Source organism: Miniopterus schreibersii (genome assembly GCF_964146895.1).
Source record: "Miniopterus schreibersii genome assembly, chromosome: 10".
Lineage (NCBI taxonomy): Eukaryota > Metazoa > Chordata > Mammalia > Chiroptera > Miniopteridae > Miniopterus > Miniopterus schreibersii.
The window spans coordinates 15,201,210-15,345,388 of NC_138110.1; the positions used below are offsets into that span (position 1 = coordinate 15,201,210).

A 144,179-nucleotide genomic window follows, 5' to 3' on the forward strand; every position below is an offset into this window, starting at 1 on the left:
TGAAGCTACTTCAGTTGTCTGGAAAACTCAGCTTACACTTGATTCAACATATCACTTTCCACAAAGTTTAAGAAAAGAAGGACATAAGATGGCATAACAAAATATACCTCGAGTTTCATAAGACAACACTTCTTGGCAAATCCTAGCAGATCAGACCCGTGCGTTGCTTGTAATAAAAAGGGCTGGGCTCCTTCATGTCTCAGGCATTCATCTGTTTATTTTGGATGGAAAATGCATTTGAACCTTGTAGATACTACAATACCTGCATCAAGAGGAATCATTTGTGGGTTTGTGAGTGTGAGGAGAACTTCACTGAAACAAATAATCGATTCGGTTTATTGCGGAAGGACACATAAAGCTTTCTGGAAGATTAAACACTATTACAATCATTAACTGTCTTACAAAAGCCAACTTTAAATTCTTGTATCCATTCCCATCTTTGGCAGCTTAATAAGGGGAAAAGCAAAACAGACTATTACAAAGATTTCATTATCACAATCTATAAGGTTAAAAAAAAGTTTCTTTGTGTTATTAATGAAAGTGAACTCCCAGTGTTGTCTCATTGACAGGAAACATGAGTGCTCTACTGTTGGTGGTTTTCAGTGTTTTGCATAGCAGACTGCTGCTTTCCTACCACTGGGCTGCATGCTCCTATGCAAAGTGTGCTTGGCAGTTGGTTTGGCTTTATGTCAAGTATTTTGGTTTGGGAAATGGGTATGAAACTTGTGGGTCTCAGAACCAAAATATAAGAAAGGATAAGTTTGCCCAATCCAATGCAACTGAAAAATACTTTTTTAAGTTCTAGAGGCCTCAGATAACTGGGGAATTTAAACCGAGATGGTTTTCCAAAACTGGGGTTCAAAACTTCTTCCACCTCCCCTTTAGAGTAGATGTCACACTGTCGGGCAGGAAAGAGTGAGAGTCATCTCTGACTCTAGGGAAGAAAATCACAATATGGCCACACACAGGTGATGTAGGGCATGGCCATCTATTTTTGCCCGAATCACTGGAATCGTTGGTGGAGTTGCCCAGGAGAATGGACAAAAAAAAAGTCTTAGAACAATTATTGAGATTGATGCCATTTGAGTTTCTACTGGAAACTGACCTGACAACAAAATACTAGAAGAAACCGAGCACAAAGTGGCCACTCCCAAGCAGAGGTCCAGGAGAGGTGCGAGCTGGATGGGTTCACATCTCCACGCACGTGGCCCGTTAGGTCTGAGGTCATGAACATAAAGCCAAAGCGATGCCTTTTTGTGGAGAGTGAAAACGCAGGGATGAGTTGTTTTCCAATGCTTGTTTCCATACCCCTCGCACACAGGGCGAGACAGCGGGACTACAAGGATCCCAGCTGTGGACGGCAGGCTGGCCAACTCAAACTGGGAATGACGGTTCTCATAACATGTGAAACCAGTTCAATCAGACTCATTTTGACACCCCAACAGATGTAAAGGTATTTCCGAGGTGAGACATTTCCCATTAAAACCAATATTACCACCGCCTGAGGCTGAACTGTGTACATTTTCACAGTTTAATGTATACACAACTGTTCCACAACTGCTAACAAACGATTGGCGCCCATGCATAAATAAAGTCCATTGAACCAAAGGGGAAGATCTAGTTCAAAATGAAATGTTGCTATTAAGACCACAATGCATCACACTGCTAATTTTTTAGCTTCATGCATAAAATTATAGCACTGATTGGCAGTTGCTAATTATAATACTACACTGTTAACACAGAACAATTAATTGTTCAGACCAAGTAGCACAAATGTAGAAAATAATAACTTTTTTTCCCAACAGAGCAAATGAACACAGATTGTTTCTTCAGCAAAATATGAAACTGTAAACTTTGGGCTCATTCTGCAACTTTCCCCAAACCAGAATAAATAAAATCCAAAGGGGAAAAAGAAAAGAACATACATTTTTTTTTTTTTTTTAAGCGCACCTTTCCATCTATTACAAAAGCACAACCTAAAACATAGAAAGCTTTTTTTTCTTTTTTCTTTTTTTAAATCACAGTTACCAAAAGAAACAGTGAATAATTTATTACATACGCTATAATAACATTACTCTAAACACTATCATCTATGAGGTATATCTGAGAAAATTCGGTAAGGAACCGCGCGGTCTGCATTGCCAACATGCCCAGGTTCATATTAAAGCTTTGGAACCGTGAAGAGCTAGAAAAGGGGGGACAGGGAGCGGAAGGAAGGACAGAGAGGACCTTTGGTATTAGTACAAATCTTGTTCTTTGCAGGGTTGCGTCGCAAAGCACCACAGTACAATAAGCCCACCAATTTACTGTATGGAGGCCCAGTTGAAGCTGAGGTATTCACAGGAAGGATTTAAAAAAGCACAGAGAGGTCCAGACTGGCTAGATCGTTGCTTTGGTTCAAGCAAGGCACTCGTCCCGTGGTTATGTCACACTTTGCAAGTGAAGCATGAGGCTGAGGGGAGGTTGCCGAGGAGGCGTCTGCCAGGTGGGGATGTTTTCTGCGTTCAGGCTGCCATTGCTCTCTCTAGGGTCCCTCTTGCAGGGGCCTGGTGGTAGGAAGGCGGGGGAGGTGGTGTTTGCTTATTGGGGAGCACTGTGCTGCTCAGTGCTCACATCTTCGCTGTGCCTCCCCGGTGTCCTGAGACTTCTATTGCCAGTCGGCACTGGGGAGGCAAATGAATGCAATGCGCTGTTTGGAAGGAAGGCCTCACAGGTCTGCCGTGGACGGGGGAAGGTGGAGCTTTCAGCCTGTCCGGATAGGAGGGAACTTTCACATGTCAGTATGTGCTTGGAAACTACAGAAAGGGGGTAAGGGGGTCTCCTAAAGGTGGCCATCTGTCTTCGAAATTCCTCCCCTAGCTCTACCTTGTTGAGCCATGTACTAATTGGTCTTTTTCCTTCTTGGCTTTTGTCTAAATGGTCCCTTTAAAGCTCAAAGATAACCACATCATGTGAAATGCAAAATACTAGTGCTCACTGCAGAGCTATACAGATGAAAGGTGGATCTTTGCACATGTCTAAAACCCATTTTGTCAGAAGCTGAGAACGATTCGTTGGCCAACATGTAAGTCACTCTAATGAATGGATCTTAATAGTGACTGAATCATGTAATGCAATCCAAAGGAGAGTAATTAATTCCATCAGTAGGAAGAGAAGAGAGAAGCAACTTTAAGTAATCATTTCTTAAACTGGCTTATCTATTCCTCTGAAATTTTGGGGTCATCTTTCATTTACAATAAATAATCCTTGATGTCTTAATGTTCTCTCACAAACAAAGTGTTGGCCTAGAAATGAAATATAAACACACACCTACAATTCATAAGAAAAAGGGAAAAGCTTTAAATGTTACGTGTGCAAACGGTGACCAAATTCCCTTTCTCTGATACTGACCTAAAATATCCATAATAATTAAACTCAATAGACCACAAACAGCCTTTCTCCTCTCACTGAATGAAAGTGTATAGCACGCTTGGTAATGGGAGCCTCAACAGTGATCACACTGGATCAATGTACGTCAAGGCAAAAACCTCTCTGCGGGCCCTGATATTTCAAGGCTGGCCACTTTTACAGCACCTGACCACATGTGAGTTACTTCCTGCTGGGGTTCTTACTAGACAAACACTGAAATGCCTGGGACTATTTTTTACCCACTGAAAATGCTAAGTGATAAGCCCAGGCCCTAGTCACTGCTGAAGGATTGCCACCTTGCTCTTTGCCAAAGTGTTGCCTGTCTCCTGCAGAGGGAGCACTACGCTCGGGGCAGGAGGCCTTTGCCTCTACATAGCAGTTCAACTAGGATAACTATTTCATTCCTCCAGGCCTGGGGGGGGGGTGTTGTGACTACATAATTTCTAAGGGCCCTTCTAGCTCTACTGTTGAGAGGTTAGAGTTTCTATGGTCCAGTAATTGGAAATCTTTACTGTGATAGCTCCACAGCAGGGACAAGGTCATGGCTAGGACTGAAGGCTACTTCCAACCAGACTTCTTCACCCATTTGGAATTGGAATGGAAGGAATCCAATTACAGCAGCATCTGAACGCCCGTCCTGAACATGTGGCAGACACAGTGAAGGAACGAGAGAAACACAGAAAACATCCCTTTCCAGATTAGCAGCCGCCGCCGCACAGATAATTCTTTCTTTGGGGTATCTGAGCTGTGGCTGTACATACCATATGTCAGAGAGAGTAGTTAAAATTATAAAAGAGCACAAGCAAAATGCAGACCGCACAGAGAAAGAAATCTTTGGTATCTTTGGTGTCTCAACACGATTAAAATTACAAATGGAAAAAGTCAGTGAGGTAGCCTTCTTTGGTTCTCACTAGAAATAGAAAGTTTTTCCTTTTTTTTTTTTCTTTTTTCTGCTTTTTTTTCCCTTTTTTGTTTTGTTGTTTTACACACACAGAGTTCATTCTTGGAAGCAGCTAGTGTAAGGGTTTCTCTCTTTTTGCTGTTATGATTTTTTTTTTTTTTAAATGTGTTTTTCCAGTTTCTGTATAGAAGCCCCGAAATCCAGGCTGGTGAAACGGGGTCTCGGCTTAGGTTTTCTGAACACATAGGTTCAAGTTGAATAGTCATTGCTTGTCCACAAACTTTGCTCTGTTGTTCTGACCGCAAACAAACTATAGTGCTCTCTGTTGTTTTAAATAAAAAATATAAACTATACAGTGCACCTGTCACAGATGCTGAATAAGTTAAATAAATAAGTTACGCTATGAAGGCTCTGCGGGCCCCAATAATCCAAAAGTGAAGTTCGCCTGGTACCAGGTGGGGCTGTGAACTTAAATTAAATAATTTAATAACTGCTATTTAAACTATTTTCAAAGTTAATTCAAGAAGGAAACATACCACAATTTCTCTCTCTCTCTCTCTTTTTGTAACCTGTATTTTCTCCCTGCCTGTAACAGAATTTCACTGCTTTATAAAGCAAACAAACCTTCAAGAGAATTAATTCCAAACGTGATTTTTGCATCACCGACGCACCATTGGTCTAGATTTTGATAAATAAGCAGGAGGAGTAAAATCAAACTAAGGAAGGATGATTAAATAATTACCAAAATCCTATACAGTTCTGTGCTAGAAACTAATTTAAATAAATTAATTCCATTAACGCTACTCTGCTTGTTGGGTTATAACTCAAAAAAACAAGGAAAAAAATGTTTCTTTCGACTGTCTTCGTTTTGGGGGGCACAAAATTTATTAACCTCTCTCAATAGTCTGAAGGAAAGGAGGAAATTATAACCTCTAAAACTCAAGTTCATAAAGACCATTTAGATGTGACAAGCATGAAAAAAAATCACCACTTCACTTCCCCCTCGAGCCGGCGCTGCCCCATGACACCACGTCACCTCGTCTCAACCCTGGAAAGCAGGGCCCGCCTCTCCCCTGTCGGTTTGCGCTTGCTTTTGCTATTTTTCCCTTTTTTTCTTTGTTTTTTTTCTTTCTTTCTTTTTTCTTTTTGTCCCTTTTCAGGTCTTTGGATTTAGCTTTAGTTATGAGAGATCCAGAATAAAGCTATTCAACCGAAGTAATCAAGCATATGAATCATTTTTACACAGATGATTAAATAATAGCCAAGGTTTCTTGAAAGTTGAGTTGGTCTTGGATGTGCCCAAATGAAAGTAATTCCAAGTGTACGCCAGGAAGATGTCGGGATAACTTTTCTTCCTGCATTTTAGTTTTCCATGTTACAATAAATAACGAAAACAGTGTTCATTGTAGAAGTACCACATACATGTTAAAGGATCATTTAAAGTTTATTTATTGTAACAGATAACAGTAGACGTGTATGGAGATGAGATGTCTGTGTGCACGTGTCTGCACAGCCTAGACACGCAGAGCAATATGTGCTGCTGGAAGGACATCGTGAGAACACGTGTCGGGGGATGGACCTAATTGGGCACACATCCGAGCTGACAGACCGGTGAGCTAGAGGCAGACTTACCTACCAAGGCTTATGCGATCTGACACGCCTGCTGCTAAGGTGGAGCAGAGTGGGAGGCTGCCATGAGATGACCGAACTTGTGGCCATGTGTTTTTTTCCTATACACATAACCTCTATTAAAAAGGTATTAGCTGGCTAATTCCAGTCAACCAAACCGAAGAACCTGTCGGGAACGCTTGGGCTCTAAGTGTTAACTTGCCTCAGACCGTCAGGTCATTTTTGTATCTGCGAACCGTGAGCACTTCCAGTCCCCGTGGGATTGACACAATCGCCCATCAGCCTCCATTAGAAGCTTTGTGTTTACCCATGTGAAGCTTTGCATGACTTTAATAATTATTTTTGTATTTTAGAACGCATTCTGAGACTTCCTAAAAAAACAGAAACAAACCCTCCCTTTCTCATGCCCTTGGAAAAAGTCATGGGTAGAAAACAGGCATTGGGACATCCATACTTAAAGCCAATGTCATTAACTTGTAAGATTTTTACAAATTCAAGTGCCCCTTCTTCCTTGAGTTAGGATTTTGTAGACCTTTTGATAACTAGAATCTCCTGCTGTTTTAGAGGTGACTTGGGTACAAAATTATTAAGCTATCCAGTCTTGCAGGTAAATATCAGAAAGTTACAGGCACCAGCTCTCTCCCTTCTCCATCTGCCATTTCCTATTCACTCCTCCTGGTTAGGCTGACAAGCCTGAATCACACAACATCAGCAGCAACAACAACAAAAAATCAGCTCTGATTTGTTAGGAATCATGACAATTTTCTTCCCAGTGCTTGTGTCTGGGTCTTGGGGTCAACCTGGATCACACGTATCATCTCTTTCTCTCTACTTTTTAACAGAGTCCATTATTCAACAACACTGGAACCCAGCTTATTCTTTTTCTATTTAAAAAAACTCCTGCCATACAACTCCCTGGAAATCAAAGCCCACTGTGAGGGTGTATTGTCATGACACAAGGGTAATGATAATCACACAGACACTTGTGTAATTCTACCAACACTTTCAAAAGGGGGGAAGTGCCCCCCCATCCAGGTGGCAGTGATTTTAAAAAATCTGTTCAACTTTAATTTATTGGCATTAATAGGTGGGTGCCCAGCATAGATAAGGTAAAATGGTTGGTCATATAAAAGGTATTTATATTTGGCTGTGAAATACATTGTTTGACTTACAAACATGCACATATATACACACGTGTTTGTATCAGGTTTTGCCATCCTAATTTTTATTTTACTTTAGCTATAAGTGAAAATTAGTTTGAATTTCCTAAACCCATAATTGCTGAGAACCTACAGGAATAGAGGTGCTATGGAGCCAATGCTCTAATCTCTTCAGAGAAAGAGTCAGGTTGAGTCCTTCCTTACTCATTTTTGCCTGTGCCATTAAGTGGTACAACCTACATGCTATTTTACATTTTGGAAAAGCTTTTAATATTGGCGTCGAGTTTTTATTATTGTTGCTGTTTTCCTTTAAAGAAAATATTGGCTCTTAATAAAAATTTCCTGGAATGAAATAATTCTATCCCCAGTACCAAAATCACATTGAAAACAAAAGTAAAGAAAGCCTATTTACCTAAAGGAATAAAGAAAAGTATTTTTCCACTCAATAGCCTTTGGACTTCTGGTGCCTGGAGACTGTCAATTTTGGTTCAGGACTGTCCCTTCACACTGTCCCCCTTTCATTGCTGATGGCTGAGGCATGCCTGGAATTTTTTCGGATTGAGGAAATGGATCCTAAACTATAACAAGACCAACTTATTATTTTTTTCTGAAATTATTAATTTAAAATTAAGATTTAAAAATGCTTGAGGAAATTCAGGGGTTAAATTCTATTACCTTTCAATTTGTAGGGATTTTTTGCCTTTCAGATTTTTAACAAATTGAAATTCTGTAGGGTTTAAAATTTTGATGCATAAATATATAGACATACACATGTATTTATGTATGTATGTAAATACTTTTTTTTTTTTAAAGCAAGCATTTCTCTCTGGTATGACATTATCTGGTGAGACATTTACCAAAAGTCTTTGGAGGGAGTCCTTGCTTTTTTACATTATGACACCTTCCTTAGGTCACCAGGAACACAGGGTGTATGTGACTACACCTTGTTTGGTCAGTATCAAAATCTCGGGGCACAAAGGCAGCCTCTTTTGGTTTAACATCTTCAAAGGATGCTAGCAGCTGAAATGCTGAGATTAGAGTACCAAAGAACCACTAGTCAAACCAAGCAGGCTTGGTTCCTCAATCTACTCTTGATAAGAGCCACCATTTCCATTGGTCACAAGTCACAAGGATTCATTTGGAAATATGCAAGTTGAAATTCATTTTTATCAACCAACATGAAGCGTTCCCCTGCTGAAATATGCTTTTTTTTTTGGTCATTTGACAAAGGAGACGTGGAGTATGAGCAAGAGACAAAGAGACACAGGGAAAAGGCAAGGAACAGCCCCAGGTACGATGAATGCCGGAAATCCTGGCGAGTCACAGCCCCACGGCTGCTGCCATTGCGAAGGGAGACCCACATGGTGGGAGTGAGACGTGGCACAAGGGGCAGTGGGGCTCCCAGGGGCAGGAGTCTGCGATCCTCCCCAAGCCCTGCTTTGTACTTTCTCTCCAGGACTGAGGCCCCCCTCCCCCAACTCTGCACCACACTCTGCCTTACCCCAGTGCCAGCTGTGGTTGCACACAGCTTGTCCATGCAATTTGGTAATTACCACCCTGAGGAAACCTGATTAACCCATTGCAACAGGAGTTGCTTCCCCTACGAGAAGTCCCTTTGGTGGACCTGCTCACTGAGGAGGATCTGGAACACCTGGGACAGGGAAGCTCCTGTAGAACAGATTTCTGGACTGGCTTCATCTCCATAACTGATGGGAATGGACCACTGAGCCTTCCCAGTAGCTATAGAAGATGAGCACCCCACTGGCCCTGGCCCAGTTCTGGGGCGGGTCCGGTAGATGGACCTCATCACCTTGATCATGGTTGAGGCATAGATTAGAGATGACTCCAAATACAAACAAAACTCATTTTCACCATGAATCCATTTATCAACAGCTTAAATGCTGAAATGCTTGAAATAGACTTTCAACCTTTCCCAGGAATTTTCACAGAAATCTTAATACTCCAAGTCATCCACAGTGGCAAATGAACTCTGGGATGGCATGAGAAATGAGCAAAGTTCTGAACTGAATACTTAATCAATGAAGCACTTGACAAAAACAAGACATGAATTTGGACAGCAATAATTTTGGGGTTATCACCAATGTCAAGTTGAATCTATATATGTGTTCATATATTATATATATATCTTTCTTTAGAAATGCAACTCTACAGCTGATTTTAAAAAGCTAATAGAAAAGTAGAAACTGGCAATTATTTTTACATGTTTCCCCCCACCCCCAAATGAAGCCCTGTTAGGATGTAGCAATCATATGAAGACGAGGCTGTCAATTCCTCTATAAACTCTTTGGTTCTGTGGCTCGGGCGAGGATGTGTCCCCAAGACCCCTAATCCTGACCCTCACTCCCCTTCCCTCCCCTGATGAAGAGACTGAACATAGAAGGAAGCTTAAGTCTAAGAGATAAGCAAAGAACATTCAAGTGACAATAGTATTCCCCATGCTCTGTGGAGAAGAGAGGAGAGAATCGTTCACTATCCCAACATCTTAAACTTAAGAGTCCATGGAACCTTTAGAGAGATTCCATGTTGGGGCAGGAAGCTATAAAACAAAATTAAAGGGAAACAATAAAATCAAATAAATGACCCTCTCCTTTCATTGCTCAGAAACAAAATTGATTACCTTTACACAGATCAATGGCGCTATTAGTATGTTAGCCAGGCAAGAGGAGCTAATGAACTGAAACAAAAGGTGTGAGAAATCCTCATCTTTGGTATTGTAGCTGTTGAGGTTTCTGTTGCTCTGTTCCGTGTTCTTTTGAAAAACTGCATAGGCACAAATTAAAGACAATCTTCAACTTTAAGATTACCGCGTGAGTTGTCAAATGAAGCAGCAGCCACGGAGGCTTTTTTCTTATTTCCGTTCTTGTCTCAACCCTTTCTTTAAAATCTGCTTCCAAAAAATGTCCCAAGAGGTCTGTTTGAACACAGTGTGTCTCGCTGTATTTTGTGTTGTGTTTTTTTGGTGTGTTTTTTTTTTGGCGTGCTTCCTTCTTGTTGGTGGTGATTTTCATTCATTTACGTATTTATTCATCTTAATGGGACAGTTTTGTTTGTTGCAGAAGTAGGTGCAGAAAAAGTTTCTTTGGTTTCGATTAAGTAATTCATAAAAAAGTCAGTCTCAAGTGTCTGTAAAGAATCATTGCAGCGTTTGGCTTGCTTTGAACACCCCCACGGTGCCCACCTGGGGCCATTCACTGGTAAATATGCACATCGTGACCTTCGCAATCTCCCAGAGTTCTGTGGGCGCTCTCCTGCTTGCTGTTGGAAGGTGACGGCCACTCCCTGGGTGGCTTGGCTAATGTCCTTGGCGTAGCCTGTCCGCTCAGCCTGACAGTGAGCCAAATGCAAGAGCTGAATGCCACTCGGAGTTGCAGAGGTTTTCTGATTTCTAAAAGTAATCACAGTATTTTTAGGCTAGAAAATGGCAAGTAATAAATGTCTTTGGTTTGCAGAATTCTGCTTCTTTGGTGTGCTGTGTTTTCTCCAGTTTTATTCAGCTGTTTTGCTAGGATGACTCAACAATGGAAGAGGTTTAGGACTAGATGAGTAACATGTATGGTGACTTGAATTATTAATTTCCTTGCTAGAAAACACTGAAAATGTCCCTACCAATGGGATGGACGAGAGAACAACCCAAATCTGAAAGAGTGACAATGAGTTATGTGGTGGTCAGAATGCACAATAGGAGTGACCAGGTGACTAATAACCAAGGAGGATATATTAATGATCTAATAAAAATCTAGATCTTTTAAAATGCTGCGTTTGCTCCATGTACAGTAAAGGTTAAACTGGCCTCCTGAGTGTGCGTCTGCATTATGTACAAAAAGAATTTGTAGCAAACTGCAAAATGTGCTTGAAGCCGTGTTCCCAATGATTCCCTAATGATTTCACAACCGGCGTCTTGAAAGTCCAGATGTGGCGAGTCCAAAACCTTCTTTACTTCTCTGTTTGTCTTCGTTGTGCTTGATACTTGGAGCTCAAGTGAACTGATTTGTTGTTTTGATGGATCCAAGACCGTGTGAAATTTCCAGGAGGTAAAGGAAAGAAAATTGTAAACTGGACCAACTTAAAGCTTTCAAAACCATTCAATGAAAAGATGCCTGAGTTGGAAAAACAGGTCCTTGGGTTTTTTTAAACTTCCATATTTAAAACTTGTGCTCAGTAATTATTCTGACGTTTTCTATGTTATGGCTATGAACTTTGGTGTACTGTAATGTGATGAAGCTAAGCACTTGGAAAGCAAATGAGGTCATTCTGGTTGCTAGAATCTTCTCTTAAAATAGCATCTTGGGAGCCCAAACTCAGGCCGAATTCCCACTGTTACTCGTGGGAACTCTGACTGCAGGAGGTTGATAGAACCCGAAGTGGGACTGTTGATGTTTAAGCAGTCCTGAGCTTGATTGACACCACACTGAATGAACTTGCTCCAGGAGGGCCCCATTTGGGTTTCTGAGATGCTCAGAGGACAATGTCCGGTTCAAAGAGATTCATTTTCAGCTTGCACTTGGACTCAGCCATTAAAAACAAAACAAAAAAACAACACCTGGCCTATGATTACAGCTAGAAGTTTCTTTTCAAGAGAATTGTGCTTTCAAATCACCAGTGAAGGGCCCCAGCTAAGAATCCGGTGTCTTTTTCCCTTTGTGTTTTCTTTTGGTATCTGCTGTCCTCATTTGGAGGTGACTTGTGCCCAACTGAGAGTCCTTCCATCATGCTTTGGTACAGGTGCTGGAGGTGGACGAGGAGCCCCCTGTGCTCAGGTCGTCCTGCCACTTCTCCAGGCTGCGGCGCCGGGCGTTCATGAAGAAGTTGCTGACGGTCGTGAGCTCCAGGCCCAGCTGCTGAGAAATGGTGATCTGCATCTCTTTCGATGGGCGCTTGTTCTCCTTGAAGATGGCAAAGAGCGTTCGGCGTTGCAGGTCAGTGAACACCAGGCGCGATTTCTTCTGGGAATTATTCCTGTCTTTGTTTGGTTCTTGCTCTTTGCGTTTGCACGCTGGAAGGGAGAGAGAGGAAGGAGAGAGTCAGTATGGGCACCAGAGGTGATCCATTGAAAACATCGACAAAGTCGTACAAGGGGATGTAAACTGTTAAACTTTATTGTGCAAATTGCCCAGCTGTCAATAACCAGCCTTCCCAGCTCATCTCCAGGTGACAGAAGGCATCAGTCAGTGCGGGGAGGGAGGAAGGAGAAAAACACAGGGATGTTTTCCAGTCTGGTTTGGAACCGATTGCTTTCTCTTTCACCCCACTACCAACCCCCAGCACACCCTTCAAATTGTCTCTCTGTGAGATCAGGGGCTGTGAAGGGAGTCAGGATTCCAGGCCCTCAGGGAAGGCTGGTTAGGCGGTTTCTCTTTCATATTCACTCTCAAGAACTGTTTACAGCTGATCTGAAATTACTGTTGGGAGTCAAAACTTTAAAGCGCATGATTTTTCAAAATCAAAGCTTCTACCTACGTGACTCAAAAAATTGTTAATAGAATGAAGTTAGAGTTGATAGAATGATGGTATCATCCTGACCCAAATCCCCTTCTTCCAGACTTTCAAAAAATTAAGAAAAAAGAAAATGGGGAGGGAAAGACTATGAAAGAATTGGTTTAACCAATTCTAATTTGGCTAAGTCTGAAGTGAAGCTAGTACAAGAAGACCAAGGCGGAGGGTGGCAGAAGAACCCCAAGTGACAATGACAAGAACTTAGGGTCCTAGGTACGTCAATTAGTATGTGCAGTCTGATTTAGCAGATGTGTATCCACATCTGGATGGACATCTGCAGCCAGTACATTAATTTATGTGTCACTAACTCTGCCTTACCGTACGAGTCCTCAAAGGCTGGGATCAGGTCTGTGTGATATTCCTGATTGGCTCTTTCTGGGGCCATGAACACAAATGAAGGCTTGGGATGCTGTGGTGTATTGATTCATTCAAGAATGTATACTTCACAGACAGATTTGGTCTCAGAAAAGTGACTTGTGAGGGTTAAATAACACAGCGCACGCAAATCACGAATTTCAACATGAGAACACGTGTTAAAAATTACTGGTACGAAATCCCAGCTCACTCAGGGATGTCGTGTAGCCTCAGCAGAGTTAGTCTGAGAAAGGCAAGGAGAGAGAAGCATGGCATCAAGCACTCTTCCTCGAAGCAGATCCTACTGGACATTCTGGCCCCGGATTGAGAATCTCTTTATAATATCAGACAGATGCTCCCCAGGACTAGCAGTTTGGGGTGCTGCCAAGATGATTTTCCATACTCCTCAAAACCCTGGTTTGCAAAAGTCACTTCGGAGCCCTGGGTCAGGGTATTTCCTGCTGATTGCATTCCTAGGGAGCATGGTGTAGCAGCCCCGCTCTCCGATACATACAGCTTGAGGATCAGGGGAACAGCCATCACTCTGATGGGTCTTAGGATTTTAACCAGACGACCAACTCTCATAGAAAAGATATTCTGGAAGCTGAACTTCCCCCTTGTTACCTGGCCATCCTCCCTGGTGAAGGCCACCTGCCTTGAAGGAATCACTCCTGACATAAATGAAGTGATGACACTTTTCTTGGTTAAAACTTTCTTTCTGACTTTTCCTTCTTTCATTTTATTTATTTATTTAATCCTCAACAGAGAATATTTTTTCCATTGCTTTTCAGAGAGAGTGGAAGGGGAGGGAAGAGAGAGAGAAACAGTGATGTGAGAGAGACACATCGATTGGTTGCCTGCTGCACGGGCCCCGAGTGGGGCCGGGGATCGAGCCTGCAACTGAGGTACGTACCCATGGCCAGAATCGAACCTAGGACCCTTCAGCCTGCAGTCCAATGCTGTAACCACTGAGCCAAACCAGCTAGGGCTCATTCTTTCATCTTGAAAAATAAAAGTAATCCTGTTATCTTAGAATTTTAAAAACACACACACTTGTTTATATCTTAAAGCCCATTCCTAGAGGGTTGGGACTTCTCAGATAGGGTTGGAATGGGCACTCAGAAAGGGCTGAAACAGCAGACAGGTTTCCCAGGAAAGATTTCTTCTTTGCTCATCCCTGCGAGGACCTTACATTTCTGTTGAACGATGCATGTTTACCCTAACTTCATTCTCAGATGTATTCTCTCTCGTCCAATCTCAAATCTCTTTGACAACAGCGCTTCCAAACATTAAGGTGCACAGGAATCACCTGGAGAACTCTTTCAAATGCAGATTCTGATGCAGGCAGCCTGGGCCAGGGCCTGAGAATCTGCACTTCTAATGAGCTCCCAGGTGATGCTTCTGGTCCACATGCCTCAGTTTCACGACTAAGCCTCTGCCTGATTTCTAAAATCTCTGAGGAGCACCTTGAAGGAATGGAAAGCTCTGGAGCCAGCCTTGCCTGGATTCAAATCTGGGCTCCTTCACCTATAAGATCTGGGACCTCAGCAAATTTCTTACCTCTCAGTGCCTGATTCCTGACCTGAATAATGGGATTAATGATGCTCACCTCTGTAGAGGCCCAAGTGAGGTACCATTATATGAATGCTCCCTTCCCACCCTCCTCTCACTGGAGTACCCCAGCAACCCCGAGGCAGATAAGTAGCAAAATTATTTTCTTTCTTTTTGTTGTTGTTAATCTTCACTTGTGAATATTTTTTTCATTGCTTTTTAGAGAGAGTAGAAGGGAAGGATGGAGGGGGAGAGAGAGAGAGAGAGAAAAATATTGATGTGAGAAAGAGACATAGATTAGTTGCCTCTGGCACATGCCCCAACTAGGGCCAGGGATTGAAACTGCAACCAAGGTGCGCGCCTTTGACTGGGAATCAAACCTGCGACCCTTTGGGGCGTGGGCCAATGCTCTAACCACTAATCCACAGTGGCCAGGGTTATTTTCATTTTTAACTGAATTATTTTTAATTTATCTTTATTGTTGAAAGTATCAGACGTCCCCTTTTTTCCTCTATTGATCCCCTCCACCCTGCTCCCACTCCACCCCCCAGGCCTTCCCCATACCAATGTCTCTGTCCATAGGATAGGCATATAAACATATGAGTTCTTTGATTAATCTCTTCCTACCCACTCCCCCACCCCCATCTTCCCTCTGAGATCCCTCAGTCTGTTCCATGATTCTATGTCTCTGGATCTATGTTGTTCATCAGTTTATTTTGTTCATTATATTCCACATATGAGTGAGATCATGTGGTACTTGTCTTTCTCTGACTGGCTTATTTCGCTTAGCATAATACTCTCCAGTTCCATCCATGTTGTCCCAAAGGTAAGAGATCTTTCTTTTTTACAGCTGCATAGTATTCCATGGTGTAAATGTCCCACAGCTTGTTTATCCACTCATCTACTGATGGGCACTTGGGCTGTTTCCAGATCTTAGCTATTGTAAATTGCGCTATGAACATAGGGGTGCTTAAGTTCTTTCTGATTGGTGTTTTGGGATTCTTAGGATATATTCCTAGAAGTGGGATCAGTGGGTCAAATGGTAGTTCCATATTTAATTTTTTGAGGAAACTCCATACTCTCTTCCATAGTGGCTGTACCAGTCTGCATTCCCACCAGCAGTGAACTAGGGTTCCCTTTTCTCCACACCCTCGCCAGCACTGTCCTTTGTTGATTTGATGGTAGCCATTCTGACAGGTGTGAGGTGACATCTCATTGTGGTTTTAATTTGCATCTCTCTGATGATTAGTGATGTTGAGCATTTTCTCATATGTCTCTTGGCCATCTGTACGTTCTCTTTGGAGAAGTGTCTATTTAGGTCCTTTGCCCATTTTTTAATCGGATTGTTAGTCTTCCTTTTGTTAAGTTGTATGAGTTCCTCATATATTTTGGATATTAACCCTTTATCAGATGTGTCATTGGCAAATATGTTCTCCCATACAGCGGGCTCCCTTTTTGTTTTGTTGATGGTTTCTTTTGCTGTGCAGAAGCTTTTTATTTTGATGTAGTCCCATTTGTTTATTTTCTCCTTTCTTTCTCTTGCCCTAGGAGATGTGTCGGCTAACATATTGCTAAGAGAGATGTCTGAGATTTTGCTGCCTATGTTTTCCTCTAGGATTTTTATGGTTTCATGTCTAACACTTAAGTCTTTTATCCATTTTGAGTTTACTTTTGTGTATGGTGTAAGTTGGTGATCTAGTTTCTTTTTTTGCATGTACACCTGTCCAATTTTCCCAACATTCATCGAAGAGACTGTCTTTACTCCATTGTATATTCTTGCCTCCTTCGTCAAATATTGAGCGTAATAGCTTGGGTCCATTTCTGGGTTCTCTGTTCTGGTCCACTGATCTATATGCCTGTTCTTATGCCAGTACCAGGCTGTTTTGATTATAGCAGCTTTGTAGTATAACTTGGTGGCTGGTATTGTGATCCCTCCAACTTTGTTCTTCCTTCTCAAGACTGCGGTGGCTATTTGGGGTCTTTTTTGGTTCCATATAAATTTTAGAAGTGTTTGTTCTAGGTCTATGAAATATGCCATTGGTATTTTAATAGGGATTGCACTGAATTTATAGATTGCTTTGGGTAGCATGGGCATTTTAATGATGTTGATTCTTCCGATCCATGAATACAGTATATTCTTCCACCTGTTTATATCTCCCTCTCTCTCTTTTTGCAACGTCCTGTAGTTTTCCTAGTACAGGTCTTTTACCTCCTTGGTTAAGTTTATTCCTAAGTATCTTAATTTTTTTTGTTGCAATGGTAAATGGGATTATTTTTTTAGTTTCTTTTTCTGAGGGTACATTATTGGTGTACAAAAATGCCACTGATTTCTGCGTACTAATTTTGTATCCTGCTACCTTGCTGAATTCATTTATTAAATCTAGTAGTTTTCTGGTGGAGTATTTAGGATTTTCTATGTACAATATCATGTCATCTGCAAATGATGACAGTTTTACTTCCTTATTTCCAATTTGGATGCCTTTTATATTTTCTTCCGGTCTGATGGCTGTAGCAAGGACTTCCATTACTATGTTGAATAAGAGTGGTGAAAGCAGACATCCTTGTCTTGTTCCTGTTTTTAAGGGAAATGGTTTTAGTTTCTGACCATTGAGTATGATGTTGGCTGTAGGTTTGTCATATATGGCCTTTATTATGTTGAGGTTTGTTCCCTCTATTCCCACTTTTCTGAGAGTTTTTTATAAAAAATGGGTGCTGGAATTTTCAAATGCTTTTTCTGCATCTACTGATATGATCATATGATTTTTGTTCTTCATTTTGTTTATGTGATGTATCACGTTTATTGATTTGCGAATATTATACCAGCCTTGCATCCCTGGAATAAATCCCACTTGGTCATAGTGTATGATCTTTGTAATGCATTGCTGGATCTGGTTTTTTAGTATTTTGTTGAGGATTTTAGCATCTATGTTCCTCAGGGATACTGGCCTGTAATCCTCTTTCTTTGTAGTGTCTTTATCTGGTTTTGGAATTAGGCTAATGCTGGCCTCGTAAAAAGGGCTTGGAAGTTTTCCTTCCCCTTGGACTTTCTGGAACAGTTTGAGGAGGATAAGTATTAGATCTTCTTTGAATGTTTGGTAAAACTCCCCTGTAAAGCTGTCCGGCCCAGGGCTTTTGTGTGCTGGGAGTTTTTTTATTTTATTACTGCTTTAACTTCATCAGCAGTTATTGGCCTATTCAGGTTTTCTGACGCTTCCTGATTGAGTTTTGGCAGGTTGTATTTTTCTAGGAATTTGTCCATTTCATCCAGGTTGTTCAGCTTGGTAGCATGTAGTTGTTCATAGTATTTTCTTACAATCCTTTGTATTTCTGTTGGGTCAGTTGTTACTTCACCTCTTTCGTTTCTGATTTTATTTTTTTTGGGTCCTCTCTCTTTGTTTCTTAATGAGTCTGGCTAAAGGTTCATCAATCTTGTTTATCTTTTCAAAGAACCAGCTCTTGGTTTCACTGATCTTTTGTTTTTGTTTTTAGTCTATGTCATTTATTTCTGCTCTGATCTTTATTATTTCCTTCCTTCTACTTACTCTGGGCTTTTCTTGTTGTTCTCTTCCTAAGTCTTTAAGTTGTAGGGTTAGAGAGTCTATTAGAAGTTTTTCTTGTTTTTTGAGGTAGGCCTGTAGTGCTATGAACTTCCCTCTCAGGACAGCTTTCATTGTGTCCCACAGATTTGGGGTTGCTGTGAGTTCATTTTCATTTGTTTCCAGGAAGTTTTTTATTTCTTTCTTGATCTCTTTGGGAACCCATTCATTGTTTAAAAACATGCTATTTAGCCTCCATCTGTTTGAATGTTTAGTGTTTTTATTGTAGTTGATTTCTAATTTTATGTCATTGTGGGCCAAGAAGATGCTTGATATGATTTGAAACTTCTTGAACTTGTGGAGGCTTGTTTTGTGTCCTAACATGTGGTCTATCTTTGAGAATGTTCTGTGTGCACTTGAGAAGAATATATACTCTGCAGCTTTGGGGTGGAATGTTCTGTAAACGTCAGTTAAATCCATCAGATCTAATGTGTCATTTAGGGTCACTGTTTCCTTGTTGATTTTTTGTCTGGAAGACCTGTCCAGAGAAGTCAGTGGGATATTAAAGTCCCCTACTATGTCTGTATTGCTGTCGATCTCCCCTTTAAAGTCCTCCAGAAATTTTTTTTTATAAATTTTGGTGCGCCTATATTGGGTGCATATATGTTTATCAAGGTTCATAAACATATATGTTGTTAGACAACATATCCTCTTGTTGGATCGATCCCTTTAGTATTACGTAATGACCTTTCTTGTCTCTCATTATGGTCTTCATTTTGAAGTCTATTTTGTCCAATATGAGTATTGTTACCAGCTTCTTTTTCATTTCCATTTGCATGGAAATTTTTTTTCCATCCCTTCACTGTCATCCTGTGTGTGTCTTTTGTTCTGAGGTGGGTCTCTTGTAGGCAGCATACATTTGGGTCATGTTTACTTATCCACTCAGCCACCCTATGCCTTTTGACTTAATCCATTTACATTTAAGGTTATTATTGAAGGATACTTATCTACTGCCATTTTGTTTCTTTATATCTATGTTTCTCATTTTCTTTATTTCTACTTCTAATTATAGCAGTCCCTTTTAACATTTTTCGTAATGCTGGTTTTGTAGTGATAAAGTCTTTTAGCCTTTTTTTGTCTAGGAAGCTCTTTATTTCACCATCCAGCTTTATTGACAGTCTTGCTGGATAGAGTAGTCTTGGTTTCAGATCCTTGTTTTGCATTACTTTGAATACTTCTTGCCATTCCCTTCTGGCTTCTAAAGTTTCTGATGAGAAGTCAGACGACAGCCTTATGGGGACTCCTTCGTAGGTAACAGATTGCTTTTCTCTAGCTTCCTTTAAGATTCTCTCTTTGTCTTGGAGTCTTGGCATTTTAATTATGTGTCTGGGCATGGGCCTCTTTGGATTCTTCTTGCTTAGGACTCTTCTATGCCTCAAGAACTTGTGTGCTTTTTTCCTTGTCCAGGTTAGGGAAGTTTCCTGCCATTATTTCATCAAACAGATTCTCTAACCCCTGCTTACTTTCAACCTCCTCTGGCACTCCTATAATACAAATATTGTTACGTTTTATGTTGTCCCACAGCTCCCTTAGACTGCCCTTTTTAATTGTTTTTTTCTTTTTGGATCTCTGATTTTTTCTATCCTGTCTTCTAATTCACTGACCCAATCCTCAGCTTCCTCTAATCTGCTGTTTATTTTTTCAAATGTATCCTTTATTTCTGCTATGTCATTCTTCATTTCTGAGTGGTCATTTTTCATAGTTTCCATATCTTTTTTCATGCCGTTAAGCATCCTTACAATCAATATTCTGAACTGTATATCTGATAAATTGCTTATCACCATTACATTTAGCTCTTTTTCTGGAGACTTCTCTTGTTTTTTCATTTGGGGTTTGTTTTTTTGTCTCCCCATTTTGGCTGCCTATTTAGATTTGTTTCTATTTATTAGGTATGCCTGCTAGGACTCTCAGTCCTTTGGGAAGGTCTCTGGTACAGGCCAATGTCAGACATTTTTTGTGACTGGCCTTGAGTACCCTTGAGCTATCAACAACCCACGGTCTGAGGTTCCCTCTGTTGGAGCTGGGTGCTTTTGGACAGGACCAAGATGCACACCAAAGTCTGCTTTTCCAAGGCCCAGATCCAGAAGCAGATCAGGCAAAGACTCTAAGCACTCTGAGGTCTGCCTCTGCCCGGAAGCTGATTAATCTGATTCTCTTAATGACCCTCAGGCTATAGAAACTTCACTGAGTAGGGTAGGTAGGATGAAAGGTTTTCCAGCAGGGTGGGGCAATTGCTTCCCCCTCATGCAAAGGCTGCTTGGAAGGTAAATGTCTGCCTGTGAAAGATATCCTCTGCTGTATGGGAGAATGACTCAGCACAGGAATCCAGAGGGGTGACCTCTGAGCTCTACCTCCAGAGCTCACAACCCTAGATTCTCCTCATACAGCTCCAGTCCACACTGCCCTCCCTCTGCAGGAGCCCAAAGTGAGTGGCTGCACACGAAACTTTGTGTGTTTGCTAAGAGGGTGCCTGCATTTCCAGCTGTCTCTCCCTGGCAGACAGAAACCAGGATACTTTTCACATCCAGGTGTTATGTGGGCACCCTTCTCAATTCTGGTGCTCTTGGTTGGGAAGCCCAGCCTGGGGTTTAGGCCCCAGAGTCCTCAGTGGGAACCTCCCACAGCTGAGATATCCCTCCGGACCTTCAACTGCTGCCTGTGTGAAATCAGCCAGCCCTCTCATGCCTCTGCACTTCCTACCAGTCTCTATGTGGTCTCCATTTTCCTCATTGGTTATAAGAGTGCTCTCCAGCTAGTCTTCAGTTGCAGTTGATTATTCAGGATGGTTTTCTATATTTTAGTTGTAATTCCAGCTTTGTCCCGGGAGAGTGTCAGTGTAGTTTCCACTCAGTCCACCACCATCTTTAATCTCCCTAGTTTCATTTTTAAACAAAATAAATGGAGACCCAGAAGGGTAAGGGATTAACCTGAGGTCACATTCCAAATTTGCTACAGACCTAGGGCAAGAATCCAGTCCTTTGGTGTCTCCATCTTTCTCTACAGAAATGGCCTTGCCTGGCCAGGCGTGGCTCAGTGGTTGAGTGTTGACCTAGGATCCAGGCAATCAAGGTTCAATTCCCGGTCAGGGCACACGCCTGGGTTGCGGGCTCAGTTCCCAGTCGGGGGTGTGCAGGAGGCAGCCAATCAATGATTCTCTCATCATTGATGTTTCTATCTCTCTCTCTCCTTCTCCTTTCCTCTCTCTGAGGTCAATAAAGAGATATATATATGAAAAAGAAATGACTCTGGATACATTAGAGAAGATCTGTGTGCAGGGTAGGCTCTGGGGTCCCACTGTATGTGGCAGGGTTCTGGAGATATGTGCTTTTATAAACCTCCTCAGGCCCATCGAATACATGGGAGCCAGTGTGCTTGAACATGCTGTCATTTTAGGTCCCAGGCTATTGTCCCTGCCCAACCTCCTGGGACACCTGGTACCAAACCTTCATCTGTGGGATTCTGAATACATAGTGGTGTGTAGTAGTCTCCTGATAACCAAAGCTGGGCAGGTATCTTCTATAAATATTGGCTGAGATCCTCTGACAATTCATGCTCCTTTGGATTAACAGTACAGCCTTCAGTTTTCATACCAATACTAATCATTCTTCAGATTCCTTATTTATGCTTTTAATGGGGTGTTGAGAGAGTGTTGGCAGGTCCACATTGGCCTGTCAGTGGTTATATTTGGAGATTATATGTGGAGTATGTGAAGATTTTACACACACACACACACACACACACACACACACACACACACATCAAACTTAAGAGAAAAATGTTAAAGGCTTAATATTTAGCAAACTGCAGAGAAAGAATAGAGCAATAGATCCTGTGTGTGCCTTCCCAAGAGCTTCCCAAAGCCACCAGATTCTATATCAGCAATGCCAGGCAATAGCCTGGGGTCTGCAAATGTATCAGGCCAAGAGCCCAAAATAATGAGGCAGTAGGTGCATAACTCGCCAGTCCTTACCTCTGACAGTACCACCCACAATTCACTTTTTGGTTTTTTTTTGGGGGTGTGTCACAAGGCACTTATTTCTCCATGTTTCAAAGAACCAGGTTTGCCCTCCACTCCTGATAGTTACAGAAATAACAAACACTAACAGTATTTACTCAATGATTTTTGCCAATGAAAGCAGTTGGGCAAGGGTTGAAGGGAAATAAAACGAGGGAGAGATTTTTCCTGGTATGATTCCACCCTGCATGTCTGTTCTGGGGAATGGAAGTCATTTATCTCCGTCTGCCTTCTCGCCCACCTAAGTGCATGCCACCACCCCATGGAGGATTTGATGGACATGGACATGAGCCCTCTGAGGCCCCGGAACTATCTTTTTGGTTGTGGACTCAAGGCCGGCAAAGATGATCATTTTAAAGTGGATAATGATGGAAATGAGCACTGATTCTCTTTATGAACGATCAGTTTAGGGGCTGGTGCAAAGGATGAATTGCACACTGTTGAAGAAGAGGCAATGAATTATGAAGGCCGTCCAATTAAGTAGCACTGGCAACTCTGAAAAATGTCTGTACAGCCACGGTTTCCCTTGGTGGCTCTGAAATAGCCACCTGTGGTCTTACCGTTGAAGTGTGATTCCGGGCCCGTGCATCTTCGTGGACAGCACTTAGTAGCTGTGGAGGAAGATGCACAGTCAGAAGACGGACAGAGAAGAGATGTGAAACTTCTCAGGACAGGGTGTCCCCAATATGAGTACACACTTTAACAGCTGACAGCTCAATTTTGAAAATAAAATGTACTTTAATAAGCACTGCCTTTATAATTATTCAAAGTTTGTGTGTATACATTTTGGGGGGGCACCCTAAATATCTGGAAAGCATTCTGCTCCTGGAAGTGGTAGCAAATTTCCACAGGAAAAAGCAAAAGTTGCTGATGAAGATGAAGAAGATGATGATAATGGTGATAATGAAGATGAGGCTAAAGAAAAAGCTCCAGTAAAGAAATCTGTATGAAATACTCTAGCCAAAAATGCACAAAAATCAAACAAGAATGGAAATGACTCAAAACCATCAACATTAAGACCAAATGGTCAAGAATCCTTCAAAAAACAGGAAAATAACCTCCTAAAACACCAAAAGGACTTAGTTCGGTACAAGACATTAAAGCAAAAATGCAAGCAAGTATAGAAAAATCCTGGCACTACTAGTAAATTAAGCCCAAAGATGGGCAAAGAGGAAAAGGAGAGACAAATATAGTCCATGCTGAGTATCATCAACAGTCCAGACTGAAGTCTTCTATTTTAATCTCAGTGCCCCTTCCTGATTTACCAGCCACCCATGCCCCCCTTCCAGGCTGGAAGCAATAATCTCCTAGAGCACTTTTCTTTTGACTGATGTGATTTAGGGAACTTTTCTTTCTACTTGTTCATTTGCTTCAACTCTTTGACCATGTTTTAAACACCTTTGTATCTTCCTAGCTGCTCAGTAAATATTTCAGTGAATCAAAAAACAAAACAAAACAAAACAAAAACCCAGCTAGAGTGGCTCGGTTGGTTGGGAATCGTCCTGTACACCAAAAGGTTGCTGGTGTACATGCCCAGGTTGTGCCCTGGTAGGAGGCAAGCAGGAAGCAGCCAATCGATGTTTCTCTCTCACATCGATGTTTCTCCCTTTCCTTTCCTCTCTCTCTAAAAACCAATTTAAAAAATCATAAAACACACACACATTATACTCTACAGTCAAATACCCCCTTCTAAAAAATAATGCCAAGTAGCTCCCTATGACCCAGGAGTGTGTGTTAGAAACCCAACAGACGGCGGGTGCTCATCAGTGGTGTAGATGGGTCCAGCCACTGCTGGGTTCTAACTACTCCAGGAAGATTCTGCCACTAGAAAGTGTAAGTCACTTAGATCTGCTTCTCCTCCCTCTTGTAAGAGAAAAGCAGGAGGGCATGTTTAGGCTGATGCCGGTATTGTGTGATGGTGAGGAGGGGATGTGGATGCCAAGAGCCCTCAGCTCCCCGACCTCCCCTCCTCTCCAGGGGTGGTGGTCTCTATGTGGGCCATGGAGGTTTGAGAGCTCATTTCTATTTTAAAGACTAGGAGAAATCATTTCCTTATCTGTAGTGAGGTTCTCTACCCAGGCTACAGTGCCTCCCCACTCCACCCCAGCCTCTTTGGGTCAGAAACAGCATCAGCACAGATTGAGAATGCTGGCTGTTTCCTGTGGACTGGGACTGGCAGGTAGGTATACACAGGTAGAGGCATCTGTGATTAATAACAAAGGTTTAGTCAGTTACTGCCTAAGAAATCCAGGGTCCTGGATAGACAAATTTTTCAAACTACTGGGTTTCCAGGGTGAAAAAGAAAAAGTCCCTCTCCCTCAAGATCTTGAGATGCCAACTCCCCTCTTCCCTGGTGGCCAGGGGTGACTCATCTCAGAAAGGGGTTTGATTGATTTGTAGAGATGAGGGACAGCACCGGAGAATGGGGGAATATGTTAGGAAGGCCGAAAAACATGATATACTTAGCTTTCCTTTAACTCGCAGGTGGGGAGAGGCCCAGATGGTGAGGGACAGCACCGGAGAATGGGGGAATATGTTAGGAAGGCTGAAAAACATGATATACTTAGCTTTCCTTTAACTTGCAGGTGGGGAGAGGCCCAGATGCCAACCACAGAGTCTGGTGACCAGCCTGCCAGAAAATGCTGCTTTCCACGCACCACTAATTTTTAGTCCTATAACAAAAGTCCTTTGGTATTTGCATGCTGAGGGTTAATGGAAGCCAGGGAATCTGTTGGTGGGGAGGGGAAAAGAGGGCAGAGTGGTAGGGAGAAGTAAAGTGGAGGGTAGGCAGAGGGCTACCACCTGCCTGCCTCAATTTTCCCTTTGGTCTTCCCTGGGAAGGCCTGTCCCTGGACATAGCTGGAGTTCTGGGTCGGGTAGGGGGGACAGTATCTAATTGTTTCTGTGAGGCAGATACAAACTAGGGGTTATCGTAGAACCATACTTCACCTCCTGACACCTGGCCCCCCAGTGCTGTGGCCCGAGAGAGGCCCATGGGAAGGCCAGGGCAGAGTCCCTGGAGAGGAGGGGAATCCTTGCTCCACCAGCAAAACAGGATATCAGATAAAATGCCCAGCCCTGGGCACGAGGTTCAGGCAGAGAAGGACCTATCTTGGAGTGTTTTCAAGACACATGGAAGACCTGCTGCCCTCACCCCCAGACTCCCCCACACCTACTGGCCAATGCTGATGGTGCCTGCTTTAGTGTAACCAAGTCGGTTGAAGGTTTAACCCCTGCCAGACTGACTGCCCCCCTTCCCCTGGGGAAGAGGGCCTTTTTAAGTTTTCCATGGTCATTCTGATCCTTAGCATGAATAAGAAGAGGCACTGAGAGGAGGGAGCAGAGGGAACTGAGGCTTACAAGAAGCAGGTGTCCCCAACCGGGAAAAGCAGCCCCAAGGAGGGAACTGAGGCTGGCTAATTGCAAAATTGGCCCCAATTCTTCCCCTCCTAATAACTATTCCCCTGCAATGTGACTGCAGCTCCTCCCAGCATGAGGTGGAATTTGTTCATCTTTCCTGTGGATCTGGGCTGGGCTGGTGATTTGCTTTGGCCAACCCAATGTGGCAGCAGTGAGTGTGGAGGTTCTGAGCCCAGGCCTCAGGAGGCAGTGTGCTTTGTTCACACTCTTGGAACTCTGCCTGGCCACCAGGAGACAAGCCCAGGTTAGCCTGGGTGAGCGGCCCCAGCAGCTGACTGCGGGTACAGGAGCAAGCTCAGCAAGAACCACCCGAGCATGGCCTGCACTGGCAGAGTCACCTAGCTGACCTGTAGACACCTGAGCTAAAATAAATGTTCATGGCTATATGCCACTGGTTTTGTGGTTCTATGTTATGTAGCATTATTGTGGCGACAGATAACTGATATAGAAGCCAAGAATAATCTTTGCTTTCTGCCCAGGGAGTGGGTCAAATGTAAGGTAAGGAGCCTCAGCTTGACATTGAGACCTGGTTTCAAATTCCACATTAGCCACTTACCAGGTGCATGACCTTGAGCCTCAGTTTCCTCATCTATAAAATGGGGACATTTATGCCCACACTCTGGATATGAAGAGGATAGCTGTAATGTTTTCTATTGAACAGGCATTCAGTAAATGTAAATATCCCTTCTTCATAGAGAAAGAAAAAAGATTAGGCTAGGAATTCACAATTAGAAATGATTTTCTAATACTTCCTCAGTGGTAAACTGCCCAGAGGGCTAATAGCCAATAAAAGCTTAAAGCTTTTTGTTTTCATTGTGAAGTTGTCTAATAGCCAATTCCCAGCCTAGTATAAAGGGAAGGCTGTGATGCATTTTTACATACGTGTCAGAGATCCTAATAGGCTTTGGACCACTGGCATTTCTGAACATCACTAATTTATGTCCAAATACAGTCTACATATGATGGGTATTGTTAGCCCCTCATAAAAAATGCATAATTGCTCTATTCTCCTTGCATTCAGTAAATACTTTCCCTGAATAGTTCAATGTGATCTTGCCACGGAGCAGGGCTGGGGCAGGGAAGGAAGTCATCGGGGTATGCATTTGTCAGTGCCAACACTCAGCCTCCCAGGATATGGCTTTGGAAACGATGCCTAAGGAGCGAGAATCATTTTCACCTTTTAGCCTGAGAGCCTGAAGCTGCCTTTTTACAAGGGCTTGTGCAAAGGGGGAGGGTGACCGACCCTCTCCAGCGACAAAGGCACATACACAGGGGCTGGAGTTGTGTTAGAAAAATCAATTACAAAAGTAAGTTCCCTGGCCCGGCTGGGCGTGGCTCAGTGGTTGAACATCAACCCAGGATCCAGGAGATCATGGTTCGATTCCTGGTCAGGGCACATGCCCAGGTTGCGGGCTCGATCCCCAGTCGGGGGTATGCAGGAGGCAACCGACTGATGACGATTCTCTCATCATTGATGTTTCTATCTCTCTCTCTCCCTCTCCCCTTCTCTCTCTGAAATCAATAAAGATATATTTTTAAAAAAAAGAGGGGAAAAAAAAAAGTAAGTTCCCATTTGTCCCTCCAGCCTTGTTCCAAGAAACCTGTGGGATTTTGAAGTAAGAAGAAGAGAGATCAGCTCCTTTGAATTGTCTGCACTGCAGAGGTGCCTCTTTGCTGCTGACAGAACACCAAGCCCATGGGAAAGTGATGGTGTCCAGGGGGCAACCTTCCTCTGGAACAAATCTGCATGTCCCCTGACCGGGAATTGAACCGCGATCTCCTGGATCATAGGTCGATGCTCAACCGCTGGGTGATGCCGGCCAGGCTCAAGAGCTTTTTAAAATAACAGGATCCCTTGCATTCAAATAGGGAGGCAAGAATAGAAGAGCTACATACTGTAATAGTACATATTTAATGCTCAGGAAGCCATGGATGCTGATATATCTTAGCAATACAGGCTCCTCAGGCCAGCAAAGGGATGGGTGCCAGCACACTGCTACAGGGGACACAGAGAGGAGGGTTCTGACACGTGAGACTTGGGGCTCAGGCTCTAAGCATGTCCACTGGTCACTGAGGGCCAGAGGGCACCAGGAACACTGATCATCCATCCGGGAAGTAGAATTCTATTTCCTTCCTTCCTTCCTTCCTTCCTTCCTTCCTTCCTTCCTTCCTTCCTTCCTTCCTTCCTTCCTTCCTTCCTTCCATTTTCTCATATAGGTGTCTTTCTTTGAAAAGTTAAAAGCTCTGGCACATACAGATTTGGACATTTGGCTTTGGGGTATACATGTGATTCACTTCAATGATTTGTGGATTAAATAAGTTTTGGATGTACTGATCTTAAAATCGAAACCAAACTTAGGTTTTTGTCCTACTATTAAACACTTTAAACTTAGTTTTTTTGTTGTCTTTTGAATTTTCCAGATTCATGTAGTTTTAGTGTTTTCTGCTGAGGCTTTAGCCAAAAGGCCACAAAATCAAAAAGTAGGTAGTTAACATTTTAGGTATATAACAATCAAGGAATGCAGAGATAAGAAAAATGGAGAACATGCTGTGATTTGCAGACCCTATTTTATCTAAATTAAGTAGCTGAATGTTAGGCAACAATTGATAAATTCTTTCCTGATATTGGCACTATCTATTCTCTTTTGTGGTCTTGCAGTAGGCGTATGCTTTCTTGCCTTAGAAAAGCCCCTTTTCTTTCTTCATTTGGAGCTGTTTCCAGCCAGGCAGAGCAACAAATTGCCCTCTTGTGATGCCAAACACAGGAACAAAGTCGTGTTCAGAGAGGTAATTCTCCTTTTTGGCAGGGTCCACATCCTCAGGCAACTCTTGATTCTGATTTTTCAACAGAACTTCTATAGGGTAATATTTTATCCCAGAATTCAGGGAGAGGGTTGCATTCCTCACGTCAGCAGTGATTCTCGTGATAGCAGCAGCGTCTCCCAGCTCTTCTTTTAACTGTTCATATGATTTTCCCACCTGAAGTCAGGGCGAGAGGTGGCGGGGCAGCCTTCCCACAGAGAAGAGCGGGCGGAGGCCGTCGCTCCTTTGGCGAGCCCTCCCCCAGAGCCGGCAGGCAGGCACCATGTTTGAATCTCCAGCATCTAACTCTCTTTATTTTTTTAATCCCCACCCAAGTATATTTTTTCCATTTGCCTTTCGGGGGGGGGGGGGGGAGGAGAGATAGAGAGAGATATATAAACATCGATGTCAGAGAGACACATCGATTGGCTGCCTCCCACTACACGCACCGACCAGAGATAGGGATTGAGCCTGCAACCGACATATGTGCCCTTGGCCAGAATCGAACCCGGGACCCTTCAGTCCACAGGCCAATGTTCTAACCACTGAGCCAAACTGGCCAGGGCCAGGAGATAGAATTCTTGATGAAGTGGGATGGGCTGCAAGGGGCATGATCATTTCAAATCATTATTTGATTACCTTGTGCTCTCTAAAATTTAGAAGCTATCAATAGTCCTCAGGTGCTTTGCAGTTTTGCCTGCTGTGATTTCTCTGTGATTTCCTGAGCTTATTATTGAAGGCCATCTTGGTCCAGACTACCACGGAGCCAGCAGCATGATCTTGGCTCCTGAGAGCTAAACTCTAACTTCACTCTCCTTCCTCCGATCATCCCTGGCCTGAGTCCGAAGGGAAACTTAATGGCCTCGTCTCCCGGTTGGGAGCTGGCTTGCCTCGTGGACCAGATGCCAATCCACTCAGGCAGTGCAGCCAGCGCCATCCAAACCAACATCCATTTGGGAGGCCAAGGACAGAGACAGGGAGACACGCCACGCAAATGGACTTGGAGCCGTTCTTGGTCGTTGGGTTTCATCCCTCCTACCGCTCCCTAATGACTGTGAGTGCAGCCAAAGCCCTGGTGAGACGAACCTCTCAGCCATTTGGCAAATTATCCTGGACAGCCAAGCAGAGGGCACTCGGGTTGACCCCCCCCCCCCCCGTGTGCCAGTGAGGGCGCTGCTGCCGGGCTTCTTAAAGCAAATATTACAGGCGGGGGATGCGGGCGCAGGAGGGAAAGAGGGGAGAGAAAGGAGAAGGGACAAGAGAGCAGGGGCCACGAACGCGTGGGCACAGGCACACACCCCTCCCCTCCTTCTGGGGACTCCAGAAGGGGGTCATGTCCAAAGTGCAGAGATGCACAAGCCCAGGAGGCTTGGTTTATAACCCTCCCAACATCCTCCAAGGCCTGAGCCACACCTCGGGCTTCATTCTGACCTGGGGCAGATTTCTGCCTCTCTGGGTCTCCCTGCAGCACCCTCTTCCCTCATGTGGATGATAAATGACAAACTTCTGCTCTGCCTCTACCCCACCCCCCACCTTCACTTGGGGGGGCTTAAGCAGGTTGGTCATGACAAGTGTTACAGCAACTCCCCAGTGTTCATTTATTATCAAACGAAAGCCAGCCAGCCACCACTCTCAGTTTCGGTGCCTCAAAGACATTCTCCGAGAAAAACAAGTTTTATTTCCTTCCCTATTTTCATCTTCAATACAAAACCACTGAAGGGGACTCAGGAAATGGGAGTCCTTGGATGTCTGCCAACTTGCTTACACAGAGGTGGGGCCTGGAAAAGGCCCAGGGTGGCCCCAGAGGGCGCATCTCCCAGAGGGGGGTGCCAGGTCTCTGCATCTCTTGCCCTGTGCTACTCCAGCAGTCCCTTCCCAGCACGTCCTGCTGAGGGCTGGGGCTTGCGTGCCCAGCACAGATGTGCCTTCTACCTCAGCTTCCCTTTCAGCAGAAACTCTCAGAGCAAAAGGGGAGCCCCAAGGAAGAGGTTTCTAACAGCAGATGATCCAGGCCAGTTGGTAAAAAAAAAAAAAAAAAAAGTCCCATAGAGAGAATGACGTTCTAAGAGGTAACATGATTTGCCCAGCACTGACCACAGCTAGTCAGTGACACAACCTGGGAACCCAGGTTCTCTCACTTCTAATCAACATGGCTTTTACTTCCCACTCGGCTATCAGAATACATCTTTTGGGGCTCTCAGCCTTTGAATTCACAATTCCTGGTCATCTATTCTGCCTATGAAGAAGCCTGGCAAAGAGAGCTTTGGTTGTGCCACACAGCTGCATTCCTGCAAGCCACCCAGGAAGTCATGAGTTGCTAAAGACATTTAACTCTGCATAAAAACATCTGGTTTAAAAGGGCTAAGAAAGCCTGGTGCAGCCTCTCCTTACTTCCCACCCAAATTGCCTCAAAGAGCTAGAACAGCGATTTTCAACTGGTGTGCCGCAAGAATTATTTTTTAAAAGGATATATGGATCTGTCTTTTTTTTAAAAAAGTTTTTTATTGATTTTTAGAGAGAGGAGAGAGGGAGAGAGAGACAAACATCACTGTGATAGCAAAATATCGATTGGCTGCCTCCTCCTGCATGTCTCCTACCACGAAATGATCAGGCAACCTTTTGGTACATGGGATGATGCCCAGCCAACTTAGCCACACTGGCCAGGGCACTGCAAGAATTTTTAAAACATGCAATACCTGATTATTTAGTCAGGGGCACTGACCTCTTTTTCCTTAGATTGTCAAATTCAAAAATGACAACAGCCAGCACAACAAGAGCCAGCTGGTGTGAATGAATCAAAATTATATCTACTTTTGGTCAGATTGGCAAAAAATATATTTTTTGGTGTGCTGCAAAGTTTTAGCAATTAGTTTGTGTGTGCCATGAGATGAAAAAGGTTAAAAATCGCTGACCTAGAATAATAAATTCACCAAACTGAAAAGCAGGACTGCAGCCAACTTATATGGGGGCATTTCTGAAGAATTTCCACCTAAACTCAGGCCAATGGAACTGGATTTAAGAAATAACACCTGAGGCCCTAGCTGGTTTGGCTCAGTGGTTAGAGCATCGGCCTGCAGACTGAAGGGTCCTGGGTTCGATTCCGACCAAGGGCATGTACCTCGGTTACAGGCTCAATCCGTTAGGCACGTGCGGGAGGCAACCAATTGATGTGTCTTTCACACATCGATGTTTCTCTCTCTCTCTCTGAAAAGCAATGAAAAAAATATCCTTGGGTGAAGATTAAAAAAGAACCCTTATTCACTGCTGGTGGGAATGTAAACTGGTACAGCCACTATGGAAAACAGTATGGCAGTTCAACAGCATGTCTTTGGAAAGCTATACCAATGAATCTGCAGGAAGGTAGAAGGGTCAGGGCCTCCTTTTGCCACAGGATCTCAATGATGTTTAAAAACAAGTAAGTCATGTTTTTCATAATTATGTGAACAACATAGTTGGGGGAAAAACCTTCTGGAAAAATATATCCCTCTTGCAGAGTTTAACACCAGATTCACAAGTCCAGTCAAACAGATAAAAAACCAAAACAATTAAGTCTACCAAAAAGCCCCACAAAAAACTAGAAGGAAATATCTCAAACTGTTAAGTTTCAGGTGAAGCCTGAAAGAACCACTACTATTCAATATTATACTGGAAAAGTAGTCAATGCAATAAAATAAGAAAAAACAAGTAAGAAGTGAAAATTTAGAAAGGAATGAAAGTAATTGATAAAATGACAAAATCCAACATGAGCTGAATGGTCATTACTCAATAGGCATTGTTCTAAGTGTATTAACTGATGCAATTTTTACAATCAACCTATGAAGTGGTTTATAATTAACGATACTAAGTCATAGAGAATTAAGCAAATTATTTAAGGTTACACAGTAAGTAATAAAGCTGGGATTCAAACTCGGGTAGCCTGATTCCAGACTTCTTGAACCTAACAGCTACCTTATTCTGCTTCTCCAGGCAGAAATAACCCTCATAAGCTAATATGATTTTTTTAAAACCTAGAAAACCCAAGAGCCTCAATACTCAAACTGTTAGAACTAATAAGAAAGTTCAGTAAGGTGGTCAGTTACAAGATGACCACCTTAAGTCAAATTTGACCACAAAAATCAATATTGATTGTGTATACATAGAAAATCTAAGATGATACACAGATTAACTATTAGAATTAATATAAGAAGTTAGCAAGACTTCTAGACTTAATATCAGTAGACAAAAATCAACTGTATTTCTGTGTTACACAACAAACAGAAAATAAAAATGATACTGTTTATATCAGGATCAAAAATCAAGTATCTAGAAATAAATCTAACAACAGGTATGCAGGATTTTGACAGAGAAAACTATGAACTTTGTTAGAGAAATTAATGAATACCTAAATCAAAGGGTGAAAAGACTCAATATTATAAAGAGTTTAAGTCTCTCCATATTGATCTATAGATCCAATCAAATCTCTAATGAAATTCCCAGCAGATTTCTCTCCTTCCCTCCCTTTCTTCTTTCTTTTCTTCCAGTTTTGGGGATTTGACAAACTGATTCTAAAATCTATATGAAAATGCAAAAAAATCAAGAATAGCGAGGACTTGCTGTCTCAACAGTCAATAAGACTATAATGGTGTGGTACTGGGACCAGAACATCCAACAGACCAGTGGAACAGAACAGGAAGCCCACAAACAGGTCTGCACACATAGGGACACTTGATTCAGTGTCAAGACTGGTATTGCAGAGCACGAAGAAAGTGTGCTACTTTCAATAACCGAGCTGGGGTAACTGGATAGGCATTGGGTGGGCTCACGTGACCCCCACTTAATAAGTACACAAAAATAAGTTCTGCATGGATGAAAGACCTTAGTGTGAATGACGACACAATAAAGCTTTTGGAAAATTATAATCTAGAATAATACCTTCATAATCACAGGAAAGATTTCTTAAGACTGAAAAAGCACTAACACCGAGGAGAAAGATTTACATATTAGAGAACATTAAAATTAAAAACTTCTGAGTATCAAGAGACGTGAATAAGAGAGTAAAAGGAAAAACAGGCTAAAAGGAGAGCCATGGATATTTGCAACACATATGACTGACAAAGGGCCTGAATCCAGAATACATAAAAACTCTTGGAAATCAGTAAGAAAAAGTCAGGCCCCCTAATACGAAAACAGGCAGGCTTGAACAGGCACTTCGCAGAAGAAATCCAAATTTCCAATGAGATTGTATAAAAAGACGCTCAAAGTTTTTAGTAATCCAGGAATTACAAATTCAGAACAACATTATACACTCACAAAAACGGCTTAAATGTATAAATCTCTCAATACCAAGTGCTGGCAAATAAATGAGGACTCCCCTAGGCTGCCAGTGGGAATGGAAATTGGTACAACAGGTTAGAAAACTGTTTGGCAGTATCTGAAATGGCTGGATATATGCATGCCCGTGACCCAGAAGTTCTGCCCTAGATGGACTGCCTCGCTGCAGACGCTGCCCTGTGCTGGCACACTCACGTGGCCTTCGCCCTTGCAATGCATGCCAGCCCACGTCAACTGCCAGCATCCTCACCTCTTTGCCTAAGGGCTTCCTTTGGTTGCCAGATCCTGCTCGGTCCCTATGCAGGGCAGGCCAGTAGGGCCGGGGAACCTCCCAGGAGCTTCCTCCAATCAGGGGATGATGGAGCCGCCAGGTAAATACCCCAGCACCCTTGTTGGCCAAGCAGAAGACCTGAAACATTTTCTATGGGCACAAAGACACTCGGTAGGATTAAGTTTCAGTTTCCCATGGTGGAAATGTGCTCGATGAAGCAACTATTATTGGGTTTCTTCCCTTCTCTGTCTTATTTCTCCACTCCTTTATCAGTGCTTTCTGGGGCCACCTCTCAAATAAACTACCTGTACTTGAATTCTTAAGAAATATGTGAGTATGTACATTAGAACACATGACCAAGAACGTCCAGAGCAGCTCTGTTTGTAACAAAACTAAAAGCAACCAAAGTGCCCATCAACAGGAAAATGGGTAAATTGTGGCATATTAATTTAATGTAATACTACACAGCTATGAAAAAGAGGGAATCACTACTACATGCAATAACATAAAGAGAAAAATAAAGCCAGACACAAAGAAATACACACCGAGTGAGTCCATCTGTATGAAGTTAAAAAAAAAAAAATGACAAAACTAAACTAGTGGTTAGGGGCACATACTTCAGTGGAAAGAACTTTGAAACAAAGCCAAGAGGTGGTCATAAAAGGCAGGTTATTGCTTATCTTTATGGTTGAGGAAGATTATTGTTGTTAATCCTCATAAGAGGATATTTTTTCCATTGATTTTTAGAGAGAGTGGAAGGGAGGGAGGGAAGGGAGAGAGAGCGAGAGAAACATCAGTGTGAGAGAGACACATCAATTGGTTGCCTCCCATATGTACCCCGACCAGGGATCAAACCTGCAACCCAGGTACGGGCCCGTGACCAGGAATCAAACCTGAGACCCTCTGGTACTTGGGTCAACATCCTAACCACTGAGCCCAACCAGCGAGGGCAAGGGAGGTTTTTTTTTAATTTATTTTATTTTATTTTTATTTTTTATTTTTTGAGGTGTTTTTCTTTAATATAAGGAAGGGGAATGGGGAGGACTTCTGGCATGCTGGCAATATTCAACTTGCTTTGTGAGAGTTAATTAAGCAATCCATTTATATTTCATGCACTCCCCATAAGCATGTTTTATTTTACAATACATTTTAAAAAGGGATAGCTTTCCTATATATGAAAAGTAACCTATCAGAAAACGCAACAGAAAATAATTCACAAAACAATTACCTAGGGATAACTCAAAAAAAAAAAAAAAAAAGGAAAGACCAAAACTATCACTTTTCTTTCCTTACTGAAGATATATTTTTTCTATTTTTCAATTTTTTAAATTAAGCAAGCATTCCAATATTAATGAAAACTAATCATTTTTTTTTCTTTTTAATATATCTTTATTGATTTCAGAGAGAGGGAGGGAGTGGGAGAGAGAGAGATAGAAATAGAAACATCACTGATGAGAGAGTCATTGATCAGCTGCCCCCTGCACATCCCCGACTGGAGATGGAGCCCGCAACTCGGGCATGTGCCCTGACCGGAATCGAACCCTGATCTCCTGGATCCTAGGCCAACGCTCAACTGCTGAGCCACGCCTGGCCAGGTTGAAAACTAATCTTTTAAAAAATTGTGGGAAATTACACTTAACAAGATTTCCCATCTTAACCACTTTTAAGTGTGCAGTTCAGTAGTGTTATTCATGTTGTGCAGCCAATCTCCAGAACTTTTTCATCGTGTAAAACCGGCAACTCTATATCCATTGAGCAACTCCATTCCCCCTCTCCCTGGCCCCTAGCAACCACTGTTCTACTTTCTGTTTTTATGAATTTGACTACTCTAGATTCCTCAACCAAGTAAAATCACACAGTATATATAATGACCTCAAGGTTCATCCATGTTGTAGCATGTGTTAGAATTTCCCTCCTTTTAAGGCTGAATAGTATCTCATTTTATGTATATACTACATTTTGTCTATTTGTCCATTGATGGACACTTGGGTGGCTTCCACCTTTTGACTATTATGAATGCTGCTGCTATGGATATGGGTGTCTAAATACCTCCTTGAGATCCCGCTTTCACTTGGGATATATACCCAGAAGTGGTATTGCTGGATCGTATCTTTTAATATTTTAAGGAACTGCCATATTCTTCTTATAGCACTGCACCATTTTACATTCTCACCAACAGTGCACAGATTTCCAGTTTCTCCACATCTAACTGGGTTATTTCAAAACACCCGAAAGGGTGTGAGGCCAAATAAACTTATAATGAAAAGAATTCTGAGCGAGTACCAGACTTCCAAAATCTAGGCAGCACCTGCCACATACTTGCCAAAGCAGAAGAGAATTTGCCTGCCTCATTCTAGGTCCAAGTTCCCAGGGCAGGTTGCTCTTGGCACTATCCAGTCCCTACCTCAAGGTCCAGAAGATGTTAAAGTGATGTTCACTTGCCACCCAGAAGCTCACCCCCACTTCTTTCTCTTTAAAGCACTCCCTCCCCTCTGCAGCCCTGGGCCCCTCCAGAGGCCAGTCCTCCCTGCAGGGCTTCCCTCTCTCCCTGCATCCGAAGGGCAGGGACAGGGTGCAGCTGTAACCGGACCCACAGAGCCACCCAGGATGCACCTGAGGAGCAGAACTAATGGCACTGGGTGATCACTCGGGGAATAGGGCTGCAATTACCCCTTGGATGCTTTCTCCAAGATGACCACATGCAGAACACCAAGAGGGGAGAGAGTAATGAATCACCAAGTGAATTAACTGGAAGCCGCTCTAATTAGCGTTATAATTTTTTCATGAAAACACTAATGAATATGAAATAATGTGGCCATGAAACCACTAGGACAATTAATTCTTGGGAGTAATTTGGGGTCAGGAAAGGATTCTAGGGACTGTTTAAATTGACTTGTGTGTTGAGAATTCAGAGGCTGCTGGCTTCAAAATCTTATATTAGCAAATAAGTTGATACTTCAGAAAAAGCAACAGTGGGGTTTCTGTGGGCCTCCTTCCTTCCTTCCTCTCATCCCTCTCTTCCTCCTTTCTTTTTTAAATATGTTTTTATTGATTTTTTTAGAGAGAGAGGAAAGGAGAGGGGAAAGAAAGAGAAACATCGATCGGTTGCCTCACATAAACACCCTGACCTGGGACCCAACCTGCAACCTGGGCATGTGCCCTGACCGCGAATCGAACCGGTGACCTTTTGGTGCATTAGTCGATGCTCAACCAACTGAGCCACACTGGCCAGTGCCCTTCCTTCCTTCTTAAGGCTCCTGGCTTTGGCAATAAAGACAATGGTGTGAACCAAACCAGGAACCCTTCAGGGAGTTGGATAAGGAGCCAAGTGAAACCACAATGAATGGATTTGGTAACGTGATAAAGAGGCAGGGTCCAGGCGTATGGAAATCAGAAAAGATGCTACGTAGGAAACCATTCTCAACACAGCCTCACAACCACCTGGATGTCTGAGAAAACAACCTCTAATGGGGCTCCTAAACCTGTGATCCTGCTGGAGATATGAGTTGAGTCTTGGTGCCTGAGCTACAATTTTTCCCATGTAAAATTGTAAAATTCTGTCAAACGTGGAGTTTGTGCTCAACATGTACCACACTTGCAAAATAGGCTCTATCCCAACATAAGTCAGTAAGGATTCAGTCAGAACCTACTTCGTGCACTGATGGCTTCCATGTTCTAAGCATGAGCTTAGCAAAATGCCCATAATTGTTAGGAGAGTCTTGAAAGCACACGGGGCTGGGAATGGGGCAGTGGCAGGAGTCAATAGTACTGCTGCGTGTTTGACCAGTTTGGAAGGATCATACCCAGAAAGCAATGTGGAGTCTGGCAATGTCTCTTATCACAAATTCCACCAGTGAAAATGTTGCAAAAATTTTGCTGAAGAATAGATTTGCTCATGAGGAATAGGGCATCTATCACCTGCAGTATGGAGGAAATGAGAGGTAAATGTGTCAGGTGCAGTGCTAAGCACCTGTGGTGTCTCATTTAATCTGCACACCAACCAGATGAAGTCGGATGTTAGCCTTACCCCCATTCTACAGAGGAGGCAACTGAGGCTCTCTGAAGTAATCACTTGTCTGAGGTCTCATAGCTAGCTAGTAAGTGGGGTAGTGGGACACAAATTGGATCTAACACCAAAGCTCATGCTCTCAAAGATAACACCAAGCAATACTCTTAACATAGAAACTATGGGAGAGTTGGTGACTTAGGCCAAATCCTTGCTTATGTGCAGAGATGTTACAAAATATAATATTAATCAATAATAATAACAGCTAAATTAGCAAGCATTCACAATATTGTTTGTTCTAAGCATCTATATTCATTAGTTCTTTTAAGGCTTATTTAAGGTATACCTTATGATGTACTTATTATTTGAGGCACAGAGATTGCTATGGGCTGAATGTTTATGACCCCCAAATTCCTATGTTGACATCCTAACTCCCAAAGGTGACGGTATTGGTAGGTGGGGCCTTTGGGAGGTGCTTAAGGCACAAGGGTGGAACCTTTATGAACAGAATTAGTGCCTTATGAAAGAGGCTCCAGAGAACTTCCTAAACCCTTTCACCATGTGAGCATTCAAGGAGAAGTCTGCAACCTTGAAGAGGCCCTCACCCGACCACAGTGGCACCCTGACCTTAGACTTCCAGCCTCAAGAACTGTGAGCTTCTGTTGTTTCTAATCCACTAAGTTTGTGGTATTTTATTATAGCAGCTGGAAAGGACTAAGATGGTGATGAAGATAAACCTTGAAGACCTTGGAGAGTCTAATGATTTTTGAACTGTTTAAAGGCTAATTAACAACGCAACAAAAAGCAGGTCTTTGGGACTATTATTATTTTTTAATAGTAAAGCAGTGCTTATGGAATGCCAACTCTCCAATTACAGCTCTATCACCCTAGGCTCCCTTGCTGTTGAACTGGAGGGAATGGCTGTCTCTAGGAGACCCAGGATAAAAGATGAGGGGGGTTTGTTCTGCTCATCTTCAATAGCAGAGTGGGTGGAGCTGAGAGATAAGGACTTTCTTCTGTGTCTTGCTTCCAAAGATACAAGACATTGGGAATCCCACCTCTTCAATGGGGATGAATCCTCAGACAACTCATCCTATTTAGTTTCAAACCCACTCTGGAATTCTCGCCCCTCAGCTATGCAAGTAAGACCTTTGTATGCCCCAAAGGAAGCTAGCTGCCTTGAGCTACACTGTGAGTTTGTAAACAGGAGTCCCAGGACTCCAGCTAATCCCTAAGAAATCACCAACACTGTTCACGATGCTCAGCATCTGAGTAAACCAGCCTGCCAAAAAGGAGGCATAAAAGTATGAGGACTTTCTGGAATTGCAGGGTAAACAAGTTCAGGGACAGCTTGTTATGAATAACAGGAGACTACATCTACCTACTAAGGGTGTCATTTCGTTACATCCATGGGAAGTGTAAGCGCTGGGTATTGATTCAGAGGATGCCACCTCATATGTACGCAGAACAAATCCGGCTAAACAAAGTTATCTGCCCAATGGAACTAAAAAATATTTCTCAATTTAATTTTAAATAGACCTCGATGTGAAGGAAATTTAATTTGGTAAGTAATATAGAACCCAATGAAATGTCCATCAAAATTGCTTCCAAAGGTTTAAAATGTTTTCCTTTTCAGACAATGTAGTTAGAGCAGCTGAGATATCTACGTTAGTACAATGTCTTGAAAAGTAGGGCGAGGAAATCAATGGGATCACCTCTCTGAATTAAGTATGCACAAATGAGAGCAACTGAAATCCATATAAATCAGCTCAAGTAGCCCTCTGTGTACCAGAGCATTCGCGGACAGGCAGCGAAGGATGCAAATAAACACACTGACTCGGGGCATACTCACTAATGGAAGGCATCTCTTAACACCTGCATTAAGAATCAAGACAAAACTGTCATGTATTTTTTAACACTGCTTATGATTTAACAATAAGACATGCCCCAGATGTAGAACCTAAGGTTAAAAAACAACAAACCTTAGACTCGGTTGGAGTCACAAATGAGTCAACCTTTTGATCTTTTTGACACTGCCTTTGAACTGCTTCTATATGCACTGGCGAACCCTAAGCAAAGGGTTCCCATTGTTTGGATTTTACCAGCACAGAATAACCGAGATCTGAACTGGATGGATTAACTTCTGTAGGCATGGGGTGTGGGCTTTTGTACCATGGATGCTTGATGATTATTTCAATGGATAAAAGTAGAAAAGTTTAAAATGCAGCCTTATTTTAAAATACATCTAGAGCTACATGTGGTTATCTGGTGGGGCTGGAGGGGACCTCCTAGGAGGACACTCGAGTGGGGATCAATGGCATTCCACAGTTACTGAGTGTCAACTACGTTTCAGGCACTGAGCTAGTGTTGACAAGAAGGTGAAAGAGAGCAAAGCTCAGAGACCCTGCCTGCTATGTGGACTGCAGGCTAGGCATGTCCACAAATAGTCATAGTGCAAAGAAACACGGCTCCTGTCCAGTTGGGCATAGGCGTGTTACTCATGTATAGTATAAAATAGTAAAATATTTTGAAATACTCCCATGTTTATTTTCTGTCTGTTGCCAAATTTGTTTTCCTATCCTATCCTTACCATAGAAATGGCTTCATGCAAGAATAAAGGTGCAGCCCTGGCCAGGTGGCTCAGTTGGTTGGAGTGCTGTCCTGTGCACCAAAAGGTTGCGGGTTTGATTCTCAGTCAGGGCACCTATATAGGTTGTGGGTTTGACCCCCAGTTGGGGCATGTATGGGAGGCAACCTATCAATGCTTCTCTCTCTCACACTGATGTTTCTCTCTTTTTCTCTCCCTTCTCTCTCTAAAATCAGTAAAAACATATCCTCTGGTGAGGTTTAAAAAATAAATAAATAGTGCACCAAAAAAAAGTGCACCAAAATATGTGGTATGAGGTAGATTGCAAAGACACCCCTCCAATTCACTCTTTCTCTTACGCACGCTCCTTAAGCAACCTTGTAGTGCCTTCGCAGCCTGTGACTTGCTTTCACCGATGGCATGTCAGAGTATGCTACTGCTTGCATTTTCTGCTTTGCCACTGCCATGGTCCCAGGAGAAGATGGGAAACGTGGAGTAGAGCCACCCCCACACACGTGATCAAGTTAGCCCAACCACAAGTTAGGCAAACCCAGTTGAAACCAGCCTAGATCAGCAGAGTTCTGTAGATAAATGAAAAAAAGCTTGCCGTTGCATTCCACGAGTTTTAGTGTGGTCTGTTACTCAGTGTTGTTATAGCAATAGGGAACTGATACATAGCACATAATAGAAGTTTAATAAAATCTGTACTTTATTTCCTTTCTCTCTTCCTCCCCAACACCCAAAGCCATCTTGTCCCTCAGGTCACCACTCTAGGCAAGGGGTTCTGTGGGGAAGTCCTGAAGGCTGTTCATTAGCCTATTATCCGACAGCTACTTCATACAAATCACATCTACTACTTACACCTGCTCTCCAAGGTGGACATGTTATTTCCATTTTATAAAGGAGGAAACAGACTCAGAGAGGTTCGTTACAGCTAGCAATGTCAGAGTTAGAATAAATACACAAGCCTGTCTGACTCCAAAGCCAAAGGTCATTCCTTCCCCTGAACTGCCCTGCCAGAGGTCAGCTCTGAGAGAGGAAAAGGAGTGCTTGGTGCCTCCAATCCCTTCCCAGCAGCCTGGGAGAGAGGGATCTGGGTCGCATAGACACTGTTTCCAGGACCTGCTCTAGACTTCCTCTCTTCTGAGCTTGGGGCTCCTAGCCCATCTCAGATAGGGATGTTTCTATCACAGGGACTCACTCTGAAAAGGCAGAACCCGGGCTCCTGCGATGGTGCGGTTTACGATAGAAAGCCACCTATCTCTACTGTGCATTTCCCTCCCTTTCTCCTCTAGTCCAACCATCTACCTATTTTCTACCCTGCCCTTTTAATTGACTTTCCAAAATCTGCCTAAGAAAGCCCAAGTCTGAAGCTCTAGGTGGAAAACTGGTCATGGAGGGGCGAGCTCAGCGGTACTGACTCCTTCTGTTCCCACCTGATTCCTTTGGGAAGGTGACAGAAGAGGAGGCTGAGGCACTGGGCAGAAGAGAAAAGAGGAGAGTGTGTGCCCTTTGGTGTCAGCCATGTCCAGGCCACGGTGCCTCAGCCAGAGGAGGTCTGGCCTCTGCCTGGGAGCTAAGGCTCTTCGGGGAGGCCTCAGAGCTGCCTCCTGCTCTGGCCGACCATTCCTCTCTGCCTCCTTGTCAAAGGAAACTAGGTTTGTCTATGCAAGGCACACAAATGACAGTCACTTAAGTCAATTGCTTACTGAGCATATCTAATTATCATGCAGCACAGCAATGCATTCAATTAAAGGCATCAAGAAAGAAAAGCCTAGAATGTTTTAACACTAAATTCTGCTCATATAACCTTGATCTTCATAGTTTGTTACTCATGCAACATGAATGTCAAAACATAACTGTAAAAAAGATAAAATATCACAAGGCAATATATAATTTCCACATAAGACATATAACAAATTATTTTAGTTAGTTTCTTACTGAAGTTGAGATAATAACAAAATCTGTTTTCATTCAATCTCATATGAATATTGTGAAGGTAAATAAGGATTTATCCACTCAAATCTTTAAAATTCAGTAAAATCAAAGCTGAAAAAAAGCTACCTAATTTTTTTCTATTCTTAACTACTTAGTTCAGCACTGTGTATGTAACACTGTGTCTAACATCCCTGAATATTTTTGACATGCTGGGTCTCAAGGATTTATGTACTCATTTGCCAAAAGATAAGAAAATAAAGGGAGAGGGCAAACCTATCAATATTAGATGTTGACCTCTGGCTTTGTTTTTTTTTTTAACTCTTTCTTGGTAAATTTAAATCAGTAACAGTCTAAGAATTTGCAGTATATCAAGTATGACCATTTACATGCAAATTTACTTTACTGATAATTAAAATGACTTAAAGAGGAAACCAGTCCTTTTGATTTGCTAATGTGTCTGCAGGCTAAATTGTCTAAAGTGGGTAATATTTTTGGATTTGGGTAGAAGCAGGTAAACTTTGTCATTAACCAAGCCATGTGAGCACCTTCTTATCCATGTTAAGTGTATGATTAGCTTAGGAATACATTTTTGGTTTATATTACGTAAGCAAATATTTCTGTCAACAAACAAAACATTTATAGTGAAGAATATCCCTTTTGAAAAAGAAGAGGGTAGCAAAGAACGCCAGACATAAGTACATATATACAACCTATTCCCCCAGAGTGACTGAAATTAGGAGATTCTATAAAGATAGGTGGGAGTCCATGAAATGACTCACAATAAAAAGTATCTACTGTGGGTTCAGCCATGGACCAGCAGCTGTGGGAGGTACAAGGAAAGAGCCCTCAGAAAGGGAGACACAGGACACAAAGAGTGATACAAGACCACAGCTAAGAAGCTGCTATGTATTTTGGAACAGATGATGCAACCAGAGTTCAGGAAAGAGAGAAAACAATGGGCTACAGTCAGCTGGGAAGATTTCAGAGAAGAAAGACTTTGAGGTGTCCAGAAGGAAGATGACCTGGAAAGAGACAGATGAGAAACGGCATTCCAGGCAGGGGAAACAGTGTGCAAAGACATGGATGTGGCAAAGAGAGCACCGTATGGGCAGAATAGTAAGGAGAGCTACCTGATTGGAGCAGGTACCCTTGGGGGCAAGAGTCAACTGGAAAAAGTGGTCCCTGTTCTAGTGTCTAGTGGTCGTCATATCATAGCCCTTGCTTGACCGGTGATGATCTGAAGCTTTGGAGAAGACTGAACCCTACTTCAAGATTCCCTTTAAACACACATACCTGTACTATGGTATCTTAGGAGTAAAATGACAGTGATGAGAAGTTGGTATCATGAAATATGAAATACTTCTCCAAATGATGCACCAACACAAATGATTTGTTTTCAAATCCTATCTACTAACTTGGGGGGGGGGGTATGATGGGCAGAAACAGTGTAATATAAGAGTATTCATTAATTTATTTACAGATATTCATTGCCTGCCTACTGTATGCAACCTCTCTCTGCTTTTGTGGAATATGTATTCTAACGGGGTGGGGGAGGAACACGGACAAGTTAGCAGGTGATATCTGTTCTCCGTGCAATGGGAGCACTAGTTCAAGGGGATCTTGACTTAGGAGACTAGAGGACACTTCCTAGAGGCAAGGGCATCTAAGCTAAGATCTGCAATTGAGTTCAAGGTAGTTGAGTGAGGGAAAACATGTTCTAGACCAAAGGACTGGCCTGATGTGTTTGAGGAACTGGAGGGAGTATAGCATGTCTGGAGCACAGAGTGAATGGGTGGAGCAATGTGAGATGAAGCTGAGATGAGCAGGAGTCGGTCCACAGCTGGGCTGGTATGCCCTACTCAGAGATCTGGACCTTCTTCCAATGGTCACAGGGAACCAACAAAGAGTTTTAAATAAGGGTGTAATGTGGTCAGATTTAGGTTCCAGAAAAGTCTGGCAAGGAAAATGGATGGGAGAAGGCAAGGACAGAGGTTACTGAAGTTGGTGATGGTTCCCACTAGGGCATCCGCAGAGGGAATTGAGAGGTAGATAGGTATTTAAGAGATATAATCCACATGGCTCATATAGTTGATGATGGGAAACAGAAAAAGAAAGAGTCCAAGTTGATTTCCTGGTTTCTGATTTGAGATTCTGTGTACAAGGTGATGTTACTGAAAGAGAGAGGGAATGAGAGGCTCATATTTGGTAGTGACAGTGAAGGGGGCTGGAGGGACAGGAACATGAGTTCATTTTGAGATAGATTGAGTTTGTGGCCTTTGAGGCAAAGATGTCCAGATGCAGAAGGAAACAGGGATCTGGAGCTCAGGAGAGATACAAAAGGCTGGAGAGAGACCTGGACGTCCTCGGCACAGAGAGATAGTAAACCAATTGATGAGATTATCCAGCGTGAGTACACCAAGTGAAAAAATAAAATAGCCGAGGCTGGAGTGCTGAGCTAGATGGACAGAGCAAGGAGCCCAGAAAGGAGTCTGAGAAGGAGTGATCAGAATGCTAAAAATAAAAGAGTACAGTATTTCACAAGTCAGGAGAAGAAAGGGAGAGACAGGGTAGTCAGCAGTGTGTCAAATTCTATGGAGAGGACAGATTAAGAACTGAGAAGTGTCCATTGGATTTGGCTACAAAGACCTCAATAGTGACATTGTTAAGAGTGGGTTTAGTAAATAGGTGTGTGTGGAACCAGACTGTAAAGAGCTGGGCCTGAAGGGGGAGGTAAGAAACAGGCACTGAGTTATAGCAACTCTTTCTAGAAGTGAAGGGAAGGAAGAGATAAAGCTAGAACAGGTGTGGGGGGGAACATTAAAAAAAAAAGATAGATGAGACTGGAGCACAAAAATACTGATGGGAAGAAAATAATGAAGAAGAGGTTATAAGCACAGAAAAGCTTGGGGTCCTGACAAGGCAGGAGAGGCAGGGGCCAAGAATCAGGTCAAGGAATTGGCCTTCAACAGGAAGACTGTCTCTTCCTTTTCAGAAGAACATTTAGAAAATGATGAGAAGGTTTAGAATTGAGCGTGAACAAAAAATTCACTCTTGTGCCTTGAACTTGAGCTGAAGTAAACTCAGTTCACTGAGTTCATTAGATATACATTAGGAGGCAGGTGACTCCAAGATTTAAAACAATCTTTTCCATTTAGGAATTTACCACACTGTTTCAGAAAAGTAAAAGTTCTTTCACTCCACACTGTTTTTTTTTTTTTTTTAAGTATTTAGAGTCAAAGAAGACTATAGGAGAGGTCTTGTCAAAATATTTTTTAAAAACCACACTGAGTTCACTGGAAGGGAAATGCATTTAGTACAAGCCCTTGCAGAGTGGACTGCCTTATTTTTTTAATTGAATTTATTGGGGTGACATTGATTAATAACGTTATATAGATTTCAGGTGTACAATTCTATAATACATTGTCTGTATACTGTATTGTGTGTTTACCACCCCGTCATTTATCCCCCCTTTACCATCTTCTATCTCCCCCGCTTTCCCTTTGGCAATACCCATACTGCTGTCTGTATCTATGGACTGCCTTATTTTTTTTTTACATATATATTTTTTTATTTCAGGGAGAGGGGGAGAGAGAGAGAGATAGAAACATCAATGATGAGAGAGAGACATTGATCGGCTGTCGCCTGCATGCCCCCTACTGGGGATTGAGCCTGAAACCCGGGCAGGTGCCCCGATCAGGAATCAAACCATAACCTCCTGGTTCATAGGTCAATGCCGACCATTGAGCAACACCAGCTGGGCGGGACTGCCTTATTTTTAATAAAATGCAGTGATGCATATAAAACAGACTTTTAAAAAAGGACTTTGCTTACTGCCAAACCCATGTTTTACTGGAAAATATTTTGATAGTGTAACCCAACAACTAAGAAATGGATGTCTGCAAATTCAAAGATCATACGGCTTGAAGAAACTGCTTTTATCAGTGTTTAAAAAACAGATCTGAAACCAGTCCTTAGATCTGATTCAAGTAGGTTCTAGCAAATATACTCCTGTTCATTTTTAGAGCAAAATTTTAGATATTTAAACACAGAAAATTAATTTTTTCAACATTGGCAATCAATGCTCTACCAGATTAATTTTGTTTTGGGCCGGATTTTTTCTCCCTTTCATCCAAGAGCTACTTGGAATTTAAAAATGAATTGTCACAGGAAGGAAATCTCATTTATCATACGCTTGACTTTGTTTTAAAGTGAACACACTTGTCTGTTCCTATGCTCCACCTCCCTTTAGCAATAAATTAGGTTTGGAGTATAAAATTCCTTGAAATAAAGCAAGAGTTTTACATTTTAATTAGCATTGGGAAGGCAAGGGCCATTTTACTAGAAACATGAAATGATGTGAATTGTGCCCAATCATAGGCCAAAAGGACCCACCTGCCTTTTTTCTCTGGCATAAAAACACAAATAAAGCAGAGCAGCGAGAGTCAGGGGTCAGTGCCTAATATCAACACTCACCCTGGCCAGGGCCACAGGATTCCATTGTGTGGCCTGGGGGAAGTCACTCAACCATTGGCCCAAAGAAACTGTGGAGAGGTACTTCTTAAAGAGAACCCCATCAAGGATGACTCTCAAGAAATCAAACCCAGTTTCTAGATTTATTGGAGATAGTGATGTCCCATGAAACATTCTGCTGATAGGAAGTAAGGATATTGTTTAATATAATGAAAGCCATGTTTTCAAAGATCAGAAGCATGTAGGAGGGGGAGAAAGCATTCATTTGTGTACACCTGTGTGCGGGGCAGCCAGACTGTAAAGCTTGAGAGGCAATCCTAAATCTGAATATCCTGTTGAGAGTGGAAATCAGTGCCTGCAGAAGGCAGAATATCATGAAAAATAGTTCAGTCCCTCCACCCCCAACGTAATGCTCTTCCTCTTTGGAAGGAAAGGGTCGTTTAGCATCTTTTGTCCTGTCTTCACCAAGGCCTCCTCTCCCTTTGTTTACCGCTGACCTCGTACAGAGAACTGAAGCCACGGGGTGCAAGAGGAAAATCCGAGGCCCTGTTCTGTCGGGCTCGCTGAGATCTAGAGAGCTGGAGCTACCGATGAGGGTGGTGCCCGGATTTAGCCTGACAGAGGGCCCATCTGCCTTCTCTGGGATGAGATGGAAACTCGCTCAGACAGCAGCCCTGGCGCGGGGCTCTGGGCTCTCCGTGGCGCTGTTCGTGGTGCTGAAGCCCGCGCCCAGGCGTGGAGTCAGCCACCCACCCACAGGCGCTTGGATGCCAGGGGCTCTGGGCCGGATCAATGTGAGGCGAGTCTGGAAACAGCTGTCGCCCACAGAGCTACAGCCAGCTCCACAGTTGGGCTCCAAGTCTAGCTCATTGGCTCACTTCTTTGCAATTGCAAAATGGCTGGTTTACTTTTTCTCTTCCCAGAACCCACCTCTAGCTCACTGCTTGGGCATATCTCTTTCCTGATGTCCTCCCTGCCCATACTAAATCTCCCCCACCCTTCACTTTTTGTGCAATATTTTACTTTTGCAGAACACCTTACAGTTGGCACAGCCCTCACTGGCACCATCAATTGAACCATTTCTCTTACACACATAACCATTCCTCTCCTCTCCCGCAGATATTTTTGCTTTCTCTGCCCCTCCTCCTCCCTAAGTTTCCATCTAAGCAGGAGACTATTACCTCAATGTGCAGATTATTACCCATCACAGCAGAACTGCTGACTTCTTGGCAATGAATGAGAAGAGGCAGAGGTTAGAGTCCCAGAGGACCAGGACAATTTCTTCAAAGTCCCTAAAGAAATGTCTAGGAAAAGATAGGTGGTGATCAGGAGGATGAGGAATGGGGTCCCAGGTCTAGGAACAAAGTGAAGGATGGGGCTTAGGCCCTGCAGAAGGTGCAAGGCTCACTGCAGTGAGTGATTCCCGGCAGGTGGCACTCTAGCGCAAGGTGCTCTCTGTGGAAGCCTTAACTGCTGGCTCCACTTCAAACCTTCTTTCTGTTAAACAACCCCCCAGTCCTGTTTGGAGGTCTGTCTTCCTCTTGATCCAAGCACTTATCCAGACTATATTCCTGCTAAAAAGCACCGTTTGCACAATTCTATTTACTGTAATGCACAGGGGTGAAGAGAACACAAATAGAAAAGAGAGGGTCAATGGGAGGATTTTTTTTTCTTCTGGTGTGATTGATGGTGCTCAGATCAAAACTGTTTAATCATCAATAACATGATTCAGCAATTGGGAAATGTAAACAAGTTGTGCAACTGCTTGCTTTGGTCAAAGCCCTGGAAGGGCCGATCTGGTTGGGCCAAGTTTGGGGAGGGCAATGCCAGCAGGATGCTCCCTCCCTCCCACCAGGGCAGAGCTAGCTGTGCCTACAGCCTGGCTGGGGTGACCTTTGGCTTCTGCAGCACAAGCGCTGTTGGGCTGGGGTTAATGGCACTTTGCAGGGTGCTCCAATTGAGTAAACAAAAAATGCCTTGCCCTGTTCTAATGGAGCATATTATTCCAAGGCCTCAGCCTTCATCCAGGCCCCTGCAGCTGCTCTGCAGGTCAGTGTTACCAATAAAGCAATTAGCCAATGAGAAAACTCTTCTTCCCTGAGGGGGACTTGAGGGTTTTGTTGCAGTTGCTATGCTTTGCTTTGGGGTTTTAAACAGGCAATCCAAGTTGATCTGTGCCTCTTACATCAGACTCCAGGATGAGGACAGTGAAATTGTGTGTTTGCTGAGTGTGATATTTTAAGGGACTGGTCTCTTGTTAAACACAGCCTGGAGAGCTCACTGCTTCCTGTTCAATTAACCTGAACCAAAGCTGAACTCTGCCCTTTGAACTCACTCAGCAGATAAATACATTAGCTCACCTAAGGAATCATTAATATTTTTCAATCACACAAAACAAACATGAATATCTGAACACAACCCAAGAGATAACCAATTAGGAATAGCACATGTACCATGTTGGGAAAAAAATCACAAATGGATGTTATTCACAGAACCAAAGGGTCAGGGAAGAAATGAAATGGATTGTGCCAACAGTTCTGGAAACAAAGGGGACTTTCATTTTCATATGTGCAAACACGAGTGATATTGAGCAATATTTAGCAATTCCTATTCCATCTATACTGTTCTGTAAGAAAAATTGGACCTTACTCTTCCTGCTTCCATCAGAACACACAACTCCAAGACCCTTCTCAGTGTCCATGCTCATATACAGAGTCCAAAATATTGCATTTCCTGAAAACAATCTACTCCTGATTTGCTACAAACGAGTGAAAATAATTTTTGTGGAAGTATTACTGCTTTGAAGTGAACCAGCTTAAATGAACCAAGATAGTGGACTGATTGAGCTAATTTTACAGTAGAAAATGATGTTCCAGAGACACTGCTACTCTGGCATATAAACTGGTTTTCTTTGGTGGGGGAAAAAAAGAGAGCGAAAGGTGCTAAATACATCCATTTTGTCTTTATCCCTGCATGTCATCTTAGGAGAATGAGAAAAAACAGCCCCAATCAAATCATTACACATTTCAGTGTGATTCCATCTCACTTCCCACAGTTCTGCCTCCTGACCCCTCCCCTCCTACTCTCTTCATTTTTGTCTGGTTTGGAGTGTGGGCTTAATGCCCAGCTATCCTAGATGAGAACACTTAAAGGAACATCACAAGCGCGAAGGGTAAATCTATTGAACGAGGGTCTTTAACTATGTGGTTTCCTTAAAGGGAAAGGTTGGATCAATAGGATCAATATGAAAGGTTTCCCTGGCCCTACATAAAAGGGTAAGGGCTTCTCTTTTCACTGGTTTAACTTTACTCTCTGACAAATGCAAATCAATGGATCTGTGTTTACAACAGATTCCCTAACAGACTCAACTTGGGTAAAGCCCAGAGCCTTGTCCTGAGGGTGGGGAGTCCAAGTTAGATCTAGAGGGATGCTCTAGGGCAGAGCTCCAAGCTCAAGGCCCTGGGGATGCAGTGGGGAGTGAGCCGGCGATGGCTACCAATCGCCCTTAATGAAGGGGCTTGCTGTCCACTGGGATTCTGCTGCTGCCGTCTGTGCCTCTCCAAACATGGTAGAAAAATGGTAGAAACCGGTTCTTCCAAGGATATCTCCACCCAATGTAAATATAAAGCCCAAATTCCTGGGATCTGGTGAGCTAGTCAAGCTAGTTTCCTACCAAAATAAATGTGGGAGGCTGACTATATGGAGGAAGCTGGAGTGAAATACCTACAGTAGGAGCAGCACATGCATTTGAGCCCTGGAGTGCTCCTTCTGCCCTTTCTTAGGAGGTAACTGGCTCTCTTAGCAGTGACAAGGCAAACCACTCAAACTGGATTCTTTTCCCCTTAATTTTACCTTTCCCTTTAAAAATGTGATGTTTTCCAGAGATTACATGACTTCAAGTCAATAGCAGTTACAGAGAAATTATTTTTCTTCCTGCAGGAGAAAGTATATGTATATTTGATTACACGAGCCAAAGTCCAATGCTGATTAAATTACATTGGAGGTGTGCTTCCAACCCAAACAAAGTCTGCTTTCTCCAGAAGAGTAATGGATCTTCAAATGGCGAGAGAGGCGTCAAGGTGGAAGGCAGAGCCTCCCTTCCCTCTGGGACAATTTGTGTGGGGCAGTTTTTCATAACAAATGTCCACAGCTTCTAGGAATCCTGCTCCTCAAGTGAGACTATTTGCATGCCCCGCAGCCTGCCTTTATGCCTTGCCCGTCTGCGCCTTGTCAGGCATCAGATGGGCTGAGTTATCCAATCATCTTCCCTTCCTCCTCTCTTCCTGCCCCTTGAAAAACCTGTGCATGTTTTTTCAAAGTCTTTCCCTCTAGTCATGGACATCAAAAAGCCTTTCCCCAAGTCACTGAAGTCGGTTGGGGGGGGGCAGATTAGGTGTTGAGGGGTGATGATGGACCCCCCCCCCCCCAGCTCATCCTGAGCAGGCTCTGCACCTGACAGCATAAATGGCCCCATTGGGCTTTCTAATCATGGTCTCTCCCCACCAAGAAAAGTATCCCCCTGTATGAAGCGACTTTCCCCAGGTCAGGAAAAACAAGGATCTCTGAGTGGTCAGGGGTGAACAAAACCCAGAGGATCTTTGATGGAGTTTAATGCCCAGGGTGCCTCAATATTCACCCTTTTCCCCAGGGCCCTTTATCCAGGCAATTATTTCTATTTAATTCCTTCCTCATTTCCCTTCTGTTGGCAGGAAACCAGGAACTAAATCTTTCTGCTTCTCTTCTGAGAATTTCATTCCTCCAGGGATTCCCCCTTCATGGTACCACTTTTCCTGAACAGCGTCTGCCAACACCATCACCAGCCATGGTGTGGCAGGGCCCAGTGCTCTCTTCCTGAGAATTCTTTCCCTCTTCCTCTAATCTCCCTTTAGAAAAAGGTTCTAATAGCTAGAAAACCAACAGGTGACCCTAAAATAAAGTTTTGGGTTGAAACAGCAGGAGAAGTAGGTTCTCTGTCTCTCAGGGTTCAGGCCTGGAGCTGGGGAAGGTAAGCCATGAGGGGCAGGGCCCTGCCGCCTCTGTGCAGTCCTGGCTCAGAGGGAAGTGGGGTGGGTAGCTCTCCTCTTGGAGACACAGAGAATCTGGGGGAATCAGTTTTCCTTCTGTCCCACCCTCACCACTCACCAGGATTCTCACCCTGTTTTGGGATTCTAAGATGGGGACGGGGGAGAGTCGAAGACCCCACTCTCCAAAATGTCATTCAACCCTCAGAGAAGGAGACTGTAGGGGTCCTTATCGAGGGGCCTGTGAGGAGGGGCCAACTGTCGTCCTAACCAGAAGGAAACCACCCACCTTCCGTTTCTGCATCTGATCACTGTTCACCTGACCTAGTTCACTGTAGTTTTCAGGAGGGGGCAAGGGCACGTTCTCACTAGGAATCAAGAGGCTACATCGAAGCCCCCTTAACGGATGCTACTGGTGGGAAGAGGAGCCCGTTTGGGGAGAACAGAAAGAAAAACCCACTGCTCCCTTGCCACACCTCAAAGCAGAACAATGCACAACCCCCCCCCCCCCCGCCCGTCCCCCAGCCTCCCCCTCTCCCTCATTTTTCTCATTTCATTCTTGGAGAAGGAAGGAAAACATTCCTTTCCTTCTAGATTGAGAGCTTCTCTGGAAGGAAACGCTTAGCTTTCTCCAATAGGAGTTATAATTTCAAATAAACCAGAACAATTAAGCTCTCACCTCATCCTCACTACTACTGTCTCACCACTTTCTTTCTGGTCAAATTCACCTTTACTGTTCCTTCTGGGAAAATAAGCCACCTTGAGGCCAGGGAGCAAGGGAGCGGTTGGCAGGGTGTGGAGGTCCCCCCCCCCCCTCTTGGGCAGGAAGGAAGACCTCAGACGTTCTTTCTTTTCTGGTCAGTGCAGGTTACCCAGGGCGAACCTCCCTACCAGCTAGACCTGAGCCCCGGTTCTCTCCCGCTGGTGAGACGGGGAGGAGGTGCTGGTGCCGTCCCTCTGTCTGGATTTTTCACCTTCCTACCCCAGCCCCGGTAGGAAACAAGATTCTTCCCTGGTTGGCCCAATTAGCCTGCTGCAAAGCAGACAATTCCGAGGGACGAAGCCCTGGCCCTTGTCACCAGGCCGCATTTAATTGTCCAACTAATGTATCTGTGTACATAGTCTGAGAATGGGAGTATTTAATGCGAAGGAGCTCTTTCTTTTAGTGAGGACAGTCTAGCATGAGAGAGGATCCACGGATCCGGAGGCTGCGGGGTTAGAGACATCGCTTCCAAAATAGGGCTTGGTCGTTCCCGCCTGTCGCACATGGAGAGGGTGACCAAATACCCTACATGATTTCCAAGGAGGAAAGAAGTTGCCCCGGGCCCTGCTGGATCAGATGTGGGCTCTGCGGGCCTCGGGAAGGGGGAGGCGGCTCCTCGGGAACAGGAAAGCTGGGAGGGGACGGGCGCGGGCGAGCAAAGCCTTCTGCGCCGAGCCACCTGCAGAGCCCGTGGCCGGGAGCGCGGAGAGCGCCGTGCGCGCGCGAGGGCAGGGCAGCAGGCCGGCGGTGCAGCGGCGAGAGAAAGCCCCGGGTCGGAAGGCGCAGGCCGGGCTGCTCGGGGAGGAGCGGCCGCCAGACCCGAGAGCCCGCCCGAGCTGGGGCGGCAGCGCGGCCGGGAGCGCCGCGGAGCCGGGGCTCTGCTGGGAACTGTCGGGCTTACTGGAAACGCGCCGGATCAGGTTCCAGATCAATGAAATCTGGGTCCACACGTTTACGTTATTGTTGCCAGCATTAATGCTCTTTTAATCTTCTAAACATTATCAGCATCGATCTCCCTCCATATACACATTTGTTTGAGAAAGTGACATAACCACACGGTGGAAAGCCTGGAATAAAAATAAATGCGCAGCCTCTCGCGTCCCGGGCGCCGGGCAGCCTGGGCCACTCCTCTCGGGCGGCCTCGCCACCCTGCCTGGCCTCCCGCCTGGCCGGGCCGCTCCCGCCCACCCCAATGCGGGTTCGGGAGGGGTTCTCCAGGCGCTCGGGGCTCGACCGAGCGAGGATAGTAGCGAGAGCTTTTCAATTATTAATCCGGGCAGCCAGCAGGCGAAAATATCGCGTGTTGCGCACTGAGGAGGGCTGCCTGGAGCCTCTCGGGCCAGGATCCCGAACTAAATCCCGAACTAAACTGTAGTGAGAGCTGGGCTGGGCTGGGCTGGGCTGGGATCCCTGAGGGGGGAGGTCTGCGAATGAAATCCACACCCCACTCCTTGGTTTAGGAGGTGCCGGTCGGCCTGAGCACCCTAAGACATCCCCGCTTAGGCGGAGACACGCACGCAGCGGTGCCCCTGGCAGGGGCGCTAAGCACTGCCCTGCCCCCCGCCGCGGGGCTCAGGCGGCCCCGACGTCTTGGCGGGTTGGTGAAGGGCCCTCTGCTGCCTGAAGAGTTGGTTCCAGACTGGCCACTGAATCTGTCCGCCGCTGGGACGGGAGGCAGGTTCCCAGCAGACCACCCGGGGGCCCCGGTTACAGGATGTGTTGTCCAGGGCTCTGCTCTGTCTTGCAGGCGTTGGAGGAAAGCACTCCCGCCACTGAGGCCTCGATTTTCTTTCCTCCGTGGGGCGCCCGGCCAGGCTCTTGCCTGGGTTCTCTCCCTTTTTGTTCAGGTTTGTGCTTGGTTCAGAGGTTTTTCTTGGGCTCAAAGCTGGAGAGCGTTCTGGAACTCACAGGAGGGTGTCCTCCCAGCCTCTAGCCCAGTTAGTAAGAACTGCCCTGCGGAGCCATCCCTGGGAAACCTCTGAAGAGGTCCAGTTGGGACCAGTTGCAAACATCTGCTGCCTGCCTCTGCCACCCTTTCCAAACGAAACTGTGCACTTGGAGTCCATCTTTCTGAACTCTAATGCTGGGGAAATCTTAGTTTCCCGATATCTTCTCCCTTCCCCTTGCAATGCTACCATGAGCTGTGTATACACTGAGGAGGTGGGCAGGGGGGAGAGGAAGGACCTGCTTCTGTTGTGACGGTGTGCTGCACCTAAGGGCGAGGTTTGCGGGGGAATGGCCCAAATCAGACATCTTAATTCTTAGCTCCCTCAAACCCCTGTCTGCTTGGGCCTCTGGCAAGACCCAGAGGGGCCCAAAATAAGAGAAAGGGACACTAAAAGGAGATGATAGAGAGATAGATAAATAGATAGATAAATGATAGATAGATAGATAGATAGATGAAAGAAAGTGTAAGGAAGGAAGGGAGGGAGGAAGGAAGAAAGAAAGCCTGGTCAGGGGGACATGGGGGGGCATCACTTCTTCCAGGTGTAGGGCTGGGAGACAGGCCCCGCCACCCTGTGGAGCTACTAGGATTGTTTAACCCTGGAACGGGAGCCCAGCGGTGTGGGCCCTCGGTGACGGGCCGGCGGGGATTCCGATCAATACTCCTGGCCAAGAAGGCCTCAGCTTTTCTTCTCCATTTGCTCCTGTCCCCTAGCCTCCTGAGTACATAATACCTACTTACCAACCCCAGCTTCTGCATCAGTGTCTGAAGAGACTGATCTACTGACCCCAAACTGAAAAGCCTTCTATGTAATAATAACCACTCAACATGCTTGTAGTTGCTGATAAAATGGCCAGATAAAAAGGCTAAAGCTCTTGTCCCTTTTCAACTTGGGGTAATAAAACAGACACACATTTGAATGCTTGAGCAAAGCGGGGGGTCCTCAGCAGGAATCTCCCACTTACTGAAGGAGGCTTTGTCTTCGGAGGCAGTTTAGGTGCTCTGCCTCCCAAAGGCCCCAGAGGAGTTATCCTGGAACTCTCTCAAGGTGGGTGGAGGGGCTGGGGACCCTGGATATTGTCACACTTATCCATCAACTCAGCACTTCGGGCCACTGTAAAAGCTGAGGCGGCACACGAACAGGCAAAACATTACTTGCCGCATCATTTTCAGACCTGCAGGCAGGAAGGCAGTGTTGTTGTTTTTAGCTCTGTCCTTTGCTCCACAGGCTTGAGGGGGCCGCCTGCTCTGAGATGGGCTGGAATAGAATAGCTGCCATTCTGCCTTTAACTGTACCCCCCAAAGACCAACTGCCAAGTTCCTTCTGGCCACCTGTGTCCAGGAAGCCAGCACGTGCTAGAGCTGGGGGGGGGGGGAAGACAAAAGAGAACTGCACTGTTGGGAATTGTCAGTAAGCCTCCAATATATTTCTCCTCACTACTCTCTATTCGCTGCTTATCTTTGCTAGGAACCAAGAGCAAATCAGAGAAAAATGTAGGAGAGGATGTCGGGTAAGCTAAAGGAGAGAGAGAAAGTAGACTTCTAAATCCAAGCAAAAGTACCTGGAGTTCACGGATTTGAAGAAGCTCTTTGGGACAAAGCTAGTTTTCTTTTTATCTTCAACGATCAGCACTGCGGGGCCGCTGGAGGTAGGAATCCTCCAACAGCCGGCAAAGGCTAAGGTGGTCAGATCAGAAACACCCCCTCCCCAAGCCAGGGTGAAAATGCTGCCTGTGACATCCCCCAGCCCTGTCCCGTGCCTGTAGAGTGCACCCCATAAGACCAGGCTCAGCGGTGTGAGGAAAGCCCCAGGGCGCGGGAGAGGAAGCCTGAGCTCTCCCCTCCGGAAGCGCGCTGCGTTCCGCCGGCTCCGAACCGCGCGCCCCATCGTCCTCGCCCATGTAAATCACGACCACTACGACTTATCCCCCTGATGGCCCGCTGATCCCGAGAGATCGCCCTAGTCCAAGAGAAGCCGAACCCTGTTTGTAGTAGGGTACAGAGTGTCTTCCCCAACGGGGAGCCTGGACACTTAGCCCCTCTGGGCTGTGGCTGGATCTTAGAGAAAGTGCAGCTGCCACCCGCACCTAGCTGTGTCTTTGCGCACAAAAGCGCGCAACTGCGCTCCAGGCGAAGCCACTGCTGCGTTTTTCTCTAGAGCTCCCGCCGCCCACGCAGGAGGTGTCTGCGCTCCTAGAACAATAGAGGGCTGTACCTCGCGGCTCGGCCGCTAGAGGAGGCACAAAGAGCCAAGGCGGCTCCAGAACAATGTAACCAGCAAGTCAACTCGCCCCCTCCCGCGGGCCGCCAGCCCTCCCCGCCACCGCGGTACGCGCACAATCAGCGTCCGCTTAATGCAAAGGCGGAGCCTGTAGCCCGCGGCCAAGATGCATTAACTAACCTGCATCTTAATTTCTCAGCACCCCTTCCCGCTAACGCCTAACCTCTTCCGAGCCCAGCCAAACCTCGGCAAATCCCAGCGAACGGCTAGGAGCGGGGCAAGGGTGGCTGGCAAACGAGGCACAGCTCTCTCCATTCTTAGTTTCTCTTCGTCCGTCCTCCCAGAGGTTAATGTGGCAATCCCAGCCTTCGTCCTTGCACCCTCCCCTCGCTGTGGACAGTGACATGGGAGCTGGCCCAAGTCGGCTCTTTGGGCCAGAAAGTCCCCGCGCCAAAGCCAAGGCCGGAGGAGGGCTCAGGAAGCGCTGTTATGGTCTTGGCCACACCTTCCAGGCGCGGCGGGCAAGGCTGTGACTCTTGCCAATAACCAAAGAAGTTTGTCTGATATGGTGGGTAGGAGAAAAGAGAGATCTTTTTCCCTTCCGAAGAGCAAAGGCCCTCAAATGCCTCCACATAGGGAGACGAGGCAGCCTGGAAAACTAAAATGTATCGTCTGAGCAAGAGTTCAAGTGCACAGGGTTTTGAATAGGGGCAATACCTGGTCTCTGTGAGCCCTGGGAAAAGAGGGCTCCTAGTGGACGCCAGGCATCCCATCCCGCCTCGGAAAGAGAGGGCAAAGTTGATACATTGAGGGGAGGGCGAATGAAGTGTGTGTGTGTGTGTGGGGGGGGGTCGTCGATGAAAGCTGGTAGACAAGGAGGGAGGAAGAAAAAAAGAGAAGAGGGAGAGCAGAAAGAAGGGGAGGAAAGAGAAAATGGAAACAGAAATAAAGTCAAGAACAGGAAGTGTGTCGGGGAGACCAGGAGGGAACCCAGAGAGGAGCCAGGCGCGCTGACCTGGGGCCACGAGCACCCCGGAGCCCTCTCCCCAGAAGCTTGGCTTCAGGCGACCCTCGGGGCTTACCTGCCAGGCGTAAGGCGGACATGCGCTGGAACTCCGGCTCCTGCAGCCACTTCCACATCCTGCGGAAGGTCTCCCTGCCAGATTTGAGTTTACTCCACGGTTTTGGGTTCCGGAGCAGGTCGGAGAGAGTCCCCTGAGACCGGCACAGCACCCTCTGCGCGAAGATCGCCTGCGGAATGCTGTAGCGCTTCAGCTCGGCGGTGATGCGCTGGGCCACCTCTTTGGTGTTGATCTCCTCCAGCTGGCCGGATGTGGCCACCTGCGAGCCCGACGAGGAAGAGGGTGGACGCTCGCGGCTGGGTGCCAGCACGGGCCCGTGGGACTGAGCGTGACCCGGGTGGTGCAGGCCATTGAGGTGCGACATCATGGCCGCGGGCGGGGTGCCCAAGCCCCGGGACAGGTGCTGCTCACCGCGGGTCAGCATGGCAGTGTGGTGCGCGTCGAAGTTCGGGCTGAGCATTTTGTCGTGGCCCGGCGGCCCGTAGTTGGGCAGGCTCTGCTGCGCGTTGTGGAGGCCACCCAGCCCGTTGCCCAACGGCGTGGCGGCCAGCGGGGACAGGCTCTGGCCCATGCCGGGCATCTCCTTGTAGGGGCTGTAGAGGTTGTTCATGGCCTGGAGCCCGCGTTCGTCGCGCATGAGGGTGAAGCTGCCGCTGACGTTGCCCGACAGGCGCTGGTGGTGGTGGTGGTGGTGATGGTGGTGTGGGTGGTGGTGGTGAGGGTGCGGGTGGTGGAACTTGTCGGACACGGTGGAGATGGGCGGCAGCGGCTGGAGCGGCGTCAACGTGGTGTAGGTGTTGCTCATACCCATGCCGGGTGGGGACGAGTCGCAGGACATGCTCATGGCGTGATGGAGCGGGATGGAGAGCTCGGGCCGGTAGTCGCCGCCGTCCAGGATCGAGGCCATGCTAGTGACCATGGCCGAGCGCGACGCCGCCGCCGCCGCTGCTGCCGCCGTGCCCAGCTCCTGGTGAGCCGTTGGCGGCGGCGGCGGCGGGCCCCGCAGTGAGCCAGCGGCGCCGCGGCCCGCGTGGTGGGGGCTGGGGCTGGCCAGCAGCTCCTGCTCATGGCCCGGGCCCCCGCCGCCGCCCCCGCCGCCCCCGCCGCCGCCCCCGCCGCTGCCGCCGCCGGCCGGCCCGTGTAAAGTGCCCAGACTTTCCATTGTCAGCTCCGGGTTCATGGCGCAGCCTTCTAGTTCTTTGGTGAGGCATCGATAGGCGGTGTAGGCAGCCTTCATTCAGTCCATCGGGGCACGGGGGCGGCGGGGTCGGCCGGCGGGCTGGCAAGGCGCGCGTGGCGGAGCTCGGCCGCGGGAGCAGGGGAGGGCACGAGAGTGCGTGAGTGTGTGGAGGGGGAGCGTGCGTGCGGTGTGCGCCCCGGGCTGCGGGCGGGCGCGCCCGGGGTGGGGGCGGGGTGGGGGCGGACGGGCCGTGCGTGCGGGAGAGGAAAGGGGGCGGGGAGGGAGGGAGGGATCACCGAGCCCAGCCGCCCGGGCCGGCGCGCTGCCTAGCCATGTCCCAGCCCGCTCCGGCGCGGACGGCTTCTGTTTGGGTGAGCGGGAGCTGTCCAGAAGGGCTCTGCCGCTGGCCAGGGCAGCCAACCTACCCTCCCGGACCCGGGGCGGGGCAGCGCCCGATGAGCGCCACGAGCAGCCACTCCGAGGCCACGGCTGGCCGCGGGGGCGGGCCTCCTGAGCGCGTCTGCCAATGGCTTGGGAGGGGGCGGGGCTGAGGGTTTCACGTTTGGCTGACGGCTCTGTCTTTTTTCCTCCTTTGCCACTGGAATCTAACGTCAAGGAGAGGGAGGGAGGGGAAGAAGGGATAGAGGAGGGAGACAGGCGAGAGTGCGAGCGGGGGACAGAAATTATGTTAAAGATGCCGCGCCGCGTCCTTCCTGAACTGCTGCGACCTGCGGGGAAAGGGCATTGCTTCGGTCCCCTTCGCCTCATCCCCAAGCTCTTCTCCAGGCTAGGAAGCTGGGAGGAAAGGACTCCGCTACTTGCGGGTGTAAAAACAAGCACACGTCTCCTAGCAAGCCACTTCCCAAGCGTCCCTCGCTGGGAGCCTGTAGTTTTTTTAGCTTTTTAAAAAGCAGGCGCTAACGTATTCTAATGCGGGATAAACTCCCGAGCCTGGGGCTTGCACAGGCTACGGGACGAGAGGAACTCCGACGCCCTCGCCGCCTGCGAGCTGCGGCCGGCGGACGCTAGCCCACGGGCGGCTCGGGCCGCGGTAATGCATGCAAAGTTAACACAATAACATCATTTAATTACCCGGCGAGCCCATAAATCTCCTTGTTATGAGGCTTCAGAAGGGGCCTGCTAGATTGCTAAACAAAACTAAAACTCCAGGAGCTGCGGTTTCAAGGTGACCAAATGCTTGCCTCGTTCGAGACTGCAAAGAATTGGCGGTGGTGGTGCTGGGGGTGAGGGATGGTGCGGCAAGATTGTTACCGTTTTCTACAGGGAGCAAACTTGTGGGGGCAGGAAGTATGTAAACAGTCTGGGACAACACCGGTGGACGTTTCTCCAAACACACGCGCGCGCACGCACACACTGCTTCTGAATCCCCGGAGAGGAAAGCCCCGGGTGACGGCTGTGGGTAGATGCCGCGAAGCCTCGGCAGGCATTGACATATCCAAACCTCGTTTCTGAAAAGACCGGGGCCCCCGCGAATTCTAGAACGCTCTCAAGCTGCAGCTTTTTAAAAAAGTACACCTTCTTTTACCTAGAATTTCCGTTATTCAGTAACCCCGGGTCGAGGACCAGGCAGGAGTGGTGGCGCGGGGCCGAGAAAAGGTGGAGATTTCTGCCACCTCGGTGGGGGGTGGAGAGGTGGTTGACTAGGGAGCCGCCGAACATTCAAAGCCTTAAAAGTAACAGATTCTTCCAAAGCAGGTTGCGCTCTGTTTGCCTCCGCAGATTCAAGCTAGCTGAGGTTGCGCAGATGTTGCCTTTGTTTAAAGAGACAGTAATTAAGGACAGGGTGGACATAAGTTTGAGAAGCGTGACCTATTTTCTTTTGATCAGCTGTCAAAAGAAGAGCAGGGGGTCTCCTTAAGACAGCCCCCTCCAACCACTTCCAGCTGTTAGAGAAAACTTGATAGAAAAAAAAAATCACACACACACAAAACAGCCTGGAATACTGTATGTGCCTTCCAGGCGCTGGAGAAAGGGTTTAAAATAGTTCTTAGGCTCCCTGACCTTTCAGGGCTGCCCTCCTCTCTTCTAGCTACAGAGTCCCCAATAATCCACCCCTCCCACACTGTCCTGCCATATGAAACGTACAGTGATGTTATTCATATGTCTAGTACTGAGCTCTGGACAATACCTTGCCAATTATTCTTTCAAATAGCTGCTTCTCTGTAATATCAAAGCTTGGGTAAGAAAGTGGGATGATCCCTTGCATTGTAGACATACTTTGTTGGATGCTCGCCTCTTTAATGTCACAAAACTAGACAGGTAAAATAGCTCAGTTTTCTGTTTCTCTGCTTTTCCTCTCCCTCTCACCTTCTCCTCCTGTCTCTTTCCCCACGCCTCACCTTATAGAAGGCAGCTGAACACTTGGGATAATTCGAAACAGTTCATGTTCGAAATTCACACCAAATTGAACAAAAGTTAATGACTGCAACCTCCTGTTGGTTCAGGAGCGCTCAGAGACTGAAATAGGGCAGCAGAGGACAGAGGCTGTGGAAGGAGCCTGTCTCTGGTGTGCCCTGGTGCTGAAGGAAGCCTCCCCTGCCCTGGCGTCAGCCTCAAAGAGTAGCCAGTGACCCCAGGCTGGGACGATAGGTACTGCCTCTGTATAGAAATCTAAATATCAAAATGGCCATTTAAATAATTTTTCCAAATGATAAACTCATTTACCAGGCTACCAAGACGTATCTCATGGGACTTGCATTTAGGTGTGCCTGGGAGCAGGCACGTGCTGGGGAGTTGAAAGGTGAGTTGCATCTTCTGGCTGCCTAGCTCCCTCTCTCCCCCTCCCTTTCTTCTCCCTCTCTCCCACCGCTGCCCCCCCTTCCCTCGATCAATATTGGCGATCTCAGGGAAATCATGAAATGGTATTGGCTTCTTTGTGTATAATTTCATTGGGCTAGATTAAAGCAGATTTTTCACGTTGTTTTTCTAGCGGTGGTTTGAGGTTTTATGTTTCAACCCAAAACCCACTTAAAAGGAAAATTAATGTGCACGTTTAGTTAGCATCCCAGTTTTTACTGAATTAGGTCTGCATGCCCTTTCCCCTGTCCTTCTAAAAAGGAAAAATAATTATTTCTACTTGTAGGTAATTTTAAGAACATCAGTACTGGTAAGATTTTCAAATGTTTTGAAATGTCTTTGATGTTTCTCTATTGGTCTTTAATATAAAGGAAGGGCTGCTTTCTAACTGCCCCTTGTTTGGGACACATACGATAAGCTTGACAAGTTCTTCGACTCAGAATTTTTCTTTTGATTTGAAGTTACACGTCTGTTCTCTCCTCCCCTTGGCATTTGATTCACAAATAGACTGTATAGAAATGTGGTAGCAAGAGAGCTAGTTCATGACTATTAGAATCTGGACAAACAGTTGTACCAGGCATCATATCAGGAGCAGGATATCTATTTCTTGGTATGCCACATCCACAGGTCCGATTTTCTTCAAGATCAGACACTTCAATGGGTCAAAAGGAGCCTGTAAGTAAAATGCAGCTTTGACCACAGACGTAAAAGCTATTGTACTGTAAAGAAAAAAAAAAAAAAATCTGAACTTGAGTTAGCAATTGCAGAAAAAGACTGGAAATTTTTACTGTCAGAGCTTTTCATATACGTTTTCACATGAAACTGTTTTTTAGGCTCTGAGAGGGAGAAAGCAGTGAACATTCAATTAAAACAGAGACCCTATAAATTATTCACACACACACACACACACACAAATAAACAGACCACAAGTAAACCCAGTCTGGATGAGGGGCCCAACAGCTTTGCTTTCACCAAACAACAGTAACCATAACCCAAATCTCGGGAAGAAAAGGGCTGCTGATTTTCACCCAAATGTTCAAAATGCTGAAGGTTTTCTGTCGAGCAGAGCACATTTGTGCTACAACTAGGTTTATCAGAGCAATACAAAAAGACATAATGGTGGGTTGATTTGGACTATTTTATTTTTGTCCTTCCCCAAACCATCTGGCGTGTGAGTGTAGGGGTATTGATCAGAATCTGTGAGCTGCAGACCCCATGCCAATCTATAGCGTTTCTGGCAATCAGCATCGCCCATGAATTGCAGCTGTCTGCGCAGCTCCCGGACAGAAATCTTCAAAAAAGTCCCCCCCCCCCTTATCAAACACATCATCCGTTCAGGGGTAAGTCAATATTTTTTCTTTGTCATTCCGTGAGCCAGGATTATGCTGGAGAAAGTTTTTGTTGTCTGTTGTAGCTGCTGCTACTGCTGCTGCTGCTGCGCCTGCCCCCACCCCCTTTTTAAAGGAAGGAGAGCAATTTTCTAGCCATTGAATGGTAATGGTTTTCCAGAAAGGCCTGGAGCGTTTGTATGAATCGGACAACAAATGTTGTTTAAATATTGTGGGGGAATTTGAAGAGGAGGGAGAAATTCTTACGTTGCTATACACAAATAATAAATGATAATAGAGGGTGCCTTTTAACGGAGCAGAATTGTCTCCCCGTCTTCCGGAGCCCCAGGTGATGAAGACACCACAAGTCTCTGTGATTACACTTGCAGATGGACGGTGGGTGCTGCTGGTGGAAAAGGAGCCTTCGGAACTGCGGCTCTGTTTGATATCTCCATTAGCTTCAGTTTTCCTCTGCCTGAAAGCTAGGGCTAGTTGAGCACAGGGAGGCGAAAGCTAAAACCGAAGCCCCACCAACTCCCTTCGGCCTCTTAGCTCGGAAATTCACTGACACATTTCAGATTTGAGCTGAATCTAGGAAAGTAAAAAAAAAAAAAAGTTGTCCAGGTGGTGAGGCAGAAACTGTTCTTTCGAGCGCATGTTAAAATCGAAAATGCCAGATTAGTTGGCAGAGCTGGCAGGGGACTGACCGCCCTTAACTTTTTAATTGACAAAGGACACTTTGCGTCGGGGTGTGTGTGTGTGTGGGGAGGGGGAGAGTTGGAGTTTGTTCGTGTTCTTCTCACCCTCAGCGGGCCTCTTAGGAAAAGAAAATTAAGGTACGGGAGCCCTGCCTGCTCGAGGAGCATTCCCTCGGAGCCCGAAGCCCAGTGCCTGAATTCGAAAGTGGGGAGTGGGGAGTGGGGAGTGGGGCTGCGGGGTGACCCCAGTGGGTGGCCGGGCTGGGGAGCAAAGCCCACCACAGCCTCAGTAGTCCACGAGCGTGGGGTGGGCAGTCTTGAGGAGGGAGGAAAAGACCCCACCCCAAAGAGCGTTGACACCTACTGCAGGAGCCGGGAGCCTGGAGAGGCCGCGGCGGCCAGAACGCCGAGCGCCCCAGAGCTGCGCTGCAGGCCCTCCACCTGCCCTGGGTCGGCCGACCTTGATCGCCCCCCTCCGCTCCTATAGGTGGGGGACTGTTGGGAGTTTTTTGTCTTCAGGGACACCCACACCCACACCCACCCGCACCCACCCACACACTCACCCACTCAAGCGCGCGCGTCTCCGGGCTTCCCCCTCCCTGCCCTCTCGGGCTTTCCCGAACCCCCTCGCGGGAGGAGTTTGGGCAGAAGTGGGTGCTCCGGGCCTCTGATCTCGGCAGGAGGTCCCTGTCGCAGGGGTTGGGTGTCGGGACTGCAGCCCCGAATTCGGGGCCCATCCCTGAACCTTCTCTGGTCTCCCCCTTTCGGTTCTGTTTTCGCGGCTGCTTATGACTGCGGAAGGAGGTTCGAGACAAAATTTGCATTCTTCGTGGGGGAAAATCAAATTAAAGAAAAAGTTAAGGGGAATTTGAGGATTCGAACCTGCGAGGTTCCGAGGGGTTCTTGCGGGCGAGGGTGGGGCGCCGCGGGCGCGGCTCTGGCCGGCTCGGCCCGTTCCCGGGAGCAGCGTGGCCCCGGAGGAGCGCGGCTCGCAGGCCGAGGGCCGGGGTGAAGTCTCTCCTCCCGCTCCCGCTCCCGCTCCCGCGGCCGGCGCGGGTCCGCCGTCGTTTCCACGGTGGGTCTCCGAGAACACAATTCGAGCGCGCTGAAAGTAAAGTTTTCCTGCCCTCCGGTTGTCACCCACGAAAGATAAACTGGCCCGAGGTCCTTTTGTTCAGGTCAGGTTGTGCGTGAAATCTTTTTGTTGTGCCTTCGAGGGGAAGGCAAAAGTTGCAGTAAAAAAAAAAAAAAAAAAAAGACAAATTTAACTGAAAATGGAGTCGTTTTCTACTTTCTCCGAGACGCGAAGCACGGGGGTCGCTTTTTATTTATGACCTGAAAACGATTATTTATTTGCTCCCGACGTAACCATTTCTGATTGAGGTCTCAATATTGTTTAGCCATTAATACCAACACCCAGGACTTCCCTTCTCTGTGAAAATGGGACCGAGTTCAGAAATCTTTTTGTAGAATTTCAATTGTCTGGCTACCATGGAATTTTAAAAAAAGTATACTGTATTAAAAAAAACAACAGTTGGCCAGATTTTAAACCTGAGAAATATTATTTACGATTTCAAAATGGAATATTTGTATTCGAAACTAAGAAAACCAACCGTGGATTTAAAATATTTATGCAAGTCAAACCATTTCTTTCTTTTTAAGTCACGATATATATTTTTAGGTTGCTCGGTATCAGCTCCCAAACACATTAAGTAACCGAGAGAGTCTGAGCTGACCTGAGCTGATCTTTCAAAGTAACACGATCAAAAGAACACACTCATACAATTTCAGGAGCATTTTATCTTTAGAAAATCGCTTCGATGTCACTTTTGGGTACTTTTTATTTTATTTTTTTGCTTCCAAACGTGTAAGAAAATGCAGCTCTGACAGACCGCCGGGTTCAGAGGCGGCCGTTGGGTAACCGTGCGGGCCGCGGTCGTTCGCGGAGCGGGACACGGTCCCCGAGGGCCACTCGAATCAGCTCCGGGGCCGGGCCTGGCGGGGCACAGGTGGTTTGTCTGCTTCTAAAGAACCGGGGCTCCAGGGCGCCCCGCCGCCCGGGTTGGGCGAGCCGTGCGGGCGGCGCTCCTGACTCGGGAGACCTGTTGGCGTCGAGGCCCCGGGCGCGGGGTGGCCGCGCGGGAGGCTGCGAGGGGCTCCCCCGGCGGGCTGCGCGCTCGTGCCGCCCTCGTCCCGCTCTCCCGACCCGGCCGAGCCACGCGGCCCCGGGGCCCGCGCCGCGCCGCTGGTCGGGGAGGGGGCTGCGCGGCCCCGCGGCTCGGGAGGCGGATGGAGCCGGCCAGGATTGATGTCTAAATCAATGCCGTTTCTAGGCGCTTCTCTCTGCTCCTCTCCATCTTCCTCAAACGCAGATCGCCTCCCGAGGGTGGACTTCCTCTCCCTTCGCAAATTCAGCGCGAGGAGAGGGTCCGCACCAAACCGAAACCGCAGCCCCGCGCGCGGCGCCGAGGGGCAGGGGGACTCGTCTGCAAGAAACCCCCAAACGGAGGGAAACTGCTGACCCGGCAGGCGCCGCGTCGGAGCGCCGTGCCCCGGCCTCCTCCTCCCCCCGGGCTGCCCCTGCTCGTCCCCTACACCTGAGTTCCGCTTCTCACACGCACCCGGGGTGGCGCCCGGGCTCGGGCCCGTGGCGAGGCCTGTCCCCGTCTGCCCTCCTTGCTCCCCACTGGGCCCCCCAGTTTGATGGGATCCGGAAAGGGGGGAACCCTAGTTTCCGACGCCAAACCGCGCCCTGCTCCGGCAGGCCCCGCTGCCTCTGATTTAATTATTCGCTGATGAATTAGACAGCGGCAATTGTTGTGAAAAATCAGCGGCCACTATTGATTCCAGGAACGAGTAGGGGGTGGGGAGGCCGCGGGGGACGACGGGGAAGTCGGCTCGGCCCTCGAGTGCCCTAGACCCGGCGACCTCGCCTGGCCCCAGCCCCGGCCGAGCGCGGCAGGGTCGGGCCGCCGAGACTCAGGCTCCTCTCCTCGCACTAGGCCCTGCGGGGCCGCGTCTGGGGGCCGGGTGGGCGCGCGTGAAGCCGACGGGCCTGGTTCCTCCCCCCCCCCCCCCCCCCGTCTCGCCTCCTGGGGAGGAGCCGCAGGGGAACTGAAGATCCCGGGCCGGAAGGTGGGCCCTGCGGGGGACGCCCCGGAGGTGCCCCGGGCCGGGCGCACCTGCCCCCCTTGCGACCCCGTGGCGGAGGCGGAAGGGCGGGCGGCGGGCGCTTCCGGTCCCCGCGCACGCGGCCGCCGGCCTTAGTTGGGCCCCGGAGGGCTCCTCGCGCGGGCGGGCGAAGGTCAAAGGCTCCTAGGGCCTCGCAGTCTGGCGCCCTCCGCTGCGCGACAACCGGGCCCCGGACACCGGCTCCCCGCACGTGCGGCCCCGCTCGTGGTGAGTTCCAGCCTCCGCAGCAACGCTTCCCGCAGCCCTCCAGGCAGGAGCGGGAGCCCCGAGGGCCGTGGACCCCATTTCCCTCCTCTTTGACCCAGGAGCGGACCCGGGAGTGTCTGTGCGCCCTCAGAAGAAGGAGCCGACACAGCTGTGTGGCGAACACATGTTAAAGAAGCCATTATGGTTATATTGACGCAAAAACGTAGAAGGGTTGGATGTGGCCAGATAGTGCATGAAAAGCCTTTTTTTTTTTTTTTTTTTTTGGTGTTTTGTCTATCGGAAAGCACTGGAAGCCACGGGGTAGTCCTTGGCATATACACTTTATGTCTTCTTCTTCGGTCGTATTAAATTCATGTGCCTTTCCATTACAATTTGAAATTATGCCTTATACTACGTTTTATAGGCGTCACAAATTATACAGGAAATTTATAGGCTAGGTAGAACAAAAATATTAAAAGGTTGAAAGCGTCTCGTCCCCAGTGTTTCATTTTTCTTTCTTCTTAAAACTGCTTTTAAGTATTTACTATCATCCCATGTTGGTGAAATGTGTTCTGCAGACCTTATCCTGAAAGAGGTGAGCGCTGGCTCCCAGGAGATCAGATATAGAGTCTGTGCGGGACCTCAGCAGCTCATCACTTGCTTAGTAATCGCTGGGGCTGAGCATAGGTCACTGAGCACACAGTGGCCCTTCCTGCCTTGCCTACTGAGGTGGTTTAATAGATTTTGCAGTGGTTTTCCAACTATGAGACTGGGGAAACCTGGCTTTGGGGCTTTGTGTTCTTGTAAAACGCAGTGCACTAGGTGCAGTTCTTTACCTTCTCGACATACATTGGTAACCAGAATGGAATTCTTAGGACAATTCTGAAACATCATGCTTTGAACCACCATGTTTCAAACATAGCTTGTAATGGCGAATGTGGAAAGTCCTTAACATTTTCCATCCGGGCTTGTGAAAGATTTCTGGAAATCCTGTAAATGATATTCTTTTTTTTTTTTTAAATCCTCACCCAAGGATATTTTTTCCATTGCTTTTCAGAGAGGGGGGACAGGGGAGAAACATCAGTGTGAGAAAGACACATCCATTGGTTGCCTCCCGCATTCAGGGATGGAGATCGAGCCTGCAACAGAGGTAACCGCCCTTGGCTGGAATCAAACCTGGAACCCTTCAGTCTTCCAGCCAACACTCTAACCACAGAGCCAAACTGGCTAGGGCTATAAATGATATTCTTATATGTCTGCTATAAAATTATGATATTTGATTTGGATATAAGTTAGTATTAATTTCTTCTCCTTTTTCTTTTTTTACTATTAATCTAAGTAGGGGATTTTTTGAGGGGAAAGGAGTGGGCTATGGTTCATTTCACTTTCAGTAAATGTGGGATGAATAGAAACATTTTTTAAAATGTTCAAACCAAAGGTTAGAGTCATAACGATTAAAGCAGAAAACTTTGTGTTTTGAAGCACCATAGTTTTCGCCTTTGCAGATGCTGTTCCCTCGGTTCCTCAGAAGGTGAACTGTTTCCAACCACAGTGCACCTGGTGAATGTCAGTCAGCTCATAGCTTTAGTTTTAGTTCCCATTTATAGACTTCTTTTTTGGAGCTATTTGAATATCTAATTTTCCTTGGGGGGAAAATTGTTTTACTTTTATGCTCATATTTAAATTTTATTTCCCCGCACTTACGTTAAATATTATAACTTAAATATTGGAACATCAGTGGGGCAGCAACTAGATGCAGTAATCGGAATATGAGGGAGTTCTTGGAAACTGTAAAGTGTTATACAGAAAATTGATAATGATTCATTGATTCATTAATTTATTTCTTCATTTAAGAAATATTTATTGAATATGTTCTAGGTGCCTCTTTCAGTTTAGGGTTGCGAGTAAGAAAAGTTGTCTTAAACTAACTTAAGTAGGAAAGAACTTCATGGAAGAAACCAGGTAGCTCACAGAAGCTATAGGAATACATGAGATTCTAGCTTGGAAAGTAAGCAGGAATCAAGGGACGGTAGGAGCTGCAGCAGAGTCAAGGTCACACCATGCAATAGACTGGTTAGGAAGCCTCTCCATTCACTGTTGTCTCTGTTGCTGCTGCCAAGAGGAACTTCTAGGCTATCTCTGTGTTCTTATGTTGCCCCTGCAAGAGCTAGTGGGGGAGGGGAATGCCCTGTCCTATGGCCTATACCAGGATCTTCGCTATCTGAGGGTGAGAAGGAGGGGCACTGATTCTACCTATAGGGCACACTGTAGGGAATTACTTAAAATAAGAAGGGTGTTTGGATAGTGGGCAGCAAAAAACCAAAAACAAATAAAAAGCACCCAGAAATAGGTTACCACATAAGTGCTGTGGATAGAACAATGAACAAATTAGATGCAGTCCCTGCCCTCATATATACTAGCGGAGCGATGACGACTGTTCATTTTTTGTATAAAGGAGGAAAAAACAAAGAATTATTCAGATCTCATCTCAAAGTAACAGGCTAAGTTTCCCCCTCTCTTCCCCCTTCTTCACTTTTAGGTAAGGTTGGTGCTCGTCAGGAGAAGTTAGAAATTACTGATTTAGGAGGTACTGTGTCTGGTTCATCACCCTCCATCTCAAGGCCAAGGGCGTGGTGCAAACAAGGTCTGGATCTGGAGGTGGACTGGCAGTCCCTTTGTCTAGCTCCCTCCTTGTGTAGATGCTCTCCAAGGTCCTTTCCACATGTGCTTCAAGTCTGGTTTGATATGGATCCCCTTTTATCAAAATGGGGTCTTTATGATTTTGGGGTTAATTTTTGAGGGCTCTTTTTTAGATATCCTAAATCTGAATCCAAGTTGTTATGGAGCTTATAGCCTTAAAAGCTATTTCTGATGGGATACATTTGTAATGATTAACTTCATTTTCCAAAAACGTTTCAGAATTCTTTTTTTAAAAATGAATTTTAAAAAATTTCGAATTCCAAGTGACCTGGTTCAGTGAATGGGTTTGTTGCTCCAAGTTTTAAATTATATGCTGAGTTTGTGGTTCCTAGCTGCAACTAATTTTCAGACCCAGAGGAACAGAGGGCGGAGAATGAGAGACAAGAACCTGCCATGATTTAATGTGATCAGCGAGACCAGAATTGCTTCAGAGTTATGCCATTTCTAGGCATTTACTATATATTCTTTACTGAGGTATTTCTTTTGAAAAGAACTTTAAGTTTTATGTAAAAAATTACTTGACAGGGCAAGGCACTATTTAAACCCTGTTTCCTCAAAGTGGAACCATAGTGATATTTACTATATCGTCAAAGTGTTCTGACTGGAAAGATGTGGGGACAGTTTCAAGGGTTATGTTTAACATTAGGTTTGTTACACAACATAAGCAAATATCAGCAACTCTGCATATTTTGTATTCTCTGTATTCTGAAAAAAATGGGTGTCAATCAAATGAATGCCTATTAAACCAGGGTCACTTGCCTTGTAAATGTGCCCTCTTTATGACCCATTTTAAAAGTGAACAATCCTTTGGGAAACCAAACAATCGTTAAAAATATATACTTAAAATATTGATTTCTGCATGTTGAGGTTGCTTACGATAGTGGGGGTTGGGTGGGGGAAATGAAACAGGCAGTGGAAGGAGCCACATCTGTAGTAGTTGATTGGATCTAAAATGTAAGATTTTTTTGCTTGGCTTATTTGCCCCTTCTCCATGCCACTTCAAATCCTACCCATCCTTTAATACCCTGTCTGTAAACTTTCTGGGTGAGATCCAGAGTAGGAAATGGATTTTATGTTGCAGCCCTGGTACATATACAGTATATGCACATTTCAAGGAGGAAAGATGTCTTTTTAAAATATCCTATTGTAACCAAACTTGTATTTAAAATTAATTTCTAAAGTGGAGAGCCTTGTTCTGGGTTATTTTCTTCTCTGTATAGCATTTGTTTTTCTTGCTGCTTATTTAGCACATCATCTAATGCTTGGTATTGTTATTTGCGTATGCGGTTCACTGGCTGCTTTAGATAGTAAGGATGCCACCCTGAAGGGAAGTCTCTAATGACATGCCATAGGACTCTTGACCCTACCTTGTTCAATATTTTTTTTGAAGTCTTTACTGAGAGTTAGAAAGATTACTCATCAAATTTGTAGGTGACACAGAGCAAGTTGCCATAGTTAACATATTGAAAGGTGAAATCAAGATTCAAAATGAAACATGAATGTTGGAATGAAAACCAACACAATGTAATTTAACAAAGACCAATACAAAAGCCCTTTATTGAGGCTGAAACTATAAATCAAGGGAGGTTCCTGGATTGTGACAATAATGCATGTGAAAAGATGGGGATATAAATCTTATATAAATGCAAAATGGTTGAAAAATATTATTCTGCATAAAAAAAGCTAATGCAATTTTATGCTGCATCAATAGAAATATGGTATCTAGCTTGCAAGGAAGGTAACATGTTGCCAGTCTTCTGGGCTGGAGATTTATCTAGCTCTAGCTACCTTATTTTAATATAAACATTGATAAGTTAGGGATTAGCATAGGTCCTCAGGATGTGAGGAAAGAGGAAACCATGCTGTATGTGGAAGAGTAGAGCAAATGTTTAGCCTAGAGAGGAGGCAAATGCTACAGTCCATGATTGCCACTTTAAATATTTGCCTAGTTGTCACGTGGCAAAGGGGGTAGTTTTTCCTGCTCCCCTGGCAGAGCTAGGACCAAAGGGTAAAACTGACAGTGGAGGTGACTTTGATTCTAATAATTAAGGTTATCCAAGAGTGCTGCAGGTTGCCCTATGAAGGAGTGAATTCTTCATTGAGGGGAGTACCCTGCAGAGGCTGAGCGACTGTCTGGCTAGGATGCTATTAGTAGGGATCAGCTGAATTAGACAACAGGTTAAAATAGATTATCTCTCTGGTTGAATTTTATAATTCCCTGAATTGCATATTTGAAAAATATTACTGTGAAAGTGATTTTATAGAAATGATTTTAATAGATACATTAATATTCAAACTTGTGAAAACTTTAAATGTGCACAGCAGAACATTTTGTATCTCAAGGCACTATTTATAAAACTATTCCTTTATTTATGAAAAACACAACTTTGTTTCTTGTCTGCATTTCTAAAATCCAAAAAAGCTCTGAAAACCAATATTTTCGGAACTCATGTTGAAATAACCTTAACTGAACTGATATGAGACTATTTCAGTCTTTATTCCAGTTAGAATTAACAATCATATATACCTCTGTAGAGTATTATTGTATTTGGTTATACGGTGCTGCACAGATCCTGTTGGAGATCATGATTTTTACCACTAATGTTCAAAATACCTGAAAAATCCTCGATTCTAAGCTATCTATCTCCAAAGGATTTGGCTAAAGAACTGTTATTATTAGTTATCCTGAATTAGATAGTTCTTGTTTTCTCAGGGTAACTTGAATTCATTGGCCAAAAATCTAAACAATAAGCTCCATTACTTCCCCATGCTAGAATGATTCTCAAGAACTATTTTCGGGTCCTTAAAACTTGTCACAGAAGGAATTTGCTCTCTGAGCCAAATTTGTACTATATATTGAAGCAATAAGTTGCTCTGCCATTCCATATATATTTTATTAAGAGGTCGGTGGCAAAAATGATCAGTGTCAAGGATCTCTTCCCAAAGCATAATTTTATATTACTTAAGGATGGCTCTGGGTGACAGTATCACACTTTTCTGCCCTAGGTGGAGTATTTAGTAAGATCAGTTAATTAATGGCTTTCATTTTATAAATCCTTTCTATAATTTTTACTCACTCTGCAGACATTTATGGAACACCTACATACTCTATGCTCGCTCTCAGCTAGGCAACAGTGTTTAAAAGATGAATGAGATGAAGATAGTAACCTTAATATGCTCACACACTCATTTCACCCTGAAAACAACCTGTCAAATAAGCAGGACATATATTATCATTCCCATTTTAAAGGTGAAAAAATGGAATCTGGGAAATTAAGAGATTTGTTCAGGGTCACACATCCAGTAAGTTGTAGAATAGAACTTGAATTTAAGGCTTTAATTCAGAGTCTGGCTATCTTTTCCTTGTATTAACATATATTGGGAACTGGTTGCTTGCCATATAAAATGTGTCTTCTTCTCACTCAACCCTTATCAGAGATATTTACTTTTGCTTGGCTGCTCAGAATTCATAGCCACTTTTTGTGTTTGGGGAATGCACTGTGAAATAAGCTTTTGTGAGATATGGGTCTCAACTTCTTACTGTGAAAGCCAAAAAGCTCAAACTTTTCCTCTTCCCATCCTCTGGCAGTTAGAGTATCAAGTTAGCTCAGCCATGATGTCTGCCTTCCTGAACATAACACACCAAAGAACAAAAGAGTGAGGACAGCCTAGAATTCAAGCTGGTGAAGGTGGTACATTCTATATCCAGCTGTGGCAGTTCATCAGCCAGGGAGGATCTTTGGCCGTGATTCCTTATGCTTGTTCTTTGTTGATTTCAGACTACTTTCTGGACTGATTCTCATCCCTTTTTTAGTCTGCGCTGTAAGCCACCTGCTTTCCTTTCACAGAATTTGTCTGCAAAAGTTAGCCTGAGTGAGTTTCTGTTGTTTTCAGCTAAGAACTTTGACTACAAGAGATTCATTTTATGGATAAGGTAGTGAGAATTGTTCAGATTTTGGACATATTTTGAAGGGGAAGCTGACAGAATTTGTTGAGGGATTGGATATGGAATGTGAGAGAAAGAAAGGAATCAAGGAAGATATTAGAATTTTTGGTCTGAATAATCGAAAGAATAAAGCTATTAACAGTTCCAGTTGTCTCTTACAAACTACCCCTGAAATAGTAGACTAAGAGCCATTTTTATTATCTCTGTTGGCTTGGTTGTCTCACAGCATAATGGCTGGGTTTTGAGGGGGAGTGCTTCCTGAAGGTGAACATTCCAGGAGAACCAGGAAGAAGCCGCATGGCCTTTTATGACCAAATCTCAGAACTCACATAATGTCACTTCCACCATATTCTATGGCTAGAATTATTCACAGGCTCATCCAGATTCTAAGAGGAGGGGACATTGGAGCATCAAAGAATTTGGAGCCATGTTTAAAACTGTCATACCATTATTAGGGAACTCTAAGAATGAGTTAGGCTGTGTTCTAGTTTTTGGAAGAGTTTAAGAAGGTTTGGTGTTAGTGCTTCTTTAAATGTTTGGTAGAATTCACCCTTGAAGCCACCTGCTCCTGCTTTTCTATATTGGAAGTTTTTTGTTTACTCCTTCAATCTTATTTGTTATTACTAGGTTCAGACTTTCTATTTCTTCTTGATTCAGGCTGGTAGGTTGTATATATCTAGCAATTTCTCCATTTCTTCTAGGTTGTCCAATTTGTTAGCATATACTTGTTCATAATAGTCCCTTATGATTCTTTTTATTCCTGTGGGATCAATAATGGCTCCTCTTTCATTTTTGATTTTATTTGAATTCTCTCTCATTTTTTATTCTAGCTAAGGGTTTGTTGATTTATTTCTTAAAAAAATCAAATCATAGTTTCATCAATTAAAAATATTTGCCTATTTTTAATTTTATTTCTGCTCTAATATTTCATTCTTTCTGCTAATTCTAGGATAGTTTTTCTGGGCACAGTATTCTTGGTTGGCATTTTTTTCTTTCAGTATTTTGAATATATCACTACACTCTCTCCTGGCTTACTTAGTTTTTGCTGAAAAATCTACCTTATGGATGTGTGTGTGCCCCTTGTATATGACAAGTCACTTTTCTTTTGCCGTTCTCAATATATCCTACTGGTCCTGTTTGTCTGGAGAACTCTAATACAGTTAAACGTATAATTCTTTTTATATAGACTGCTGAATTTTATTTACTGATACTTTGCTAAGGATTTTTGCGTCTATATTTATGATGGATATTGGTCCATAGTTTTCCTTTTTCATATTGTCTGGTTTTGGTATCAGGATAATACTAGTTTCCTATGATGCATTGGGAAGCTTTCTTTTATTCTGGAAGAGATTGTGTGGAATTGGTGTTAATTTTTCTTTGTGTGGAATTGGTAGAATTATCTAATGAATCCTGAACCTAGAGAATTCTCTTTTCTGAGTTTTTAAGTTGAAAATGTAGTCTCCTTAATATAGTACTAGCTGATTTGTTTCATATTCGGTGCTACTTTGAGGAATTGGTACATTCACCTGAGTTATATTTATATGTGTAGAATTGTTCATTCACTTTTTGATGTCTGCAGAGTTTGAAGTGATATTTCTTGTTCCATTCCTGATATTGGTAATTTGTGTCTATTCTATTTTATTTTTGTCAGTTTGTTAGATGTTTGTTGATTTTATTGACCTGTTTTCAAAGAATTAGCCTTTTTTTTCCATTGATTTTTCTCTATTGCTTTTCTGTTTTCAATTCCATTGATTCCTACCCTTTTTTCCTTTCTGTGACTTGCTTTGGGTTTATTTTGCTCTTCTTTTTCCATGTTCTTTTTTTTTAAATTTTTTTTTTTTTTTTATTGATTTCAGAGAGGAAGGGAGAGGGAAAGGGAGAGAGAGATAGAAACATCAATCATGAGAGAGAGTCATTCATTGGCTGCCTCCTTGACACCCCCTGCTGGAGATCTAGCCCACTACCTGGACATGTGCCCTGACCAGGGATTGAACCTTAATCTCCTGGATCATAGGTCAATACTTAACCCCTAAGCCATGCCAGCTGGGCTTTTTCCATGGGAGATTTTTTTTTTTTTTAAATCTATAAAGTATCTCCTCTTTATTTAAGTTAAACAATTTTCAAAGATGGTTTCCATCTATAAAGTGGACAAAGTACAAGCTCTGTACAGCAGTTCTTTTAAAAAATCAACTGGAAAAAAAATTACCAAGCTATATTTTGAAATTTGCAAAACATACTCACAGATACCATCATTTTAGCTTTTATGAGGACATAAGAAAGACCACCACAGAGAAGATGACGAGCTGCGCCACGCTGCCCAAAGGGCTCTTAGGAAAGGATCTTTATTTGTAAAAATGGAGTGGGAGGGGGCAGATAGCCCCGATGACTACAAAATATAGCAACGGCAGTAAGTCACTTTGGCACACTGTGTCATGTAAACATAGCCCGCCTCCGGGGAGCCCTCCCGGCCACCGCTCACAACCCCCACACTATCCAAGGCCGCTGCGCCCACCAGCTCTGGGACAGGGAGTGCCCTACAAGGGACTACGTGTACCCGTCCCCTTTGAAACGTTGGTCAGACTTCTGGGTTGGGTGGGTGTGTGGGCGAAGGATCGTCAAGAACCTGATGAGAATTTGTTTTCCATCTAAGCTATATTTGTTTTCCTTCAGTGGGATTTTTTTCTAACAGTAGTAATTGCTCACAGGTGACAGGGTCTGACGTCTGACGATGGGAGGCAGGGCTCCAGCCCAGTGCATCGGCACCTCCCCCACTTGTATCTGATGGCCTTACACACGTGGGAGATTGTTGATATGAAACTTTTCCTCTTTTCTTATGTAAGCATTTAATGCTAGAAATTTACCTATCAGCACTGTTTTAGCTGTATCCTACATATTTTGATATGGTGGATTTTCATTTAGTTATATGTATTATATAATTTCGTTTGAGAAATTGTGATGGAGTATTTTGAAGTGTGTTGTTTAGTTTCCAAGTTTTTAGAGATTTTTTGTTGTTCTGGTATTGATTTCTAGTTTGTTCCATTGTGGACAAAGAACATACTCTATAATGTTTTAAATTGAGCGAGGTTTGCTTTATGGCTTAAGATATGGTTTATGTTGGTATATGATCCATGGTTGCTTGAGAGGAATGTGTATTCTGCTATTGTTGGGTGGTGTGTTCTATCAGTTAAATGCTGATTAGATCCTGTTGTTGGGTAATGATATATCCTTGCTGTAGTGTAGTCTAGTTGTTCTATGAATTATTGAGATGGTGATGTTGAGGTCTCCAAATATAATTGTGGATTGTTCTACTTATCTTTCTGTATACTTGTATATCTATTATTATCTATGTACTTCTACATATGTTATTAGCCTATTTTGCTGCTCTGTGTATGGTGAAAATTCATTTAGGATTGCTATGTCTTCTTGTTGAATTGACTGTAGTATAATTATGTAAAGTCCCTCTCTGATTTTCTTTGCTGGGAAGTTTATTTCATTGCTCTTGAAGTTTACTGATAATGGTATAGTCACACCTGCTTTATTTGATTAATGTTTACATGATACATCCTTTTCTGTCCTTTGACTTTCAACCTATCTATGTTGTTATATTTGGATTGAGTTTCTTGTAGACAGCATGGCTTTTTTATTGATTTGAGAAAAAGAGGAAGGGGGAGAGAGAGAGAGATAGGGAGAGAGAGAAACATTGATTGGTTGCCTCCCATATGCACCCCGACCAGGGATGGAACCTGCAACCTGGGTATGTGCCCTGATCAGGAATAGAGCTCATCACCTTTTGATGTACAGGACAATACTCCAACCAACTTAGCCACACTGGCAGGGCAACAACATGGTTTTTAATCCACTCTGCCAATCTTTATCTTTTAATTGGTATACTTAGACAATATTTAATGTAATGATGAATATATTAGTGCTTAATTTTTTTGTATTTTGTTTGTTCTCTTTTCTCCCTGCCTTCCTTGAACATTTATTAGCATTTCATTTTGATTTATCTGTATTGTTTATGTAGCTATATCTTTGCATTGCTTTGTTCGTGGTTGCCCTAGGTATTATATTACATATACATAACTTATCACAGCCTACCAGTGTTGATATTTTACCAGTTCAAGCAAAGTTTAGAAATCTTACCTCTCCCCCATTTAGAATACATTTGTTTTAAATATTTCCTTTGCATCTACTTAGCACTGCTATATCAAACAGTGTTACTATTTTTCCCTCACTGTCAAACATAATTTTGAGAACTTGCGAGCAGAAGGAAGATGTAGTGTATTCATGTTTTTGCTCTTTTCACATTCTCTCTTCCTTCCTGATATTCCAGGATTTCTCTTTTATCACTTTTTGTTAAAGAACTTCCTTTAGCCATTCTTTTAGGATAAATCTGGTGGAAAAATTATCTTAGTTTTATTATTTTTCATCTGAGAATGTCTTGATTTCTCCTTATTACCTGAAGGGTATTTTTTCTGGATGTAAAATTCTCAGTTGACAGTTCTTTTCTTTCAGCATTTGAAGAATATTCCACTTTATTCTGGCTCCTATGGTTTCTGGTGGGAAACCTGATATCATTTGAATTGTTTTTCTCCTGTAGGCAAAGTATCATTTCTCTCTCTCTCTGCTATTAAGATTTTTCTTTGTCTTTAGTTTTCAGAAGTTTGACTGTGATGTTTATACTATTTGGGATTTAATCATTTTCTTAAATGTGTAGGTATATGTATTTTGACAAATTTTAGAAGTTTTCTGTCATTCTCTCATATATATAAATATATGTGTAATTTTTAAGTTTATTTTTTATTGACATTATTACAGATGTCCCTTATTTCCCCCCCACCTCACCCCTCCACCCAGCCCCTGCCCCACCCCAGGCCTTCACCACACTATTGTCTGTGTCCTTGAGCTATGCATATATGCATATAAGTTCTTTGGTTAATCTCTTTCCATCCCCCCACCCCTCTCCCTTCTGAGATCTATCAGACTGTTCCATGTATCCATGCCTCTCGACCTATTTTGTTCATCAGATTATTTTGTTCATTATGCCTCACTTTTATCTTTTTGTCAAATAAGGTTATAATACTCAACTTATTTTACAGGGTTTTAGATCTTGGTGTATTGGAATAGATCAGAAGACTAGGTGGAGATTTGAGCCTAGAATCCTAGGTTCATACCTGTCTCTTATACTGACTATGTCATTAAGTCACTTACCCTAAGTGTCTTTTTTGATCTATAAAATAAGAGGGTTATACTCCCTTCTTTCTTTCTGCATTAGGAAGTAAGATGTAATTATCCCTATTTCACAAATAAGGTATGTAAGATACAGAGAGGCCAAGTCACTTGTTCAGGGACAGGACTAGAAATAGGTCTCCTGCTTCCTGGGCATTTTTCTCTCTTTCATTTCTTTCTTTTTTTTTAAATTTTTTATTTTTTTTGTTAAAAATAGTACAGATGTCCCTTTTTCTCCCCAATGACCCATTCCACCCTGTCTCTCGCCCCTCCCCAGTTCCTCTCCACGCCATTGTCTGTGCCCTTGGGTTGTACATATAAATTCTTTGGTTAATCTCTCCCCCTCCACCAACCCACCCTCTTTCATCTCTTTTTCTCTCTCTGAAGGGTGGTTTCTGAGCTTTTTGCTCAGAAAATGACTCCTTGGCTTGCCATGGCATCTGGAATTTCCATCTCTTTTCATTTCTTTAAGTTCGGCCACTGAAGATGTCAAGAGAGTTGCCACTCAGAAAAGGCACATGTAATCCACCATCAAGACTTCAGCACTGATGCCTCAATCATATTGCTTTGGCACAGAGCAGCAACTAAGGGAATGGAACCCAGCAAGGACGTTTCCAGGTACTGTTCAAAAGCTGATTTGAGATGTGGTTTCTGTGATTTATGGAAAGCTGTGTCCCAACTTAATCAAGTATGAGTGAATCTTACAAGTCTTTCAGTGTGATATTAATGTAGATCAGCAATTTTCAACCGGTGTGCCACATGAATTTTTAAAACATGGAATACCTGATATTTAGTCAGGGGCACTGACCTCTTTTCCCTTAGATTGTCAAATAAAAAAATGACAACAGCCAGCACAACAATAGTTATCTGGTGTGAATGAATCAAAATTATACCTATTTTTTTTGGTCAGATTGGCAAAAATATTTTTTGGTGTGCTGCACAATTTTAGTAATTAGTTTATGTGTGCCATGAGACTGAAAAAGGTGGAAAATCGCTGATGTAGATCATTAATGTGAAGATACAGCATTTATAATAGGAATGAATAAAAATATTTCTGCAGTATATTTTCTCTGTGAAGTAGAGACCTGTCATTCAAATACCAAATGCTACTCAATCTCTTAGGTAATTATTATATAATTATTACAGCTGTTTCCATGATAGCACATAGCTGCTCTGCTCATATCTTAGGCTTTGTCCTGTGGAGAGAACCAGCTTGAATGAAGTTCCTTTCCTAGCCTGTTGAGTGGTGATTTACATGGGGGTGGTGGTGGGGGTAGAATTCCACATTTCACAAAGGGGGGTGGGTTCTAGAAGTTAATGTGTGTTAAGAAGGTATGAGTAGGAAGTAAGATTTGAGGTGGCTGGAAAAGAAAGCTGTTTGGCTGATTCATAGCCTGGAGGTACTAACATAAAGAGGAGATGAGTACTAAGGAAAACAGCCTGCTCATAGGAAGGGAATACAAAGTTTACAGCTGTATAAAAATGGGATCAAATGGGATGGATTGGACTGATGGAACTTTTTCAAATCATTCCGATCTGGCCTTTGTTTGAGTGTGTTTTGAATTTTGAGCGATGTGTTTCCTCATAATATGTATGCCATCATTCAAGTGGTTCAGTGACCCAGAGATCCAAATGCATGAAATCTCTTTAAAGAGGCAGATAGACAGGTTTCTAACCATTCAGCTATTTGGCTACATTCAGGTCCCACTTAAGAAAATTACCTGGATTTAAGATAATCCTCAGAGGATTTTGGTTCCATTAAAAACTTTGAGCACAGGATAGATGTAATCCTTGATTCCTCATTTAATAAAATATAAAGGGAAATGAGTGCACATACATCAGCACCCTGAAATAGCAGATGATTAGAAATACATTGATTGGAATATATTCAGACAGATAGAAATACATTTGAAATCACTGGATGACATTTCAGGTGGCGACATTTCAGGTGGTTGGTTGTTCCCCCTTCCCTTTTTCAATCTGATGCAAAAAAAACAAAACCAAACCAAAAAGAATGCTTCTTTCACAGAAGCATTTGCACTTGTCTGTATTCACAGAATGCCAAGGCATGATATTACTCACTGATTCCTGACTTGCAAGTCAGGGAAAAGATTTTAACCATCTACCAAGTGTCAAACACTGCACTGGTTACTTTGAAGTTAACTGAAATGGAAGACAAGGACCCTGCTCTTGTTAAGGAGACAAGGCTAAGCCTCTGAAAAAATGTAAAATATTACATATTAAATATATCCATGTTATAGTTTTCACACTAGTTTTGCAAGCATATTTTCATTTGATACTAGCTATATATTGAATGTTTAATATGTGCCAGACATCATAATATGCTATCTCATTTAGTCTTTCTAAGAACCCCGTGTGGTGATGTGTGTGAGCATGGCTATCTTAGAAATAAACTTTGAGATAGAGTTTTATGCAGAAAGGTTATTGTGAATGTATTCAGGAGAGACATCTGTAAGGTAGTGGGGAAGGCTTGATTGGGCAGAGGGAGAAATTGACCTGTACTTCTGTGGCAGTGGGGCCTCAGTAGATTCTGCAGGGAGCTCTGGAGATGGGATGGCCCTTCAGCATTGTCTCATACTGAGGCATGGGGACCAAACCTTTGTATCCCTTCATAAGCCAGTCATTGGTCATAGGTGGTCTCCTAGGAGGGACTGTCATTCTGGGTGAGGCAGATCCTTGCCACTGAGGGCAATTCTGAGTGATGAACTCAGATTACTCAGCACCCAGTATTCTTGGCAGCTGGGGCATGAGTGTGTTCGTCCTGAAGAGGGGATCTGGTGGAGCACTTCAGTGTGCTGCTCAAATCCACTTCCTTTTTATAAAAAATTCGCCCTATCTGGGAACATATATTGAATTTTGGTTGGTCTTATTTCCTGGGAACTTGCAAATGAAGGTTTAGTGGATAATACTATAGCTCTTGCCTCTACAGTTGATCCCAAGGTTGTAACTGATGTTTTTTATTGCCCTTCTTTACCATTCATTCTAAATTCCCCTTAACCCTGGCTAGCTCCTCTGCTGGTCTTGGTATCTTACTTCCCAGAGGCTGCTGAGCCCCTGGTTACTGTGCTTTTCTCAGGTTATGGCCACTGTTCTTACCATTAAGTGATACGCGTGGGGGCATCATGAGACTCCACAGCGGATCACCTGATAGCCACCTGACCTACAGAACCTATACTTGCATGGTAGCAAGCATGCCATTCAGTGCTTAGAACAGTGCCTGGCACATTAGAGAGTGTTCAGTGAATGATTGTTGACCAAGCTTGGTTTTACTTTTCGCAATTTCCGTTTTGATGCCCTCTTGTCCACTCTTCTCCAGAACTGTTGGCTACTTAGCTCACTTCCTGACTTTGGTGCACCCCGTGGGTCTGTCATTCTCTTAACTCTCTGATCCATTTTTACCTTGCCTACTCCACTCCCACCCAGGCCTTCTGGTCTTGCTACTACTCTTTTCAGGACCTTTGCAGTCAATTGGTAAAATAACAGCCACCTCAATGTGTATGGTGCTCAGTATGCACTTACCAGAGTCCTTCTGGAAGAACTGCTTTAATGCAAAGATTTATCCCTGATAGCAGTTATTTCAGGGGCAGTTGTAGTTAAGAGGAGCTGAATTAGGGTGTGAGGAAATTTGAATGTCTTTCAAATCACCCTAGGCCCTCTGCTGCTTATTCTACTTATGCCGAATGACTAGAATTAAGAGGGAACCCTAGGTGCAAAGAGAGTGTGTATTTGGATGCTGGAACGGGATTTCAGGATATTCCAGCTATGAGGGAGGAACCATCAGCTGGTGGACTGAGACTTAAGTTTCTAATGTTGAAAGATTAAAACAAAAATCTTCTTCAGACTTTTTCCCTTAAAGAATTTTTTATATGTTTTTATTGATTCACTAGAGAGGAAGGGAGAGAGAGAAACATCAATGATGAGAGAGTCATTGATTGGCTGCCTTCTGCATGCCCCCTAACTGGGGATCGAGCCTGCAACCAGGGCATGCACCCTGACTGGGAATCGAACTGTCACCTTCTGGTTCATAGGTTGATGCTCAACTGCTGAGCCACGCTGGCCAGACTCCCTTAAAGAATTTAATGAATAGATTGGGGATTTTGTTTGTGTAGCCCTTTAAGAAAATGTGGCTCTGTGTATAATAATCTACCCTGTCTTAAGAACCTATTCATAAACTGGCAGATTTAGAAGCAGAGCTCTAAAGCCTAAAGGCTTCAAGACCACTGTGTCAGTGGTGCTAACCTGCTAGGGGTGTCTATCTCCTAACCTGCTAGGGGTGTCTGCTCACTGAAGACTGACCCCAGGATCTGAGAAGTGTAGAACCCTAGAGGCTGGCCACTCCTCTTTCCTCCCAATGCAAGAATCTGTGACATTATCTTGAAAATCTCATTACTTCTTGAGGCAGCCCTTCAATTGCTTTTTGGCTAGTAGGGTTCGGAAATCCTCTGACTCGTGACTTCCAGCCCATAGTCGTATTTCACCCTTAGGAGAACAGATTCAGTCCTCTGCCTTTGCCAGGTGCAGCTCCAGCAATCTCTTGCTTCTGTTGCTCAGCCTGCAGAGGGTTAATTATGTATGCAGTTCTGCTCTGCAGCCAAAAACACAAAAGGCAGCGTTGAATGAAAGTCACAGAAGCTGGCCTTCTAGTGGAAGGTGCTCTGCCTCTCCTCCCAAAACACGTGAATGTGAGCAATAAGACCACCACTTTTCTGTGTGTGTGACAGAGTCTCTGCCCCTGGGCTTCTGCATCCTCATTTGGAGTTTCTGGCTCTATGGTCAGTGTCTCTAAGCACCTTAGAAATAGTCCTTGGTGTGTGTGTGTGATGAGGACTAGTGTGGGGTAGGTGTTAGGAGGGAAGAATGCCGGAGATCTAGATTATTCTTTAATTGACAAAGAAATTGACTTCTGAAATTTTTGCAGAGTCCTCAAGTAAAGCCGCTGCCCACACCATAGCCATAATCACTAAATTTGATTAATCATTGAAGATTGAGTCCAACTTTCAAATGCTCTCCCTCTGGACACAGCATCATTCATATGTTTGGTTGGTATTTACTGAATGTTCATTGAATGGATAATCCTATTGCTGTTGTGCATGGAATGCATTATCTAAGCCACCTGCGAGTTTGAGATTGACTAGGAGAGACAAGTCAGTGATATCAGTGCAATCATAATAATTGTAGCTACCATTTATTGAGTGCCTACTCAGTCAGATGTATAATTCATGTAACCCCTGCTCCACCACCCCTTACTGTAACATCCTTGGAAAGTATGTATTATCAGAGGTTTTGTGACCAATATGTCCCAGAGCTGAGACTAGGGTCCAGACTTTTCTGACTGCATAGCCTTGGTTCTCTCCATGAAGCCCCACAGCCTTCCTCACAGGAACGGGGGTAGAAATCTGTCACAAGGTACATAGTATCTTTGTGCTGAAAACATTGTGAGTTCGGTCCAGTTCACAGCCTCACTGCTCATGCAAACACCTTGTGGAATAAGTTTAATCTAGGCAGACATCCTGGAGGAGTTGTCTCCTTGGCTAAATTGTAAATGGAATGGAGAATTCTAATTCATGGGGAAATCAACTTGGGCTTGCTTTGGACTTGATTTGTTTAGGGATCAAATATACCTGAAAAATGGAAAAGCTATCCTCCTTCCTCTTTTCCCTATTTCCTTCAGCAAGGAGAAAATCTAATTTAAAGGAAATGGAGAGGGGTCCTCTCCCTCTGGGTGTCTCCTTTTGCCTGTGCTGAGGTAGGAAAACCCATCTCCCTGTTCATTTCCTTCCTCCCTCTCCCTTCAGATTGGAGTTCCCATCCTGCACTTTGTGGTTTTCACTTAACTAATGTTAATGAGATGGCATTGTAATCACCGGATTTTATAAATATCTCATCCACAAATTGGACCACAAAACCCAAATGAGCCAGCTGAGCATCTATATTCCATGAGCCTGTGTTTTCCCCATAGTCTTAACCAAAGGATGTAAAACGTGTTCTTGCTTAGAAGCTGTTCAGGCCCGTGGGTGTTAGATGCTGGGGACCACTGCTGTCTGCCTGGCCCTAACTCAAGTGGCTTGTTGGGTATGAGCCTTTCACACAGTCCTGGGTGATGTAAGGGATTTAGGCTTGATCAATTATACCCTTTTCAAGTTAACGCTAGAAAAATGAGAAATTGATTTTTTTGACGAAACAATATTTTAGAAATTCAGGATATAAAAATGGGATTTGACCTCTCTTATCAAGTCAGCTATCATGATGATGATTACAGTCTACAATTATGCCATATTTTCTATGTCACAGCCTAACTCGATCAGCTTGTCAGATTTGTTTCAGGGAGAGGGTAGAGCAATGATAAAGTGTCCAGCTGTGACTGTTTTGTGGTGTGAAGGGGAGAACCTGGCGGATCCATCTTGTTCAGCAAATCTGCTGGAGTGAGCATCCTCTGATTTGGCCATCAGAATCTAACAATCCAGCTTAATCTCTCTGCAGAGATCTATACTGAATAATTTTTCAGGTGTTTCATATTTTTATCTAGTATTTCTTATTTTTACCAACATGCTCCTATTATTATACCAAATCATAACCAAACAATAAACAAAGAGATAACATATATTGCAGACAGTCTATTGACTTACTATTAGGTTCAATAGCATTTTGAAGGTGGGACTGAATTTTACTCACTTTTGTATCCTCACCACTTAGCACACTGCTTGGCCCATAGAAAGGACTTAAGTCATGTTCACTTAATATTTGTAAATTATAGTCCACCCTTGGAACTATATGAAGAATAGTTCCCAGGATTCTCTACTGCAGTAATATGAAAGAAATCCCAATTATTTAAACTTTTCCAGTAAAAAATGTTGTTTCCTTTGGGTTAGTGACTGTTTGTAAGGTGGTTAGTTAATCCAAACATTGAGTGACCTGGTAAATGAAGTAAAAAATAATTATAATGGAAGGAGGACATGAAAAATTTTGTTAAAAATGATGACTTCTCTTCAGATATGGGAATCTGAATGACTTTATCTTTAATTTTCTTACTATTCATTTCCAAATATTTGGGAAAATGGCCATTTTCAATACCATTTATTCAATCACTGATTTAAGAGTCATTATAATCATATATGAATTCTTGGATCTGCTTTTGAAATTTCTGTCCTAGAATAGAATATATTGATTTTTCTGTCTACTCATCACTAATAATACACTTTTAATTATAGTAACTTTTTTGTAGGTTTAATATCTGCCAAGGCTAGTCACTCATTACTAATTGTTTTTCGATATTTTTTTGGTTATTTTTGCATAGCTTTTCTTTAGGCTGAACTTAAGTCATTTTGTCAAGTTAAGTTGTTCTTTCCTTGCTCTCTGCCTTCTATTTCCAAAATCTGGTTGTAATTTTAATTGAAATTGCCCAAATTAACTTTACTAATTTGTGGGAAAATTGACAAATTTATGATGTTATATCTCTCAATGTGATGTTAATTTTCGCTCTAATGCTATAGAAACAACACTGTAGCAGGAAACAACCAGTCTAAGAATCAAGGCATATGAATTCTAGTATCTGCCCAGGGAAGGAAGTTAGAGCATTGGCCTGTGGACTGAAGGGTCCCAGGTTCGATTCCAGCCAAGGGCACATGCCTCAGTTGCAGGCTCGATCCCCGGCCCCGGTTGGGGCGCATGCGGGAGGCAGCCAATCGACGTGTCTCTCTCACATCAGTGTTTCTCTCTCTCTCCCTCTCCCTCTCCTTCCCTCTCCCTCTCTCTCTCTCTCTCTTCCCCTTCCACTCTCTCTGAAAAGCAATGGAAAAAATATCCTCAGGTGAGGATTTTAAAAAAAGAGAAGTGGCTAGACCAGATGATCAGTAAGTAGGGTGTTCCTGCTATTGTCCACATCACAACATTCTTGAAAGGGAGATAAAATCATCTTTAGAATTATGCCAGGAGAAGAGTCATAAACTCCTCCTGTCCTGGGCAAATGGTGATGAACAGTTATCCTGTCAATAACGGACTCTAAAATGTCTAAGACCAGATGAGGTGACAGCCTTAGTATTAACAGCAGCCTGGACCTAAGAGTTGCTCTTATGTGTGATCTCATGGGTTCTGTTTGACCTGATGATGTGCAGGATCTGTCAGCACAGCTGCTCACAGTGCAGCGAGAGGGGTTTGAGAAAGGCCCCTAGCCCTTCCAGTCAATGGGCTGCTGCCTTTCATACCTGTGGAATAATAAGACTTTCTAGTAGTGAGACTTTGATATTTCTAGGTTTAAAACTATTGTTGAAATGAAGCTAATTTCTCAATAGGGTGAAAAATAGATCTGATTATATGAAAATAATGGGTCCCCTTTACAACAGTCACTCCTTTTTTTCAATCTTTGGAGGTAACTGATTAATCTGTATTTATAAAACTCGTGGAGACTGTAAGCTATAAGTGTCACCTCTGTGCTACCAAAGCTTTGAAGGGGCAGAGAAGATTCTAAGTGACTTGTGTTCTAACCATTCTGAAATATAATGATGTCATGTTGATGGAATTCAGTTTATTAAAAGGGACATCTGACTAGTGTCCATCCCTAGAAGGAATCCAATGGGTAATTTGTACATAAGAGCAATAGAGACTAGAAAATATGAGGTGACTGGAAAACACTCTAAAGTTCAGTGACCCTCCCTAAGGTCCTGGAAAGGGAGTAGGATTTAGACAAGGGAATAATCACTGTGTTCAAAGTTAAGTAGGACCAAGACTCTTATAAATAAATTTATTTATAAATAAATAAATTCAGTCTGTTATAGTTCAGCAGGAGGCAGCTTTCAATTTGTATGCCGCTAAATTGGCACATGTCTTTGACCCCAGACATGTACCAGTGGGTGTATCCTGTGCTGAAAATCAGGTCTGCTCAGGGAGGGTCAGATTGCTTGTAACCTTGGGAGGCTAGTAACCACCATAGAGGATGGGAGAGAGGGTAAAATGGGACGGTGTTTTAAAGTCCTCTAGCGTTTTCCCTGGTCTGTCATCCCATAAATTCCGCTACTAGGAACTTAGTCTCACAGATTCTTCGTGGTGCCTCCATAGCTCTTAACCTTTTTTTATGCTGTTGAATCTCTTTGGCAGTCTAGTCAAGCTTGTAGGCTATGTCTCATAATTTTAAATGTGCAATTATATTGTGTGTAACTATCAAAATAGTAAAAACAAAATTTTTGATATAGTAATGTATGTTTCTTACGTTAATGCATTAAATAAGATCTAGTGGTAACTTTAATACCTATTTATTTCAATGTAGTAATGAAAATATGATGTTTTAAGATATCTGCTGCAATTTAATATATGAAAATATCTAGCATTTCTATTGGTGATGATGTCACAGGCATTGTTAATATCACTATGATTTGTTGTCTACTTTCATAATTGAAGGAAATTTGTAATTTCAGTTAGAAGTTAGTGAAAATAAAGATGTAATTTGTTTCCCATTCAGATTCCTGGACCTCTTGAATTCTATTTAGGGTGAGCAACTGTTTCCCAGGACTCAGGATGTTCAGTGCTAAAATCAGGACAGTTCCATGCAAACTGGGACAGTTGGTCACTTAGTGGTTAAGCATCTTCCTCTGGAAGCTCCACAGTAAGATGTAAATTTCTTTCTCAAAGGCAACATATTATCTCACTATTACCTTTTCATTTATCAGGAGGAATTAGAATTAGCTCCAGTGACCAGATTTACCAAGTGATAGAGTTCCTTTAAATCTACTTTGCTTTAATTAAAAAAAAAAATTTTGTTTTCCATTCTCAGTGGACTCCATTGTGTTTTCATGGTTGCTGTTGGAATGCTGACAAGTTAATTACAGCATAACATTTGTTGTTTCGAATCTAAGCAGCAGCCTTTTGATTAGAGAAGTTGGAAAGTCAAGTACAGTACAGGGGTGGGCACAGAAAAGCCATGTAGGGCATAGAAAAGCCACTGCAGCAAGAGGTGGAGGAGGCGGATACCAACAAGGATGCAGGAAGGTGAAGATACTCCTCGTCTCTGATGTCCATGTACTTTTTTCAGCATAGTTATGCAAAGGGGCCCAGAGTAAGAGTCAAGGAACTTAGATTTCAGTCTTGCATCTGTCATTTACAAGTTGTGTGACTTAGGAAAAGTCAGTTCACTTCTCCAAGTCTCTGAAATTCCTTTCAATGTGCATATCCTCTGGTTGTCTTTCTGAGAAGCCAAATTTTTAGTGCCCATTTACCTAGAGAGTATCATCCCCCTGCTTCTTGTTTCTGGATGGAGGGAAGAAGTATGCTGGGGTTGTTTTGACCATGACATTTCTCTCTTCACTCCCCACTTTGAGCCAGGTCTCAAAGTGCCATTAGTCATGGTTCTAGGAAGTGCTGGCTCCTGTTCTGCAGGCTCCCCACAAGGGACATCATAGACTATTATGGGGCACAGGTAGCATGCAGCCCAAATAGGTTATTTGGGCCAACTCTCTGTGGAGATTGATATTCCTGTATGTGGCTATAAAAGTGTGTGGACCTGTTGACTTTTCCTGTTTAGCTTCTATTGTTTAGTTGAACATTTGAGCCGATGGATAAAGACAGCTTACTTTGGGATCTTAGTGCTTCATCCAGTTAGTGTGGTCACTTACGGGGAGGGCTGAGCCATAAGTAAGGCTCAGTAACCTCCGAGGGAATTTTAGCATGTTTTAAATTGTTTCTGAATGGAATCATTGGGTTTTTTGGAGGAAGGAAAAGAAACAAAGTAATCAAACTTTTTTTTCCAGATCACAAAAATAAATGTTCATTGGAGAAAATTTAGAAAATTATAGAAAGGCACCAAAATTTTGCCATGAAGGGACGGCCATTGTTAATTAATGCTTCCAATTATGGATATGGAGGAAATGCTGTAATTGAATATCTGAAGGAATTTCTGAATGTATCTAATCATAAAAAGTATCTCTACTATCTGGTGGGCTTCATGCTGAAATTAAGTAGTATATGCTGACTCCTCAGAGACATTTACTTTAGAAGAAAAGCATTAACAACCTCAACAGAACTTTCTAGCTGGATGGGGAAGGCTGACCATTGAGGAGTAAATCCTACTACATGAGGCTGTTAAGTGCAAGGACCACACACTGAGCCACACTGTCTTCCTATCTCTGAAGCTGAATGAAGCATTTTCTGTTGGTGGAAATGATGCTGCTGAGGAGATAGGACTAGCTGCTGCAGGACCTTTACAGATACAACTCTAAGAAGAGCCACATGTAACCTGAGCAGTTGTACATTGAATAAGCACTTCTTGAGTACCTCCGCTGAAGGAGTCAGAATAAAAGGCACAGAGAAGTGTGGGATGTGGTCCTTAACTTCAAGGAGCTTACATTAGTTGGGTTACCAGGTACAAAGCATAAAATACAAAGCAAGATGAGTTAAAGGCCAAAATGAGTAGCAAATTCAAGGACCGCCATCAATGGTGGAGATTCAGGGCAGACTGCGGAGAACAAGCCCACATCAGGAGGAAGAACTCGGTGGGGAGTGCCAGCCTGTTTGGAGGAAGCAGGATCAGTAGTTGGAAACCAAGAGGTTAAATTGGGACAGTGTCTATGTGCACACCATCTTTTGGTGACATATGTTTTTGAAAGTGTAAAGTCTAGCCCTAGCTGGTTTGGCTCAGTGGTTGGAGCGTTGGCCCGTGGACTGAAGGGTCCAAGGTTCGATTCCAGCTAAGGGGCATGTACCTCGGTTGCAGGCTCCATCTCTGGCCCCAATTTGGGGCATATGCGGGAGGCAAACAATTAATGTGTCTCTCTCACATTGATGTTTCTCTCTCCCCCTCTCCCCTTCCCACTCTCTCTGAAAAGCAATGGAAAAAATATTCTTAGGTTGAGGATTTGAAAAGAAAGAAAGTGTAAAGTCTAAGATATTGTATTAATCTGGGTAGACAAAGTTATGTGTTGGTAATAAATGAACCCTCTCAAAGCTCAGTGGTTTAACAACAGAAGTTGGCTTGGCTCACTAGAACATTGCTGTGAATGCAAAATCATGAATAGGTTTCTGAAGATGCCATTTTTTACCTCATGTCATAGGTTAGTCAACTTCAATATTTTCTACATCCGTATTATTTTTCCTTTCAATGAGGCTGTCAGGAATTTACCCACCCCACCTTGCAGCCTGTCTTTCCATAGCCACTTTCTCCCTCCCCAGAGGGACTAAGTCTGTTTTTCTTTCTCCATCACAATGCTGCTCCCTATTTTATCCCTTGGGCTTCTTGTGTGTCACCAAACTGGCAGCAGAGAAGGTCAGACTCCTAGTTCCAAGTTCCTGGGGTTATTCTGATAATTCTCTCCTTACATAGGCTGGGTCTTGTGGTGCTGTGGGCTTCCTCACTCATGTCCTGAGGGCCTGGCTTGGGGGGGCACCATCAGAAGCCTGAGATGATTATGACTTGTGCATCTCAAGAGCAATCACTGTTTACAAAACAAGGTGAAATCTGGAGTTGGAGTTACTGAATCCATGCAGGGGCAGATGAGGACACCAAGCTGGGGGGGCTGAGTGGGAGGGGTACTCCAGGGAGTTAATACGTGAGGAAGGTCACTGCAGTCAGAGGAAAGCCAATGAGGAGGACTTCCATGAAGCAGAATGCTGGGACCACTTAAAGGGCTGTCAGAGAGTTAACTCTACCCCCAATGAGGAAATAGACCAGGCAATTGAGCACAAGGAACATAGGGAATTACAAAAGTTAGAATGACAAAGTTCTCTGGTCCCTTGTTCCTGGTTGGTAGTTCATGATTCTCTTCTTTATGTAGTATCCTGATTACCCCAACCCTCCTCCTTTTATACCCAAGACTCGCTGAACTTACTCTTCCATCAACCCTTCCCCCTGCTCTAGTGTTTGCCTGATATGTCAAATGGAAAATTCCTTCTCTTAGCTAGGGATGGACCAAAGAGTGAGAAAAACAGGCCATGCAGTGTTCCCTGACACCAGTGGATCATTTCCTGGTCTAGGACTTCCAGGTTGGGGGATGTCTCCCATCTGGGAACTCTTGGCTACCTATGGGAAAGACCACTTAGGCCATTTCCTCTTAGAAGCTTTCACATCCTATGTAGTTTTGTCTCCTAAGAAGGCTCCAAGTAGTCATTCTGGTCTTGATATATTTAAGGCAGAAAACTTTTTTATATATGTTTCATTCTGAAAGATGTAATGCTTCCAACAGGACAAAACAAATCTATGTGGCTGTTTCAGTTTTTGATTTTCTATTTAACTTTGCCTTTTCTCTCCTTTAAGTCACTCAATCATCCTCCTTTACTGTCTTCTATACTTTGTTAAAGATAGTTTCAGTATGTCCCATTTCTGAGAAAAATATCCCCAACTAAATTTCCACCATCGTTCCCAGCAGGCTTTGTTTGCTGATTGGGTCACAAAGGTTTCTGGAAGCTAAATCAGATATATTAGTGTTTGTGACTAAAGTTGTTTAGCTCTAAATCTATATATCTGTGATATCTGCTATAAGATGAGATGAGTTTTAAATTGATCTTTAAGTGTTGAACAATGTGTCCACTGAAACATTTTAGACATTTCTTCTGAGTCTGTCACCTCATATCATAGATTAGTCAACTTTCATATTTTCTACATACACGTGTTTTTTTTCTTTCAATGTGGTGCATGCACCCCAGCCAGATAACTCACTTACACAGGACCAATATCCCAGCACCAAGCATCTCCTTAGTGTAGGAAATGAGTTATTGTATACTAGGAACATCTTTAGAATTTGTTGACTTCGGAGATGATAGTTGATTTGTTTTTGAATCTGTTGTTGGAGGCATATCCATTTACCATCCATAGACATGACTCCCACTGCCCAATAATGCTCCGGGCTTTTGCATTATGGATTTGTTACCTTTCAAGGGGACTAATGGCACCTGGAGCATATGCATTACTGAACTGTGTTCTATAGGCTGATGAGTCCTTGAATTACTTGGCAGATGGGGTAATATTGTAAATGGATGTAGTGGGTTGAATTGTGGCCCCCAAAATATATGTCCACCTGAAATGTGACCTCATTTGTAATAAGGGTCTATGCAGATATAATTAAGGTAAGGATTTTAAGATGAGATCATCCTCGGTTGGGGTAGGTCCCAAATCCAATGGCAAGTCCTTATAAGGGAAGGGGAAACATACAGACACACAGAGAAGGCCATGTGAAAATGGAGGCAGATTAGAGTCATATAACTACAAGTCAAGGAATGCCGAGGGTTGCTGGCAGCTACCAGAAGCAAGGAAAGAGACATCAAACAATTCCCCCTTGAAACTTCCAGAGGGAATCAGCTTTGCTGATACCTTGATTTCAGACTTCTGCCCTCCGGAATTGTGAGAAATTAATTTCTGTTGCTGTAAGCCACCAAGTCTATGGTAATTTATCATGATGGCCCTAATAAACTAATACAATAAGGGCTGTCAAATGAAGTATTTTACATGTAGTAAGGAGCATGTTCCTTAAAGCAAAGGTTGGCAAACCATAGCCCCACATTCCAAATCTGGATGCTGCCTGTTTTTGTAAATAAAGTTCTACTGGAACACAACCATGCTCATTAATCTATGAATCATCTCTGGCTGCTTGTGTGCTACAGCAGCAGACTTGAGTAGTTGTGACCGAGATGTAAGGCCCACAGTGATGAATATATTTACATATATACAAAAATTTTTGGCACACATGCAGATTTACTTAAGAGTGGGACAGTGATAGAGAATAAAGAATTCTGTAGTGGTTTCTTTGGCTACCCTTAATATATCTGCTTTGAAAATCTGTATGTTTATATTTTGAATTTGCTTAAAGTCACATCTATCTAACAGAAGCAGAGATATTGATTAAAAGAAGTTCAACAAAAACAACTGATCTATAGAATTTGTGTAGCCTCAAGGTAGATTGTTTAGTTCAACCTCCTCATTTTGACTTCTTGGACTTAATGTAAATTGGAAACATTATTAGGTTGGTAGGATTGAGTAAGCAATAAACATACCCTCAGAATAAGAAAAAGAGCTATCTATCATTGTATTGAAGGTCCCGTCTCTCCCAGATGGTCCTGGGTGCTTTTTATTTGATTAGCAGTGAGGATGCGATTAGATGGGTTTTCTCTCTTGATGAGTGAAATTCTCTGAGCTCCTAAACAAGAGATACTAGTAACTGAATTTAAGTAGCACACAATAGCTTATTTATTTACCTTGGTGTAGTACATAAAAAGACATTATTTCCCTGTTGAGGAAGTCATCCTCAGTTACGACTCATGCTTTCTCCTAACCTTTGGCCTTTTTGAAAGCTTTTTCAATTTTCTAGGGAAATAAAGATTTAGAAATTTGGCCATTGAACTTCTACTTGAGCATTTCTGATTGGTTTTGAAAAAGGCTACAGAATTTTTCATATCTCTTGAAAATCCACTTTAAGGGCTTTATACAGGAAAATAATCATGGATGTACAGACATTCAGTTACAAAGATATTGACCAAAGCACAATGAAAAGTGTCAAAGAATCTAAACCTAAATTTGAAAAAACAATGGAGATTTGGTTAAGTAAGTTATAGTGCTTCCCTATTGTGAGTTTATCATCAAAGAATATTTGGTAGCATGGAAAGATGCTCTCGGTATACTTTCAATTTGGGGAAAAAGCAGAAAACAATAGTATGCATGGTGTAGAACAAGCACACACTCAGAAAAACAGGTTTAGGTGGTTTTTTATATTTTTTTGCTTTTCTCTATTTTCTAATATTTTTTCAAAGAATATATTTGCAATAATAAGAAAAAAGTTAAACTGGAAATGAGCAGATTGTCCTTTAAAATATGTTCATTTAGAATTGAAGCTTGTTAGTTGATATAAAAATAACTTTTTTTCTTTTGTTTCCCAGAAGAATTGATAAAGTACTTAAGCTTGTTAGGAGAGTACATTTGGACAAGTCACCTTCTTTCCTGAGCCTGGGTCTCTTCATTTAGAAATGAGAGCAGTGAGTTCATTGAATCTCTAAGTTCCTGGTGACCTATGACATTCCAAGTGGTATGAGATAGTATTCAAAGCAGCCTTTTAGTCAAGCTAACTTGCCAAGAATAGTGCACTCAAATTGGGGGATACCTCAGCTGTTGCAGATGGTATCAGCCACCCCTTGGGCCTTTCGACCCTGGAGAAGGCCCACTGGAGAAGGAGCCTATACTCTTGCTTCGATTAACACAGAAAACTGATTTCTGTACTGGCCAGGGAGCCTTGAGTTAGTTTGGTCCTTTTATGAGTGGGTTTCTTTAATCCTCTTTGCCTGGATCAAGCTGTGGCATTGCATTTTCTTTCTTTCTTTTTTAATGTATTGATTTTAGAGAGAGAGAGGAAGGGCGCGGGGGAGAGAGAATCAACAGTTTGTTGTTCCACTTATTTATGTATTCGTTGGTTGTTTCTTGTATGTGCTCTGACTGGGGATTGAACTCACAACCTTTGCGTATTGGGATGACGCTCGAACCAACTGACCTACCCGGCTAGGGCACAATGCATTTTCTTAGGGAAAAATTTTTACTTTTAAAATTTAATTTGTACTAATGGGCCCCAGGCAAAGAGAGCTGGCAATTTATCTTGCTGTCAATTTCATGTTTTGCAGAAGTTTGTGAAATGTTTTGTTTTAGAGCAGTTTACCTTTTCTTTGTGAGGGGTGCTGAGGGGAATAATTAACTCGGCAAACAGTTTTCAGAAAACATAAGCCCTAAGTATTACATCTAGCCTCTATAATTTTTGTTGTCTTTATTCCAGTTTAATGGGGTCATTCTTTTCTCTCTCTGTCTCACTCTTTCTCAGTGACCCTACTTGCATCCCAGCATTTCCTGGAGCTGCCCAGGATAAAGGATATTCCTTAGTAATATGTTGAACTGTTTCTCCAATAAGACTTTTTTAACTTTTTTCAGGATAGGCATTGTGATTTTCTCACTTTCTACCCTGTTCATATCCTGTCCAGTGTTGTGCATAGTGACCGATAAGGGTTTTAAGTTTGAATTAGAGAGCATTCAGCAAGCCCTCTCAGATGCAAACCTGTTTACTGAAGGTGGGGTCTTTTCAATCATGCAGTATTTTTTTTTTTAACCCTACACAGTTTCTCCTTTTGCTTGAAATTATTATCAGCCAGCCTTAAGAACAGGGTGAATTTTGTGCATTAATAATGCTGGGACATTCTTGATGTTGGAAAATGGATATTGAGAAAAACAATTCCTGGCCATTAATTCATTCAGTCAGCAGACAGTAAATGTTGATCACAGTGCTGTCTGGGCAGCATAGTCAGAGCAGAGTGAGGAGTTTTGGTGTCTGTGGTGTAGGTCAAAGATGGGAAGGGAAAGAGTCAAAAGTGATCCATAGACTCTATGATGTGTCTGTCCGTCTATCCATCTGTCCATCCATTCAACAAATACCAGTTGAGAGCCTACTAAGTTCCCAGCACTTACAGGCATTGGGGACATGGTGTGACTAAGACAGGCAAAGTTACCTGCTTTGTAGAAGGCAGAGCTTATAATATGCATAGTGGGAGACATAGATAAACCACGAGTAGATAATTACTATCATTTTAGGTGAGGAACAAAAATGCTATGAAGAAAAAATAACACGGTATGGGGATGGAGGCCAATGGGGACATTTAGGGAAGGCTCTTTGAGGAAGTGGCCTAAAGAGAGGCTGGAATGAGGTGAAGATGCAAGGGAAAGAGCACTGGGCTGGGAGTCAGGCTGCGTTCTCATTTTAACTCTGCTACTCACGTGCAACACGGATCAAGTCTCTCTGTGTCTCTCCTTCACCCAGTTATTGATGCAATAAAATGATATAGGTGACTGTACGATTCAAGGTACAGATTATTATTAATAACATTAAGGCCTGTTGCATGATTTGCATTTAAAGTACCTCAGGCAAAATTGTGTGTGGGAAGCATTTTTAGTTTTTGCTGTTAGTTCATGTCTGTTGGCAGCCAAGTCCGACCTTTCTGGAGTCCCACAAATCTCCAAGGAGAATTTTTTAAAACACCAAGGATGAGGAAAAGGAGAATGGATGCACTTCATCTTTCCACTGGATGAAGTGTGTTAGTGTGTGCATGTGGGGTCTTCCTAATGGGACAGAAACAACCAGCAGTGTTCTCCAATGCACGATAAACCAGTTTATTTAAAAACAATGCATTCAGTACTGTGTTTGGCACATGAGGCAACGAGGCAGGCACATTCACACGTACAGGTACACGTGGGGAGCTGTCGAAGCAAATCATTGCATTTCTTCACAAACTATAGTCACAATGCACACACGATTACCTCTGCAAAAGAAAGATGACCGTCCTTGATCACCAGGAAGACAGAAGATATTTACATGTTCCTCAGTCCAACAGTTCTTTCAGGTCTTCATGGCTCTGTCAGTCTGGCAGCTTGTTTTTAAGGGCAGATGAGACTGCCTTTCACAAGAGACGTGAGCCTGATTCCTAAGGGCTGAGGCTTCTTCTAAAGAGCAAGAAAGCTTCTGAAGGGGGTGGGAGGGAATGAAGTCTTCAATGCCAGTCACTCAGCATAAAATAGCATTTTCCAAAACAAATGCGTCAAGTGTGTGGGGGGCAGGGCTTAATGGTTATAACAATATAAGAAGCATTTATTTTTCCCTGACACATGCTTCTTGCTCATTTCTTTAATAACTTACATTCATTGTTCTCCCGAGCCTTTGGACCTTTTGGCTTCATCATTATAGAGAGCTTTGTTCTTATTTCTGCATTAAATAGCATTATTTAAAATGATGCTAACATGAAATGGTGAAACCAAGTAGGTTAAGAGAGAGAAGACATCACAAACATTCTCTTGTCTTGACTTCTGATTTTTGCTTTCACAATGGATTGTCAACTTCCTTTTTAAAGAGTGGGGGCAGCATGATGTGGTGGAGCAGAATCAGTGTTTGGGACGTCCATACTCCAGTTCCATTTAACTAGCTGGGAAGTAAGTCACTTCCTACTTTTGGAATCTCAGTTTTCACATCTCCATGTTGAGGATGTTGATCTGGAATCTAGACCTGAGATAATGTCTAGACCTGTGAAGTTCTGCTGTGTCCTACGTGAGTAAGTGATGCTGCAGTGTGATGTTTCAATATTTTCGTTCCGTGTCCTGGGAGAATTTCAGTGCTAATTGCTCATGCTTGAGGATTGGATCTAAACCCATCAATAAACCACTCCCAGGGCTCTTGGCTGTCAGGCTGCTTCTCTGAATAGTAAGGGCTCAGATCTGGATCTTAAAATGTGGCTAAAGAGCATTTCTGACATGAAAACCAATTATTTTAAGTCTTGCAAAATGGTCTAGATTCCAGATTTCAGAGGGAAACCTCCCCTTCCTTTTTGCAAGTACATCAATGACTTTATTCCACCTACGTACATTGACTAAACTTCTCTTCCCATTATCTACCAATTTTCCTTCCCCACTTCCCTAGCTAACAATGCTGTGAGAGTGGCTGATCCCCCAAGGCTGGTTTTACTGTGAATCTGTTTATAATAAAACGGGGCCTGCTGGCAGGTCCCTTCTGCTTATGTTCATGGACTTATCTCATTGGTGTCCAGAAAAGAGCCAGAGAATGAAGGTGTACTTTTTTCCCCAGGCTACATGCAATTTGTTGTGAATACAGAACAACATCTGAACATGTACCTGACTCATTTAAAACAAAATGTAGCTTATTTAGTGTAGAGAATCAAGCTCATTTAGATGACTTAAGGAGAACAGCAGACAGAGGTGTACCCTGGCCTTGTAAACATAGTATAGAAAATGTCCAAAGTGAATTTCAAACCTTTACAGTCTAGCAATGCCTTACTGAACCTATAGGATATTTTACTACAGCAAGGGAAGTAGAATTGGTCCTTTATGATCTAATTTTGATTTACTGCACACAGAATAAAAACGATAGCCACTTATTGTGAGGGATTAAGTACATTTTTTCCAGCATTGCCTTCCAAAGGATTTAATTAAACCCATCTAAGAGTGGCTTTTATCAGAAAAACCTTTAGTTTGCAAACAAAACTTGTTTGGTCACTCACCAGGGTATCTGATTTCTAAACACTCAGTAAGTAGGATCTTCACTTACAGCTAGTGAGGAGGAAAAAGGAAAGTGTACTGTTCAACACCCAGGGAACTGCAGTGGCCAAGTGTTCATTGGTAGTTTTTATTTTCAGGGACCCATGCCTTACACTAGCTTAGCTGAGGGCAAGGCGTCACATGACACCTTCTTCTGCAGTTTGCCCAGTGGTGTTTCTTGAACATATGGAACTTTTCTGAGGGCAAATAAAGCCCAGCTGAGTGCATACTCAAAGCCTGGGAATGAGGTGTACTTAGGTGGGTATCCTCTGGTAGAGACATTTGAACTACGGAGCCTCTCTAGGTGTAGTGGGGCCAGGTAAGCTCATTGGATGTCTTATTCTTTCCCTGTTCCTTTGTGGGCACTAATTTCTTCTTGATGCCTGTGAATTTTGTGTGCTGTCAGAAGGATGAGAAGCGAGTGCTCAGGGAAAATTAGTGAAGTGGGGAAATAGGCGATAGGCTACAGGATATGAAAAAAGATTATCCAAACATTGTTTCAAATGGCAGTCAAATAAAAATGTTTACCTGGAAGGTCATCCTTAGAAATTAGACAAGCCATGACTAATAATCTCCTAAGGTACTGAGGAGTATGTTGAGAGGTTCCTAAGAGTCACATGGCTGCTAGAAAATATTTTGAACACCTAGGGTCTGTAGCCTCTGCGACCCAATAATATGCTAATAATTAGTAGAACTAACCAAAGTAGAAATGCCTCCTTGAGGGGAGGGGGTACTTAGGAATTCCTCCAAAGCCACTGATAGTCTCTCCTACTTGGTACTCACTGATTCAGAAATTGATGGGCTCTTAAAAACATTTCAGCTGGTTGACATCAACTTAGTAGCTTGAAATTGGCTATGGTGAGAGTATTTACACCACAGAAATCGGCAAGTGCTACAAATCAGGGCTTCATCATTCTTCAGAGCCAATTGTTGAACATTTAGCAGCACATCAAAGAGCTAAAATTGTTTCTGAATCTCACAGAAGGGAAGTTAAAGGAGCCCTTTACTATCGCTGATGATTAAAGGCTCTGCATGTGCACAGCTATAGAGAGGAGCCAGGCCAAAATTTCATTAGGCACCTTAGTAAAGGTTGGCACAAGGCAGCCAGTACCAATTGATAACCTCTCATATACATAGTTGGTCTTAGAATTTTAGCTCCTTGAATTTCTTTTTTTTGATTGGTTTCATTTTAACCTGAGGACATTTGTATGGGTATTACCTGGAGGTTGGGAAATCAGCCCCCTTTAGGAATATTTTAAGCTCTGGGAATGACATCCAAGTAGACTCTGGATGATTAATTTAACTTCCCTGTTTCTCTATCTATTTGTAAAGATAAGTTACCTGAGATCTGCCTCTCAGTTTGAAATATAAAAAAGCTGGCCTAGGGGTAAAATATATTAAAGCTATGTCTCTCCACTCTATCTTCAGGCTTGCATTCATTCTGACTAACCAGTTACTCTTTGCTTACAAATTGGTGACTGGTGACTTCAGCCAAAACAGTTGAATGACTGAGTCACTAAGACTGTGTCTGTGTTGCCATGTATCCTGATAACTTCAAGGAGCAGATCTGCTATTAATCGCTTAAGGAGTGATAAGCATTCAGCTACTCTGGTGATAATGGTATATATGACTTTGCTATATATCGTTGGTTCCAAAATGCTAGCTACATCAGAATCACCTGGGATTTGTAAGCTGGATTTATCCCAGGACATTGAGTCAAAGGTGTGGGTGGGATGGGGCCAAGAATTGTATGTTAAAGAGCTTCTCATGTCACCCAGCTTTGTTTGGTGGTGGATCAGCAGCATAATCCAGGTCCTAACCCTACAACCTTTTGTGATCTTAAATTGGAGACGGTTATTCTATGACAGGCTCTTTACTGATTCCACTGTAATCAAGAGAATGAGCATCATTAAGGATAAAAACATCTATTCAAACACATGTATCTTCAATAATTCATTACAATAAAAAGACATTTTAAGAAATACTGCATAATACAATAATGACATTCTAAAATTTGCTGTAGCAAAGCAGAGTGTGAAAGAGGCATATTTAGTCATTTTGGTCCTTGGTGTCAGTTCACCTGTGGCCTTGATTAATTGGGCCACAGATCCCAGACAGGTCAGTCAGGTGGCCCAGGGGCTCTAAGTCCCCCGTACTTATGATGCTCATCTGAGTTTTCCCAGTCACACACTCATAGCCCCAACTCTCTTTGAAATAAAAAAACAAAAAAAAACAGTTCTGCACGTTCAGGGAGAAGTAGAGGCCAGACATACTTTTGCCTGGCACATTCACACAATCAGGGGAAAAAGGATTTAGAGATCTAGAACTATACAGAAAACTGCTCAGTCTGTCATTTTGCACATGAAGACCCAGCCCAAATTATTCATTATTATTTGCACATCTTAGCATATTGAACTAAATGCAATAATACAAAGTCTGCTGTTGAAATTGCTTACAATATGGAAGGCATTGACATAAAGTATTTCTTACTTCAAGGGGTCCCAGCTGAAAATTATACATGTGGAGAAGTACATAACTATTCTCAGTATTCAACTTTTAAACTATGCATACATATCACTAAAACAAGGTTTTATAAGATGAATAGATTATTGAAGGAGATTCCGGCTATCAACGGTGAACTGTCAGTAACTGAATTGTGATTTACCAGAATCATAATTTACCAAGGGGTTTTTCTCTCATTTCAGGGGAGAATGTATGTTATTATCAGCAGACATTGTATACCTAGGCAGGCATCCCCTTTATTGTTTTGCATTAAGAAGTAAATAATTTGGGGGGATCTTTTTTCCCTACTTTGCCACTTTTGTAACTTATTTTCTGTGCCTTGTGAACCCCAGACCAAAATCACATTTGCTTAGAGCCCATCTTCATTTGATACTGATAAGGGTATTAGATAAGGAGTTAGAATTTCTCCACTGATCACCTATATGCAATTGTGGCAAAATCACTTAGCTTCTCTGTTTCTCCATTTCTTATTTGTAATGTCAAGAATTAGGACTAGAGATGCTCAAAGGCTCTTCCATGTTCAGTGTCCTAGGGTTCTACCATTCTTTCCCTGCTTCCTTTGGCCTCAGGTCAATATCTCATTGCTGTGTAAGAGTGTCTAATAATTAGTACCTTGCCCAAAGTCAGAAGAAATGCTCTTCCATTCCTTGGCTTCCCCACCAAATAGGTTAGTCCTGTCATTCACATTCATGGAAAACTGGCTGCTTGGGCACAAGGAGGCTGAGGCAGCCTCTCCCTTTGCACATTTTGGATGGTAGCCCCACGGTCAGGTGCCTGACATCAAAGTCACAGACAGATGGCACAGTGGTCACAGCACTGCTAGGCACATGACACTACTAAACACAGTACTTTTACAAAGGTCAAGGATATTTAAGACACAGAAGCAAAAGCAGAAGAACCATAGATGTTTAATTATCAGATATGGGAAAGATTTTCTGGATGTGGGAGGCATTCTTGGTATCCCATTTTAATTCTGTCTCCCTTGGAACTACATGTCTGCACGTGACATTCAGAACATCTGGTGAAAACAGAATAACTAGCATTAAGCAGGTTGCTAAATGTTTGTGGGGTTTTTTTCTTTCTCCAACTGATTTGGTTATTTGTATTGGTGCCATGTGTAGACAGTCTTAGGGGCTTTAGGTGAAATTTATTCCAGTAGTTGAGGGTGGACTCTGCTGTGAATATCTGCAAAGAAGAAAGGTTCTGACAAAAGGATGCGCTTAACCTAGAACCAGTAAAAGAAGGATAATGAAAAGGCCAGGGGCTTGTATCTGTAGCTCAATCAGGAGTGGGGACCCAACTGATTCAGCTACAGGTCCTGTGTTCCAGTTCACTGTGCTTGACCATACAGGCCTGGAAGTTCTGGTTACTTGCACCACTGCTTTTCATATCAGGACTCGTGGGATCCACCAACTGTTTTGGTCGTGACAGTGGTTATATAGGTTTAATCTTTGAAATAGTCTTTAAAGATAAAGAGATTTTGTATGATCAACTAAAGGGTGTTTTTCTCCATGCTGGAACTGTAGGTGAAGGGCATAAAACTGCCATATATTGAGTGCTTACTACATGCTGAAAACTGGGATAAATGCTTTACCCACATATCACATCTAATTTTTGCAATAGGAGGGAGTTAGGCTGTATACAAATAATTTATAAATTATGAGAATTGTGGTTAACCGCTGTGGGAGGGCTTTACATTTTCTACAGAGATTTTTAAAGAAAAGGGAAGGGTGGTCTTTTTGGATCAGGAAGTCCTGCCTGGAAATGGGATAAGCCTGATCTTTAAGCCCATCTAGTTCTGGGAGACAAGCTGGTTTCCTCAACATTTTGAGTTCTTGTGAAAATGATAGATGAAATGATGTTGGGAGATGGAAAAGTCTTCTCACTGTAGATTAAGGTGGAGCGAAGAGTGAAATGAGATTAAAAAAACCCCAGCAAACACTTGGCTTTATGATGAGATCTAATTTAAATGGTCTACCATAGACCACTTAACTGGTTGTAAGGATTTGATTCTTAGCTTTTTTTAACCTGTCTGGTTCAAAGTGTCTATGTATTTATATTTAGTGAAATCTAATGGACACATTGGGATTAAAACTCTAGAGTAAAAATCTGGCCTGTGTAGTATTGGCATTAATATCACTTAGCTGTTACCAAATGAATTAAGTGCTTAGGAAGAGCCAACTAAACATTTTGTCAGTTATCAATCTCTCAGTGATCCTGACAGAACCCACTCAGCAGGAGAACTGTAGTACTGTCCTCTTTAAAGTGACAGGAACAAGTGTGGTGTGGTTTTGCTAGGCATCAAATTATGCCATTGAATTAAAAATTTAAAAAACATTTTCCCTTCTAATTATTCCAAATATCAAGCTATTTTAGTGTTTTCCATTTGGAAATACCTATTCCAATTTCTTCTCATCTATTTGGATGATTGCTATTCACTAATGTTGTAAAATGTGTCACAGTTGGTAACGTGTTTGAGCCTATATGGTTTTTCTTTCATTAGTTAATATCTGGATCTATGTAGGCTTCTCTGATTAGCTTTTAAAAAAATTAGAATAAGAAAGCTCCCCTTCAGAACCAGGCAGAACATGAGCATAAGGACTGTGTCTTTCCTTACTGTATTTGGTTTAATTTTAGGTATGATTATACTTTCCCAAAGAGGGGTAGTGAGCTGGTTACTGAATTACAGCAATTATTTTCAACAGTATTTGTAACATTGCAAGAAATCTGGATGAGATTTCTGGAAAAGCTACTCCACCCAAATGAATTACAAATATGCTTGACTGGCATTTGGAAAGAAGAAATTCTTATTAAAATTTAACATCAACTTGGCCAGACTTGGGGCTGAATTGGAAGAACAAAGTGCTGCTCAGTGAAAAGCCAGGGAGGGAAGTGATGTGGTTTCTACTTCTAAGGCTGAAATAATGAAAAAGAGAATGGCTCACTTATTCCTTCATGGCAGGTCTACACATCTCAAATTCCAAGAGTTATTTAGTATCCCATCTTGCCACTACACAATGGCTTTTCCTTTTGAAATGCTTAATTTGTAGATGTATAGATCTGATCTCAGTGGAAAAGGGGAATATCCAGTGTCTACAATTGTCTTGAAGAGAGCAAATGTTTCTGGAGCAGTGCTGGTGGACACAATGATAGTGAAGGTGACCTCACTGAGCACTAGTCACATGAGGGCCTGGCCTGGCCAACCTTGAAGCTTCTATTCTGCTCGAATCCTGCTGCTTCTCAAAGGCTCTGAACGGGCAACATGTTTACAACACTTTAGGCTATATGGGATCCATAACAACTTCTAAGCGTTCTTCTTCTTTCTCTTTATGACCCAGGCTCTTAAGCTGATTCACTGCATCTATATTCTGAGAGAATTCCCAGCCCAGTGCTTGAGCTGGGGGTTGGGGAGGCACTAAACCCAGGCTGGAATGCCCTTGCAGATGTGGCCACAGAATGATTTGCCATAATGGCACTCATGTCAAGTGGCCATTCCACCCAAGACATAGGCTTTCTTTGTGATAGTGGAAGACACACTGCATTATATGCCACTCACACACAGGGACCAGTCTGCTGTAGAATAACTGTCTGGACTAGTGAGAACTTCCTAAAGGCATTTCTTATCAAAGTAATCATAAGAAGATCCATCATGATTTGCTCTGTTTGTCATGAAACGTCAAAGTTGCCCAGAGCCTTGAACACAAAAAAATACAGATGCAACACATACAAGCAAAGCTAATTCACTATGATTCCTAGCAAATTATTAAACTCCATGGCGGTGGGGGAAGGAGGGCGTGGTTGTAGGGGGAGACAAAGAGATAGAGGGAGAGAGGGGAAGGGGGGGATAGAGAGGGAGAAATGAGATATGCAAACCAATTTTTTACGTTTCCATTTTGAAGAGCCCAATCCCATACAAGAAAAATGAAATTCTGCCCAAGTAGACTAGAGGCCTCCCATTATGAAGACTATATCTGAGCAAAGCTGCAGATACTCTAGGTCTAGTCCTCATAAAAAACAGGAGGCAGTTTATTATTAAAATACAAACATGAAAATACTTCAAACCATTTCATTAGCAGCATGGTTCCAAATGCAACATTCCCTTTATCAATCAAGTTTTAATCATGTGGTTTCAATGCATATATCCTGCCAAGACCCTAAAAGAGCAGTACAAAAGAGGGAGAAGACATCTTTCCTTTTAAATGGCAGACAGTCCTTATAAGAAATTCTCTAGGGTTCTATTCTGATGACTACTCAGTTGGATTTGGGGCACTTTTAAAGCCACCATTTGGCACTTTCTGTTCGGAGTTCTTAGGCACAGTGTGACAGAGTCAGCTTGGTGAGCCCTTCCCCGTGCATTCGGTACAGCAGCTGAAACTCAGCAGGCAGCTGGTGGGACTCCTGCCACTTGGTGGTAAATTTGGTTCCTTTTTTGTCATAGTAATGGTATGGAAGATCTTCCCTTGTGTTGGGGTCAAATCCAAAAGGCCAAAATCCATACAAGTGGATCTCTTCACATATTGCTGATGCAAGGGTGTACATGAGAATACCTGTGCTCAGCCGTTTGGGTGACAAATGTTTGTTTTTCCAGTACCTGTGGAACAATAAGTATAGGTGGATTCAGAGGCCAGTGTTGAAGGTTTCAATCAGAGAGGTCATTTGACTTGTCTGGGAGGTCAGTTTGTTCAAGCTACTCTGATAGTACTTGCTTTGAATCTATCTTTTAGACCATAAGACACCTCTGGGCAGGACCAGCTATATATTTTGAGAGACCAAGTGAAAAATGAAAATGTGGGTTGTAGCAGATTATTAAACCAGGAGCCATGCCCTTCTAAGAACAGGCTTCTGTGTGAGACACAGGTGGCATATGTTTGAAGCCAGCCCTGCCTCTGGGTTGCCCTAGAGAGTGGTGGCTCTGACACATTGGTGACACCACAGAGGCCCACCAATGAGAATGACTGTGCTTCTCCTACACAAAGGGGCCTTGGGAGTGGGGAGGGGGTTGTTTACTCTAAAGGGACCTGTGTCACTTCCTTACCCAAACCTAGAGATTAAACCTTTCTTCTTGGGCTTGGCAAGATTGTAGGGCCTTATTTTTTAATACCCTCTTATAAAAAATCATATTCTCTGCTCCTTTGTTTTCTAACTAGGGCTTCCCAAGTCCTTCTTTACCATGTCAGGACCTAAGAAAAGTATTTATACACTTTCTGAATTAAAAAAAGCTAAATTATGGTTGTTGTTCCTTCCATACTTAGATAGTATTTTGAAGCCTACTTTCCAACACTGCCAAATATTTGAGACTGCTTGTGTGTGTGTGTGTGTGTGTGTGTGTGTGTGTGTGTTTGTGTGTTCTCATTGGCTGTGTGGGCAGAATTAAACTGTTCATGAATCAGTTTTCTATGGACTGTATTTCCTTCAAGTTTTTATTGAACCCAGGTGCTTGGTTCAAGCCTGCGTGGCTGTGGGACACTATGGCTAACACTTTGGACCTTCTGAAAGGTTGGGGGCAGGGTAGGCCACAAAGGCCAATTTCTTGAAGTTTCTGAGCACATACAGTTCCTTCACTACTTGAAGGCTTTTAAGAAAATCCTTTCCCATTCCAGTTGAAATGTAAACATTCAGTCTTGGTTTTAATATTCTAACTTAGGAGTTAGAATGACTGGTGACAATACAGCTGAATTTAAATAGAGCAAGAGGGGAGCAAAATGATGAGGTCAGAAGATCACAGGAGAGGCCAGCTTCTCATTCTGGGTCTGCCCTTTTGTGGACAGTGACGCTGGGTAAATAACTCCTGTTCTTTGTACCTTAGTCCATCTTTAAACTTAGGAGTTGGGAGGCATTACCTCTTAAAAAGGCAACCATAGAACCTGGGAAACTGGGACAGTCCCAGTTTTTGTCTGTTGTCTTCCTCGTAATGATTACTAACATCCTCTCTCCCTCAAAGAAACGTTTCCATTTGGACTAAATGATGATGTCACCCTACCTGTTAGATACATACCAGTTTGTCAGACAACGATTCTTCCTTCTATGAGAGGTCAACTAAACAGATCTTAAATTTGGAAGACTTTAGAGGACTACCAGATGGGAAAAATCTACTATGAGATAAAAATCTTTGGAATTCCCTGTTTTCACCAGGCCTCCCAGAACCCACTGTAACTTGTAATATCTGGACAGTAAGTTAGGACATTTGGGCTCCTTGCATATGGGGAAATTAGAGTTGAGGCAATTTCTTCAGATGATTTAAAGAAAAAAAAATCCTACAACTAATCTTGCTCTATAAAATGCCCCTGGATTAGTGGTTTCCAATTCTGACTGCATATTAGAATCATCTGGGGAGTTATAAAGATATAGCAAGTGCCATCTCCTACCCTCCTCCTCCACCAGACAAATTACAATAGAATCTCTTAAAATAGAGCCCAGGCAACAGTATTTTAAAAAGTTATCCAAGTGATTCTAATGTACAGCCAGAGTTAAGACTCATCAGACTAGATGAAAATATTGCATTTCTGGTCAATCTGTCCATCAAATTACAAGGGATAACAATGAGCTCATAAAATACTATTCACATATTCTGGCACTGAAATCCAAAATTACAAAGACAGATTATGCAATTTATGATTTTTCTAGGTGTTTGTCTAATTTTGGACATCTATAAAAGAACCTAATTATCAAATAGAGAACATTTTAAGGCAATTCCATCTTTAAAAAAATGCTTGATTTGTTTAATTTAGCAGTTGGCTTTATTGGGACATAAGCTATCCATTTAAAGAAAATTCTTAATCTTTAATGATTTTCATGACTGCTCGTGGGGGTTTCCACTAAGGTAGAGGACAGAGAATAGAGAGATGAGGCTGGTGAACCACCAATTCCCCCATTTGACACTTGATGACCAACTAGGGGTAGGAGATTGAACTTCTTACCTAGAATGGTTCATCCATTCATTACAAAACATAGGAGTTTGCGCTAAAATACTAAGCTAACCACAACAACTAACTAGATAGCTCCCACTCCCAAGAGATTACAATATTGATTTGCCATCTGGTGGGGTATGAGTTAAAGGCAATAAAATATACACACCTGTTGACATGTTGCATTATATTCCCAGGCCAAGCCAATTGGACCTTTAACTGACCTCTGTGTTCAACAAAGAAGTCAACTAATGTCCTGGTAACAGTTGCTGAAGTGTGGAAGAAAAATGCAGGGATCCAAAGAATGGCCCCATCGAGCTTTTTTAAACTGAGGAAAAAGTTGTTACGGTCCTGAATGGTCAAAAGATTGTTGTAATATTTTTCCAGGATGCTGGGGTTGAAGGTGGTAAGGTTGGTTTTCCTTCCAACATCTCTTTGGAAAGCCTCCGTAGGGGCGAAATTGCAACGAAAAACAAAATCTGACTTATCTATTTCTTGTCCACACCGGCTCCCTGTCAGGATCCCACTATTTCCAACCACAGCACAGATATTATAATGCTTATTCACAATGGGTGACACTTCTGGAAGCAGTGATCGGAAGTTATTGCTAATAGAGAAAACATATTTATGGTTGGAATAATCATAGTGCATCAGTTGTCCGATCCGAACACTATTCTTGGTCAAAGAAAAATTTTTTATTACATCGACATGCTGAAGAATTTCTTGCCTAAAATAAAAAGAAATTCATTAAATGCATCCCATTCAAAATTGATTTTCCATCTTATGTCTTATGCTGCCATTTCATTCAGACAATAATCATAGGCACATTGAATCCAAGAAAGATTATACATTCATAATAACTGTGGTTGTTGTGGGGAGACTGTTTCAGAACCTACAGATGTGTTACTCTCTCAGTCAAGTTGTGTGTTTAATACTTCAAGTCTTGTAACTGTTATAACTTACAGCTGTAGCTGCCATTCTTTGGTTTTCTGCTCTACATGAAGAGCGTATTTGATTAAGGAAAAGGCACAGGCCAAACTGTGTCAGAAAATACAGGGAGACAATTTACAAAGGCCTCAAAAAGCTCACATTAATGCACAAATATTGGTGACTTAGAGTCTGTTACTGGGGACTACTTGTTTGCTATTGGACTGCAGTGTTCAAGAAATATCAGATATCACTGGTGTCCAAATAAGAGCCAAATAGATATGAGTCAGTATGGTACTATCTATTATTAAAATATGAAAATGATAATGGCAGTGGGTGTAGTTGAATATTTAATAGAAATGAGATGATAATCTCATTAAGGTCCTTTGAATAATGAAACAGGAATATTTTTCTACTTGATTATATAGAAACACAATTTAGTTGGAGATACCTAATCCTCAGAAAAAGAGGCTATTGTAAATACTGAAAAAGTGTATACTGAGAATTCAAATAAACAAGGCAAGGGTGATACTTAGTACTAATTTCAGGTTGCTTTCATGTTGAGCTTTAAGTAAAATTAAGCATCTCTTAAAGTCTCAGCTATTTAAATTATTTAAAAGAGACTAGTAACATGTTACTTTGCTATTAGATTCTCCAATTCTAAGAAATCACATTGAATTTTCTGTACATTTTGCAATAAAAAATAGCAGGATTAAAACTAAATGCTTTGCACATCATTGCTTTACCTAGAATTTTAAAAAATTACTTCATTTGTCAAAGTATAGAGCAGCATTAATACAAAACTGAAAGTTTTAATATAAAACTTCCAAAGTTACCAATACTGTTCTTTACAAGCTGTTCCAAAGGTAAAAGTAAGTTTAAAATGATTCTGGGAAAATTAAAGATTACCTAATACATGGATTGAAAGGAGGGAGTTTTGAGAAAGAAATATTTTTCTGGCTGGTTATTTGGGTCACATGGCCTAGTATGGGAAGAATATTTTTATTGAATAAGAAATATATTTTGGGAAAAGGTATGACGTGTTGTACCCATTAAAGTTTTCCAGGTTTTCTATAAAATTAATATTGGATTAAAAACCTAATAGTTAAAAAGGCACTTCCTGGGTTTTAGAATTAATCAATTATTGTCATAGACTAATTTCTAATTAAACAGTGGTTTAAAAGTTTTAATCATGATCACATGATTATGTAAAAAAAGTATGTCAACTTTTTAAGTAACATTTTCATGACAGCATGGATATCTACTAAATTTGTTTTAATTCTGTCATTAAAATAAAAAAGAGAGAGGGCAATAACTAGAAATGCTATGACCAAAACACAATCTCCTAAATAGACTGGTAACATATGTATTTAAAATAAGTATTCACACCCCTAATGAATACACTAGATGGCCTACATTCCATTTAGCAGCATAACCCCACCAAGAAGGGAGGAGTAATGACTTACCTGGGGTGCTAAAAGTAGACCAGAATCACTGAGGAGAATAAATAAATTTCAATAAATCTAATCCTTCCTCCCCACCTCAAAAACAAAAACAACCTAAAACCCAAAACCAAAACCTCAACTGCTAACTCCCATCCCACCCCTCATCAACTCCTTCATGTATAAAGAAGGCTGCTACTGACAACTAATAAGAATGATGTTGGGTAGCTTTTACAATCTATTAAAAGCTGTCAAGGTTTAATGAAAACAAACAGGCAAAACCAAAACAAAACCATACTTAAGTACCTGCATATATTGGGGCCAAGATTTTCATAGTAATTTGACAGGGATGGATCATAGTATTTTCTCTGTGTTTCAATGAGACAATACTATTTTATTAAAAAAATTTTTTTTCAGTAGGGGAATGAAAATGCATTGGGCAGTCTTTTTACAATTAACTTTTTTAAAAAAATAGATGGCTTTGGCAGTATTAGCCATGCATGTTAACTATAAATTATGGTGCTCAACTAAGACCAAGTTAGGGAGGATATTGGAAATATATTTTTTCTTCCATTCAAATTGGTCTTCCTGACTATTTTATTTTATGAGAGCGCACTGCATACATAAAAAAGGGTTACCAGCCAGCCTTTGTATGGTCAGGCCAAGAAGACAATGCAGATATATCTCAGGGCTGGGGACAGAATTTTGTTGTTTTGGATTATTTTGTTCTGTTTTCTTTTTTGAGCTCCAGAATTCAAAAACACTTTTGGACCTTCCCCCCCTACCCTACCTTTGATGTAAAAACGCTGTCCGATTAAATGTCCACTTAGGTTTCTCTTGGAGTTCGTGGGTCAGAGAATTCGTAATGGGCACAAATGACGGATTTAGAAACTTCAGCGCAAACTGTGACCTGGAGAGGAGCGTGGGCACACAAACATGCTGGCCTCAGCTGGGGGGAAGCCAAGCTGGCCATTAACGTCCGCGCGGGGCGGGGCCGCTGGCGCACGCTCAGGCTCCGTCCCACCCCGAGCCCCCTCTCATTTGGCTCACCCTCTGCCCCCCCTCCCCCGCCACACACACCCGGGAGGAAGAAAAACAGCCAGGGAACCCCGTCTCCATTGTCCATCCCTCAGGGTGCGGGAGACCATAAAATGGCCGTCTCGCGGAGAGGAGAGCCGGGCTGCAGCCGGCGCGCCGCTCGAGCCGGGCGCGTGGTGAGGACCAGGAGTCAGCACCGCGGACAGCGGCCGCGCCCGGCGAGCGGGTGCCCCGGCGAATTGATTTTTTCAGAAAGGGCGAGAAACCGGAGACCTAGGGGAAGGCTAGGGGTGGCTTCTGCCTTAACCTCTTCCTTCCCGGAGCTTAGGTCTGAATTCTTCCCCTGTCTTCTGACTGGGGACCCCAGAGGCTACCGGCCCGCCCTGCTCTTCTACCCAAGTGGGGCTGCTTTAGGGTTTGCACCTCTGGCCCAGCTGGGACCACAGCATCGCAGCTTGAATTTGCCAGCCGCCCTTCGGGAGGCCCTGCTGTGAGAGCTCGTAGGGGGGTCAAAGGTAGGGGCAGGGGTTCCCCATAAGCTGCGCCAAGCTGCGCCTGGAGCCTGCCCCCTGCCCAGTCCAGCCTTGCTCCAGGCTGTGGCTTAGACTTGGGACGAGGGGGGGAGGCCCTTAGGAGCGCGGGGGAATTGCAGAAATCCCGGAAAACGGGGGGTGTGGGGGGCTGGCGGCCTGGGTGAAAGGATCGAGGTAGAATGCCCCAGGGGCTTGGTAAGAATAGACCCGCACAACATTTGATGTGAGGGAGGGGAGTGGAGGAGACTGCACGGGGAGTGAGGCGCCTGCGCCATTAAATTGCCTCTGGATCGCCCAGAGCCCAGCCTGGAGCCCTTGGACAGGGCCCAGGAAAGGCGCTCACCTCCCACACATCCATCTCCCGGTTCACCTCCCCTTCCCAAGCGCTCACACTGCTGCTCTCTCCACCATCATTCTCCTTAAACCCTGCCCTCATTTTGGAAATGTGGAGGGGGAGTCGAGGAAGCATAGGAGAAATGCAATCACATCGATTAGTACAACGGAGTTTAGGGGCTTTGGGTTTAAATAAATAAAATAAGGGAGGAGGGAGGGAGAACCGGAGAGAGGAATGGAAAGACCACACAGTTTATTGCCCAAAGTATCTAGGAGAACCCCAAACCCCCCCTCATCGCCCTCCCCCACACCCCATAAACCAGATGCCCGAGGGAGCTCGGAGGCCCTCACTCACCGGAATCCCGCGTGGAGCATGTACATTCGGGGCGCCCCCGGGCTGGCGTACTTGGAAGTGGTGAAGATGTTCTCCTTTTTCAGGGACACGTAGCTGATGAGCGATAAGATCAGCAGGGCAACACTGAGCATGACCAGCCCCAGCACGCTGGCGACCCGGGCCATTTTGCAGTTTCTCATCCCGGGCTGGGCTGGGATCAGGAACCGCGGGGAAATCGGTCCATTGAGCAGCCAGCAGCTCGCTGGCGCGTCAGGGTGTTTGAGTGCGTGTGTGTTCGCGCGCGTCAGCGCGTGTGGCGGGGGAGGGGACCGGGCCACGGAGCCGCGGAGCCACGGGGGCAGCGGGGAGGTGTGCGGGCGGGCCGGGGCCCCGGAGAGAAGTGGGACCCCCAAGGCCGGGGCAGGCGGGCCCGAGGCTGAGCGGGAAGATGGAGGGTCTGCGTTGCGGCGCCGAGATGGAGTGCGCAGCGCTGTGCGTCTCCGGCTGCGGGCTCAGGCTCCCCCGCGCGTTTCCAGCGAGGCTGCCATCTCCTCCGCCGCCTGCAAGATAAATGTGATTGGAATAATGTTACAGTTCGATCTAAGCACAGGATTTAATTAATGAACTCTAATCTCCCAAATAACCGGGGGGAGGGGCGGGGGAAGGAGAAGAGTAGGGGAATTGGCAGAGGCAGGGGAATCGAGGCTGGAAGGCTGCAGCCCCGTCCACAGCCTCCAGCTGAGGGGTGCACGCGAGGAGGTGGCTGTGGGTAGACAGAGGCCCAAACTTAGTTGAACGGTCCATTCGTTACTTTATAAATATATCACAGAATAGACAAATAACTGGATTTGCTGTCCTGAAGGATACACACCAGCTGGGTGCTTCTGAGATGCAGGGAGAGTAGTTTTAGGAAGGCAGGCATCTGAAAGCTTCTCTCCTCCCTGTGGAGCCACTGCCCTAGGCCCCACGGGGTAGCACCTTCCCCTGATCCCCAGCAAAGAAGGACTGACCAAGGGCTGCCCCAGCCTACCTTGGAGTACTTAAAACCTCCTTGGGATTTTCCAGAATCTCTCCTCTGCCTCCTATGCTTACTATATACTTTGCTCCTCTCCAAAAGATAGGTAGTTCTGGCTTCCTCTCCTTTGTCCACAGCCCAACAGTCCCAGCACAGGGCAGGTGGCCAACAGGGTGTGGCTCTGAGTTCACCAGGCATGGAGCAGTTCTCCCTGATCTAACTCTGCATTCCCCACTTTTCTGACTCATCCCTGTGGCCAGGCCTTGGGGATGGGCCACCTGACCTAGTCCTGAGAAGCCAAGAAGCTGAAGGCATTATAAACCTTGTCCGTTTTAGTGTATTTTAGCGTAGTTTTTAGTGTACATGTCCCACAACAAAAGGCAAAGGAAAGGATGTACGTGGTGAGGCATTTTCCTATAGAAAATGACAAAGATCAGGAAGCTCTTTGGTTCTCTTTATAAAGCAACATTATAGGGTTTCCTGGGTCCTATGATATGGACTCATTCTATCTGGGTTTAAAAATTGATCTGTTATTTATGCTTAGCACCTCTCTGTGAACCTTCTAAGGAAAGTCCTACTAGGCTGATTCCCATATTGCATGTGGGTCATTGAAAATCATACGATGTAAAGGAACAAAATTAGCCAGAAAATGAACAGGCCTAGAGGTGAAAATAGATTGCTCAGTAATTACCAGAGGGAAAAGTCCAGGGGATGGTACTTCGAAGAGCAACTGTGGCTGCTGGACACAGGACTTTTCACGCTTAGGATTATAGCAACTTACTACATTAAAAACTAATTAGGATATATTTTTAAAAATTACCAAGTCAGACCAGTACAAGAGTGTAGAAGGGTGAAAACACAAAATACAAAAATGAAATACCCCTCTGTCGTAATGTTTTCTAGGGAAACATTGTTATTTTGCACACAGTACTTTCCCACACCCATGAGTGCCCACTTTTGCAAACATGGCTGTGTTGACATGTGTAGTCCCTTAACAACCAAGAGTTACTTCCCCACATGGATGGGGAATTCTGGGAATGACAGTGTCTTTTGTTAGAAGCAGCCTGATTCATTCATTTATTTCTGTTTTCTTTCATCAGTTTATTAAATAAAATGTATTGCTTATCAGGCACCATGCTGGATAGATATAGGGGCTGTAAAATCACCCGTGACCTATAATGCGTACCATCTTTTGGGGGAGTGAGGAGTAGCAGCTGGCAGTCCTATGTGAGGAGCTCAGCAAAAGAAGCCTGGCGAAAGAACTGGGGAATGAGCTCTGCCAGCGAGGGCATCTGAGCTGGGTTTTAAAGGACTAGGGATTCACTAGGTAAAGAAGTTGAAAAGGGACATTCCAAGTAGAGGGGGTCTAGGAGGCAGGGAAGATTATCGTGGGCTTGGGGCACAGCAAGAGGCATGAGGTGACTGCCACAAAAGAAGATCCTGAAAAGGGAGTTGGGGTCGGATTGTGAAGAGTCCTGGAAGACATGCTAAGGAGATGGCTGTATCCTAGCAGCTCTGCTTGGGCCATCCAGCATTAATAGAGAGAAGTGGCTCAGTCTGATTTGCACTGAATGGATGTAGGAGCAGCTGGAGTCAGGCCTACCGGGAGATGGAAACAGCAGCTGTTCTTGTGAACGTCAGCTGATGTGTCCATTGGCTCACCTGCCTGTCCACATGCTAGAAGCCCCAGTGTGCCTTAATCTGTCTGAACCAGTTGACCATTTTCTGTTATGAGACACTCCTGAATAAGGCATTAGGGGGTTGACTTTTGGAAGGGCAAGTGACCCCTCCTAGACAACACAGATCATAGTGCAGTGAGCTCGAGGGAGTCCACTGGGAACCTGATCTTTGGCCATGTGATTGGAGTTCTTTCTGCATATTATTTGCCTGACTTCTTAGTTGCTGGTAGACCTAACAATGGCCACAGAGGAAAGATCTTGGAATCCTCTGGGTTTCTACCTCCTGTTTCCTTACAGGAGATAAATACTTTATGAGTTCAGAGGTTGGAAAAGCCATTGTGGTCAAAGAAAGCTTCACAAAAGCTCTCAGATGGATCTGGAACTAAAAAGATGCATGGAAGTTTCCAGAGATGGAGATGGTAATGGGGCAGGGCAGGAGGGGACAAGCAGGCTGAGAAAAGATGTGGAGGCTGAAGAGGGAAAGGCCAGCGACTAGATAAGCCCCCTTGGAGTACAGTGAAAATGGCCAAGATATAGAGAGCTCTTATGGGCCAGGTGCTTTTTATACATTATTGGTAATCTTTGCCCCGGTCTGGCGAGGGAGGCATACTTATCCTCACTTTGTAGTTGGAGAAACTGATGTTAAGGATTCGCTCAAGATAAAGCCTCTTTGACTCTAAAGTTCCCTATTTCCACTTTTGCATACTGCTTGCAAGGAGGTCCTAAGACAGAGAACTGGAAATGTGTGTGTGCCTGGGAAGGCTGAAAGCATTGTCCTTTGGCAGTGAGAACCACTTAATACTACTGATGATGATGATGTCACCTCACATTTATTGCATACCCGCTGTGTGTTGGTATTACACTAGGCATTTTACATAACTGAGCTCATTCAATGTCTCTTGTATCCCTCTGAGGATATAAGGACTGCCACCATTTCAAGGATGAAAAGCTGAGGCTCAGAGAGGTTAGGTAACTTGCCAAGGTCACACAGCTAGTGACTTCAGTGTGTTCCATTGGCATTCCAGGGTCCAGAGGAAGAGGAGCTTAAATAGTCTCCCTTTGTCATTATGGGGTTACTGAAGAAGAGAGTGCATAGTAGGCTCTTTAAAAAAGCTATTTAATCATAAGGGTGGAGAGGTGGGGACAACAAGGAAAATATCAGAGAGACACATCTGAAAAGCAGTGGACTTCTCTGGGGCTGGAAGAATGCTGGGTAAGGCTGGAGCCTGGGGACAGAGGGCTAGCCACCCTGTGGGGACAGCCGGGAGACAGCATCTTACCTTCACTGTATCATTTAATGCCAGCACAGCTGATGGTCAGTGTGGAAAGAAGGCAGGGAACTTTTCTGTTTTACATTGTACCTTAAGTCCAGGCTTGGGAGAAGGTTGGTCTCCAATACTGATTGGAGAGAAAGGTTGTCCACCTTGACTGGGATTCATGAGTTGGCTTGCCTATTGAAGAGACCATGTTTAATTAAATTAATTGTTTAGGTATAGATTAATATTAACACGTGCACATAATACAAAATATAGAGCATGGAGGGAGGGATGCACTCTGAGCAGTAAAACTCCCTTCCATTTTTATCTCTGTAGAGACAGCCACTGTTGCTGTTCAGAGATACTCTATGCATCCACAAGCATATGCGTATGTATTAATTTTTAAAATGTGAATTCTGAGACCAGTTTGAAGTGATGTTTATTTCAAGGTTTTTGTCTGTATCTTTACAAAAGACATTTGCATAATATTTTAACATTTCAGATGTTTGTGACAATTACGTTTTTTGGAAGCTGAGGGATTACTCATTTTGCACCTCCAGACAAATGCTTTCCTTAAAGCTCAGTGAAGCATTTCTGTGTGAAAGGAATACAAGAGCTTCGAATAGCATTTTCTTCATTGAATAAATAAAACATATTTGGAAAGCTGTCTTAAGGCTTTTTTTGTGGCCCAGTCCCTAGGAAATGGTTTGGAAGGAGCTATTATGTTGAATTGTGTTAATCTCCTGGGTTCTTGCATAGAATTTCGACTTTTCAGATGTTTGCAGCAATTACTTCTTCTAGAAGCTAAGGTATTATAGTTGGAGAAGCTACTTGAAAAATAATCTTATAGTTAAGTTTGAAGCTATTGCTATGTCTATTGTGCCCCTTTATTGCACTGACTGTGGGTATAGGAAATTACCCACAGTTAGAGCAGGTGCAGTAACATTACCGAGGTACCGTCAGGGGCGGTGTTTTAAAAAGAAATCTAACTTTAGCCTTCATCTTGAGATTTTGGGCAGTTCTTTGTCCCTTGTGCTTCTGAAACTTTAATTGTCAACAGCATATCTTTGAGAGCAGACCGCTCCCTCCACTTTTTGTATGTTACAAGAGAAAATGGTAAAATTTCCATGTAATTTTAAGGTCTGCACTACCGCTTGCTGATTTATTGACGAGTCCTGCTTCCTCAGAGGGAATGGTAGGAACTGTTGAAGGGTGGACTGACAAGGATCCCCTTCCCTGGCTCTTGACCGCCTCTCCCAATTATAAGCACAGACCCCTACCTGAAATTTCTTGTGTTCTGTTCACAGGGAATTCACAGGGATACGCATTCCCTGGACTTCCCTGTATTGAAGGACTCAGTCTCAATGTGCATGGAGAGAGATTGAGCGACACCTGCCTTAGATCATGGACCTCCATGTTCTATATCAAGTCGTGTTCACAGCAATGCTATATAATAGTATTTTCATTTGTTTCTATAGATATGGGAAAAAAGACTCAGGGAAGGTAAGTAGCTTGGACAAGTTCACAACATTTAAAAAATTTAATATAGGACCATATCACTGCACAATTATTTCTCTTCTCTCCAAATCTTGGTGCCTCCCATGCCAGAAGCTTAGGGTCTGTATATGGAGGCATGAAAGATGCTTCTTGGAAGTGGATGTCTCATTTCAAAAGCCACGGATGTGGTGCCCACCTTGACTTTTGTACCCCTTTCGGGGTGTCTGAGCTTCTGTTTTGAGGAGGGCAGTTTTGAAGCAAGCCTTTCCATAGGTGGAAAAGGTTGGGCGGAGAGTATCTTAGGAGTTACAGGCAGATCGGGAATGTAATTAGCACTTTCTCTCTGATAGCAACTGGAGTAGAAGGAACCAGACAGGCGCAGAGGCGAGAGGAGGGTAACTGATCCTCCCCGCGGTATCTCTGATGCTAACACCAGTTATCTGACACCTGGCTTCATTCCTGTGTAGAATTTTACCATCTTTTTATTCTTGTTCTGAGTTCAAGCTGCTTTTTAGAAAAGAGAAACTCAACCATTATGTGTGCTATTTCCTTGACAAAGAATTGTATTTCTTGTATTTTTGCTGAAGGAAAGCATCAAACAAAAGTGAGTAGAGAGCACGTTGTAATACTACTCGTCGCATCTATGATCATCTATGATTAAAGAAAGTCTCCCTATTGGAACTTAGTCACCACAAACAGGTACCACTGCTCACGGGGCGGGGGGGGGGAGGCAGGCGCTACCTCAAGGGCAGTCAGAATGTGGAAGATTGAAAGTATCGCTGCTTTTCTTGGAGCCTGGCATGATATATTATATATAGATAGGCTTATCCAGGCACCTGAATATTCCCCAAGATCGTCACCAAATTCTACTGCTGGCTTTGGCTCAGATCTTGGACAATTTCCCTCATCTGCCAGGGAATTAGACTTTTGTGATCCTGCAGTATCACCGGCACTCACAGGCGTCTCTTACTCTCCTCTGCTTTCTCCATTCTCTGTAACAATTAGGATTGACATGTCAGTAGGGACCTTATAACATTAAACTTACTTTTTAATATAGGAGCATCCTTCAACACTTTATTTTTATGTCGGATGGCTGTATAATAACAATTTTAGGTAAGCTTTGCAAGACTATGGAAACGGCATCTATTACAGATCCTGTGTAAGGCTGGCTGTGAAAAAGCGAGAGCTGCAAACAGCGTTAGGCCTTCAGATAGGGGCCGTGAGCACTTATCAAAGGGCTCTCTCTTTGTAAGCCCAATGTGGAAAGGGATGCTGGTTCCATGTAGGACTTTACAGTTGATAATCACTATCTTTAGGGCCATCTTTGGGGAAAAGATCCTGACAACCATATAAATCTTACATTTTTATAGCACTTCAATTTTTTTTCAAAGTACTCTCACATCTGTTAACCTGTCTTGACCTCCCAAGGAAACTGAGAGTTGGGCACAGCAAGTATTTCTATCCCGATTTCACAGATAAGACATAAGGAGGTTAAATCATGCAGCAGGGCAGGGGACTGAGGCTAAACAGCTATGTCTGTTGTTAAGACTGCTAGTCCATCTACTTAAAAAAAAAAAAGACCCCTCTTTTTTATTCTCTGCAATCTAGCTTCTCTTGCTAAAATCACTTTATTTAAAGCAATGTTTCTCAACTCTACCTGCATGTCTAAGTCACCTGGGCAACTGAAAAATAATGCCACTGCTCAGGCCCCATCCCAGGCCAATTGCATCAGGCATTTCCATGTTTTTTAAAAAAATTCTGTACAGATAATTAACTTTTTAAGATTTATTGACCTTTCTCTATTTCCCTCTTTCTCTGAGAGATATAATCCAAATATTCTCAGGCATCTATATGTCTTAAAGCTCCTCAGGTGATTCTGATACACAGTGAGGATCAAAACCATTGCTAGAAGCAGACCGACGGCCACCCTCATGTCAAATTCAGTGGCTTTTTCTAGACTACTTACTGGACCACCTGAACATTAATTCCTTCTTTGAACTCGCTTCTCTTTTGGTTTCCACGGAATGACACTCTCTTGGTTCCCTGCTCTGTAATGGTGCCCTCCCTGTCTGTCTTTCTTCTTCTCTGTCTTTGTCTTGTCTTCCCAACTTACATGACTTCAGCCTTGCTCTTTTCTCTGTATGGTTACACAACATACAGGGAATAGTGGGGAGGTTTGTGCAAAGGGCCGTTTATTTGGAAGGACTTGGACATTAGACTGTAGGCCATCCTTTACTTTGATCACTGCTGCAGCTCGAGGGCCTAGGATAGCTCTAGGACCTGCGACAGACACGTGCTCAATAGCTGGATGAATGATCACATCTATTTGACTGAATCTCGTATCTGTGTGTACAGTCTTGGTCCTTTAATTCCATCTCTTGGATGTGCCACCATCTCCTCAAACCGAACCTGTTCAAAACTGAGCCTATCATCTCCCTTCCTCCTACAAAATAGTTCTTCTGAATGTTTTCCAACCATGTTACTGCTTCTAATAGCCTCATATTTTCTGTCCTGTAAATTTGCTTTGAATATTCTTTCTCCTTCACCCAGGCTTGCATCATGATTTCCCCACCTGGCTGGCACTGCCCAGCCCATGGCCTCTGGTGGGGAAGCTGTGGTATGCTGTGCTCTGGGCACTGACTAGACCAGGAGTGGGCCCACCCATCCATTGCTGTTTGCCCATGTGGTGATCACAGAGACAGGCTCTCAGTTCCCTTGGAACACAGAGGCAGAAAGTGGAGAGCGTTGACTGGCAGAAATGGAGGAACTACTGGAGTGACTTTGGGAGTCACCTTCTTGGACACTGAGTGACTTTCTAGATTCATTTCCAGGTCCTGTGAATTCCTTTATAAAAATTCAGTTTTTCTTAAGTTCGCTGGCATGAGAATGTTTTGGCAACACATATCCATAATCAATTATATCAATGTTAGTATTAATATTTTTCCCTTGAAAATGATATATTTTTCTCAATTTGCTTCTTTCTTTTTGTACCATTTAAGCAAGGTCCTACCCACCTCATGCCTGAACCAGGTAATAACTTTCTAGTATTCCCACAAAGCATCTTTGATCTCACCTGGATACTGTGCAGTCACCCACTAAATATTTAATGATAGCATACTGTGTGCCCAAGCAGTGCTCCATGCTCTGGTGATCCAGTGGTGAGCGATGCAGACAAGATCTGTCCCCTTGTACTTGTGCACTAGACCGTCTGCTCCTGTCTACTCAAGGGCATTGGTTCCGCACTCCTCTCCTGCATCATGAAATTGTTGCTCTCTCTTACTCCCCTCCCAACAGTCTACAAACATAGTTTTATTTCTTCCATCTTAAAAAAAAAAATTCTTCTTTTGTCTCCCACTTTCTCCTTCAGCTATGACCCTAGCTTTCTGTCTCTCTTTATAGCAAAACTCCTCAAAAGAGTTGTCTATTCCTTTTTTTAACTTTAGTGAGGAATAATTGACAAATATAATTAAGTGTACAACCTGATGATTTGACATACATACTAATTGTAGAGTGATTACCAAGATCAAGATAATCAAGATGCCCATAACCTCACATAGTTAACATAGTTGACTCTTGTGTCTCTTGTGTGCGTGTGTGGTGAGCGTGCTTGAGATCTACTCTTAGCAACTTCTAAGTATGCTGTGCCGTGTAGTTAATATACAATGTGGTATGGTATACTTGAAAGAGTTGTCTATTCTTAATGTCTACAACTCTCCTCAGAACCCACTTCAATCAGATTATTGTCTGTACCTTCCACAGAACCCACTCCTGCCAGGGTCATCAATGACTTTCCTATTGCTAAATCTAATGGTCCACCTTCATTCCCAAACTTACTGGTTGACTGTTCCTTCTCAATTCTTTGCTGGATTTTTCTCATCTCCCTAAACTCTCAACTTTATAGAAATGCTTAAGTTTGGAGACACCAAGCCCCTCTGCTGGGAGTCTTATTTCCCCCTTTCCCACATATCAATGTCCTGCCTGTCCTTTGGAGACCAGCTCAGACCCACTATCTCCCAGCTCTCCTGTCATATCCTCATGGTTCACTACTTCTCTTACCACCCAGCTGCCCTGAGTCGGAGTTATGTGTGCACCTCTCTCCTCCAGTAGTGGAGAGGGAGTGCTACAGAGAGCATGCTCCCCACCCGGCTCATCCTTGTATCTCCCACGGTGTCCAAGACAGTGCCAGGCACACAGCCGTCACTTAGGCTCTTGGAATTGTTGCAGAATGTGTAGGCTGGTCCTTCCAGCTTGAGGGCAAGAATTAATCCTCTCATCCCTTCTTCCCACCCTCAGGCACATTTATCCAAGTGACAAAGACATTCATTTTGTAACAAGTTGGTACATATGAGATGAATGGCTGAGCAGAGGCATGACACCTCTAAAAAAATTTAAGAAACAACAGACAATGAGACTTAAGCCATGGCCTCTAAAGTGGGTTCTATCTGATGACTGGCTGGAGTAGAGAAATAAACATTTGACCTTCCACTTGTAGTTAATTTTCAACTAATCCTTTGAAAATGCCTAGTTTTGTGTTTGCTTTATAACATATTAATATAATTTATGATTCTTAAATGCACATATATTAGGAATGCATCTAAAACTTTTACTAATAGAGAGGAGTGACTGAAAAACCTTTGGAGACCATTGATTTTGAGAAATTTCTGTCTGGCACCATTAATCTCATTGAAAATTCTAGTCTGCCACTACTGGACTAGAGGGGAAAGGAAACAGTCATTCTAAGGCACCGATGATTTGAACAAGTGTTTTTGCAAAATTGGTCAAAATTGGGCCTATTTCAAGGGCCCAAACAACCTCTCTGGAGAGGTGGGTCAGCTCTTGGTTGGGTGAGGACCAGCTTTACGTGGGAGGGGCCAACCCTTTCCCACCAGAGCCAAATACCTTGGTGCCCCTGTGGATACGGCCCACATAGTTGTGGGGGCTGGTTGCCTGCCAGCATGTCCCTTCCAGCAGACCTTTTCTAGCTGCTACATCCCCGTTTGTAAATTATTCTTTTGTTGCTCTGCTCACGGTGCTCGCCCACCCCACGGCACTTTTCTTTCCTGCTTGCCTAGGTGTTCTCTTTGGCCACCTTACCTAGATGCAAATTTTAGGGCAGGAGTCTAGCCAGGGTGCTCTGATCTGACACGGTCCCCTAAGGCAATGAATTTTGGGATGTGGTATCAGATATGCCTCCTCTCCTCACTGGTGCTGGGAAATGGGGTTCTGAGGACTGCAACAGGAAGAAATCCTCTGAAGCAAAGGTGGGTGTCTGTGTTGAAGAAGCTGCCAACACTGCTAAGCCTGAGAGATGACAAAGTATAAATCCAGGAGCAACAACTGGAGGGGTCCCCAAGCTGGGCACCAGGAGCAGATGCTGAGAGCAAGCAAAGAGGGTGGGAGAGAAGGAACCCTGAGGAACCCCCAGCTTCTCTAACCTGGCTACACATACCCTCTGTGGGAGGGTGTCATACATATGTGCTGCAGGTAGGTAAAGCCAAGAGATGGGGCAAAGATGTTTGCACTCAAATACGAAAGAGTATGGAATAAAATACAGAAAGAACATGCACCTTTAAGGTAAAAACACATGTTTGTTACAGATCCTTTTATGCCTCTTCCCAGACCCCAGAGGATTTGCCTCCCCTGTTGCCTGCTTGTGGGAAGGGCTGTACTGGAACATCTGCCTGTGGGCTGTTTAGTGTAATGGGTCAGGGGCAGAGGAGACAGGCCCCTGGGTCAGCCCCAGTGAGTGAGTGTGACACAAGCCAACTGGGCCTCCCACACAGCACCTGGGCCAGGAGCAGAGCCTGCGTGTGGCAGTCAGTCTCCGCTGGGCAATCCGATCCCACCCAGGCATGAGGTTTCAGCCTCACCTCTCTCTGCACGTAGTTCTTGCTTCTGGGTGTCACTTGCCCAGGAAGCTGAAACTAGGGAGAATTTTCCACTGTGTCAGAGCCAGGGCCCTTTCTGAGGGAGGAGAGAGCTCTTTTGGACTGGGTCAGGGCTGCTATTGGGGGTCTGAGCGGAAGGGCCTCTGCCTGTGTGGTGCAGAGTCACTGAAGGTTAGAGCAGTGAACTCTCTGCCCGATTCCATTGTTTCCTATGAGAATCCTGGAGCCCAGAGACAGATGACTGGTTGATGGAAGACACAGAAGCAAGATAACAACTTTTTAAATTAAAAATTAGAAATTGTTTTATTAGAAGAACACTTAATATGAGATCTACCCTCTTAACAGATTTTAAGTGTACAAATATAGTATAGCTATCTATAGGCACAGTCTTGTAGAGTAGATCTCTAGAACTCACTCATCTTGCTTAACTGAAATTTTATACTCATTTGTTACCAAGTCCCATTTCTCCCTCCAGCCCCTGGCAACTATCATTTTATTCTTTGTTTTTATGAGTTTGACTATTTTAGAGATACCTCATTTTAGTGAGACCATGCAGTATTTGTTCTTTTGTGATTGGCTTATTTTACTTAGCATAATATCTTCAAAGTTCATCCATGTTGTCACATATTACAGTATTTCCTTATTTTAAAAGATGAATACTATTCCATTGTGTGTGTATACATACACATATCTCATTTTCTTTATTCATTCATTGGTGGACTTTAGGTTGTTTCCACATCTTGGCTATTGTGAATAGTGCTACAATGAACCTGAAAGTGCTAATATCTCTTTGAGGTACTGATTTCAATTCCTTTGGATATATACTCAGAAGTGGGATTGCTGGATCATATGATAATTCTATTTTTAGTTTTTGAGGAACCTCCATGCTGTTTTCTATAGCGGCTACATTTTTTGCATTCCCCACCACCCATGTACAAGGGTTCCATTTTTTCCACACCCTGGATAATGCTTGTTGTCTCTTTTTAAAAATCATAGTCATCCTAACGGATGTGAGATGATACCTCATTGTGATTTTGATTTTGCATTTCCCTGATGATTAGTGACATTGAACATCTTTTCATATACCTGACAGCCATTTGTATGTCTTCTTTGGAGACATGCCTATTCAGGTCCTTAGCCCATTTTAAAAATCAAGTTATTAGTTTATTTTCTTTGCCATTGAGTTGTAGTGGTTCTTTATATTTTTTGAAAATTAACCCCTTATCAGATATATGGTTGCAGATATTCTCTCCCATTCCTTGGGCTGGCTTTTCACTCTTGATGGTTTCCTTTGCTGCACAGAGCTTTCAGTTTGATGTGGTCCCACTTGTCTATTTTTGCTTTTGTTGCCTGTGCTTTTGGTGTCACATCCATGCCTTATTTATCAAGACCAATGTCATGAAGATTTCCCCCTGTGTTTTCTTCTAGGGGTTTTATAGTTTCAGGAATTACATTTAAGTCTTTAACCCATTTTGAGTTGATTTATGTGTTTGGCCTAAGATAAAGGTCCAATTTAATTCAATCCTTTTGCATATGGATACCAAGATTTCTCATACCATTTGTTGAAGAGACTATCCTTTCGCATTGTGTATTCTGGCCACTGCTGTTGAAAGTAACATCTTGGCCTTTCATTCCTCCAGTGCCTTTCATTTGAGGGGAACTGAAAGGTCTGTCTGCTCCAACAAGGCCAGGCCTTGCCACAATGGTCAGAATGTCCTAGAACAGTCTTTGCCAGAGATTTATCCTAAAAAACAGTGACTCATAAAAATATGCATAAGGATCTTTATAGAAACACTATGGAAACTAGTAAAATACAAAGGCAAATCAAAAGATTTTGGTTGTATCCATTCAATGTAATAATGTTTATTATTTTAAAAAATCTTCTTGGGACGATTATGCACTGGCATAGGGCCTCAGTGATGGATACAGGGTCGGTAGAAACGGCAGTGTGATGGCTGGGTGCTAGACTGTGGTGGTTTTAATATTTTCTTTATACTTTTCTGTATTTTTCTACAATGAATATTCATTGTATTATTTGTATATTATTTACCTTTTAAAATAAAAATAAAATGTCTTTTTGAGTGACTATAATTACTAGTTAGTGAAAGTTGCCAATGTATTTTATCATTTCTGGGTTCATTGAGTAGCCCACACCTTACCTCTAATTTGACTTTTGTTTTTGCTGAAGAACCTCCTTTATAGTAGTTTATACAGAGAGGGAGTGTTGGGTGGTTAAAAAAGCACCTACTAGTTTTTGTATATTTAAAATGTCTTCATTTTGTCCTTACTCTCTAATGATCATTTAGCAGAGTATGTGGTTTTTATTACATTTTCCTTCAGCACTTTGAAGATGTTGTTGTCATCTGACATCCATTGTCGTTGCTGAAAAGATTAAGGTCAGTTTAATGAGTGTATTTTTGTAGAAAACCTCTCTCTCCCCCGCCCCCCCCCCCCCCCCCGCATCTCTCTCTGAGAGCTTTTATGGCTTTTCCTTAGTGTCCTGCGGTTCTCCTGTGCTGTGTCTGCGTGGGGGTTTGTCTTTTCTCCCTTCGCTTGGTGAACACTGTCAGTCTGAGGATTCCTCCTCCCTCGTGGATTCCTAGCCATTTCCTCTCTGAATGTTGCCTTGTCACCAATTCCTCAGCTTTCTTTTCCTAGAAGTCTGGTTACGTGCATCTTTAAGTCTTTCAATCTATCCTCTATGTTTAACTATTTTGTAAAATTTTTAATTGAGGCAAAATTTATATGCAGAGCAATGCCTAGACCTTAAGTGGACAAGTTGATAAATGTATGCACCTTTTAACCACTGACCTCAATCAAGATTTAGAACATTTCCGTCACCAGGAACTTTCCCTTCTGCCTCCTCCCAGTCAATTCCCACCTCTCGATGACAACTGTTGTGATTTTTCCCAGCATATTTCAGTTTTCCTGGTCTTGAACTTCTTATAAATGGAATCAAGCAGAATATAGTTTTTGTGTCTGTTCTCTTTCACTCAAAATATTTTTGAGACTCAACCATGTTGTTGTATGTGCCAGTAACTCATTCCTGTTTTTAGCAGAGTAATATTCCATTGTAGAAAAATACCAGAATTTGTTTAATCTATTTTCCTGACTCATTTGGGGAGAATGGATTGTGTTCTAATGACTGCTTTTTTTCTTGAATATTAGTCACATAAAATCAGGAAAAAGGTCTTTGAAATCCATACTATGCCATGTTTACCTCTTAAGTCCACACTTTTTACCCCCTGTTAGGACCCAGCCTTCTCTTACCCAGCTCTTGAATCTCTCCACTTATTTTCTCTGTCACCTAGCTGGAAAGAAATAGGATTGCAAAGTCACTGACACTGAACATTGGGGAATGTGGTAAATAGAATAATGCAGCTCCTCAATTTATTCATGTCCCAGTCCCTAGAACTTGTGAGTCTGTTATCTTACGAGGCAAAAAGCACTTTGCAGATATGATTAACTTAAGGATTTTGAAATGGGAAGATTATTGTGGGTTATTGGAGTGGGTCCAGTGGAATCACACATGTCCTTACAAGAGGGAGGCAGGAGAGTAAAGGGCAGAGGGACATGTGACAGAGGAAGCAGAGTTAGAAAAGGTGATATGATGATTGGAGCAGAGAGAGAGAGACGGAGATGGAGAGAGAGATTGGGAGATGCTGTGCTGTGGCTTTCAGAACGGAGGAGTCCGGCCCGAGTCCTGGAGAAGGAAACAAATCCTCTCCCACAGCCTCCAGAAAGAAGGTGGCCCTGTGATGCATCTGAGACCTCTGATCTCTCGGACTGGGAGAGGGTAAGTTTGCGTTGTTTCAAGTCATGTTTTTGGTAGTTTGTTACAGCAGCAATAGGAACCTAGTACAGGGACTGAAGGTTTGACCTCCCTAGAAATGTTTGGAATCTAAAATGGGCCCACGGCCTGGTGTGGCTCAGCCATTGAGCGTCGACCTAGGATCCAGGCGATCAGGGTTCGATTCCCAGTCAGGGCACATGCCCGGGTTGCGGGCTCAATCAATGACTCTCTCATCATTGATGTTTCTCTCTCTCTCTCTCTCTCCCCCTCCTTTCCTCCCTCTGAAATCAATAAAGATATATTTAAAAAATAAATAAATAAAAAAAACATAAAATGGGCCCAAAGGAGAAGGGCATTACTTAACTCAAATGAGTGACTGTTAGGGTGGGGTTCCAGCCACCAGGTGCTGAGACCTCACCTGCGAGGCCTGCTCCTGGGATGCCCTTCCTGAGCTGTAATGCCTGGGCTTCCTTCCTCAGTGCCATTGCTTGGGAGGAAGCCTTCTCTAAGAAGGCTTTTTCCGTCATGCTATTGAGCTGGGAGGGTGCTAGGAGCAGGTTTTAATTTATTAGAGTCAGGCCAGGTACAGTGAAGGGGACAGGGTGTAAAAATACGCGAGATTCTCCTCCTACAGGCTAGAGGCCTTATGCGGCCCTGGGCATCTTGGAGGAGATGCCCGGTTCGTAGAAAGGGCACCCAAATCCATGGCTTGGCCCAGTGAGGTCTTGCCCTTCAGTCCTACAGGCTTGGCAAGGCCATGTGGCAGCTCCTGTAACAAACTGTGCAGTGGAACCAGTTGCAGTGAGAAACAAAGGTGATTTTCCTTCCGATTCTTCAGAGATAGCAATATGTCAGCAGCCTCCGCAGAGGCTGAAAGGAAATGAATCAGTGCGAGAAAGTGACGGGTACCATCCGCGCTGAATGGTGAAAAGGACTCCGGAACGGTATCTTCATTGATTTTTTTCTGTAATTGACACAGCATCTTGGTTTGCCTTCGGGCTTCAGAAGGAGAAAACGGGGAGTCCCTGTACACAGCTTCCTTGGGTTGGAATTGAATAAAAAAAATTTCCCCGAATGAGCTGCTTTCCCTCCGTTCCTCTTTCCCTTTGTGCCTTCTCTCTACTGTCTCCCTCCTTTCTGTTTCCCTCATTTCTTCCTCCCTCCTCTCCCCGTCCCTCCCAGTGTCCAGTGTCTCTCCCCCTCCCACAGTTCCTTTTGTACAAATAAAAGCTTAGACAATACACTCCATAAGGTGGGGAACCAATTTTCTCTGGATGTGACATGATGGCCCTTGAGAAAGAAAAAAATAGCAGGTTCCATCTTTCATGTTGGCTTAAATCTCATTCAGTCCGAAGCTCAATATTTTTTTGTGTGGGAAAAAAAATGCACCCCTCGCAGTTGCCATATCTGAGAACTGTCCTCTGGGGTAGGATGCTGGGAGCAGACCTGGGGTCCCCCTCATAGGAGGTGGAAGGATCACCTCCTCACTTTACTGGTGGCCCCCGGCCTCAGGGCAGAGCCTGGTCCCCAGCTATGTTGCTGGTTACGGGTTTCATAGATGGGAAAAGCAGAGGTTAGCCAGGTGACTTTCAGGAGAGCCTCCTGAGATGAGTCAGGCCTGACAGCTGAGGTGGAGTCATTTCCCTCTTGAAGCTGGCCTGACAAGGCCTAGGAGAGAGGGACGGAGTTCCTAAGCCAAAGGGAAGAGCTGCCTGCAGATTTATCAGCAGCGGCTTGGCCGTGCCCGAAGAAAACAAGATTTGGTGCCGGGGAAGGCAGATGGCCTGATAATCTCTCTCTGTAGCAGACATGCTCGCTCAGGTGTGCTCAGAGCGGAGGGAGAGCATTCGAGACATCCTAGCGTAGAGATGTTACATCAGACCAAAAACTAAGTCTTGGCACAGAAGACATTCAAAAAGTACTTAAACTGAAACGAACTTGAGGGGTTTTTGTTCGTTTTTAAGAGGTGGCTTCAAATTTGCCTTTGCGAAACATACTCATTTAACAAATATTTATAAAGTTCCTGCAATGGGCCGGACACTGTGTTTTATGTTGTGAATGTAATGGTCAGCAACAAATCAGACGGAATGTCCTCTTTTACAAGAAAATATGAAACTACCAGTGTGGTAGGTGCTGTGGAGAAGAGGGGGTGGGGTCCCCAGAGGGATACAGAGGGAGGTCAGAAAGCAGTTCTCTAAGGAAGTGGTGCCTCTGTGCTGGGGGTTGAAATCTGCAGGAAGAGTAGGAGGAAATAAGGGGGAGGGAGTGGGGGAATGTCCAAGGAAAAAGAGGCATGTACAAAGGTCCTGGGGCATGGCAGCCTCAAGGAAGTAAAAGAAGCCAACTCGTACAGGGCTGAGAGTGAGAGAATTGTTAGAGTAAAGTTGTAGAGTGGGGTCCAGGCTTTGTTAAGGCTTTTGGTTTGTATCTCAAAACATTTGGAGGGATTTTTTTTTAAGTAGCCCATGTGCAGTAGTCCAGGCAATATATGGTATTGACTGGGATTAGGGGGGAGGTGCAGCAAAGAGGATGGAGTCCACAGATACTTTTAAGAGAAACTCAACTGTATTTGGTGATGAGCTGAATGCGAATGGTGAGTGAGAGGAAAGAGTCAATGGCTCCTGGGCTTTTGGCTCGAGCAACCATCTGGATGGATGGTGGTGGTGGCATTAGCTAATGGGGAGAACCATGGAGAAGGAGCACATTTGGGATGGGTGTGAATTTGGTATTAATCATGTTGAATTTTAAGTGTCTTAAAAAATCTAAATGGAGAGTCAGGTTAACTTTTCCGAATTCTTCATGGGAAGTTCTCCTTGCTACTGAGTGAGAGTTACTACCATATACAAATTCATTTGGCCCCCATAAGACATAGGTAGGTAGAGCAAGTATTATCATTCTCACCTTTAGATGAGAAAACTGAAGCTCAGAATGGTTAAGTTGCTTGCCTAAGGTCACACAGCCAGAAGGTGTAGAATTGGGGTCAGTTTAATTCTTTGACTCCTAGTGTAGGCCCCCTTCACCGCATTGCTTTCTAGTTAAGGCATAGCAACAAAGATGGACTTCTTGGCACTGTGACAAACTGCTAGAGGATATTTTGGAAGATGGGGACTTCTGCCTAGGTGGCCACATAGTCTGCCTACAGATGAGGTTGATGCCACAGAACATCCTAAGTGCTAGTGACAGACGCTGATTGTGTCAAAATGCTATCACAAAACGCTTTACCATGTGGTCATGGTTCCAGGGGTCAGATATCACATTCGAGATGCAAAATTCAACTAAGAGGACTAACATTTATTGTTGATACATTTATTCTCACAACAGCTCTGTGATATCATGATCCCCGTTTTATGGAGAAGTTAACTGAGGGACCTTAATATAAGTTGTATGCCCAAGGTGACTCACCCAGAAAGTGGCCAAACTGAGATCGAAACTCAGGTTGGTCTAGTGGTGAGTCTGTGCTCCTTGAATAGAAGCCTCACTGGGTCCTCATGGGATGAGGGGCTGAACCAGATGGCCTTGAAAGGACCTTCTGATGCTCCCATTAAAGGTAGGAATCATGAAAACACTGTTAGGGGAAAAAATAACACCAAACATGATCCTAATGTGAACAGTCTGTTGCTTTATGTTATTTTTCCCTTAATACAAGGGTCACCTCTGTAGATGTGTGGAATACTAATGCCCATTTTTGCCTGATCTTATAAAAAAAAAATCAAGCTCCCAATAAAGCAATAAAACAATTCTTATGGAGCTGTCATAGCAGGAGAAATTGTCCTATTCTGCTCATTTTTCCATTCTAGCAGTCTGCTTTTAGCTTGGGAGGAAGATATAATTTGCTAGGGAAGATTTACAAGTGGAAAAGATTTAGAAGTGGCTTAAGAAACCAAAAACAGGATAGGTATCGGGCACCCCTTTTGGATAGGGGAGTTTTCCTCGCCTCCTCTATCTTACTCTTGTGACTTCCTCTGTCCTTTGCTTTTATCTGAATGTGTCTCCTTGTCCCCCTAATCTCCCTCCCCCTAGATGTGCTCAGTGCCTTACATTAGTGGATTGCCACCTCAGCTACACTTCAGAATTGCCTGTGGGGACTTAACAAATACACAGATACTGGGCAGCATCCCAGACCAATTAATTCAGAACCTTTGGCACTGTGGCTGGGTGATGCTAACGTCTCGCCAGGGTTGAGACCCACTGCCCAGGCCATGGCGTTTGTCCCCAAAAGCCTTCCTGGGATATTTGGGAAGGGCTAATATAGGAGGTAGGCATAGGGAGAGTAGCTAGTGAAGGTGACCAAGGCAGAGATTCAGAGAGATAGAAGGGACCTTTGTATGACTGATGATGGAGGAGGAGATCTGTGCCAGCCTGGGGTGTGGGGGTGTGGTCAGTGACATCTCAAGGAGAGAGGAAGTGAGTGAGAGAGACTGGGGAGGAGGGAACCATTGGTGGTTCAGTTGGAGTGATTTTAAGGGTGTGGGGGGAAGGCGGTGATAGAAACCTACCTAAAAGTGATGAGGGATCAGAAGTTGAGAAAGCAGGAATAGGGAGTGTATCTTTCTCTTTCAAGGCAGTTGGTGGCCAAAGGAAAGAATTCTAGAAGCAGTAGCATGTTGTGGACAAAGTGAAGGAACAACTTTTTATTAAAATGGGGAACTTGAACATGTTTGTGTGTTGAAGTCAAGCACCAGCAAGGAGGGACAGAGAGGTGGAAGTGATCAACAAAGCTTCCATGTTCTTCCCAGGTTGGGATCTGACTTACTTTCAATCTTGTTACAAGTCTTTGTGCTTCAGTTTCCATATTTGTAAAATGGGGGCAATGACAGGAACAGCTGCTTCAAAGGACTCTGAGAGCCGAGAGTGCTTGGCACATAGCGAGCTCGGTATGATACGTGCTTGCTGTTGTCATCTCCCCCCTTCTCCTTCCTCCCCCATTCCTTCTCCCTCCCCCTCCCCTCCTTAACCCCCCATCACTTTCTTTTAGCTGCACTATGTATCTATCCCTCTCTCTTTCCCAGACCACATCCACCTGGGAGCATGGCAGAGGAAGGTGTCACAGTGCTACAGGGCAGAGGATGGCAATTTAGCTCCTCTGCCTCTAACTCTGGCTTTTTTATTATTTCCTTTAGTCTTTAATAGCCATGCTAATTTTGTCACAAAAATCTATACTTGGTCCTTGCAGCATATGGTGCAATGACAAAACTCTCTGTGTAGCAAAGTGAGGGGGAAGGCTCATTTCCACAACTTTTCATTTTTAAAAATGTGTTTTAAATGTGGGTAACAACACCTGCAACTCTTGTCTGGCTCTTGGTTCCTGATTCTGTCCCTGAGTGTGGGGCTGTGGAAAGAGCTCTGGGCTGGGCTTCAGACAACCTGGGTTTCTTCTTTTGTTCTGCCAGCAAGCAGCTGTGTGGCCTCAGGCGAGTGACTTCATGTCTCTGGGTCCAGATGATTTCCTGTGAGGGCACTGAACCACCGCCATTTTTTGGCCTTCCTGAGGCTACTGCCCACTATTGCCATCCATCTGTGATTAAGGTCAGGGGCCTTACATCTACCCACCAGAGGTTGCTCAGAAGGCCAATGTTGCTGGTCATGAAAGAAAGCCATTGAGGAAAGGCAGGGCAGGGTTTGTAGGGGATCATAGAAGGCCTGTCTAAATCTCCAGTAGGCCCCCATTCTCATCAGGGAAATCCATTATTCACACCTGATTCCCTTTGTTTCAAAGACAAGGTCTGCAGGAAGGCATCCTATTTCAAGTCTGTCACATCTCAGCATGAATAAATGTCAGATGATTCTCTGAGAGTACCAGGGCCTTGAGGGGAAGGTACACAGAGTGGAGAGGGTAGCAGATCACTGAGAAGGGAGAAGAGGGCAAAGGATTCTCTCATTTCACACCTGGTGTGTGTGTGTTGGGGGATGGGGAATGGCACATCTGTTAGCTATGCTGTAACAATAACTATCTTTCATTACCGTTCTAAGTAGTGTAGCGTAGTAGTTCAGAATGAACTTTAGCTCTGGATAGAACTGGTTACTATCCTCAATTTACAGACCAAGAAGCTAAAGTTCAGAGAAGTTATGTGACTTATGGAAAGTCACACAGTGAATTAATGTCAGAGCTGGGATGCAAATCCAAGTGAGCTGGCTCCAGTCTGTACTCTTAGCTATTATGCCTTGTTGCCTCCCTAAAGTCTTGTCATTGATCTCATGTCACCCTTCTCCACCATCTACTTCTCCATGTTTTAGTCATTCATTAATCCTAGAGTTATCCGCCTCCTTCCTTGAAGATTTTACCTTCTGGCTGGCTGTTACTCTTGCTGATAAAATTCCTGCCATAAATCTTGGTAAATGGTCCTTTCTTACCTTATCCTACCTGCTTCTTGACCTCCTCATTCTAATTCATCTCACCATCCACTCTACCATCCTCCCAAGTCATACCCTTGACTGTTATTACCAATCACCAATCCCTTAATTCTAGTCGTCTCACTTTGTAACCCCCGCATCACAACTATCCAGTTTACTCTCCCTGATCCCCAAATCTAATAACTAATCCTTTCGTAGTACCTGCAGTTGACTGAGCCTACCCCCTTTTCACTGTCCTTCATCTCCCCCCACCATAGCCTCCCTTCTTCCTTACCCACTTTAATTATCATAGCCCATTATTATATTTACATTCTTTCTCAGATTTCCAACTCTGGTTAAATTCAATGTCCCCTGTACCCACAGAGCTAAGAATGGGACCAGAGAAATGCACACGGCCACACTGGCTAGTCTCACCATGAATTCATGACACTAACTTCCATGGGCAATTCTACTGCATCTCTCAGGTTATCCAAAAATCTCATATTTGACCGAGTTCTACTTTCTTTTTCCTCCAGCCTTTCCCATATTTACTCTCAATTGATGATCTTGTCTTGCGATCTCGCTGAGAAGATAGAAGCATCGGAAGAGAACTCGCACAGACATCTGCTACCAAATTCACTCCCCACCTTCATATGTGCTCTCTGTTAAAATCAAATACAAGATGGAGACCAGATTTAAAAAAATCTCTGAGGAGACAAAAACATTTAAGCCACATAAGCAAAACTAAATTTAGCTTATGAACATAAATGAAGTTAACTTGTTATTTCTTATAAATGCCCGTAATCATCATAAAAGAAACTTGGTCATCTTCCTAAAATGGTAGAGATACTCACTTCTAACCAAGCCCCTACCATCCTGGACCCCATATTGTAATAATCAATCATTGTAAAGGTTAAACAGTTTCCTCATTTTCACTTTATAAGTCCCCCTATAATGTCATGCCTCTGAGTTTCATATCAGTTTTGAACTTGATAGCTCCTAGTTTGTGAACTGTGCTTACATGCACAATAAACTCTTACTAAATACTATTTTATTGATCTAATGGTTTAAATTTTTATATTTTTGATAGTTTCTGGTGTCATAAGTGGGATCCCCCCTGCAAAAAAAGACTCCCATTAACTCCAAGGCTGGTGAGCATGCAGGTAGTAGTACCCACAGAGCCCATTGCGTTCACTGCCTTCTTGACAATTATAGAGTTTGAGGGTAGGTTTCTCTTGGATCCCAGCGCTGCTCCCTTAGTATTTGGAACTATCCCACTTTATACCTGTCTTTTGTTTGTGGAAACTTCTTAGTAAGTAACCCTAATTTTTTAAAAAAATGAGAAAACAGAAGTTCCCATTTGGGCATGTATTCACAATAATTCCAATTCGAATTCCAAAAAGGATCAGGAAAAGGCTGGTCCCTATATTACTTGTGTTTACCCATTGACAGCTTTGAGGCCAGGAGCCATATCTTAAGTGGTGCCCACTGTACAGTTGGTGCTCAGGGAACCTGTAAAAAATGAATAAATTATTCAAAACGGTGTCATTGTCAGGGAGCTAGAGAACATGGGGACTTTGGGTGTTCATTTAAAAGGAAGTGTTGGGGTTTGGGGGGAACACTTTGTGAAGTATATGATTGTCTAACCACTATGCTGTACACCTGAAACTAATACACAATAATATTGAATGTAAATTGTAATTGAAAAATAAAATTTAAATTAAAAAAAAAAGGAGTGTTGGGATGCAGAGGCATTGTCTCTCTGAAGCTGGTTTTGGGGAGAGGTGGTTACAGGTCTAAAGGCATTTTTAAAAGCCTATTTTTATCTAGAGCCTGCTTGTGTGCTGGGGTGTGAAATGATGAATGTATTATCAGCAGGGCCTTCGATGGGTCTGTGTGATTTGATGTGGCCAGAAACGGGTTCCTTCTTCACACATTCTCTGGGGGCAGCAAGACCAATAGGACCACCTACTACTCTAATGATCCACACATGCTCCCCCCAATTAATGCAGGAGATGATTTTTGTCTTTTAAAAAATACAGTCTCAGCTTGCTCTAAATGTGCAGTGTCCAGAATGGTAGCCTCTAGTCACATAAGACTATTAGCTTGGAAATGTGACCAGTCCATATTGAGATGTGCAGTGAGTATACAATAACCACCAGCTATTTAAGACTTGGTACAAAGAAAAGAATGTAAAATCCCTCATCAGTGATTTTTATATTGATTACACAATGCAGTGAAAATATTATAGACATACTGGGTTAAATAACAAATTTAAATTATAGTTATTATTCTTATCATTTTAAATGTGGCTGCATAAAATTTAAAATTACACATGTGGCTAACATTGTATTTCTGTTGGACTATGAGGGGCCCATTATTAGTATGCTTGTATTTTATTTAGGTCAAGGAAGTTGTAAGATCTGAATAGGTAGAGAGGAGAATGGGATCCTGCATGGGCAAAATGCCGATAGCTGACACCACAAGGTGCATTTAGCAAAGGATGGTGGACCAGTTGGCCACAAACTCACCTCTAGGTTTCCCTGCATTTGATCTTGTTCTCTGAAGACTCGGGTGTCAGTTTCACCATCGTTTCAAAGTGCTGGTAAAGAAAGCACAATGACTATTCTGGCTGTGTTCTATTACTGAGAACTTGCTACGGGCCTTGGGCTGTACTGATTACTTGATCTACATTTGTACTAATGAAGTAGGCACCTGGCTATCCCCATTTTACAAATAAGCAGAGTAGACAGATGGTGCACAGAAAGATCAAGATGGTGCAAGTTACAAGAGATGGGGAGTGAGGGTAGGGAGTAGTCACAGGTGTTGCCCCAGTTCCTGGCATGACAAGTAGGGGAATGCTGGGCCCATATCCTGGTTGGGATGGCAGGAGGGACTGGTTTCCCTAGTGCCCTCCCAGCAGATGCCTGGCAGAATGTCCGATGTGCAGCATGTGCTCATTAAACATTTGTCAGTTCACCATCTGAGCCTTCTCCCTTCCCCTCACTTTAATCATGCTCCTTCCTTGTTCCCATCACCTCTTCCCACGAAAATGCCTACGTTGCATGGTGGACAAAGGATAAGGATCGTTGTTAGAGTCAGATGGACCCAGGTTTGGAGGCAAGTCCTGCTCCTGACTGGCTGAGTATCTGGGAGGAAGGTGAGGCTCAGTTCCTCATAAGATGGGGAACCGCCACCCACCACACAGGCTGTAATGGGGACTTAATGACATGTTGAATGTAGGGAAGCTCCGGGTGCTATTAAATATTGACTAACATCATTCTTCATCATCTTCTTGTGGCTCACCTCCGCTGCCTCTCTATTTTCCTGGTCTCAGTTGCTGGAGGAGTGGAGACCGACAGATGGGGGGACTAGGGATTAGATGCGAGCAACTTCCATGCTGAGGTCCACCCCGACCTCCACCTCAGGCCAGTGCACTTTTACTCCACCTGTAAACTCCTTGGAATATGAAAAGAGCCGGTCTCTTCTGGTGTAGAAAAAGATTTTTTCATAAGGATTGTCTTTCTATAAATATTTGGAGGCTTGTTTTTTGTTTGTTTTTTTCTTTTAAATGTATGTGTAATTAGCAAGTTTGGGCAGCTGCCCTTTGAAAGCTGGTGATCTGCTTTGCAGGTGCAGGTAGCAAGTAGAGAGAAGAAACCATGTCAGCAACATAGTTTCAAGTGTGATCTTCTTCTGGCTGTCTTTATCATGGTCCTATGACCAGCCACGTGCCATAGGTCAGGGATGCCGACTGAGACACTTGGTTCCATTAGAGGTGGAGGGCACAAGCTGGGGTGGCGCCCAGCCTAGGGCTCGCACACTGAATTTCAGTTCCAGCTCAAGCTTTCATGCATGATGTGGCTTTGGGCAAGTCCCTTTTCTTCAATGGGTCTTGGTGGCCTTATCTGTGTAACCCGGGGGTGGTTGGGTCTGATGGTCTCAGCTCTTGAGACCCCTGATTAGAACCACAGAGGCAGGGACTGCACCCTCCTTATTTGTAACTCGATCCCTCGTGCCTTGCATGGTGTCTAGCATACAGTAAGAGCTCAATACATGAATACCACAAGCATGTATTGAGCACTTACTGTATGCTAGATACCACGCAAGGCACCCAGGGCAGTTTCAGCTGTGACCATCTGCTCAACAGCTTCTGCTGATTCTAAAACATCTGGGAGAGCTGGATAAGAAGGGCATTTAATAGCTACATGAGTTGCTTTGGGTAAGCTGAAGGGTTTTTACCATTTTTCATCTTTTTCATCCCTATGCTATGCACATACTACACATAGCATAAAATAATACAAAGAGGTGTAATAGTAAAACTGCTCAATTGATCAAAAACTACTGGGTATATTGAAAATGATGAATAGAATGTACATATTTACTTTATGATTGTGTTTAGTAAAAAAAAAAGTACATATTCTGGTTCAAGAGAAAGAGCCCAGGACCTGCTTAATGCATTGCATCAGTTCTATAGATGGAACCTCTAATGTCGAAGCTGAATTGTCATGGGCTGTGATGATTTGGTTGGCAGACCTGAGAGAGATTTCCTTCTCAGCAGCTTTCAGACTCCTCTCAACGTGCTTGCCCCTGGAGGTGGGCAGGATCAGCTGAGGGGACCCACAGACTTTATTTGTGAAGTTCATTACTCTAATCCCTTAACTAAACCTGTTCCTGCAGACCATTCCTGAGGCCATTGGGTAGACAGTGAGCTGTGGAATTCTCTTCTCTAAGAGGGAAGGATGCACGCCAGAGCATTCGGCCCAGGGAGGGACTCAGTGTGCTCGGTGCCCTTTGAGTAATAGTCATTAATAATTTAGGATTGAAGGCACACTGTATTCAAAGCACAAAATGAGGACCCTGTGCCTGAAATTATGAGCTGACTCATGTGTGGTCAGGATGGCAGGTTGGGTGCTGATCTCAGACCTTGTAAACAGACAGGCATAACTCAGCACCTGGGAGCAGATGCAACAAGGCCTTGGCCTGAGGAAGAACTGCAGGATGGGACCCCCAAGCTCATAGGTTTCTCCAGGGTTCTCTCTCCCTCCTTCCTTCATGCTTCCCCGCTTTTCTCCATCAATCTCCCTCCCCCTCCCCTTCCCCTCTCCCCTCCCTCCCCCTCTCCCCTCCCTTCCCTCCCCTCCTCTCCTCCTTCCTTCCCTCCCTTCTTTCCCCCTTCCCTTTCCCTCTCCCTCTCCTGTTCCCTCTTCCTCCCACCCCACCCCCTCATGCATGCACACGCACACACACGCTTCTGTACACACACACACACACACACACACACACACACACTTCGAACCGCTCTGAAGACTTGCACAAACCAGAGCAGTGAGATACACAGGTACAAAGAAATCACACAAATGGGAGGGACTTCATCCCAATAGGACAGTTCTCATCCTAACCGTCTGAGTTTACTTTCAATTTACAGTCTTTGTCACATTTCATCCTTTCTGTTTCCTAAAATGCTCCCTTCCAAGAGCCCAAGAGGGATTGCTTCCCTTCTTCCTCTCCCAGCTCCGGGGGTGTGCTCTGGGCAGTGCTAGCACAGGGCTGGCTGCCAGTGCCCAGGGCTCCTGGAGGACAGTGTCATTCTGCCTCAGGCAGCTGGAAGGCCGGAGCAGTGGGGCTGCAAGAGACTGCTCGTTCTGAGTATAAACAGGTCCCTGCACCGGACATTGGATGGAGACTTAGAGGGGGAAAAAAGGCTGGAGCTGTGTGATTTTCCGTTTAGTTACAATTAGTAACAAGATGTACAGAAAAATGCCTGAATGCACCAGGAGAGTCAGGGTGGATTTGTGGGGCTAGGATTGGGCTTTGAGTCTGAGGATGGGAATTAGGGTCCCGCTGGCTCTCACACTAGCAGCCTAAGTGGCCTTGAACCAGGCCTGTCACCTCAGCTTCCTCATCACCCAGTGAGAAGGGTGGTCCAGATCGTGCCCCTCCCCTTGAGAAATGCTCTGTGAGAACTGGGCTCCAGGATTAAGGTAGCTGGAAGTGCAGCTCACTGTAGCAACAGCCGCCACTTCAATAGCACTTGGTTTTGGTCTCAAAACATATTAACATATTCAGTCCTTGCAGACAACCCTGTGAAGCAGGTGCTGTTGTTATTCTTATTTTGCAGATGAGGAACAGAGAGGTTAAGTGATGTGTCCAAGGTCACACAGCCAGTAAGGGGCAGAGCTGGGGCTCAAGTCTTGCCTCTGATCCTCTGTTGTTAACCACTGTGCTACTCTATGCACATTGAGATAGTCAGGCAGGGCTCTGAGTTCTACAGTAACGAACCAGTTTAACTTTGTTTAAGCTGGTAGTTCCCAAACTGATTTAGCCCCCAGGAAGCATCAGAGTATGATGACTGAAAGCACAGACTGGGGTCAGACATGGCTGAGTTCAGTTTTCTTCAACTTCAACTGCAGTGACCTTGAGCAGTGCTCAACCTCTCTGAACGCCAGTGTCCTCACCTATAACATGGGGATAGAGGTGATCATGATGATCATGATGATAGGGTTGCTGGGAGGATTCAAGGAACCAATGCATGAAAAACCCTTTGCATAGTGCTTGGCATATTGTATGGATGCCAACGTTTTCTGTAGACTGAGATAGACAGATAGACATATATTAGAAATACATCTGTATGTTATATAGAGATAGATACATAGATATACACACACACACACACACACACACACACACACATTTTACTGAGTCTACAGAACTGACATTCCTGAAACACCTTTTGGGCAATATTAATCTAACAATCTCTAAGGTCCTCTTTTCTTTTCCCCCTATTTTGATTTCTGATTTTTAATTCTAAACTTCTTAAGATCTTATTGATGCATATGTGGGCTTCCTGTGTGGAAAGAGCTCAGGTGCACAGGATGTTACAGCTGGGAGTGCCTTAGAGACCATAGTGTCAAACTCACTTGGTTCACAAAGAGCTCAGGCGTGGGGAGGTCTAGTGACTTGGCTAAAGCCACTGTCCGTGGTGCCATCATTGGAAAAACAATGTAGCCATATGGATCCAGAGAGTTATAGTATAGCACCTCATCCCCTCTCTTGATCTGGATGGGGCAGGACTTTAATCCCTATGGGCCTTTAGAGCAGGCTCCCACAGCCTCAGGGGTAGAGCACTCTGGGCTGGCTTTCTTGAAAACCTACTCATGAGGATCTCTTTAGCTAAGTTCCCCCTAGGGCCCTCTGTTTCAGCTGTGTTTCTGGTCTCTCTTTGATTTGTTTTAGGAATGTGAACATTTTCTAAGATCCAAGTAATGTTTAGGGAAGGGGTTGCAAACTCCTTGGCTTTCCTGGCCAAGGATATTGCAAAGATGGGTGTTGGGCCTATTTGAGACACTGTTGGTGGTCACTGCCATAGCCTCAGGGGAGCACAGCCCCTCCCTGAAGTCATTCCGGTCCCCACACTCCACAGTGCTGATTACCAGGGCCAGCATCTGCCTTGATTGCACTTTCTAGGCTTACGATTTGTCATCGTTGCCTGAAGAGTCTTAAAGCACCTTGCTGATGAAGCCTTTTCTCTCCTACCACCCTGGGCCTCAGGAGGTTCATGTCAGACTCTGGCCCCTCCAGTGGATGGTCTCCTGCAGTTTCACACCCTGCTATGTTGGGCCCACCTCTGCCCTTTGCCCTCTGGGGCTAACTTCCCAAAGCTTTGTGTCCCCCTTTTAGAGAGTTGTTTCTGCAAAGTGGATGACCCCTCAGAGACCATAGTTTTCACCCTTTTTCATCTAGGTGGGGCAGTGACCTGACTTTAGGTCAGTAAGATGTGGGAGGAGTGAGATAAGACACTTGCAGGCTCTGACTATATAAACCTTCACGTGATCCTTGCTTTCCTTTCCTCTGTTTGCTGGGTGGATGTTGAAGTGCTGAATACACAACTTCTGTTGTGTTAAGGTTCTGATATTTCACTATTTTGTTGCTGTAGCTAGTGTTCCCCTAATACATATTCCTATTTCTTCCACTAGTGATATTCCCTGCCCCCCAACTCCAGCTCAAGGCTGCCTCTCGTCTGAATCCTCCTGGCCCCACTGATCTCAGGGTGCGCTCTCCTCTGCATTCTGTGCCTCGCGTTGTCACACTCAGGCAGTTCCCACTTTGCTGCACAGGGGCTCGTGGAGCTAATTGAAGAGGACAGGGACCTTGTTCTATACTCATTCTGCATCTCCCAAAATGCCTAGCGCCAAGCTCGGCAAACAGTAGGCACTCAATCAATACTTGTTGATCGATTTGAGAGAGGCTGGAATGATCCATATCAAACCCAGGCATCATCTGGGAGCTTGCTGATTAAACAGATGAATCTTGCAGCCTTTCCTTAATGCCACCAACCCAGCCTTTGCTGAGGGGAGCCCCGTGTCTGAGCCTCCAGGCTGCAGAGCCCTCCTTGCTGGCCGGTTCCTGGCTGATTTCCCAGGATCCGAGGCCTCCAGGCCTCTCTTAAATGGCCAGAGCATCCATCAAATGACCTGTCGACTGAAGGTTATTCTTTGTTCTCTCTGCTCCTCCTGCTTAAAGAAAAAAAATCCATGGTAAACCCTGCTTTCTAAGTCTCCTGTTTCTCTGCCTATCTGGGGAAAAGTGGCATAGTGGTATCTTCCAATTACTGTACTTGTATTTCAAAAATATGTATTTATGTTATAAGGTCTCATAGCAGTGCCATGACAAGGGGCCTGGGAAGCCCAGACCCAGGACTAGGGGTCGTGAACCTTAGTTAGCAGCATACTTTGAGTTGGTTTCTGCTCTAATGATGCAGCTGCTGACAGGTTAGTGAAATGTTCAGCTAGACCAGGTAGTTGGCATCGTAGTGATCAAAATATCTTAGCATCACTATTATACTTAGTCTTATTTATTTTATTTTTTCATTACTTTTTGTAGTACAAGTAATATCTGTCTAATGAAAAACAATGAGAAAACATGGAAACATAAACAAAAAATTAGCATCACATGGATTTCTGTGAATCAAGGATAACTCGCTGAATATTTGCTGTACATCTTTCCCAGACTTTCCAATGCCAAATATACATTTCTGGCATATATACACTCCACACATACTGTTCTATAACTTGATTTTTTACTTATCAATTTCTGCCTTAAATATAGAAAGTATAATTTTAACATTATATTATTCCATTTTATGGAAATGCATCATTTTTTCAGAAAATGATTGTTATCTGTTGTTGGATATTTAAATGTTTTTCTGGCCCTGGCTGGTGGGGCTCGGTGGTTAGAGCATCAGCCAGTGCACTGAAGGGTCAGGGTTTGATTCCTGGTCAAGGGCATGTACCTGGGTTGCAGGTTCGATCCCTGGCCCCGGTTGGAGCTCGTGTTGGAGGCAACAGATCGATGTGTCTCTCTCACATCAATGTTTCTCTCTCT

At 43.8% G+C, this 144,179-nt stretch overlaps 2 protein-coding genes and 1 pseudogene across 3 annotated transcripts; 1 reads left to right on the forward strand and 2 right to left on the reverse strand.

Moving 5' to 3' along the window:
- Nucleotides 1–2,021: 2,021 nt before the first annotated feature.
- Nucleotides 2,022–59,477, reverse strand: ONECUT2 (one cut homeobox 2). Its single transcript, XM_081148477.1, has 2 exons — nucleotides 57,965–59,477; nucleotides 2,022–12,112 (listed from the first exon to the last, which is right to left on the reverse strand). Exons 1-2 carry the CDS (start codon nucleotides 59,199–59,201, stop codon nucleotides 11,826–11,828), a joined length of 1,524 nt encoding a protein of 507 aa, XP_081004603.1. The 5' UTR covers nucleotides 59,202–59,477; the 3' UTR covers nucleotides 2,022–11,825.
- LOC308562774 (nucleophosmin pseudogene) lies at nucleotides 22,378–23,272 on the forward strand (annotated as a pseudogene). Its single transcript has 2 exons — nucleotides 22,378–22,803; nucleotides 22,937–23,272. The product of its transcript is annotated as a nucleophosmin pseudogene (transcript).
- Nucleotides 59,478–97,355: 37,878 nt separating the features above from the next.
- Nucleotides 97,356–113,897, reverse strand: ST8SIA3 (ST8 alpha-N-acetyl-neuraminide alpha-2,8-sialyltransferase 3). The gene is made up of 4 exons (XM_081150200.1): nucleotides 113,359–113,897; nucleotides 111,890–112,009; nucleotides 108,900–109,457; nucleotides 97,356–106,416 (listed from the first exon to the last, which is right to left on the reverse strand). The coding sequence occupies exons 1-4, from the start codon at nucleotides 113,535–113,537 to the stop codon at nucleotides 106,134–106,136; spliced, it is 1,140 nt and encodes a 379-aa protein (XP_081006326.1). The 5' UTR covers nucleotides 113,538–113,897; the 3' UTR covers nucleotides 97,356–106,133.
- Between the last annotated feature and the right edge of the window lie 30,282 nt (nucleotides 113,898–144,179).

Coding starts and splice junctions, on each gene's coding strand:
- ONECUT2 (XM_081148477.1), bottom strand. CDS start 59,201: ATGAAGGCTGCCTACACCGCCTATCGATGCCTCACCAAAGAACTAGAA. Junction 12,113..57,964: donor GTCCGCCTTACGCCTGGCAG/GTAAGCCCCGAG, acceptor TCTCCCTTCCAG/CGTGCAAACGCAAAGAGCAA.
- ST8SIA3 (XM_081150200.1), bottom strand. CDS start 113,537: ATGAGAAACTGCAAAATGGCCCGGGTCGCCAGCGTGCTGGGGCTGGTC. Junction 109,458..111,889: donor ACAGCGTTTTTACATCAAAG/GTAGGGTAGGGG, acceptor TTTTTATTTTAG/GCAAGAAATTCTTCAGCATG. Junction 106,417..108,899: donor ATAATGCAACATGTCAACAG/GTGTGTATATTT, acceptor ATTGTTCCACAG/GTACTGGAAAAACAAACATT.